A 144,179-nucleotide genomic window follows, 5' to 3' on the forward strand; every position below is an offset into this window, starting at 1 on the left:
AAGTTGAGAGAGATTTTTGAGAGAGATTTGGGAGAGCTTTGATTTTTGTCAATATTAGTGTATAGTCTTGCAATGCAAGGTTCGTGAACCCCTTTATGCTTTGTTTATGATTATTTAAGTCCCCAAAAGGGTTCATAGTCGTGTTTTGGTGCATTTAACTCCCTTCTTAGGGTTTTACATTGCTAAACACATAAAATCTCCGAGACACTTGAATTCTTGACATACAAATGCACATTTTCATAGAATAACTTTTAACATAGAAGTACTAGTTAAGTTTGACCGGTTTGACTTGTTGACTTTGACTTTGACTTGTAATTGAGGGTTGTCACATAAAGTGCTTAATGGAATGTTGGGATCAGCCAATGTACGTTGGGCGTACCTGGGAGTAGGGGTGTTCACGGTCCGGTTTTTTCGGTTTTTATATCAAACCGTAGCCAAACCGTTAGTAACGGTTTCTGTCAATCGTAAAACGAAGCCGAACCATTGAAAATCAAAACCGAACCAAACCGAACCGTTACTAACGGTTTGGTTCCGGTTTGGTTTCACGGTTTGGGCTTTATATATATAAAGCGCTTGGTGAATACGTGGTTGTAAGGTATGTAAACTTATATGTAGAACTATATAAAAATACTTAGTTTTAATCAAATTAATTAAACATTTGATCCAACATATTTACCTATATATAAATATATCGTCTATTGAATAGAAAAAAACTCTTTAACGACTGGAGACAGATTCTAAAACTCATACCATGTATGCACATCTTATATTCAAAGTTTATAAACTGTGATATCATCTTGCCTGAAAAGCAAGTATCATTAGTTGGTAATTATGAAAAAGAAAAATCATAAATCGATGATTGCAAATGAAACAGCTCAATGTCTAAAATAATGTTTAACACTTTACTGTTAGAAACGATGGAGCATAATAATAGTATAATACTATTTTTACTAATATAATGCTTCTTTTTACAAACGATGGATCATAAAATTATATATAATTACATATAAAAAAAATTAGTTCTTATATATAAATCATACGGTCCGGTCCGGTTTTTTACGGATTGAAAATTTTGAAACCATAAGCCAAACCGTTCATTACGGTTTCGAAAGTTTGAAACCGCAAGCCAAACCATAAAGAAAAATACAAACCGCAAAACCAAAACCGATGCCCGGTTTGGCCGGTTTCACGGTTTCAAACCGAACCGTGAACACCCCTACCTGGGAATACGCTTGGCGTACTGGACTTGAATCGCGTACGCTGGGCATACGCAGCCAGTCTTGGACTTTTGACTTTCGTTGACTTTCATTGACTATTGACTTTTGACTTAGTTTGACCTTGGGTCAAACTTGTGGACTTGGGCTATTGATTACGATTTTATCTGGTCATGGTGTTAGTGGATTCGCGGGTGCAAGCAGTGCATAAAAAGGGACCGTCTCGTAGTGTTTCAAAGTTCTTCGATTCACATAGGGTCGAAGGCACCAATGTCGGCCCTCTAGGTTATGTATCCTGGTATAGAGGATGTTGCTATGTTGTAGTGATCTGTTAGATCTGTGTCCTGGTATATATATGATGTTGTTATGCGGTAGTGATCTGTAGATCTACCTGTTTTTCTGATTCGTTATATGATTATTCGTTTGCTGGATATATGTTATATGTTATGTATATGTCGACATAGTATGGTTGGGTTGAGGCAATCTTGCTCTGTATGGAAGCCAACAAACCTAGGAGCAATCCAGACATAAGTTGTGGGACAGTAAGGCAAGCCAGACTTATGTTGTGGGCTCGGGAGCAAGCCAAACATAAGTTGTGGGCCAGTGAGGCAAGCCATACTTATGATATGGGATCGGGAGCAAGCCAAGCTTGATTTGTGGGCCGAAAGTCAAGCCAAAATCATGTTGTGGGCTCAGGGGTAATCCATTCTGTTAGTTGTGGACCTAATATGCATATTGTTATATGTTTGTGTGGTGGTATTTTGGGGGAACTCACTAAGCTTCGTGCTTACAATTTGATTGTTATGGTTTCAGGTACTTCAGATGATCGAAGGAAAGCAAAGACGTGACCGTACACATCCTTCGATGACATATTTCTGGAAGATTTTGTGATACAATGGTCTTTGGATATTGTAGTTGATCCTAGGTTTTGATATGGGCTTTGTTTGAAAACAACGATTTATCTTAATTTAAAAATGAAAAATTTACCATGATTTTGGGATGTTTCAAGAAAGGCATATCAACAAACATGTAAGCTACTAAAACTTAGTGAGTAACCTTATAATAAAAATCCTTTTAACATAATTAAATGATTTTCAACAATGTTTCCTGTCATTTAGATTGACTATAAACATTCACTAATGGTTCTTGTCATTTAGACTCACCATAAACATTCACTCACAGTTATTGTCATTTAGATTCACCATAAACATTCATGAATGATTCTTGTCATTTAGACAAAATTCATTAATGGACTTTGTCATTTAGAGTCACCATAAGCATTCACTAATGGTTCTTGTCATTTAGACTGATCATAAACATTCTTCCCATCCTATTGATATACCCTTCACATGGATTAATCATAACGGCATAACCACATATCAACATCAAGAGGGGGAATATACAACTTTTGAATTATCAAATCACAAGGGTCATAACATGGTCATTTTACAAATAAATAATATTTTAATATTTATATAGTCTTTTACCTCTCATGTCACTACGTTGAATAAAATTTGTTGCATGTAGTCTCGGATTCTGTAGCATCCATTATTCCAGGTATTAGTCTTTCAACAATAATTTCATTTAATTCTAGGATTTAGGGTTTCGACGTACGTGGTGCAGACCATTGTGTGTCGCGACGCGACCACACTATCTAAGTTGCGGCGCGGTCAGGTATTGGACTGTGACGCAATGACGGTTGGGCACTAAACCCTAAATCTCAGACTTTGGGCCCTATATAAGTGCACTGACTCCTAGGGTTTTATAACGTCCAAAAAACCATAGTACAAAAATTTCATTTTCAAAAGACATTCTCCTAGAAACCATTAAGTATCTAAACCATTGTTTCAAAACATAACAATAAAAATCAGAGTATCAATAACATCTCTCAAATAAAAATAATCAGGATGATGTGTACGATCATGCCTTCGCTTTCCCCCGATCCTCTAAGGCACCTGAAATGTTTAAATCCAAAACTGTAAGCCAAAGCTTAGTGAGTTCCCCCAAAAATACCCCACACAACAATACACATACAATGCATGCACACATGAGCCTATTGTCTGCTTGGACCACCTTACAAGGCCTACAGTAAACCTATACCTCTCTACCGAGCCTACAATCTAACTAGACCGCCTCGCAAGGCCTACATTATAACTGGACTGCTCCCTTGGGCCTACAGTCTGACTGGACTGCCTCACAAGCTACATTACACTGGAGCGCCCGGGTATCTTGGCCTACAACACAAAGCAGGACAGCCTCAACCCAACCACAATATGTCGACATATGCAAACAAATAAACAATAACCATCAAACATAGGTGATCATATAGATCTACCAATCTAACAGATCACTACAACCTACCAATATCCTACACACAAGGATACATACTGCAGTACAAAATATAGTGAGAAAACTCACTTCGCAGTCTAGCAGATAAACAGTACAACTCATACAATTCAAGAACTGGTACTACGAGTCACATATACAACAATTAGGGACTAATTCTTAATCTACTATCCAAATCCCTCAATTGACCTAAATTCAAACTTGGTCAAAAAGTAAAAGATCAACGGTCAAAGTCAACGGGTAAAAGTTCAACAGTTGGTCTCCATGTCGTGGCCAAGCATTTGCCACGTCGTGGGAACTCATTCGGCCAACTTAATGAATTAAGCTCTTAATCCTGCAAATTACATTTCCATACTTTCTAAGAGGCTTTTCCTCACCCAATGGATCATAAAAATCGATGCTTTACAGACATGCATGTCTTGAACTCTAACTAGGTTAAAATGATGAAAATTAGGTCAAAACCTCATGAAAGGAAATCAAAACTTAATCAAACTTTAGATCTGGAACATATGACCTCATGGGGACCTCAAGGATCTATAAAGTTGCCAACTTTATGGAATCCAACCACACAAACTAACACAAACATGAAGAAAAAGGCATAAAAACCTAGATCTAGAAATGTAGTACATAAAGATTGGAACTTGAAGACTCATAATGGTCCAGAATATGAGCTGAAATATGGAGGAGTAGCTTGTTTGTTGGATCTACACTCAATGGACCTCTTATTCTCCTTCAAAGCACCAAAATCACCACAAAAGCTTCAAAAACTCAACAATGGGGGCTAGAAAGCTTCAAAAACTCAACAATAGGGGACAGGGTTCGTTTAAGGTGAAAGGGAGGTGATGGAGGTTGACTGTATTGAAACCCTAGCCATCATATCCCTTAAATAGGGCTTAAAGCCCAAAAATGTAGGGTTTTACATGTTGATGGCTGCCATGTCGTGACCAATATCTTGTCACGTCGTGGCACACAAGGAGAATCTGTGTTTCATCTTGTGCCACCATGTCGTGGTGCTATCATCACCACGTCCTGGCTACCACAAAGTCTTGTATTTGAAGTCTCAAATGTCCATAGCAACAAAAACAATTATACTTGGAACTTGGTGTTACAGGTTTGCTGATTATCTCAACCTCCATCCCTACAAACTAAATTCTAACCCTAGTAAGAGAGAACCTTGACTGTTGGTTGCCATTGTTGGTGTTTTGGTGGCATATTGGAGAAGAAGGTGGTCATCCATTGCATGATGACATTATCTTTTTTGAGATCTTACCTTATGAGCATCTTCCAGACATTTTTAAGGTATAAAGTTCATACCTTTACTTCCTTTGATTGTTTATGCATGCTTAAAAGTCCTTGTCTTGACCATTGGAGGTTGGTTCTTAGAGTTTAGCAACTCCAAGTACATGGATCGAACTTTGGAAGGTTTATAGACCTTTTGGTCCCATAAAGTTGAGTGCTTGATGTTTATTTCCAGCCATGCATGGACCTGAAGTCATTTTAGTCCCTTAGTAAAGCTAGGTTCTAGATATAGGTTGTTGGAGTTTAAGAAATGGATAAAGTTGGGAACTTTATTCATGAAGGACACTAATCCATCGACATCTGAGCATTAGAACTCTAGACTTAAGGATCAAGAGCTTATGGGAATAAGATCTTTGTAACGTCCCAAAAATAATGACATAAAAATTTTTGTTTTTAGATTGATAAATCATTACTACAGATTATTTCCATAAAACCAAGGTAATTTAGATTTAGCAAAACATCATCAAATCAGAGTAAATCACGGAATGCGGAAAGTTGTGGTGTGTGCTCTGCAATCATCCCGATCTCTTCCATTTAAAAACCGAAGCACCTGAAACATAAACTGAAAACTGCAAGCACAAAGCTTAGTGAGTCCCTCAAGATACCCCATAACATACAACCACAAAATATCAAGCGACATACATATAGTTGCCATGGGTTGCCCCATGGTCTTTACGTGGAATGACATGGGCTACCCCCATAGTCTGATATCCAAGTGTCATGGGCTCACCCATGGTCTTTACCTGGAATGCCATGGGCTCCCCCCATGGTCTGATATCCAAATGTCATGGGCTACCCCCATCGTCTTTACCTGGAATGCCATGCGCTCCCCCCATAGTCTGATATCCAAGTGCCATGGGCTACCCCCAAGGTCTTTCATGCAAGTATCACAGAGACAACTTGCATTCTACATAACAAGTAATGAGCCGAAATTGGTGCCTTCGACCCATGGACATAGTAAGAAGACTCACCTCGGACAGCTGAAACCCACGGATACTCTATGACTGCAGATTCGCTAAAAACCCCGTGCTATCAAACAAATAACACCCAATTAACAACTGGGTTCCAAACTCCAAAACCAATAATCCATATATGGGGTAAAAAGACCATTTTACCCCTAACCTATTTTGGTCCAAGACTAAGGCCCAAACTTTAATCAAAAGACCCACAAACCAAATAATCACTCAAAGCCCACTTATGGCCTAATTTTCAAAATTGAGCACAAACCCTTACCTGGGTCTTACCCTAAAGCCCGTTAACTTTTCCCTAATCCAAAACACACATTCTCAGATGGCTCAACAAATCCCCAAGCAACCAAGCCCAAAAGATAGCCCAAGCCAAAGCCCAAAACATGCAAGGCCCAACAGACCGAGTACGTGGGGCATACAAGCACGTACGTGCAACGTACTCGCTTGGAGGCTTGTACGCTAAGCGTACCTGCTTTTACGCCCAACGTACTAACCCTATTCAGCCCAAACTTGATTTTTCACTTAATTCATTAAGACAAAGCTCCAAAAAACATGTATGACTTCCTTGAGCTGGATTATCATATAAAGTTGCCAACTTTACATTCATACATTGCTAAAAGAAGCTCTTAAGCTTAAAAGGAACTTAATGGTTGACTTAATGCATGCATGACACCAAAATACACATAAAACTTGCACCTTTATGCTCAAGGCCACCAAAACAAACTCAGATCTGAAAGGACAAACCCATAAACAATCTAACTCATCCATAATCCCCAAAATGAGACCAAAATCATAATAAACTTGCCATGAAGAGATCTAATCATACACAAGCCAAGATACAAACTTGATACCTCAAAAATCTTCCCCACAAGATGATGATTATGGATCCAAAGCCTTCCCACCAAGCAAAACAACTTCAAGCTTCTCTTATTTCCTTCCCAAGGGACAAAATGAGCATCAAGTCCTTCTAATAGGGTACAACACTAAAAGGCTACAAGGGTCGATTTAGGGTTTTTAGGGTATGGAGACTGGCTTAGAAGTGAACAAAAGAGAATAACATAATGCATATATAGGGTACAACACTAAAAATTTGGGTTTCATACTCACCCTCGTACGCCCAGCGTACGAGGCCTCGCACCCCGATCCCTTTCTTGCAATACGCTAAGCGTATAACCCATTACGCATGATGTAACTCCCTTCGCATCAGGACGCCCTCTGTACTCCCTTGGTACGACCCGTGTAATAGGCTTTCCCTTCAAACCCTAACTTAATATGAAGTCTATATCTTCCTTGATACAAATCTGATTCCGACCATCCTTATCCATGATGTCACACCCCCAAACCGAGATGGCGGAAACATTCGGGGGCGAAGGACATCATGTACAGTATCATAACAATGCACAATAGTAAAACAAGCAACAACATCCATTGCATTAATAGAATAGTTATTACATGTGTGTTCTTTGTATAGTTGTAAGACACCAAAAATATATATATCAAAATAAAATAGGAGTCTTGAACATGCTCCGTCTTCTCAAAACCTGATCCAATATACCTGCCTATTGGTTCCCTGAGAATACAAGTTATTTTGAAAGAGAGTATCAACATTTAAGTTGGTGAGTTCATACGTATTTAGTGTCAAATGTTTTTAGTTGTATCATGAAAATGTTTGTATTTGTTTAGTGAAATGTTTGTATATTTCCTAGAAAATCCTATATTTTCTTCTAAAAATGAAAAGTAGTCTTCTACCCAAGACCCGACTGTTTTGTATGTTTGTTCTCTTGTAATAATGTAAAATGTATGTTTGTACTTGAAATAGTATAAAATGTATGTTTTCCATATTTGTAAACCATCTCTACTAGAAAAATAGTATGCATTTCTCATATGAGAACATCACTGTATGAATGTAATGGAAAATGAAGGTTTACAGTAGAATTGTATAAAATACATTGCTGATGCATTAACTGCCTTGTAACCAAACAGGTTAATTAAGGTTAAAATGTGATTAGGTTATAACCATGCTTGATTGACCAGTATAAAACACGACGTTCTTCAGGCGTCGAAAATGGTATGACATTTGTCACCCGCGGACCTGCATGTCCCACTGTAGCTAGCAGCAAGGTGTGGGATGGTCAATCTCGTATAGATCTATACACAAACTCACGCTCTCCCTCCAGGAGACTCTGGTTACAAAACGTGACATAACAAGTATATTGCTATGCCATGAAATAGTATCTCACATTTTAGTTATCTTGTTCACGTATAGTATGTAAGTTCCTTTTTATTCTTGTAAATGAATAGTATACTTTGTAATGAATAGTAATAGTATGTATGTATTGATGCATGTATTGTTTCTCTGTTCTAGAGAATAGTATGTATTGATCCTCTAAACTATACCTATTATAGTTTACTAGAATGTTTGTTTTAACTGTAACTGATTTAGAGAAGACTCAGTTGCCTAACATATACAACTGAGTTAAGTATGATCTTTAAAAATGGGGTTTAATATTCATGTATATATTTAGCATGCATAATTATGATTTAACCGACAGTCGGACTAGTGATCCTACCCTAAGCCCACAACCAAACAAGGAACATGAGTCAAGGTATTTAGCAATAATCCTAAGTCCATTAAAGCATACTTATACATAAATATATAAATGAATACGATTTTGATAATAAAAAACAATCTAAAATAGTTTAAAAGAGTTTTTGAAATGATTTTAACAACTTATAAAAGCATAAGAAACCCTTTGTTGTTTTCACATGTAAATGGTAACACAATTCTATTGTGTTCTACTTGTATTCCCCCATAAAGCATTGAAAAAGGTAAATTGTAGGGGTATGAACTCACCTTGTGTGAGTGATTCGTTTGAATGTTCGATATAGGATGATTGTTTCCACAAGTTAGATCCCACGACAAAACAAGTCCTAAAATGCATTTCAGATAATATATATGTATACAATTAGTAAATAGAATCATAAGAATGATAAGGAATTGGACTAATTTGTAAGTTTAACTTACAAATAAGAGTGTTAGAAGCAAAAAGGAAGGCTACTAGGTGTTTACGGCCAGCCTGGGGGTTTACGGCCCAAGAAGATATTGGTGTTCTTGAGTTTGCGGTTGAGTGTTCTTGAAGGAATGAAGGAGATTCAAGGGTTTACGTCCCAAGGATCTTGATAAAATGAAGAACACTTGAAGATCCAAGCAAGATCCTAAGAAGATTCAAAGGATTGAAGGACGATAGTTGAGAGAGAAAAGGTGTTTTCGGTTGGTGTTCTTGAGAGTGGGAGGGTGTGCTTTCGGCTGGAATTGAAGAAGTGAGGAGGAGTTCACGGCTCAGACTCCATAATGGGTCAAAACTGATGGGACACCTTCATTGGTTTCCACACCGAAAGGATAAGACCGGAGTTTACGGTCCGAGGAGTGGGTTCTCGGCCGTAAACCTCATTTGCGGCTGCAAACCGTTTGCGGCTGCGAACCGAAGTCTCAAGCTATGCGAGGGTTTGCAGCTGCGAAGGTTTGCGGCTCGGATGAAGGTTCTCGGTTCCATACAGTTCACTTCTAATTCAAGCAACACTTCTAATTAAAGGTTATTAACCAATCTAGAATTTAAATTTACTTTATATAAGATAGATCAAAGTAAGAAGTTTTACTTTAGTTCGACTTTTACGATAAAGAAAATAACGCGTTGTCACATCATCCCCCCATTAAAGGGAATTTCGTCCCGAAATTAAGTCTAAGAGATACACTTGGATTAAGGGAAAAGATGCGGATACTTATGTTTCATTTGATCCTCTCGCTCCCAAGTGAATTCAGGTCCCCGTTTTGCATTCCAGCGAACCTTCACTATCGTGATACGGCTTTGTTTTGTTTGCTTGACTTCCCTATCCATGATTTCTACCGGTTCTTCCACAAAGTTGAGGCTCTCATTGATCTCGATTTCATCGAGTGGGATAACAAGATTCTCATCAGATAGACACTTCTTTAGGTTCGATACGTGGACGGTAGGGTGTACGTTACTAAGTTCTTGTGGTAGTCGGAGTTTGTAAGCTACTGGGCCGATTCTAGCGAGAATATCAAAAGGCCCAATGTACCTTGGATTTAGTTTGCCACGCTTTTCGAAGCGTATCATGCCCTTCCAGGGTGAGACCTTCAATAGAAGAAGGTCACCAACATGAAATTCCAAGGGTTTCCGTCTTTTGTCAGTGTAGCTTTTTTGTCTGTCTCTAGAGGCTTTCATTCGTTCACGAATTTGTACAATCTTTTCAGTTGTCTCCCTGATGATTTTCGGACCAGTGAGAGTGTTGTTAGGAACTTGTACTTTAGCTAGTTGCGTGTCACCCACCTCAGCCCAGCACAGAGGGGATCTGCACTTCCGGCCATAGAGGGCTTCAAATGGAGCAACTTTGATACTAGTATGGTAACTGTTGTTGTATGAAAACTCGACCAATGGTAAATGGATATCCCACGCTTTACCAAAGTTGATCACACAATCTTTCAGCATGTCTTCCAACGTTTGTATAGTCCTCTCACTCTGTCTATCATTTTGTGGGTGGTGGGCTATACTCATATCCAACCTAGTTCCCAGGGATTTTTGTAGCGACTGCCAAAATCTCGACGTGAATCTACTGTCTCTATCGGAGATAATAGATATGGGCACACCATGCAGTCGTACGATCTCCCTAATATATGTTCTTGTCAGTTTCTCCATCTTGTCGGTTTCTTTGATTGGTAGGAAGTGTGCGGACTTAGTTAACCAGTCAATGATCACCCGAATGGTATCGAGACCACCCGTTATCTTGGGCAACTTGGTTATGAAGTCCATTGTAATCCGCTCCTACTTCCACTCAGGTATCTCCGGTTGTTGTAGTAAACCTGAGGGCTTTTGATATTCTACCTTAACTTTGGCGCAAGTAAGACACTTGCCTACAAAGGTAGCACTATCTGCTTTCATGTTAGGCCACCAATATAACTTTTTGAGATCCAGATACATCTTATCTGAACCTGGATGAACGGAGTATCGAGTATTGTGTGCGTCGTTCATGACAACGTCTCTGAAACCACCGAGTCTCGGTGTCGCCACATTTTCAGGTTTCAAGGCTTCCTGTTGAGCCTCCTTAATTTGTGTGGACATATGTGAATGGATTTCCATAGTCAATTCCTTGACTCTACGACCTGAGTATTCTTTCCGACTTTGTGCGTCGACTACTACATTGGCTTTACCGGGATGATAACGAATTTCGCATTCGTAGTCATTTAGTAGCTCGACCCACCGTCGTTGTCTCATGTTGAGCTCCTTCTGGTCGAATATATGTTGAAGGCTTTTATGATCCGTAAAGATAGTGCTTTTTGTACCATACATGTAGTGTCTCCAGATCTTCAGAGCAAATACCACTGTTCCTAACTCAAGATCATGAGTAGTGTAGATGACTTCTTGCGTCTTAAGCAGTCTTGAGGCATAGGCAATAACCTTTCCTCGTTGCATAAGAACACAGCCAAGCCCTTGGTTGGATGCATCGTAGTATACCACGAAATCTTCTATCCCTTCTGGGAGGGATAATATCGGTGCGCTGCATAAGGCTTGCTTAAGCGTTTGGAATGCATTTTCTTGTTTCTCTTCCTAGTCAAAGGTCACACCTTTCTGGGTCAATGTGGTAAGTGGTTTAGCAATCTTTGAAAAGTTCTGAATGAATCTGCGATAGTACCAAGCGAGGCCTAGAAATTGACGAATTTCCTGTAGGCGTCTTTGGTGTTGACCAGTTCTCAATGGCCTTGATTTTGGAAGGATCCACTTGAATTCCTTCTTCGCTAACCACGTGACCCAAGAATTCGACTCTTCGAATCCAAAATTCGCATTTAGAGAACTTCACATAAAGCTTCTCTGCTCGTAGTGTTTCCAAGATCTGTCGTAAGTGTTTACTATGTTCCTCCTTACTGCGTGAGTAGATGATTATGTTGTCAATGAATACGATCACGAACTTATCTAAGTAAGGACGACACACCCGGTTCATTAAGTCCATGAACACCGCGGGCGCATTGGTCAATCCGAAAGGCATCACTACAAACTCGTAGTGCCATAACGAGTTCGGAAGGCTGTTTTGGGCACATCTTCCTCTAAAACTCGTAACTGGTGATACCCGAATCTTAAGTCAATATTTTAAAAGTAGCTTGATCCTTGAAGTTGGTCGAAAAAGTCGTCTATCCGTGGTAGAGGGTATCGGTTCTTAACGGTAAGTTTGTTTAGCTCGCGATAGTCGATGCACATACGGAACAATTCATCGTTCTTCTTCACGAACAAGACCGGTGCTCCCCAGGGTGAGAACCTTGGTCTAAAGAATCCCTTGCTTAATAGTTCGTTCAGTTGACTGGATAGTTCCTGCATCTCAGCTGGTGCTAGTCGATAAAGCGATTTGGCTACAGGGGTAGCTCCTGGAATTAAGTCGATTTTGAATTCGACTTGACGTTGTGGTGGTAATCTTGGAAGATCTTCGGGAAAGATGTCGGGAAAGTCGCGTACTTCTGGGATGTTCTTTATGTCATTCATCTTTTGGCTCATATCTACCACGTGAGCAAGGAACGAATGATATTCCTTTCGTAAGTACTTCTGGGTTTGAATACTCGATATGATTTGAAGGTTCGTGCCTGGTTTGTCGCCATAGATAACTAGGGTTTCGCTATTCGGTAGATTAAGACGAACGACTTTTTCAAAACACATGATGTCAGCACGATGAAGACTCAACTAATCTATGCCGATAATGATGTCGAAACTTTTAATTGAGACGGGCATGAGGTTGATTTGAAATGAATAACTATCTAGAGAGAGGGTGCATACTATGTATATTTCGTTAGTGCTCTCAGTCTTCCCGTTAGCCATTTCTACGATGGAAGTTTCTTTTAGTGCTTATGGTGGTTGTTTAAGTAAATGTTTAAATTTTTGATTCACGAAACTCCTCTCCGCTCCACTATCAAATAGTATGCATGCATAAGAGTTATCGAGGAGAAACGTACCCGTGACCACCGTACGGTCTGCCATGGCTTCATCATGACCAATAGCGAGTACTCTCGCTACTCCACCAGTATTCCCTGCTTTCGGGCAGTTCCTATTGTAGTGTCCAACTTCACCACACACGTAGCAGGCCTAGCCTACTCCAATGCTAGGGACCTGGGTGATTGGTCTTGTCGGAGCCTTACACAAATGGGTCGTGTGCCCTTTCCTGTTGCAGTTAGCACACTGCATCTCCCGGCAGGGTCCGTTGTGATGGAAGTTGCACTTGTTGCATTTCGGCAGAATTCTAGCATACTGCTTTGCTGGTGCAGGGACAGCAGGGGTTGTTGCGGCATGAACAACCACAATCTGTTGTTTCTTGGCAGAGTTCTGCGCTGATTTGTTCTTCTTTCTGTCCCAAAACTTCCTCTTGTTGTCGTTTGCTTTGGCCGGTTCTGGGACAGCAGGGGTTGTTGCTGGCGTGCGGACTCCATGGTCAATGAGTCGCTGTGCCAATCGTTTGGCATTGTCGAATGTAGAGGGGTTCGAATACAATACGTTCCTCTGAAATGGAGGTACCATTCCCTAAATGTACCTCTCGATCTTTTTGCTCTCCGTAGGGACCATCCCTGGACATAGAGCCACTAGATCACTGAACCTAGCCGTGTAGGCTACTATGTCAGAGCCTTTCATGGTCAGGCTCCAAAGTTCCTGCTCAAGTTTCTGAACTTCGCCCCTCGGGCAGTATTCTCCCCTCATCAGATCTTTCAGTGTTTCCCAGCCCATGGAGTTAGCCCCTCGGGGAGTACCTGTGTATTATTTCCCTGAGAATGCAAGTAATTTGAAAAGAGAGTATCAACATAAAGTTGAGTGAGTGCATAAGTGTTTATGTTTAAAGGATGTCTCTGTATCTTGTATATGTAAATTGTGATGGGTTTTGAGCATTCTAACACTTCCTAAGTGTACATGCAACCCTAATAACCTTGAATCTATGTTTTCTCTATATACATGCAAATTTCTTTTTCAAGGTTATTTCCTAACTAGCATGGCATGGGGATTACATAAAACATAAAACTAGTAGAAATACATACCTTGTTGTTGCTTGGATTCCTTCAAGACTTTGTGAGCCTAGCACCCCAAATGTTGTGCCTCAAATGCTTCACACAACACCACAAGACTTGGAATAATTTGAGAGAATACTTCTAGCACTCAAAATTGGTTATGCCCTCTCTAGTAACACTATGTCCACTAGGTCCACTTTTTGCTAGCCATAGGGTTCCTTTTATAGTGTTGTCACAATTAGGGTTTACACATGAATGCCCTTAATTGTCATGACTCTTGATTTCCCATGACCCATGGATTTGTAACTCCCATGGACTATCCATGGAGCTCCATATGGTTACATCCATAACCCATAAACCATGGATCATTAATCCACCATAAAAGAATTGATGATTGTCATAATCAACCCTATATATTTAATTAGTCTCACTTTGATCACCAAATTAATACTAGATTAATACTTGATCAATACTAATTAAATAATACTATTATTAATATATTAGAACTTATAATATATTAATAATGATAAGTGCCTTATTCTCTCATTTAGTCTATCCAAGTATTGCAATGCCATGCAACCCAAATGGACCATGCCGGGTCGGGTCAAGTACATACCAAATAAAGTTATGGACTTAGACACTATATCCAACAGTCTCCCACTTGGATAAGTCTAATAACTATATTTGCAAATATGACTTCAAAATCCGACTAGCAATCGTAGCTCTTTCAAAGTCTCTCGGAACTGAGATGATGATGATACGCCATTTAAGATAAGTGATCATATAGTCCTCTATTCTCATGATATCAGCCGGACAAACACATGGAACATGGTCTTACTTATTGTCCAACATTTGTTTCTCGATCTCTGATTTGTTTCGACATAGAACTAAATTGAACACATCAATTAGGTTCTGACCGGGCCCGGTACATAGGTCAAAACCAAATCATCGAGGGGCCCAGATATCGCTTCTATTTCTAGAAGGAACAGATAAACTTCGACTGATATGCTTGTACTAACTACTTGTTGAATTATTCACAAAGACACGTTTTATGACATCGAGTTACCAATGCGTTTTCGTGCAATCAATGAATAACCAACTCATAGTCAACAACTCATATCTCTAGGTTTGAAGATTTATATGATATTACCGTCTCACGATCACTCGAGATAAATTCCATGAAGTGATGCAAGTGAGCGTGGGTTGGATCCAATACTCAACCCTTATGAGTACTCATGAATGTTGTAGCAACCATTGCATTGTCCAAAGCACTTTTAGACAAATCATACAAGCCAAATTCATGACAGTCTTAAATCAATACTTATTTCCAAAGTTTGACTGACTGTGGATGGTTTGAATAATTACATAATTATTTTGGAAGTAAAAACATGCAAAATTGAAACATAGTAAACAATCAACACAAGATAGTAACACCTTACTCATAAATAAATAACAACTTTTATTTATCATCAAATGTCAATTACATTTTACAAGTTTCAGGAATCTAATTATTGAAACTAATATCATCCTTCAGCCCAATACGCCTCGCATGCTGTAAATGCTTAACCCTGCTCAGTCCCTTCGTGAGGGGATCTGCCGGGTTCTCATCTGATGATACCCTCTTAGCCACGAGGAGTCCTTCTTCTATTCGATGTCTGATGAAATGGTATTTTCTGTCAATGTGCCTAGATCTCCCGTGATCTCTCGGTTCCTTAGCCAAAGCAACCGCACTTTCATTGTCACAGAAAATTTCCATTGGCTCCTTTATAGCTGGTACAACTCCAAGGTCTCCGATGAAGTTCTTTAGCCATATCGCCTCCTTAGCTGCTTCACTTGCTGCTATGTACTCTGATTCACAAGTAGAACCAACTACTGTCTCCTGCTTGGAACTTTTCCAAGTAATTGCCCCTCCATTTAGGATAAAGACCCAGCCTGACTGAGAGCGGAAATTATCCCTATCAGTCTGGAAGCTAGCATCGCTATATCCTTCCACTCTCAAGTCATCACTGCCTCCGAGGGTAAGGACCCAATCCTTAGTCCTCCGCAGATACTTGAGAATGTTCTTTACCGCTGTCCAGTGTGCCTTGCCAGGGTTCCCTTGATATCTACTGACCATGCTCAAAGCAAAGGCCACATCAGGGCGAGTACAAGTCATAGCATACATGATCGAGCCCACAGCGGAAGCATATGGTATATGACTCATTTCAGCTATCTCAGCCTCTGTACTCGGACTCTGAGTCTTACTCAGCTTGGCATTACTCTGGATTGGTAATTCTCCTTTCTTGGATTCTTGCATGTTGAACCTCTTCAGCACCTTATCCAAGTAAGTACTTTGACTAAGTCCAATTAGTCTCTTACTCCTATCTCTCAATATCCTTATCCCTAGGATATAGGCAGCTTCTCCAAGGTCCTTCATAGCGAAACACTTCCCAAGCCAGGACTTAACCTCCTGCAAGGTTGGGACGTCGTTTCCTATGAGAAGTATGTCATCCACATACAACACCAAGAAGCTAACTATGCTCCCACTAGCCCTGACATACACACAAGACTCATCCTCACTCCTAGAAAAGCCAAACTCTTTGACTTTCTCATCAAAGCAAAGATTCCATCTGCGAGATGCTTGTTTCAATCCATAAATGGATTTATCAAGCTTACACACTCTATTAGGGTATCTTGTATCGACAAAACCCTCTGGTTGAGCCATGTAAACATCCTCAGCCAACTTTCCATTAAGGAAAGCGGTTTTGACATCCATTTGCCATATTTCATAATCATGAAATGTAGCTATGGCTAACAATACTCTAATAGACTTAATCTTAGCTACTGGTGAGAAGGTCTCATCATAGTCAACTCCCGGAGTTTGAGTAAAGCCCTTCGCAACCAGTCGCGCTTTATAAGTGTGTACCTTCCCATCCATGTCGGTCTTCTTCTTGAAGATCCATTTGCACCTAACTGTCTTACGACCTGGTACATTGTCAACCAAGTTCCAAACTTGATTGTCATACATGGACTGAATCTCGCTGTCCATAGCCTCCTTCCATTTAGCAGACTCAGGGCCTGCCATGACTTCCCTGTAATTATTAGGTTCATCCAAATCTATTAGTGTACTATCACTAATAAATGTATCACCTTCAGTGGTGATGTGATAACCATAATAAAAATCAGGTGTGTTCCTCACCCTAGTGGAATGTCTTGGAGGTACAGACTCATCTATCGAATCAACAGGAGTTTCCTCCTCAGGTTGGTCGATAGCATTTGAGGTTCCTTCACCACTTGACTCTTGAAGCTCTTCAAGGTCAATTTGCCTCCCACTGTCCCCTTGGCTTATGAATTCTCTCTCACGAAAGACTCCTCTTCTTGCTACAAAGACCACATTATCATTGGGTCTGTAGAAGAGGTAACCAAAGGATCTCTGTGGGTAGCCGATGAAAATACACCTCTCACTTCGAGGTTCAAGCTTATCATGAGTCTCACGCCTCACGAAAGCTTCACAACCCCAAATCTTGATGTGGTCCAAATTGGGAACTTTCCCAGTCCACATCTCGTGAGGTGTTTTGGCAACCTTTTTAGTAGGGACTAGATTAAGGATATGGGCGGCAGTCTCTAAGGCATACCCCCAGAAAGAGATTGGTAACGAAGCTCGACTCATCATGGAACGAACCATATCCAACAAGGTTCGATTGCGTCTCTCAGCTACACCATTCAACTGTGGTGTCCTGGGAGGTGTCAATTGTGAGACAATCCCACATTCCTTAAGATAGTCAAGGAACTCAATGCTAAGATACTCTCCTCCTCGATCGGATCGGAGCATCTTGATGTTCCTGCCCAATTGATTCTCAACTTCCTGCTTAAACTCTTTGAACTTTTCAAAGGTTTCTGACTTATGCTTGATTAAGTAAATATATCCATATCTACTGTAATCATCAGTAAAAGTCACATAATAGCGATTAGCATCCCTTGTAGCAACTCTGAAGGGCCCACACACATCCGTGTGTACAAGGTCCAACAAACCTTCACCCCTATCACAAGTACCTGTGAAGGGTGACTTTGTCATTTTTCCAAGTAAACAAGACTCGCAACTATCATCTGACTTGAGGTCAAATGATTCCAAGACTCCAGCCTTTTGGAGTTGGCCTATGCGCTTCTTGTTAACATGTCCAAGACGACAATGCCACAAGGATGCTTTATCTAAGCTATCTGAAGAATCAATATACAACACATTATTTCCTAGATTATCTACAGCATTCACGGCTTCATATACACCATCACAAGGTAATGCTTTAAAGTAAAATACATCATTGTAATAAACATTAATAGCACCATTTTTATTATCAAATGAAAATGTAAAACCTTGTTTGTACAAGCCATGAAAGGAAATAATATTTCTCGCCATTTCGGGCGAGTAACAACACTTATTCAAATCTAACATTAACCCATTATTAAGCAATAAAGAATAAACTCCTATCTTGGTAACATGTGATGCTTTCCTGTTGCCCATGACTAAGTTTATCTTCCCGTGCTCCACTTGCTCACTTCTTCTTAGTGCCTGCAAATCAGTACAGATGTGAATACCACAACCTGTATCAAGCACCCAAGAATTAGCATTAGATGAGTTGTTAGACAATATTGTGTAAATACCTGTATGGGTGGGTTTAACCTTCCCATCCTTTAGATCTTGCAGATATTTAGGGCAGCTTCGCTTGAAGTGTCCCTTATCCTGGCAATAGAAGCATTGTGCTTCCTTTGGGTTTGAAGAAGGAGTAATGGGACCTTTCTTTGTCCCACTTGAAGAGGAACCATCAAGAGTCTTACCCTTGGTACCCTTCGAAGGGCTTTTCCTCTTCTTACCCTTTCCCTGCCCAATAGCCAGAACAGGGGCTGTTGAAGGAGTAGAAGTAGCAACCGCTTTACCCTTAAGGCCATTTTCAGCTGTCCTTAAGAGTCCTTGAAGTTTGCTAAGTGTGACTTCCTCCTTGTTCATATGATAAGTCATACGAAACTGATCATAACTTGGAGGTAAGGAATGGAGAATGATGTCAATCGCCATTTCCTCAGGAAAGTCAACATTTAGCTTCAGCAACCGGTCAACGAACCTTTGCATCTTCTGCAAGTGACCGGTGATGGGTTCACCATCCTTCATCCTTGCGGTTATCATGGAGGAGATGATTTCATACCTCTCCTGACGCGCGCTCTGATGGTACCTTTCCATCAGATCCAGGTGCATCTCATAGGGGTAGAAATCTTCATAGGATTTTTGAAGTTCAGGAGTCATGGTGGCCATCATGATGCATGCTACTTTAGTAGCATCCTTTTCATGTGCAACAAACTCCGCAAACTCTTCAGGAGTAGCAGTGGCTTCATTCACAACCTTAAGCTCCTTATCGAGGACATATTCTTTGTCCTCGTAGCGGGTAATCATTCTGATGTTTCTAATCCACTCATTGAAATTGGATCCATCAAAGATGACCTTACCACACAAGTTCATAAGGGAAAAGGAGCCTGTTGGGTTTGAGCCAGAAGCATTGTTGGAAGACATCTGAAAGGAAAGAAAGACAAGTTTCATTAGATTAGAAATCCTTAATAATTCACCCAAATGAAATATTAAGGCTAGGATCCAACAAACTATTTATAGTTGGAAGAGGGATGCCGTAATCCATACTATAAAATATTTGAAGGTAGGTAAATGACGATTTACCAATTTCCACCATAAGAACGAAATATTTTATTATTAGGTTTTATTGGTTTTGAAACTCCTAGATCTTTTGAGATACATTGAACTTTTCAATGGCATGTTTGAATCTCGATTGTGCCCTCTCAAGTTTGTGACTGGGATGCCGAGGATCACAAACAAGGTGTGAATAACCATACAAATTGACTTGGTACCCTTAACAATATTACCTAATCGATGTGCGGTTAACCACACACGCTCCACCGATCTATAATAAGGTCAAGTTACCCTTTGCCACTCTTACTAGTCCATGTTAGTGTGCCGGTTAACCACACAAGCTCCACTAACGACTTGGTAAGGTACAAAGTGTAATTTTATGGGCTAGCACCAATTTCACATTTTCCTAAAGTAACTAAGATTGGGAATTTATAATGTATAGTTACTTTATAATTCATTATACTTTTAACGAGTATTTAAAGTCGTATCCTACCCATTCGGCTAACGACCCTCCACCGATCAAGGAAGCGGTGGGTGAGAGTGGACACCCATTAAGTCACCATTTTATAGGCAACAACCTTATACCCCCCTTATAGACCGACTTCGTGAATGAGGCCTACTAACGGTAAGAATGACATATTCTTATACATATCTATATAATAAAATTATAATAATAGTATAAGTGTTGATTTTTAAACTTTTTAAAAATATAAGGTTTAATTTGGAATTAAAGTATTAGAGTGTAAGACTTTTCAAATTCCAAAACTTGAGGGCAAGATTTGAAACTATTCCAAGTCTCTTCAATTTGTAACTTATGAGTTTTAATGGTTCATAAAAATGAAGACTCTTCATTTTATGAAACCTCTTTAGTTCTTTAATCATAATTAAAAGAAGTGACTTTTGGTTATCCATAACTTGAGGACAAGTTATGGACACCATCATAGCCATTAAGATCATGAATTAAACACACATGGTGGCTACACATAATTCCTATGATCTTCCTAAAACTCATAAGAACACAAATTCATGTCAAGCAATCTCAAGAAATCATATAAACATATACAATACTTGAAAATTGATAAAAGTCATGTAAAATGGGTTAACATAATCATTATCATTTTGAAAAACAGATTTTACAAGTCCAAAACAGATTGGGATAATGATCTTAATCCATTTCCAGCAACACAACTCGAAAAAACTGCCCAGCACGCTCCTACTCGCCGAGTGCACTATTCTACTCGGCGAGTAGAATGAATTTGTTCATGGACTCGGCGAGTCCTCCCCATGGACTCGGCGAGTACAGTCGTCAGAATGTAGAATTTTCGATTTTTAAGCAGTTTTGCATCAAGTGTACAGAAAACAATCCTAGGCTCTGATACCACTGATGGGTTTTGAGCATTCTAACACTTCCTAAGTGTACATGCAACCCTAATAACCTTGAATCTATGTTTTCTCTATATACATGCAAATTTCTTTTTCAAGGTTATTTCCTAACTAGCATGGCATGGGGATTACATAAAACATAAAACTAGTAGAAATACATACCTTGTTGTTGCTTGGATTCCTTCAAGACTTTGTGAGCCTAGCACCCCAAATGTTGTGCCTCAAATGCTTCACACAACACCACAAGACTTGGAATAACTTGAGAGAATACTTCTAGCACTCAAAATTGGTTATGCCCTCTCTAGTAACACTATGTCCACTAGGTCCACTTTTTGCTAGCCATAGGGTTCCTTTTATAGTGTTGTCACAATTAGGGTTTACACATGAATGCCCTTAATTGTCATGACTCTTGATTTCCCATGACCCATGGATTTGTAACTCCCATGGACTATCCATGGAGCTCCATATGGTTACATCCATAACCCATAAACCATGGATCATTAATCCACCATAAAAGAATTGATGATTGTCATAATCAACCCTATATATTTAATTAGTCTCACTTTGATCACCAAATTAATACTAGATTAATACTTGATCAATACTAATTAAATAATACTATTATTAATATATTAGAACTTATAATATATTAATAATGATAAGTGCCTTATTCTCTCATTTAGTCTATCCAAGTATTGCAATGCCATGCAACCCAAATGGACCATGCCGGGTCGGGTCAAGTACATACCAAATAAAGTTATGGACTTAGACACTATATCCAACAAATTGTTCTAGAAAATCCTATATTTTATGTTGTATATGAAAAGTAGTTTTATTCCCATAAAACCGTTCTCTTTGTATTAATGTTTTGTATTTGTATTCCTTTATGAAAACTTGTATCTGAGAGTGTGCCTGGCTCCACCAGCTGTTATTGAAAACTGTATTGAACCATTGTATTTTGTATTCTGTAAACTGGTACTTTGAAGGTGTACTTTCATTTAGTTGTTTATACACTAACGTATTGTTAATATCTTTTTAATGAGTTATTATAACCATACTATGACGGATGGCCTGAAACAAACGCTTTGTGGGCGTTTAAACTAGTGATAACAATTGCCACTCATCGGCGTGTATGCCTGACTGTAGCTAGCAGCCTGAGTGTGGGGTTGTCAATCCCGATATAGATCTACACACAACTTGTTTCGATCCCCGGCTGGAGATTCTCGTTATAATGTCAGGACTTTTGCTATGTTGTCTAAAATGAATTAAACAACCTGAATAGAGTGTCTCATAAAAAGCATATAAACGTTACATGTATATTAGTTTTGAAAACCCAATCATTCTGAAATAAATGATTGACAGTATGTTCTTGAATTAGAATTTCTAACATGTATTTGATAAGTGTAAACCCTTGATTTGTTCTGTATCAAAACCCTTGTTTCTTGTAAGACTGTGTATTCTAGTATACTTGAATCATGAATTATTGTTCTATGTATAAATTATACCTATTATAATTTATATGTACTTTCTGAATGTGTATTTAACCATGTTTGCATGTAATCCCTTGCTCGGCATGTTACAAAGGTAGTTAAACTGATGAAATACCTATTATATTTATATACATATACAATTTTATATATAAGTAAAATTTAAACGACATTCGGACAAATAACCGGTACTATAAGCTCACATCCAAACAAGGAAAAGGACCCGAAATGAGTTATCAGTCCTAAGCATTTTAAATCTTAGTTATACACACACACACACATACACACACACACACATATATATATATATATATATATATATATATATATATATATATATATATATACAAACATGAATTTTGGGGAAAAATATAAGATGATAAAAGAGTTTAATGTTTTGAGTATTTTTAATGATTTAATGTCGTTTTATCATGATTTGAAATCATGATTTTATAACACAAAGTTCTTGTGCTATGCTTGTATTCCCCCCCTTAAAACAGTAGAAATTATGAAAATACAGAGGTATGTACTCACTTGATAGGTGGTGAATCGGACAGAGTTTCGTTTCACGAAAAGGAGTTTATTTGCCGAGAAACCGGCTCAAATCGGGCAGAGTTTCGACAGGAGAGAGGTGAACTTCTCGGGAATGTCGGGGCTTCGAGGCTTGCTTAGGGTTTGAGGCTTGATACCGGGGCTTTAGGGGTTGTGTATGAGTTTATGGAAGTGGAAAATATGAAAAAGAGTGAAAATTAGGGTGAAAATTGTAAATAAATCGGAAGCCCTCACATGCCTTATATAGGCCGGAGCTTCGGACCCGAGGCCATGCGAGGCTGACGCGTGTTGGACAGGTGGCGAAGGAATGGGCTTACTTCGGACAGCAGGCTCACAGATGGGAGGTTCGGACTGGACCGGACTTCGGTCCAATAGGAGAAGGGCACGTGCGAAGGGGGTGTCCGAGGAGTGTCTCCGGTGTGTCTCATGCGAGGTTGTCCGAAGATGAATGGATCGCGGAGTTGGTCGAATTAGAAGGTGCCACGCAAGGCTTCGGTCCAATCAGCAGCCGACACGTGCGAGGATGACGTGTCATGCGAAATTGCCCGGTTTTTCTATTTTTCTTTATTTTTGTGCCAACAACTTGAGAAAATCATAACTTTCGCATACGAGCTCCGTTTTTGGCGTTCTTTATATGCACGCGTAGGTAAAATCATACTCTACGACTTTCATTTAGACTTCGTCGGCTAATTTTGACTTTATTTTTAATATTATTATTTTAAACAGACCGGGACGGGAATCCGTTAAAAATTCATAACTTCTTCATCCGACGTCCGTTTTTGTCTGTCTTTTTACCGTTGTACTACTACTGACGAGACCTTCAATTCTCGTTTAGATTGTGTCGGCTAAAAATCGCTCGATCTTTATTTCGACTTTTTAGCTGTACACTGCTATACTGAAAGTTTGAAAAATCATAACTTCCTCATACGAAGTCAGATTTTTCCGTTCTTTTTATGAAAGTTCTCGGTTTAAAATAAACTACAACTTTCATTTAGATTATTAAGGCTAAAAAGTCTTTTATTGAAAATTCAGTTTTTACACTGAACAGTGTTTTGCCGGTTTTGACGCAGATTTTCGATTGGTCATAACTTGTTCGTTATAACTCGGATTTTAGTGTTCTTTATTTTTTTGGAAACCTTGTTACAATCTCTATCACTTGGTTCATCCCAATCGAGATTGTTTAATAATTTATTTTTGAGGGTCAATTATGTAAATATACACAATATGCTAAAATTTCTCTTTATTATTTAAAAAGAAATACAAATTGACCTACATTATTACATAGGTTTGAAATAACGATTTGTTACATTATCCCTCCGTTAGAGAGAATTTCGTCCCGAAATTTGCATTTCAGTTAGACTAGGGAAAAAGATGTGGATATTTCTATTTCATTTGATCCTCCCGTTCCCAAGTGAATTCAGGTCCTCGTTTTGCATTCCAGCGAACCTTCGCTATCGGGATACGACTTTGTTTGGTTTTCTTAACTTCCCTGTCTAGAATCTCTACGGGTTCTTCGACAAAGTTGAGTCTCTCGTTTAACTCGATTTCCTCAAGTGGGATCACAAGAGTCTCGTCGGATAGACACTTTTTCAAGTTCGAAACGTGGAAGGTAGGATGAATGTTATTTAGTTCTTGGGGTAGTCGAAGTTTGTAAGCTACATGACCAATTCTAGCAAGAATTTCGAAGGGTCCTATGTACCTTGGATTCAATTTGTCACGCTTTCCAAAGCGTATCATGCCCTTCCAGGCTGAGACCTTTAACAAGACGCGGTCACCAACCTGGAATTCCAAGGGTTTTCTCCGTTTGTCAGTGTAGCTTTTCTGTCTATCTCTGGAAGCTTTAAGTCGCTCCCGAATTTGTACGATTTTGTCGGTGGTTTCTCGAATAATTTTCCGACCAGTGAGAGCACTGTCAGGAGTTTGGCCTCTAGCTAGCTGCGTATCACCCACTTCAGCCCAACACAGAGGGGATCTGCACTTACGGCCATAGAGGTCTTCGAATGGAGCAGCCTTTATGCTAGTGTGATAACTATTGTTATAAGAGAATTTGACAAGGGGTAAATGAATATCCCATGCCTTTCCAAAGTCTATCACGCAAGCTCGCAACATGTCTTCTAGTGTTTGAATCGTCCTCTCACTTTGTCCGTCGGTTTGTGGATGGTAGGTTGTACTCATGTCCAGCCTAGTACCCAAAGAGTTTTGTAAAGACTGCCAGAAACGAGAGGTGAATCTACTATCTCAGTCCGAAATAATAGATATTGGTACACCATGTAGTCTAACAATATCCCTGAGGTAAGTTCTGGTTAGTTTCTCCATCTTGTCGGTTTCTTTTATTGGCAAGAAGTGTGCAGATTTGGTTAATATGTCGACGATTACCCAAATAGTATCATATGCACCCGAAGTCTTGGGTAAATTGGTTATGAAATCCATTGTAATCCGCTCCCACTTCCATTCAGGGATTTCAGGTTGTTGTAATAAACCAGAAGGTTTCTGGTACTCTACCTTGACTTTGGCACAACTAAGGCACTTGCCCACAAAGGTAGCGATTTCGGCCTTCATGTTAGGCCACCAATATAGTTTCTTAAGGTCCAGATACATCTTGTCTGAACCTGGATGAATGGAGTATCGGGTTTTGTGTGCTTCATTCATAACCACGTCTCCGTAACCACCAAACTTTGGTGTCCAGATCCGGTTCATGAAATAATAGACTCCATCATCCCTGACTTCGAAGTTCTTATCCATTCCTCTCAGAGTTTCACCTGCCACATTTTCGGGTTTCAAGGCTTCAAGTTGAGCTTCTTTGATCTGTATGGACATATGTGAATGGATTGTCATGGTCAACGACTTTACTCGGCGACCCGAGTATTCTTTTCTGCTAAGGGCATCAGCTACTACGTTTGCTTTACCAGGGTGATAAAGAATTTCACATTCGTAGTCGTTCAGTAGCTCCACCCATCATCGTTGTCTCATGTTCAGCTCTTTCTGATCGAAGATGTGCTGGAGACTTTTATGGTCCGTGAATATTGTGCATTTCGTGCCATATAATTAATGTCTCCAGATCTTCAGAGCAAACACCACCGCTCCTAGTTCAAGGTCGTGTGTTGTATAGTTGACTTCATGCGTCTTAAGTTGTCGTGAGGCGTAGGAGATAATCTTTCCTCGTTGCATAAGTACACACCCAAGCCCTTGATTTGAAGCATCACAGTACACTACAAAGTCCTCTGTCCCTTCAGGTAGAGACAAGATCGGTGCACTGCACAAGGCTTGTTTGAGCGTTTGGAATGCTACTTCTTGCTTCTCTTCCCAACTAAAAGTTGCACCCTTTTGCGTCAGGGTGGTAAGTGGTTTAGCGATTCGGGAGAAATTTTGGATGAATCTGTGATAGTAGCCAGCAAGACCTAAGAATTGACGAATTTCTGTAGGTGTTTTGGGTGCTGGCCAGTTTTCAATTGCTTTGATTTTGGAAGGGTCCACGTGTATTCCTTCAGAACGGACCACGTGACCTAGGAATTCAACTTTCCTAATCTAAAACTCGCACTTTGAAAACTTCGCATATAGTTTTTCTGTCCTAAGGGTTTGTAATACTAGACGAAGATGTTGGCCATGTTCCTCCTTGCTCCTTGAGTAGATAAGGATGTCGTCGATGAAGACTATCACGAATTTGTCCAGGAATGGACGACACACTCTGTTCATTAGATCCATGAACACAGCAGGTGCATTCGTCGATCCGAATGGCATCACTATAAACTCGTAATGACCATAACGAGTTCTAAACGCGGTCTTGGGAATGTCTTCCTCCAAAATTCGTAACTGGTGATACCCGGATCTTAAGTCTATTTTCGAGAAGTAGTTCGCACCTTGAAGTTGGTCGAATAGATCGTCAATGCAAGGTAAAGGATATCGATTTTTAATGGTAAGTTTATTCAGCTCGCGGTAGTCTATGCACATGCGGAATGATCCATCCTTCTTCTTTACGAACAAAACCGGTGCTCCCCATGGTGAGAAGCTTGGTCTTATGAAACCTTTACTAAGGAGTTCATTAAGTTGGCTGGATAATTCTTGCATTTCAGAAGGTGCAAGACGATAGGGGGATTTGGCTACAGGGGTAGCTCCAGGGATTAAGTCGATTCGGAATTCGACTTGTCGTTCGGGAGGTACTCCTGGAAGATCATCGGGAAAGATATCAGGAAAGTTGCAAACCTCTGGAATGCTCGTGATATCTTCCACTTCTTGCTTTTTGTCTACGGCGTGGGCTAAGAAAGCACAGTACTCTTTGCGAAGGTACTTCTGTGCCTTGATGCAAGAAATGACCCGAAGGTTCGTTCCGGGTTTGTCGCCATAGATAATAAGAGTTTCATTAGTTGGCAAGTTCAAACGGACAACTCTTTCATAACATAGGATGTCGGGATGGTTGGGGCACAACCAATCCATACCTATTATGATGTCAAAACTTTTGATAGAGACCGGCATAAGGTCTATTGGGAAAGACAAGTCATTCAAGGTAAGGATACATCCTATGTATATATCATTGGTGGATTCAGATTTCCCGTTAGCCATTTCTACTATAAACGTTTCATTTAGTGTTTGGGAGTTTTGATTTAGTAGATGTTTAAAATTATGGCTCACGAAGCTCCTCTCAGCACCACAATCAAATAGAATGCATGCATAAGTATTGTTGAGAAGGAACGTACCCGTGACCACAGCAGGGTCTGCCACCACTTCTTCATGACCCAGTGCTAAAATCCACCCAACTCCACCGGCATTTCCAGCTTTTGGACAATCTTTCATGAAATGCCCCACATCACCGCATTGGTAGCATGCTCGGCCTACTCCAGCGGCAGGTGCTTGGTTAAGTGGTTGGGGTGGTATTCTACAGAATTGGGCAGTATGCCCTTTCCTGTTGCAGTTACGGCACTGCAATTCTCGGCAATTTCCGTTGTGGTGAAAATTGCACTTGTTGCATTTAGGGAGGGTACCAACATAGGGCTCAGTTGGTGCAAGGTTATTAGGGACAGCAACAGGTACATCATCGGTTATGGTAGCAGGTGCAGTAGTAGCATGGACTGCCACTACTTGTTGCTTCTTTGCAGATTCCAGAGGAGATTTTCCCTTCCTCTTGTTCCAACCCTTCTTCTTGCTGTTGTTGTTGTTCTCCTTGGGTTGTTCTGAAGCAGAAACCACAGAGTTTTGACGGGTTCCGTGGTCGATAAGAGATTGTGCCAGCTCTTTGGCACTGTCAAAAGTAATAGGCTTTGAAGCTAAAACACTTGACTGAATTTGGGGCGACATACCCCAAATATATCTCTCAATCTTTTTGCTCTCCATAGGGACCATATCTGGACAAAGAATTGCCAGATCACAGAACCTACTGGTATAGGTTGATATGTCAGAACCAACCATTGTAAGAGCCCATAGTTCTTGCTCCAGTTTCTGTATCTCCCCTCGCGGATAGTATTCCCGCATTAACATGGCTTTCAGGCTCTCCCAGCTGATGGAGTTAGCCACTACTAGAGTAAGTGACTTAATGTGGCCATTCCACCACGTTAGCGCCCTATCAGAAAAAGTACAAGCAGCAAATTTAACTTTGCTACCCTCAGGACAGGAGCAAATTTCAAAGATTGCTTCTGTCTTCTCAATCCATTGTCTTAGTGCCATAACTCCCCCAGTCCCATTAAAGGTCCTGGGTTTGGCATTAGAAAAATCCTTATAAGTGCATTCTCGCGAATGCCCATGACTTTCGCCATGGTTAGAAGGATGTGCACCGACTCCCGACCCACTAACATCAGGAGTATGGATATGAGACATGGCAGCCGCTACGGCCGCCGTAACCGCCGCTTGAAACATAGCGGGGTCGAATTAAGGAGGTGGTGGTGGGGGTGGCGTCGGTGCTTTATTGATATTGATACGTCTTGGATTTCTACGAGGAGGCATCTCTTGCTATATAAGTCAATAGATAAAAAGATAGTGAGATATCAAGAATGAATATGAATTTGATATCTCTGAACTAAACACTTAATTCAACGTGAATTTCACAAAGAATTGGAAATAGAAATCCACTGCAAGTACAACTTGCAACAGGATAATATGAAATTGAATGGTTATTTTTCAAAGAGTATGAATGTACATGCCGACTGTATTGGTATATTAAGTATATAAGGTCCAGAAAACTTGACCTTAAAGCAGGATTATAATATACCCCAACACTGAGAAAGTGTCGACATCAAACCGACCTACCGAGAATAACATTTCCGCGGTCGTAGTGAAAGTATGAAAAACATAACACTGGAATATTTCTGTGATCCAAAACTTTGGAATAGGATGTTTATGAGAATTGTACTAACTCTTGTTGAAGTAAAGTGCTTTTTGTTTTATTGATACTCGGTTTTGTACATATCGTGAAAAGTAGTATATACATTTGATATAGAAAGTAGAAAGTAGAAGTAGTGTGAACACTACTTGCGACGGTTTCTACGACAATTGCTAGGTTCCGCTTCGTCTTGTGCTTTCCAGCGCCTTTCTTGGGCAGCTTGACGCTCCCTCAGTTCTCTTATCTCTGATTCAGCAGCATTAAGTTGCCTTTGAAGGGCTTCAGTATGGTGTTGGGTGTCATCTTGCATCTCTTCAAGATGAAGGATATCTACAGTGTTAGCCTGCGCAGCCGCATTCACCTTTAGGATTCGATTGATCGACATCCTTGATTGATCGAACTGCCGGGCTATTCGGTTTACTATAACTGGAAGAGCTCTGTTAGCGGTTCCTCCTCTAGAGACGTTATAGAAACCTCGTGCCATTCCGTAAGGAGGGCGTTGGCCGTCTTGTCGACTCCAATGGTTTATGTATTGGCCCCACTCGGGTATGGGTTCTGCTTCCTCTTGCCTCAGGGGATGCTCCCCAGGGTTGCAGACTTGTGGCTTTGTATCCGTACCACTTGACTCGCTGTCCTCAAAGGGTTCTTCGTCTGAGTCTGTGATCCAGCCTGCATTCTGTGGATTGTAGGGGTCTCCCGGTAAATTGGGTTCAGCCATGGGTTCTGTATTAGAAGTAAGGTTAGTAAAATACTCTCCGTAGTATTTTAATATGTGTGTTATGTTCTATAGTTCTTCTGTAGGTATATGGTAAGTTTTAGACATGTCGCAACACCACTATCACTCCCAAACACATGTTGGTCATATCTAAAATCAATATAGTTGATCAGGCTATATTAATTCCAGATATGATTACATAACTACCCAGGTTTGACTATAGTGTTCAACACCCAAATACTTTTAAGTTCTTATGATTGTGATATTGTACTTGTAAGTATGAGTGTGTTCTTATGACTGTGATACTGTACTTGTAGGTATGAGTGTTAGTATACTTCTTATAAAAATACTTAAATCTTTAAAAAGTATACTTATAGTCAGAGCTCCTTGCCCGATGTATTTATAGTTTGTATATCTTATATGGATTGATATATTGAGTTCACTATAAACAATGCTCTGATACCAATCTGTCACACCCCCAAACCAGACGGCGGAAACGTCCGGGGGTAGAGGACTTCAATTGTAGTATCACAACACATGCATCATAGTAATCAAAGTACAAACAACCATCATAGCAAATTTCAAAGATTGCTTCCGTCTTCTCAATCCATTGTCGTAGTGCCATAACTCCCCCAGTCCCATTAAAGGTCCTGGGTTTGGCATTAGAAAAATCCTTATAAGTGCATTCTCGCGAATGCCCATGACTTTCGCCATGGTTAGAAGGATGTTCACCGACTCCCGACCCACTAACATCAGGAGTATGGATATGAGACATGGCAGCCGCTACAGCCGCCGTGACCGCCGCTTGAAACATAGCGGGGTCGAATTAAGGAGGTGGTGGTGGGGGTGGCGTCGGTGCTTTATTGATATTGATACGTCTTGGATTTCTACGAGGAGGCATCTCTTGCTATATAAGTCAATAGATAAAAAGATAGTGAGATATCAAGAATGAATATGAATTTGATATCTCTAAACTAAACACTTAATTCAACATGAATTTCACAAAGAATTGGAAATAGAAATCCACTGCAAGTACAACTTGCAACAGGATAATATGAAATTGAATGGTTATTTTTCAAAGAGTATGAATGTACATGCCGACTGTATTGGTATATTAAGTATATAAGGTCCAGAAAACTTGACCTTAAAGTAGGATTATAATATACCCCAACACTGAGAAAGTGTCGACATCAAACCGACCTACCGAGAATAACATTTCCGCGGTCGTAGTGAAAGTATGAAAAAAATAACACTGGAATATTTCTGTGATCCAAAACTTTGGAATAGGATGTTTATGAGAATTGTACTAACTCTTGTTGAAGTAAAGTGCTTTTTGTTTTATTGATACTCGGTTTTGTACATATCGTGAAAAGTAGTATATACATTCGATATAGAAAGTAGAAAGTAGAAGTAGTGTGAACACTACTTGCGACGGTTTCTACGACGATTGCTAGGTTCCGCTTCGTCTTGTGCTTTCCAGCGCCTTTCTTGGGCAGCTTGACGCTCCCTCAGTTCTCTTATCTCTGATTCAGCAGCATTAAGTTGCCTTTGAAGGGCTTCAGTATGGTGTTGGGTGTCATCATGCATCTCGTCAAGATGAAGGATATCTACAGTGTTAGCCTGCGCAGCCGCATTCACCTCTAGGATTCGATTGATCGACATCCTTGATTGATCGAACTGCCGGGCTATTCGGTTTACTATAACTGGAAGAGCTCTGTTAGCGGTTCCTCCTCTAGAGACGTTATAGAAACCTCGTGCCATTCCGTAAGGAGGGCGTTGGCCGTCTTGTCGACTCCAATGGTTTATGTATTGGCCCCACTCGGGTATGGGTTCTGCTTCCTCTTGCCTCAGGGGATGCTCCCCAGGGTTGCATACTTACGGCTCTGTATCCGTACCACTTGACTCGCTGTCCTCAAAGGGTTCTTCGTCTGAGTCTGTGATCCAGCCTGCATTCTGTGGATTGTAGGGGTCTCCCGGTAAATTGGGTTCAGCCATGGGTTCTGTATTAGAAGTAAGGTTAGTAAAATACTCTCCGTAGTATTTTAATATGTGTGTTCTGTTCTATAGTTCTTCTGTAGGTATATGGTAGGTTTTAGACATGTCGCAACACCACTATCACTCCCAAACACATGTTGGTCATATCTAAAATCAATATAGTTGATCAGGCTATATTAATTCCAGATATGATTACATAACTACCCAGGTTTGACTATAGTGTTCAACACCCAAATACTTTTAAGTTCTTATGATTGTGATATTGTACTTGTAAGTATGAGTGTGTTCTTATGACTGTGATACTGTACTTGTAAGTATGAGTGTTAGTATACTTCTTATAAAAATACTTAAATCTTTAAAAAGTATACTTATAGTCAGAGCTCCTTGCCTGATGTATTTATAGTTTGTATATCTTTTATGGATTGATATATTGAGTTCACTATAAACAATGCTCTGATACCAATCTGTCACACCCCCAAACCAGACGGCGGAAACGTCCGGGGGTGGAGGACTTCAATTGTAGTATCACAACACATGCATCATAGTAATCAAAGTACAAACAACCATTGTATTTAAAAGGTATAAGTATTTACATGTGTTCAATCATTGTATATTGAACCAAAATATAGTTATACAAAAGAAGATATGACTCAACATAGCTCCATTTTCTCAAAAAGCTCGGGGAGTACCTGTGTATTATTTCCCTGAGAATGCAAGTAATTTGAAAAGAGAGTATCAACATAAAGTTGAGTGAGTGCATAAGTGTTTATGTTTAAAGGATGTCTCTGTATCTTGTATATGTAAATTGTTCCAGAAAATCCTATATTTTCTGTTGTATATGAAAAGTAGTTTTATTCCCATAAAACCGTTCTCTTTGTATTAATGTTTTGTATTTGTATTCCTTTATGAAAACTTGTATCTGAGAGTGTGCCTGGCTCCACCAGCTGTTATTGAAAACTGTACTGAACCATTGTATTTTGTATTCTGTAAACTGTTACTTTGAAGGTGTACTTTCGTTTAGTTGTTTATACACTAACGTATTGTTAATATCTTTTTAATGAGTTATTATAACCATACTATGACGGATGGCCTGAAACAAACGCTTTGTGGGCGTTTAAACTAGTGATAACAATTGCCACTCATCGGCGTGTATGCCTGACTGTAGCTAGCAGCCTGAGTGCGGGGTTGTCAATCCCGATATAGATCTACACACAACTTGTTTCGATCCCCGGCTGGAGATTCTGGTTATAATGTCAGGACTTTTGCTATGTTGTCTAAAATGAATTAAACAACCTGAATAGTGTGTCTCATAAAAAGCATATAAACATTACATGTATATTAGTTTTGAAAACTCAATCATTCTGAAATAAATGATTGACAGTATGTTCTTGAATTAGAATTTCTAACATGTATTTGATAAGTGTAAACCCTTGATTTGTTCTGTATCAAAACCCTTGTTTCTTGTAAGACTGTGTATTCTAGTATACTTGAATCATGAATTATTGTTCTATGTATAAATTATACCTATTATAATTTATATGTACTTTCTGAATGTGTATTTAACCATGTTTGCATGTAATCCCTTGCTCGGCATGTTACAAAGGTAGTTAAACTGATGAAATAACTATTATATTTATATACATATACAATTTTATATATAAGTAAAATTTAAACGACACTCGGACAAATAACCGGTACTATAAGCTCACATCCAAACAAGGAAAAGGACCCGGAATGAGTTATCAGTCCTCAGCCTTTTAAATCTTAGTTATATATATATATATATATATATATATATATATATATATATATATATATATATATATACAAACATGAATTTTGGGGAAAAATATAAGATATTAAAGAGTTTAATGTTTTGAGTATTTTTAATGATTTAATGTCGTTTTATCATGATTTGAAATCATGATTTTATAACACAAAGTTCTTGTGCTATGCTTGTATTCCCCCCCTTAAAACAGTTGAAATTATGAAAATACGGGGGTATGTACTCACTTGATAGGCGGTGAATTGGACAGAGTTTCGTTTCACGAAAAGGAGTTTATTTGCCGAGAAACCGGCTCAAATCGGGCAGAGTTTCGACAGGAGATAGGTGAACTTCTCGGGAATCTCGGGGCTTCGAGGTTTGCTTAGGGTTTGAGGCTTGATACCGGGGCTTTAGGGGTTGTGTATGAGTTTATGGAAGTGGAAAATATGAAAAAGAGTGAAATTTAGGGTGAAAATTGTAAATAAATCGGAAGCCCTCGCATGCCTTATATAGGCCGCAGCTTCGGACCCGAGGCCATGCGAGGCTGACGCATGTCGGACAGGTGGTGAAGGAATGGGATTACTTCGGACAGCAGGCTCGCAGATGGGAGGTTCGGACTGGACCGGACTTCGGTCCAATAGGAGAAGGGCACGTGCGAAGGGGGTGTCCGAGGAGTGTCTCCGGTATGTGTCATGCGAGGTTGTCCGAAGATGACTGGACCATGGAGTTGGTCGAATCAGAAGGTGCCACGCAAGGCTTCGGTCCAATCAGCAGCCGACACGTGCGAGGATGACGTGTCATGCGAAATTGCCCGGTTTTTCTATTTTTCTTTATTTTTGTGCCAAAAACTTGAGAAAATCATAACTTTCGCATACGAGCTCCGTTTTTGGCGTTCTTTATATGCACGCGTAGGTAAAATCATACTCTACGACTTTCGTTTAGACTTCGTCGGCTAATTTTGACTTTATTTTTAATATTATTATTTTAAACAGGCCGGGATGGGAATCCGTTAAAAATTCATAACTTCTTCATCCGACGTCCGTTTTTGTCTTTCTTTTTACCGTTGTACTACTACCGACGAGACCTTCAATTCTCGTTTAGGTTGTGTCGGCTAAAAATCGCACGATCTTTATTTCGAGTTTTTAGCTGTACACTGCTATACTAAAAGTTAGAAAAATATAACTTCCTCATACGAAGTCAGATTTTTCCGTTCTTTTTATGAAAGTTCTCGGTTTAACATAAACTACAACTTTCATTTAGATTGTTAAGGCTAAAAAGCCTTTTATTGAAAATTCATTTTTTACACTGAACAATTCCCTTGATCGGGTTCTGCTTCGAGCCAGCCACCGTTCCCTTGATCGGGAAAGTACGAGTCACCAGGTAGATGGAATCCAACCATGTTATCTAAGCGAGAAAAGGGGTGTAAGAGACATATAATAGATGTATTACTAAAGATATTTATAGGATGATCTTTACCAGTTACTTCAATACTTACGTAGTGCATACCAACTATATATAACCAAGATAGAATAGACCTTCGAATAAGTGATCCAAATCTAAGACCACAACCAAACAAGGAACAAGAAGTAAAGAGAAGATCACAGATGCTAAGTCTATAACATCTTAGTCACATATAACCTTAGCGCATCCACTTAGCAACTGTTGACCTACTAGTAAGGGTCTTTTTAGTTTTCACATAAGTAATTATAGTACAACAAAAATACTCCTATAGTATTTTAAGTTTATGTTATGTTCTAGTGTTTCATTTTAGTAGAGTTGGTAAGTTTTAGACTTATTGCAACACCACAACCATTCCTAGGTACATGCTAATCACTTCTCGGATAGATATAGTTGATCAGGCTATAATAGTCCCATACATGATTATATGTCCCCAAGCCTACTTGTGTTGTTCAACAATCGCAATACTTTTGTTCTGTTCTAGTATGACATTGTTCTTAGTATGAATGCATGTATGTATACTTTAGTAAAATATTTTATTATTTAAAAAGTATAATCTCTTATAGTGTTTTAATCCCGTTGTGTTTATAGTTGTATATCTTTTATGGGTTGATATACTTAGTTCACTATAAACAATGCTCTGATACTAATCTGTCACACCCCCAAACCGAGATGGCGGAAACATTCGGGGGCGGATGACGTCATGTACAGTATCATAACAATGCACAATAGTAAAACAAGCAACAACATCCATTGCATTAATAGAATAGTTATTACATGTGTGCTCTTTGTATAGTTGTAAGACACAAAAAATATATATATCAAAATAAAAGACGAGTCTTGAACATGCTCTGTCTTCTCAAAACCTGAACCAATGTACCTATCTACTGGTTCCCTGAGAATACAAGTTATTTTGAAAGAGAGTATAAACATTTAAGTTGGTGAGTTCATAAGTATTTAGTGTCTAAAGTTTGTAGTTGTATCATGAAAATGTTTGTATCTGTTTAGTGAAATGTTTGTATATTTCCCAGCAAATCCTATATTTTCTTCTAAAAATGAAAAGTAGTCTTCTACCCACGACCCGACTGTTTTGTATGTTTGTTCTCTTGTAATAGTGTAAAACGTATGTTTGTACTTGAAATAGTATAAAATGTATGTTTTCCATATTTGTAAACCATCTTTACCAGAAAAATAGTATGCATTTCTCATATGAGAATATCACTGTATGAATGTAATGGAAAATGAAGTTTTACAGTAGAATTGTATAAAATACACTACTGATGCATTAACTGTCTTGTAACCAAACTGGTTAATTAAGGTTAAAATGTGATTAGGTTATAACCATGCTTGATTGACTAGTATAAAACACGACGTTCTTCAGGCGTCGAAAATGGTATGACATTTGTCACCTGTGGACCTGCAGGTCCCACTGTAGCTAGCAGCAAGGTGTGGGATGGTCAATACCGTATAGATCTATACACAAAATCACGCTCTCCCTCCAGGAGACTCTGGTTACAAAACGTGACATAACAAGTATATTGCTATGCCATGAAATAATATCTCACATTTTAGTTATCTTGTTCACGTATAGTATGTAAGTTCCTTTTTATTCTTGTAAATGAATAGTATACTTTGTAATGAATAGTAATAGTATGTATGTATTGATTCATGTATTGTTTCTCTGTTCTAGAAAATAGTATGTATTGATCCTATAAACTATACCTATTATAGTTTACTAGAATGTGTGTTTTAAATGTAACTGATTTGGAGAAAAGACTCAGTTGCCTAACATATACAACTAAGTTAAGTATGATCTTTAAAAATGGGGTTTAATATTCATGTATATATTTAGCATGCATAATTATGATTTAACCGACAGTCGGACTAGTGATCCTACCCTAATCCCACAACCAAACAAGGAACATGAGTCAAGGTATTTAGCAATAATCCTAAGTCCATTAAAGCATACTTATACATAAATATATAAATGAATACGATTTTGATAATAAACAACAATCTAAAATAGTTTAAAAGAGTTTTTGAAATGATTTTAACAACTTATAAAAGCATAAGAAATCCTTTGTTGTTTTCACATGTAAATGGTAACACAATTATATTGTGTTCTACTTGTATTCCCCCACAAAGCATTGAAAAAGGTAAATTGTAGTGGTATGAACTCACCTTGTGTGAGTGATTCGTTTGAATGTTCGATATAGGATGATTGTTTCCACAAGTTAGATCCCGGGACAAAACAAGTCCTAAAATGCATTTCATGTAATATATATGTATACAATTAGTGAATAGAATCATACGAATGATAAGGAATTGGACTAATTTGTAAGTTTAACTTACAAATAAGAGTGTTAGAAGCAAAATGGAAGGCTGCTAGGTTCTCGACCAAGGAGTGGGTTCCCGACCGTGAACCTCGTTTGCAGCTGCGAACCGTTTGTGGTCCGAAGTCTCAAGCTATGCGAGTGTTTGCGGCTGCGAAGGTTTGCGGCTCGGATGAAGGTTCTCGGTTCCATGCAATTCACTTCTAATTCAAGCAACACTTCTAATTAAAGGTTTTAAGCCAATCTAGAATTCAAATCTACTTTATATAAGATAGATCAAAGTAAGAAGTTTGATTTTAGTTCGACTTTTACGATAAAGAAAATAACGGGTTGTCACACATGAAAAGGTAACAAGAAACTCTATGCTTTAAAAAACTCATACCTGCCTTACAATATCCCGAACAAACATCCAATTTACATAAAAGCCTGAGCTGAAAAATTTCCAAAATACCCTTGGCTCCAAAACTAACTCTGAATGCGATAATCATCCACATCCCATCACCTACACCTAAATGGGTAACGATTCAGAACAGGGTGTTACAACTCTCCCCCACTTAAATTAGATTTTGTCCTCGAAATCAATCCTTACCATTCCCGACACGCCAAACAACCTGAGCCACACGACCACAAACTCGAGTATACCACAACCTTCCCAAGGCAACCAAAACCGATCCTTGCAGAACTCTCCAAACCCGAAGAAGAACAGATCCTTAATCCTTTACAGAAAACCACATCCACCATTCCGAACCTTGAAATCTGAAGTCTCGAGATGGTCTGACTCCCTGACAGACGCCCATACTGAACCATTGCTAAATCCTTTCCATTTATCTCCAAACTGACTACTCAACTCCTGATTATTTGAGGTTCCCACTAGAAAATATAATCGCAAACCAAATATTGTTGCAGAATACTTATACTTAACAGAAGGCTCAGATAATCCTTCGAGTTAAAGACTCGTCCCTGCAACGGTTAGACTCAGACGAGAGTTGCGCAACAGGGTCAAATCGTTTACTCTGAGATTATTTAATCCAAACCGCAAATGACCTAACATATTCTCCAAATATCAAGCGACTCCACACTCGAGTTCCAAATCAACAATACTGACTTGTCTTATCTTGATGCCCTTCACAGATAGTACCAACCGAAAACAAAATCACATGTGCTTGATCTATCATCAGAACTGAATCTATTCCTTACCCCTGAACCCTTCAATTGATTCCATTCGACATATAGATACCCCAATACTTATCCCACTGAAAGAAGAATGCTACACATAAACACTCGCGATGCCCAACTCGAGATCTCAACCAAAAACCAATCTGATACTCAATTTATAACCCAAGATCCATGGATTTGCACCTGCATTTCACCCCAAACCTTATGATTCATAGCAACCCCTCACTAGCCCGAGATATGAAGGTTCCCAACCATCACTGAGACTACCAGTCTCGCACCTGGTCCAACCACCAGGTTCCCAAGAGTCCAAATAACAAATCTACCTAGCCTAAAAACCCCTCTGCATCAAATAATGACCCCCCCAATTAATCCTGCAGCTCAAGATCCAAAACCTTAGCCCAACGGTCTCTACCAGGTCCCACCTATATCGCTATAATCGCACGAGCCTCGCCCGCGGGTCCCACTCATTTAGAGCTGCACAGGCCCGACTCCGCCTCAGACCCCAACGGTCCTTAACTCAAAACAGAGAAATACCTCTCGACAATCCTGACCGGCGTGCCTAAGGCACGAACTGAAATTCCCCTCTACGCTCATGACCATATCTAACGTCAGTCTACCTCGAACTGGTGAATGCTACGATCCTATAGAAGTCTTACAACACTTCTAACCAACCATAGCCTTACCACACCATAACCATCACAATCCCACGCCTCCTGAGCCGAAACTTGCATCCATATGCATCTACTCAGGTGTTCGGGTCTCGCTTCGAATCCCAAAGCCCTCAACCCGGACTCAACCGCAAGCCTGCTATGCACACTAATGAAGACGCCGCCCAATGTTTGGAAGTTTTCTGAACTCCCACTTACCCAATCTCAATCGAAACGGCCGCTTGGGTCGTCTCCCTTCCTAGCCAGGATGTGAAACTTGCCCTAGTTCCACACCCTTCCAAACTTCCGGAAATTCTGATCGATTATCCCCCACTTGGATTCGACGAAGCTCTCTCATCTCCTAAATCCGGATGGATTCCCAACCCATCAACCTCATACAGCATGAACCGCCTATGACCTGCGTTAAACAATACTAGTGTTTGATTGCTAGCCAAACTCAATGATCACACAACTCTTGAAGACCAGATGAACACTCCCTGGAATCTCAGAAAATCTGACAACCCCGAATACTTCCAGTGATACAACCCCCAAATTTTGAAATCCTTTACGCTGGTGATGATGACCCTACCTCAACAATAGATCAAATTCCTTGGCACTCCCAGTGGCCAACTAAGCTCATGCGTCTGCCACCACTTTCTTCTCGCTACCTCTCCTCCCCTGGCAATGTTAATGGTTGATCCCAAAGCTCTTCTACAGACAACAGCCGCTCCTAAAAGAACAAATGCTAAAACCACTGAACCCTGACTTACTCGACCCTAACGATACTGGAGAACTAACCCGCTGAATCCTGACCACAGACCTTCCACACAATACCCCTGAACCGATCTCGACCAAAAACCTGAATAACAACCGAACACATTGGAACCGGCTACACGAGATACAACCCCTCAATAACCCACTAATGATTGATGACATGAAAATGGCATATATTAATTCTTGAAGATATAACCCAACAATAACAGAGAATTAAACCAAAGATAAAGCTTACCAAAACCAGTATAAAATTCCAAGCAACATAAATACTGATAACAACCGAAGAGAAAGTAAAAGATAACATACCCGCAATATTACCTGATGGAGCACTGGCCTCCCCTGTCTAACATTGTAATGACTGACTACTCTCTACTGGGGCTCCTGCCCTACCCTCACGACTATCAGAGATCCTCAAAATAGCTGGAGTAGGTGCACTCACTGCTCCTCCCCTCCTCATCGGACAGACGGCCTTCTTGTGGACCACTTGGTCGCAGTGAAAACATAACGGACTTGCCCCTCGAGGACAATCCCTGCTAACATGATCAACCTTGCTACACTTGTAGCAACCCATACCCCTGGAACAACAAGCTCCATCCCGCACGTGTTGCACTGACCGTGGCCGTGCTGCCCCCCCCAATCGCTGATCTGAAGTCTTGGGTCTCTTCCTGGGACCCTTCTTTGCCTGTACCTGATCTGGCCCCCTCTTCCCCAGGTGCTCCAAATCGATCTCCTGCTCACGGAATGATAGACTGCGAGCTCCAACGATAGCCATAACCTCAGCATGGATCGCACCTAAGCGCTCATCCAAGATCTCCAGAATCCCCTCCTTAACAAAACCAAAGATCACACGAGCTGCTCCAAAATACCGTGAGTAATCTTAGACGAGATGAATTCCCACATCTGTTCGCTAATCGGCCCAGTACTTGCACCTGAGCTGGGACCAGAACCTGAACCTCCTCCCTGAGCGCTCAACACCATACAGAAAAACAATAAGCAAAATATCAGAACATACCCAAGAATCTGATGGGTTTTGAGCATTCTAACACTCATATGGTGTACATGCAACCCTAGAAACCTTGGATATATGTTTGACTAAGATACATGCAAATAATTATTTTTCCAAGGTTCTTATCCTATCTAGCATGGCATGGGGAACTTGAATCAAATAAAGCTAGTAGAATTACTTACCTTGTAGTTGTAGTTGATTGCTTGGAGTTTTAGAGCCTAGCACCAATAGTGTGGATGCCTCATATGGAAATCACAAATCACCACAAACTTGGAATTTTGAGAGAATAGTAATCACCTTTCTTGAAATCGGCCCTCTTACTTTACTCACCACAACTAGTGTGATTTCAAGAACCAAAGCCTCATTTATATAGTGTGGTGGATTAGGGTTACACCTATGTAAACCCTAATACCCATGTCTTTTCATTTCCATGAGATCCATGGGTTAAAGCTCCATGGAGTATCCATGGACTTTCCATGCAAGCCTAGCCCATTCCAAATAAGCATTAGCCCACACTATATAAATACAAGAGCCCATATTTAATTAGTCATACTTTTGATCTCTAAATTAATTCTAGATTAATTATAGATCAATACTAATTAAATAATATGATTTTATATTAATATATTAGGACTTATAATATATTTATAAATCATAACTTATACTATTCTCAAACGATTATCCATAAATTGTTCGGGTGAAGTGCAACCCAAATAGACCATGCCGGGTCGGGTCAAGTACATACCAAATATAGTTATGGACTTAGACACTATATCCAACAGTCTCCCACTTGGATAAGTCTAATAACTATAGTTGCAAGTATGACTTCAGGAACCGATCAGCAATCGTAGCTCTTTAAACTCTGTTGAACTATGAAGCGCCATTTTAGATAAGTGATCATATAATCCTCTGTTCTAGATATCAGCCGGACAAATACATGGAACATGGTCTTGCTTATTGTCCAGCATTTGTTTCCCGATTTCCGATTTGTTTGACATAGAACTTAACTGAACACATCAATTTAGTTCTGACCGGGCCCGATACATAGGTCAAAACAAAATCATCGAGGGGCCCAGATATCGCTTCTAATCCTAGAAGGAACAGATAAACTTCGACTCATATGTTTGCTCTACTACTTGTTGAATTATACACAAAAGCACGGTTTATAACATCGAGTTACCAATGCGTTTTCGTGCAATCAATGCATAACCAACTCATAGGCAACAAATCATATCTCTAGGTTTGAAGACTTATATGATATTACCGTCTCATGATCACTCGAGATAAATTCCATGAAGTGATACAAGTGAGCGTGGGTTGAATCCAATACTCAGAACTTATGAGCACTCATGAGTGTTGTAGCCCCGCTTTGTCTAACATCTTAGACCTCTACAAGCCAACCCATGACAGTCTTGATTCATATCTACTTCCAACATATGACCGAATGTGGAGAGTTTGAATAATATGATATAAACCATAACATAATTATTCTGGAAGTCAAAACATGCAAAAAGAAATAATAGTAAACGATTGACAAGAGATAGCAACACTTTACTCATAAATAACAGCTTTTATTTATCATCAAATGTCAATTACATTTTACAAATTTCAAGATTATCTAACTACTAAAACTAATATCATCCTTCAGCCCTATGCTCCGAGCACGCTGGAGATGCTTAGCCCGAGTCAGTCCCTTCGTGAGGGGATCTGCTGGGTTCTCATCCGATGATACCCTCTTTGCCACGAGGTTCCTTCTTCTATTCGATGTCTGATGAAGTGATATTTTCTGTCAATGTGTCTGGATCTCCCATGATCTCTTGGTTCCTTGACTAAGGCAACCGCACTATTGCTGTCACAGAAAATCTCCATTGGCTCCTTTATAGCTGGTACAACTCCAAGGTCTCCGATGAAGTTCTTTAGCCATATAGCCTCCTTTGCTGCCTCGCTTGCTGCTATATACTCTGATTTACAAGTGGAATCAGCCACTGTCTCCTGCTTGGAACTTTTCCAAGTAAATGCCCCTCCGTTTAGAGTAAAGACCCAGTCCGAATGAGAGCGGAAATTATCCCTGTCAGTCTGGAAGCTAGCATCACTGTACCCTACAACTCTCAAGTCCTCACTGCCACCGAGGGTAAGGACCCAGTCCTTAGTCCTCCGTAGGTACTTGGGATATTCTTTACCGTAGTCCAGTGTGCCTTGCCAGGGTTCCCCTGATACCTGCTAATTATGCTCAAAGCAAAGGCTACATCAGGTCGAGTACACGTCATAGCATACATGATCGATCCTACAGGTGAAGCATAAGGTATTCGACTCATTTCTGCTATCTCAGCCTCAGTACTAGGGCTTTGTGTCTTACTCAATCTGGCGTTACTTTGGATGGGTAACTCTCCTTTCTTGGAGTTATGCATGTTGAACCTTTTCAACACTTTGTCCACATAGGTGCTTTGACTAAGTCCAATTAGTCTTTTAATCCTGTTTCTCAAAATCCTTATCCCTAGGATATAGGCAGCTTCTCCAAGGTCCTTCATAGTGAAACACTTCCCAAGCCAGGACTTTACTTCCTGCAGGGTTGGGATGTCATTTCCTATGAGTAGTATGTCATCCACATACAGTACCAAAAAGCTGACTATACTCCCACTAGCCTTGATATAGACACAAGATTCATCTTCACTCCTTGAAAAGCCAAATTCTTTGACTTTCTCATCAAAGCAAAGATTCCATCTGTGAGGTGCCTGTTTTAATCCATAAATGGATTTCTCGAGCTTACACACTCTACTGGGGTACTCTATACTGACAAAACCCTCTGGCTGAACCATGTAAACATATTCAGCCAACTTTCCATTAAGGAAAGCGGTTTTGACATCCATTTGCCATATTTCATAATCATGAAATGCAGCAATGGCTAACAGAACCCTAATAGACTTAATCTTGGCCACTGGTGAAAAGGTCTCATCATAATCAACTCCCAGAGTTTGAAAATAACCCTTTGCAACCAGTCGTGCCTTATAAGTGTGTACATTACCATCCATGTCGGTCTTCTTCTTGAAGATCCATTTGCACCCAACTATCTTACGATCAGGTACATTGTCAACCAAGTTCCAAACTTGATTGTCATACATTGACTGTATCTCGCTATCCATAGCCTCTTTCCATTTAGCAGCCTCAGGGCCTGCCATGGCTTCCGTGTAGCTGTTAGGCTCATCTAGATTTACCAGTGTGTTATCACTGATAAGTGTCTCACCTTCTGCAGTAATATGAAAACCATAATAATACTCAGGTGCATTCCTAACTCTGGTGGAACGCCTCAGAGGTATAGATTCTTCAGTCGGCTCAACAGAAGTTTCCTCCTCAGGTTGAGGGCTAGGGTTTGAGGTTCCTTCACCACTTGACTCTTGAATTTCCTCAAGGTCAATTTGCCTCCCACTGTCTCCTTGGCTCATGAATTCTCTCTCTCGAAAGAATCCTCTTCTTGCTATAAAGACCACATTATCACTGGGTCTGTAGAAGATGTAACCAAAGGATTTCTGTGGGTAGCCGATGAAATTACACCTTTCGCTTCGGGGTTCGAGCTTATCGTGAGTCTCGCGTCTCACGAAAGCCTCGCAACCCCAAATCTTGATGTGGTCTAGATTGGAAACTTTTCCAGTCCACAACTCGTGAGGTGTTTTTGCAACCTTCTTTGTAGGGACTAGATTAAGGATATGGGTGGCAGTCTCTAAGGCATACCCCCAAAATGAGATTGGTAGCGAAGCTCGACTCATCATGGAACGAACCATGTCCAACAAGGTCCGATTGCGCCTCTCAGCTACACCATTCAACTGTGGTGTCCTAGGAGGTGTCAATTGTGAGACAATCCCACATTCCTTAAGATGGTCAAGGAACTCAGTACTAAGATACTCACCACCATGATCGGATCGAAGCATCTTAATGTTCCTGCCCAACTGATTCTCCACTTCTTGCTTAAACTCTTTGAATTTCTCAAAGGTTTCTGACTTATGCTTGATTAGGTAGACATATCTATATCTACTAAAATCATCAGTAAAAGTCACATAGAACCGATTAGCATCTCTTGTGGCGGTTCTGAAGGGTCCACACACATCCGTGTGTATGAGGTCCAACAAACCTTCACCCCTAGCACAAGTGCCAGTAAAAGGTGACTTTGTCATTTTACCAAGAAAACAAGATTCACAACTATCATCTGACTTTAGGTCAAATGACTCCAAGACTCCATCCTTTTGGAGTTGGCCTATGCGTTTCTTGCTTACATGTCCAAGACGACAATGCCATAAGGATGCTTTATCTAAGCTAGTGGAAGAGTTAATACACAATACATTATTTCCTATATTATCTACAACAGATACAGTTTCATACACGCCATCACAAGGTAATGCTTTAAAATAAAGAACATTATTAAAGAAAGCATCAATACTACCATTATTATTATCAAAATAAAAGGTAAAACCTTGTTTATACAATGCATGAAAGGAAATAACATTTCTTGCCATTTCTGGCTAATAATAACATTTATTCAAATCTAATGTAAACCCACTATTTAGCACTAAGGAATAAACTCCTATCTTGGTGACAGGTGAAGCTTTCCTGTTTCCCATGATCAAGTTTATCTTTCCCTGCTCCACATTCTCACTTCTTTTTAGTCCCTACAAATCACAACATATGTGAATACCACAACTTGTATCAAGGACCCAAGACATAGAATGAGGTAAGTTATTAGAAAATATAGTGTATATACCTACATGGTTGGGGTTTACTTTCCCATCCTTGAAATCTTGCTGGTGCTTTGGGCAGTTTCGCTTCCAGTGCGACTTTTCATGGCAATAGAAGCATTCAGCCTCATTAGGGTTAGCAGAAGGAGTGACAAAACATTTCTTGGTTTTGCTTGAAGAGGAGCCTTCAAGGGTCTTACCCTTGGTACCCTTAGAAGGGTTCTTTCTCTTCTTCCCTTTGCCATGCCCGATTGCCAAGACATTGGCCGCAATTGGAATAGGAGTAGGAGTAGTAACAACCGACTTACCCTTTAGACCACTTTCGGCGGTCTTCAAGAGTCCTAGAAGTTTGCTGAGGGTGACTTCTTCCTTGTTCATGTGATATGTCATGCGGAATTGATCATAACACGATGACAAGGAGTGCAAAATGATGTCTATTGCTAACTCCTCAGGGAAGTTCACATTCAGCTTCAGTAAACGGTCCACATACCTTTGCATTTTCTTCATGTGGCCCGTGATGGGTTCACCATCCTTCATTCGGGTTGTTATCATGGAGGAGATTATTTCATATCGCTCTTGACGAGCACTTTGATGGTAGCGGTCCATCAAGTCCTGGTGCATCTCAAAAGGATAATAGTCCTCATAGGACTTTTGGAGCTCGGCTGTCATGGTGGCCATCATGATGCATGCCACTTTTGTAGCATCTCTTTCATGTACCTCATATTCAGCAAGCTCTTCAGGCGTAGGAGTTGGCTCAGGTACCTTTAGCTCCTTGTCGAGAACATATTTTTTGTTCTCATACCGAGTGACCATCCTGATGTTTCTGATCCAATCTGTAAAGTTGGACCCATCAAAGATGACTCTCCCACAAAGATTTATGAGAGAGAAGGAGCTAGTATGGTTTGAGCCAGAAGCAGCATTGTTTGAAGACATCTTGAAAGAAGAGAACAAGATTAGTTTAGATATTAAGAGAGTCCTTAATAAAACACCCAAATGTAATATTAAGGCTAGGATCCAATCACAATATATTATAACTTAGAAGAGGTATGCCGTAATCCAAGCTATAACATATTTGAAAGGTAGGTGAATGACGATTCACCAATTTCCACCATGAAAAACGAAATATAAATATTAGGTTTTTAATTGGTTCTTAGAAATTCCTAGATTCTTTTGAGATTCAATGAACTTTTCAAAGGCATGTTTCAATCTCGAGTGTGCCCTCCAAGTTTTGTGACTGGGATACCGAGGATCACAAAACGAGGTGTGAAGTAACCATGCAAATCACTTGGTACACTCAATGTTTATTACTCAATCGATGTGCCGGTTAACCACACGAACTCCACCGACCTATAATAAACATTAAGTCACCCTTTACCTACCTTGTTAAGTTCAAGTTAGTGTGCCGGTTAATCACACACGCTCCACTAACGACTTAAACAAAGTGTAAAGTGTAATTTCATGGATTAGCACCTTATTCACATTTTCCTAAAATAACTAAGATTGGGAATTCAATAAAGTTTAGTTACTTTAGTATTATCATTATACTTTTAATGAGAATTTATAAGTCCTTGTCCTACCCGTTCGGCTAACGACCCTCCACCGATCAAGGAAGCGGTGGGTGAGAGTGGACACCCATTAAGTTGCCATTTTATAGGCAACAACCTTATACCCCCCTTATAGACCGGCTTCGTGAATGAGGCGTACTAGCGGTAAGACGACTTGATCTTATACATATATATATTATTAACTTATAATATTATAAAGTATAAGCGTTGAATTTTAACTTTTAAAATTCTAAGGGTTAGAACTAAAGTTTTAATCATGACTTTACTTGTTCCAAAACTTGAGGGCAAGTTTTGTAAACTTTCAAAACTTTTCATTTCTTATAACTTATGAATTTAATTGAGTATTAAAATGAAGACTTTTCATTTTTCTAACTCTTGTGTTCTTTTAATGGTTTTTAAGAAAGTGTGACCTTTGGTTTTCCATAACTTGAGGACAAGTTATGGACTCCATTAAAACACATAATGACCATGAATTAAACTACCAAGTAGGTTACAAACAATTCCTATGATCATCTAATCTTCATAAGTTCAAGAACATGAATATGAACATTTCAAGAATCATAAAATTACTCATAACACTTGTAATTTTTTATTATAGCCATTGTAAATGGATTAGCATAAACATTACACCATCTAAAACAGGTTTTATAACACCAAAACAGTTTAGGGTAATGTTTCTAGTCCATTTCCAGCAGCAAAACTCGAAAAATTGGACACTGCAGCCTCTACTCGTCGAGTGCATGAACAGACTCGACGAGTAGCATGCATTTCTTCATGGACTCGTCGAGTCCCCCCATGGACTCGACGAGTTCATACGGCAGTGAACAAAAAAAATTCGATTTTAAACTATTTGCATCAAGTATCAAGTAAAGAAATCATATGCTCTGATACCACTGATGGGTTTTGAGCATTCTAACACTCCTATGGTGTACATGCAACCCTAGAAACCTTGGATCTATGTTTGACTAAGATACATGCAAATAATTATTTTTCCAAGGTTCTTATCCTATCTAGCATGACATTGGGAACTTGAATCAAATAAAGCTAGTAGAATTACTTACTTTGTAGTTGTAGTTGATTGCTTGGAGTTTTAGAGCCTAGCACCAATAGTGTGGATGCCTCATATGGAAATCACAAATCACCACAAACTTGGAATTTTGAGAGAATAGTAATCACCTTTCTTGAAATCGCCCCTCTTACTTTACTCACCACAACTAGTGTGATTTCAAGAACCAAAGCATCCTTTATATAATGTGTTGGATTAGGGTTACACCTATGTAAACCCTAATACCCATGTCTTTTCATTTCCATGAGATCCATGGGTTAAAGCTCCATGGAGTATCCATGGACTTTCCATGCAAGCCTAGCCCATTCCAAATAAGCATTAGCCCACACTATATAAATACAAGAGCCCATATTTAATTAGTCATACTTTTGATCTCTAAATTAATTCTAGATTAATTATAGATCAATACTAATTAAATAATATGATTTTATATTAATATATTAGGACTTATAATATATTTATAAATCATAACTTATACTATTCTCAAACGATTATCCATAAATTGTTCGGGTGAAGTGCAACCCAAATGGACCATGCCGGGTTGGGTCAAATACATACCAAATATAGTTATGGACTTAGACACTATATCCAACAGAATCCTCATCCCACAGACTTCCTAGATTTTCCAAGACTCTCACCGATTCGAGTATGAATCTTGTGCTTTCAGTAGTACGGGCCCAATACTACCTTCCACACCTATCCATACTTTCCTCAAGAATCCTCCCAAATCCTCTAAGTCACCTTCTCAAATCGATATACCAACACTCGTTACCGTGCGCAACCAAACCCACTGAAGCAATCCCTAGGATTTCCAAGGTTCCTGACCTCACCCTGCCATCAGCTGCTGAAGAACTCCCTATAATGACAGTCACCTACCTCATGAATACAATCATATGCAACAAATCTTAGATAATCCTTCGAGTAACAGACTCGTTGTGACATCCCCATTTTTACGGCCAGAAAAGACCGATTTTGTTTATGTTTTTTAATAAAAATCAGAGTAACTTCTTAAGAAAAGTATTGCGGAATTTGTTCCCAAAACAAAATATGATATAAATTTTGTCAAAGTATTTCTGAAAGAATTGTATTTTCATTACATTACAAAAACTCGGGATGTCAATCATCGATACAGACCATAAGCATAAACCAAAAAGAAATAAACATCTTAGGCCACAAAACACAATCTGGTCTTAAGTCCATAATCTCTCGTCAAATCATCCAACTATGCTTTTTCCACTACCTGTAATACAAGAAAACTGAGTGGGTCAGGCTGGGGAGCCTGGTGAGCATATAGGGTTTTCAACCCACAATAATAAGTCCATTATTTATTTTTATCAAATTACTAACCCGATTACCCGTTCCCGTTATCCTCACTTTACGTCCCTAAAGCATCTATTATAAGGGACATATCCTAAGGAATTTCATCGGGATGGACACTACTGCTAAGGATATTCCTCTGCCACATGTGTCCGTAAGGCAACCATGGGGGGGGGGGGGATGGAGTACATCTTCAAAAACACCTACAGGTTGCGAGCCTGCTAGCGTTCCACTGGACTGCCTAGAAAAGTCTGTGGTCGTCATCTATACTCCGCTAGACGACTGGATCATCTTAAACATCGTAAAATCGAGGCCTCTCATCATTTTAACGCACATCATCTATTTCATCTACCCATTGTTCTACCCAACATATTTGTAGATATAAAATACATACATGGTCCAGATCTGTAAAGCAAAGCTTACATCTTTCATCCAACATACTTTCAAAGCATAAAATATTTATACAGTCTAGAGCTGAAAAATAATGTTTACATCTTTCATCCAGCTTGACTTTTAAAACATAAAATATATATACAGTCTAGATCTGAAGAAAAAGTTCAGATCCGAAGGAAAGAAGTTCAGATCTTTCATCTAACATAGATCTCAAATTACACAGTTTAGATCTGAAGAAAAAAGCTTAGATCTGAGGTGAGAAAGTGTAGATCTGAAAGAAAAAGTCTCAGATCTAAAAGAAAAGTCTTAGATCTGAAAGATAAAGTGTAGATCTGAAGGTAAAAGTTTCAGATCTGAAAGAAAGAAGCATAGATCTTTCATTCAGCAACATCTCAAGTAAATAGCTAACATTTACCTATACACATAGCACATAAAATACTTCATATCTATATGTAAGATGAAAGTGACTATACACTCACCTGATACAGACTGATCCTGACAGCACCTCGCTTCTAAAAATAATCTTCTTTGACGAAACCGAGAAGTTTGCTTGACAACCGGGCTCCGCGCGGGCAGAGTTTCAAACCGAAAAACTCTTTTTCTTGGAGCCTTCGGGCTCTCCGGGACTCGCTTCTAGCACTTAGGAAGTACTAGGGAATGGAAGAGAGGTTTTAGGGGTAATGGGAGAGAAAGGGTATGAAAGGTGTGTGTTTCGGGAGTGATTTACGCCTCTATTTATAGGCTGTCTGGGCCGATTCACGTCATGAGAAAGGGTGCTCACGTCGTGAGCCAGCTGGCTACAACCATGCACAGCCTGGTGCTGACACGTGGGCATCGCACATAGGGTGGAAATCAGCCGATTTTCAAAAATTCGTAACTTTCGCATTCGAGCTCCGTTTTCGACGTTCTTTAGATCCACGTGTAGGTAAAAATAAGATCTACAACTTTCCTTTTGACTCCGTCGGCTAATTCTCGACCGATTTTAAAATTAACGGTATGAGAAGATTATACTGTTAAATGACTACGTAAAATTCATAACTTCTACATACGGACTCCGTTTTCGTCTGTCTTTTTACCGTTGAGTTCCTATTAATGAGATCTTCAACTCTCATTTAGGTCGCGTAGGCCAAAAACCGCTCGAACTAAAAATTCGAGTTTCGGGTCGTGCACTGCTATGCCGAATCTTAGAAAATTCATAACTTCCTCATACGAAGTCAGATTTGGGCGTTCTTTTTATGGATGTTCTTGATTTAACATATTACACGAATTTCGTTTAGATTACTAAGGCCAAAAAGTCTTCTATCGTAAATTCACTATTTACGCTTCCCGGTGCCGTGCCGGTTCCGTCGCGAAACTTCGACGGGTCATAACTTCTTCGTTATAACTAGGATTTCGGCGTTCTTTATATCCCCGGAATCCTTGTTTCGACCACTAAAACTTTATGTAAAGATATAGGGCTTATCTCACACTTCAACTTTGACGTTTATTTTTATCCTTTATTTATTATACATTTATAAATAAGTAATAAGCACATAAATGCACATAATTCACATAATACTCAAATAATTTATCTTTATTACCTTAAAATGAGTTACAATGGTTGACTTAGACTATTACATCATCTACTAATGCTTAGCCCAGAAACACGGGCGTTACAATTCTCTCCCCCTTAGGATGATTCCGTCCCGGAATCATGAATCAGCAAACAGATGCAGATAGCAACTCATCATGTCGCTCTCCGTTTCCCAGGTGAGATTTGGCCCATTCGAATGTTTCCAACGGACTAGCACTAAGTCAACCATCTTTGCGTCGTAACTTCTTCGTCTTACGGTCAACAATTGCCTCGGGCTCTTCGATTAGCCTCTTATTCTCATCCATCCTTAACTTTGAAATTGGAATTATGTCGGGAACTTCTCCCGTGAACTTCCTCAAATAACACACATGGAATGTGTTATGAATACAATCTACTTCTTCTGGCAATTCAAGCTTGTAAGCTTGGTTCCCAATCTTCTGAAGAACTTTGAACGGTCCAATAAACTTTGGACTCAACTTTCCTTGTTTACCGAATCTTATAAGTCCTTTCCACAGTGAGACTTTAAGCAAAACGAACTCTCCAACTTCAAAAGTCATTGGTCATCTTTTCTTGTCAGCATAACTCTTCTGACGATCCTGAGCTGCTAACATCCTTTCCCTGATCACTTTCAGCTTCTCAGCAGTCTCATGGACTATCTCGGGGCCCATAAACTGCTTCTCTCCGGCCTCAAGCCAACAAGACGGCGTACGACACTTCTGTGCGTACAAAGCTTGATAGGGTGCCATCTTGATGCTCGAGTGGAAACTGTTATTGTAGGAAAACTCTACCAGAGGTAAGTGCTCATCCCAGTTACCTTGGAATTCCAGGGTACATGATCTCAGCATATCTTCAAGTTTTTGTATTGTTCTTTCACTCTGACCATCAGTCTGCGGATGGTAAGCTGTACTTAAACACAATTTCGTACCCAATTCCTCTTGTAGACTTCTCCAAAACCTTGACGTGAAACGACTATCACGATCTGATACAATCGTTAGAGGAACACCGTGAAGTCTTACCACTTCCTTTACATAAGCATTTGGAAGCTTATCCATATACCACTTCTCGTTGGCTGCTATGAAGTGTGCACTCTTCGTGAAACGATCCACGACCACCCAAATCATGTCGTGACCGCTCTTCGTTCTGGGCAGTTTAGTCACAAAATCCATGGTGATGTCTTCCTATTTACCCATGGGTACAGGTAAAGGTTCTAAACTCCCATATGGTTTCTGATGTTGTGCCTTAACTCTTGCACATGTCACACACTCGGCCACATACTTCGCAACATCGAGCTTCATCGTCGACCACCAGTAGTAGGGCTTTAGGTCCCTATACATTTTAGTGCTACCGGGATGAATCGAGTACATGGTCTTGTGCGCTTCCTCCATCAGAAGATCTCTTATTCCTCCCGTCTTAGGTACCCAAATCCTATCTTGGAATACCTTTAACCCTTGATTGTTCGTACCGAACACCAGCGTTCTGCCCAAACGCTCTTCTTTTCGGTCATTTTCTCTAAAGCTTCTTCTTGAGCTCTCTTAATACTTTCCACGATCGTTGAGACAACTTCAATTCTTAATGCTCTTGGCCTTCTCCTTTCAAGGCTCACTTTTCGGCTTAAAGCATCGGCTACGACATTTGCTTTACCAGGGTGGTAAAGTATCTCGCAATTGTAATCCTTAAGCAACTCTAGCCAGCGTCGTTGCCTCATATTCAACTCTTTTTGATCAAAGAGATACTGAAGACTCTTATGATCGGTGAAAAGCTTGCACTTCGTGCCGTAAAGATAATGCCTCCATATCTTTAGTGCAAATACTACCGCTGCCAACTCCAGATCATGAGTGGGGTAGTTCTTTTCGTGTTCTTTCAATTGCTTCGATGCATATGCTATCACCTTATCCCTTTGGGTCAGAACACAACCTAACCCAATTCCAGATGCATTGCTATAAACTGCGAAGTCTTCGACTCCATCGGGCAGAGAAAGAATCGGTGCTTCACACAACTTCTTCTTTAACTTCTCGAATGCTTCTTCGTGCTTCTCACTCCAAGTATAAGTAGCTCCTTTATGGGTCAAAGTTGTCAATGGAGCAGCTATCGAAGAAAAGCCTTGGATAAACCTTCGGTAATATCCGGCTAATCCCAAAAAGCTTCGGATCTCTGTAGGACTTTTTGGTCGTTCCCACTTCATCACAGCTTCAATCTTTGTTGGGTCAACCATGATCCCTTCTTGGTTAACCACGTGACCCAAGAATTGAACTTCTCGAATCCAAAAATCACATTTGGAGAACTTTGCGTATAACTTCTCCTTCTTCAGAACTTCTAACACTTCTCGCAGGTGCTTGCCATGCTCCTGCTGGCTCTTTGAGTAAACCAGAATGTCATCTATGAACACTATTACAGATTTATCGAGGAACGGTTTACAAACCATGTTCATCAAATCCATGAATGCTGCTGGAGTATTGGTTAGTCCAAACGACATAACCAAGAACTCATAGTGTCCGTACCTTGTTCTGAATGCGGTTTTCTCAATATCTTGTTCTCGCACCTTCAGCTGATGATATCCTGACCTAAGATCGATCTTGGAGAAATAACTCGAACCTTGCAGCTGATCGAAAAGGTCATCAATCCTCGGCAATGGGTACTTGTTCTTCACCGTTCCCTTGTTCAGCTCTCTGTAATCTATGCACATCCTCATGCTTCCATCTTTCTTCTTCACGAATAACACTGGAGCTCCCCAGGGTGATGAATTAGGTCTAATGAAACCATTGTCCAACAATTCCTAAAGTTGCGTCATAAGCTCCTTCATCTCCGTTGGTGCTAATCGGTATGGTGCTTTTGCTATTGGTGTCGTTCCTGGTAACAAGTCTTCGAAATTTCACTTGTCTATCAGGCGGTAATCCGGGAAGATCTTCGGGAAAGACTTCCGGATAATCACACACCACTGGTATTTGTTGCATCTCCTTCTTCTCTTTCTTAGCATCGATCACAAATACCAAGTATGATGAGCAACCTTTGGACAAACATTTTCTAGCTTTCATCAGGGAGATGATTCCAGAATTTACTCTGCGTTTGTCCCCATACACCACGAATGACTATTTTCCAGGTGGGTTTACTCTTATTATCTTCTTCTTGCATAGTATCTCGACATCATTGGCGCTAAGCCAATCCATTCCCAGTACGATATCGAAACCATTCAGCTCAATAGGTAACAGCTCCTCGTGGAATTCGTTTCCGTTCAAGTCGATGACGATATTCCTAATGCAATTGCTAACAGGTATAAATTTGCCACTAGCAACTTCTACAACTAGGGAATCATCAAGTTTTTCTATAGGCAATGCTAGTCTTCCACCAAATTTATGTGATATAAAGGAGTAATTTGCTCTAGAATCAAACAATTTATTGGCAGGCAATCCATTTACAAGAAAGGTACCTGAAGCGACGTCCGTTTCTTCCTTCGCGGCTTCCAGGGTCATCTAGAAAGCTCTGGCTTTTGGCTTCGGTGGGACATTGGGCTTTGCCGCCTCCTTCTTATTCGGGCAATCCTTAGCGATGTGCCCTTCTTCATTGCATCCATAGCACACCCTCTTGTTGGATGTGCACTCGTTGGCGTAATGCCCTGTCCTTCTACATTTGTAGCAAGTCACCTCCTAGCTACATTTCCCCGAGTGTTTCTTTTTATACTTCTCGCACCACTTTGCTTCGTTTCCTCCTCCTCCAGATTTCTTTGAACTAGACTCGTTCTTCTTGTTAGATTTTGACGACCCATCAAACTTCCTCTTTTCGCCAACCTCAACCTTGCTGGCGACTCTTCCCTTGATCATTTCCTCAACAGACTTGGCAACCCAGATAGCTGCCTCCAGAGTAGGTGCCTGGCGGACTGGCACATCGTACTCCCATGGAAGTCCCTTTGCATACTTATCGACTTTCGTCAGCTCGTCTGGAACGATGCGCGAAGCAAACTCCATTTTGTCAGTGAAGGCATTGGTGTATTCATCAATGGACATGTTTCCCTTCTTCAATGTCAGTAATTGATTCTCTAGCTCGAGCAGGTTTTGGGCTGAGCAGTACTTGCGCTTGAAATATACCAAAAATTCTGCCCAAGTCAACTGCAGTGGCTCATTGGGGGCTTAGAGTCTTCCCCAGAGTGTTCCACCAGTGAACAACGCCTCCTCTGAACTGTCGCACTGCAAAGGTGGTCTGTGGCTTGCCTTTGCAACCACATGTTATGAAGGCCAATTCCATCTCCGATATCCAGTCCATGACTCCAATTGGATCCTCTTTCCCCGTGCAAGTTGATGGCTTACAGGTTGTGAAGTCCTTATACTTGCATTCGTTCCTCTCGACTCTTTCATCATGGTTGTTCCTCCTGATCACCGGGGGTTCCACTTGACTGACAGTGCGACTGTTATTCCCTTCTTCAGACTCTCTGTCATTTCGTTCTGGTTGTTCAACATGCATCGAAGGTTCATTTATGTTATTCAACAACAATTGTCTCATCTCTTCCCTCTGCTCCGCCATCATAGCCTGAATCATGGCTTGAACTCCAGCCATTGTGACTGGCTCAAGTGTAACTTCAACTATCGGCACCTGCTCAATCACTTCGGGACGAGGCTGCTGATTCCTGTTCTCATTCACGTTTCCAGCTCCACTTCGGGTTCTTGCCATTTCGATCTATACACCAAATTAGGTGAATTTAGATCTCTTTTCACGATAGACGTTTAAATTCTCCTTATCACTCCGAAACGTTACATGCTATTTCTAATATCATAATCGAACGCTTAGAATCCTAAACACATAAAGTTTCCAGATCCGGTCGGCAACAGACCATAGATCCGAACAAATAATAGCATACAAGGCAAACATAAAGCATTTAGCACATAATATCATTTTAGGCATCTTTCCTAAAATAAACTAGTGCTCGTGTCTAAAATATGGAAGACACTCATCTCACAATCATCGCTTAGCATTCTAAGTTTAAGTCTAGAAATCCTAAAAATTCCTAGTTCGCTTAAACTAGTGCTCTGATACCAACTGTGACATCCCCATTTTTACGGCCAGAAAAGACTGATTTTGTTTATGCTTTTTAATAAAAATCAGAGTAACTTCTTAAGAAAAGTATTGCGGAATTTGTTCCCAAAACAAAATATGATATAAATTTTGTCAAAGCATTTCTGAAAGAAATGTATTTTCATTACATTACAAAAACTCGGGATGTCAATCATCGATACAGACCATAAGCATAAACCAAAAAGAAATAAACATCTTAGGCCACAAAACACAATATGGTCTTAAATCCATAATCTCTCGTCAAGTCATCCAACTATGCTTTTGCCACTACCTGTAATACAAGAAAACTGAGTGGGTCAGGCTGGGGAGCCTGGTGAGCATATAGGGTTTTCAACCCACAATAATAAGTCCATTATTTATTTTTATCAAATTACTAACCCGATTACCCGTTCCCGTTATCCTCACTTTACGTCCCTAAAGCATCTATTATAAGGGACGTATCCTAAGGAATTTCATCGGGATGGACACTACTGCTAAGGAGATTCCTCTGCCATATGTGTCCGTAAGGCAACCATGGGGGGATGAAGTACATCTTCAAAAACACCTACAGGTTGCGAGCCTGCTAGCGTTCCATTGGACTGCCTAGAAAAGTCTGTGGTCGTCATCTATACTCCGCTAGATGACTGGATCATCTTAAACATCGTAAACATCGAGGCCTCTCATCATTTTAACGCACATCATCTATTTCATCTACCCATTGTTCTACCCAACATATTTGTAGATATAAAATACATACATGGTCCAGATCTATAAAACAAAGCTTACATCTTTCATCCAACATACTTTCAAAGTATAAAATATTTATACAGTCTAGATCTGAAAAATAATGTTTACATCTTTCATCCAGCTTGACTTTCAAAGCATAAAATATATATACGGTCTAGATCTGAAGAAAAAGTTCAGATCCGAAGGAAAGAAGTTCAGATCTTTCATCTAACATAGATCTCAAAGTACACAGTTTAGATCTGAAGAAAAAAGCTTAGATCTGAGGTGAGAAAGTGTAGATCTGAAAGAAAAAGTCTCAGATCTAAAAGAAAAGTCTTAGATCTGAAAGATAAAGTGTAGATCTGAAGGTAAAAGTTTCAGATCTGAAAGAAAGAAGCATAGATCTTTCATTCAGCAACATCTCAAGTAAATAGCTAACATATACCTATACACATAGCACATAAAATATTTCATATCTATGTGTAAGATGAAAATGACTATACACTCACCTGATACGGACTGATCCAGACAACACCTCTCTTCTAAAAATAATCTTCTTTGACGAAACCGGGAAGTTTGCTTGACAACCGGGCTCCGCGCGGGCAGAGTTTCAAACCGAAAAACTCTTTTTCTTGGAGCCTTCGGGCTCTCCGGGACTCGCTTCTAGCACTTAGGAAGTACTAGGGAATGGAAGAGAGGTTTTGGGGGTAACGGGAGAGAAAGGGTATGAAAGGTGTGTGTTTTGGGAGTGATTTACGCCTCTATTTATAGGCTGTCTGGGTCGATTCACGTCGTGAGAAAGGGTGCTCACGTTGTGAGCCAGCTGGCTACAGCCATGCACAGCCTGGTGCTGACACGTGGCATCGCACATAGGGTGGAAATCAGCCAATTTTCAAAAATTCGTAACTTTCGCATACGAGCTCCGTTCTCGACGTTCTTTATATCCACGCGTAGGTAAAAATAAGATCTACAACTTTCCTTTTGACTCCGTCGGCTATTTCTCGACCGATTTTAAATTTAACAGTATGAGAAGATTATACTGTTAAATGACTACGTAAAATTCATAACTTCTACATACGGACTCCGTTTTCGTCTGTCTTTTTACCGTTGAGTTCCTATTAATGAGATCTTCAACTCTCATTTAGGTCGCGTAGGCCAAAAACCGCTCGAACTAAAATTCGAGTTTCGGGTCGTGCACTGCTTTGTCGAATCTTAGAAAATTCATAACTTCCTCATACGAAGTCAGATTTGGGCGTTCTTTTTATGGATGTTGTCGGTTTAACATATTCTACGACTTTCATTTATATTACTAAGGCCAAAAAGTCTTCTGCTATGTGCATATTTAGCTATATATTTAGTATAGGTTTTCATTAATTGTTAGCTAATTATTTACATATTGTGGACAAAAGGTACTTAATAGTGTTCAAATTGTATTTTCAGTTCAAAAGAGAAGCTCGGAGATAAAAGGAAGCAGGAGATATGATCAAAAGCTCAGGAACTGAAGAAAGAAGAAAAATGCTAAATCCTGAAGCTACTCGGCGAGTATGGACATCTACTCGACGAGTACATACGAAGATTCGAGAAGCAATACGTAAAGTCCTTCTCGTATACGAATTCTTCAAGGGGACTCGACGAGTCAGTTGTCTACTCGACGAGTAGACCCTGTTTTGAGAAATCTATAAATAGAAGCAACAAACCCGAAGTGACTCTCTCTCTGGCTTTTGGGAAGCTTACTTGGCGACTAAGGAGACTGCTGGAGATCTGAAGAACGTGAGAAGAACCCTAATCCTCAATTCTAAGAAGACTAAGGCAACTTAGGTTTAATTTTCCACTTCACTTTTGAATAGAACTATGTCTAACTTGTTTGAATTCGTTTTTAGTTTGTTATCTACTGCAATTATGAACTAATTTCGTTAGTTTCTGTTTAGGGTAGACAAGTTTGCTCCTATGGATTAATTTACTATTTTGATTAATTGTTATGTGGTGAATCTTGTTAAATTAAGCTTGTTAAAGACCCTTATGCATTAACCATAACTATTTTCTGTTAATTGCTAAGTAATTCAGCTGCATGAACATCTCTTAATTGCTTATCTCATATGATTTATGTGAACACATTGCTATTCGCCTAGGATTAGTGAATATGAAACTAGGATTAACTAGAGAATGGGTAAATTAATGTGTGAGCTTGTGTGATACACCATCAACAAGAGGTTAATTGAATCACCAATTTAATTAGCTAATTACAAGTCTTATTTAACCCGAATAATTAAACTAGGGAATTTATTAGTTTAACCACTTGATAACTGCTTAAATTAATCTATTTTCTAAGGATTAGTAATAACGAATGTGAATCTAATCACCTTAGTCGGTAACCAATAACAATTAATCCATTACATCACCATAAAAATTAACCATAGGAGTAAATGAGTTGAACCTAAACAAAAATCCTTTTAATCATTGAATTTAGTTGGTTTTTACGTGTTTTCAGCTGTTAGTTGATTAGTTAAGTTTTAGTTAAGTTTCCAGCCTTGCAAAACTAGAGAAAACCCCTCTATTTTACTAATTGTTTTAGATAATTCTAGTAGTTAGATTAATTTCTGTTCCCTGAGTTCGATACCCTACTTGCTAATTCATATTACCAATTGACAGGTCCACTGCCTTTTGTGTGTCGAATTCATAAATTAAAAGTAGGATAAAACTAGTTAGTTTAACACACATCAAGTTTTTGGCGCCGTTGCCGGGGAACGGTTCAAAAATTAATTCTAATTTCTAGTATTATCGACCCTTTGTGTGAGATTAATCTTGCACAAAATTACTGCTTTAGTAGTCTAGGTATTAGGTTTAGTTTTAATTTTCTCTGATTTGTTAGAATTTTAGTATGATTTTTTTCAGTTTTAGCCTTGAACTCGCCGAGTGCAATCGAAGCTACTCGACGAGTCCATCGCTGAAACTCAGTTTCATTTTTATTTTATTTTTTTGTTCTTTTTACGCGTATTTTCTGTTTTGTTTACAGTTCGTTTATGACCAGGGGAGGAGGTACACCTTTGATTCCACCGCTTGAAGACCCGGTAGCAACCTTGAAGAAAAACAAAGGCAAAACCATAGGAGAAACCGCAACATCAAAAAATTCGCCATTGAAGAATCTCAAATCTGTTTTTAGTAAGAAAAAGGACAAGAAAGTGGGAGAATCCAGCAATTTTTCTGAGGCAAACGAAGACCCAAACATGGACGATATCGTGTACGAATCCGGAAAAGAAGAAAGCGAATCCGAGGAAGGAAGCGACATCGAGGGCGAACTAGCTGACCCCATGGCTAACATTGATGAAGTTCCCATGGGTGAATGGAAGAAAAGGATGCGTGACGACACCGGCCTGGGACTCGTGCAACCCGCAATTCCCGCAACTGCCACCTTTGAACTTAAAGGCCACATACTTGCTCAACTTAAGGAGATTCCATTCTACGGGAAGGATCATGAAGACGCATACAAGCATCTTGACGAAGTCAATGACATAGCCGACTACTTCAATGTCCCTAATGTGGCTCGCGACACTGTCTTGCTTCGTATGCTACCTGTCACATTCAAGGGAACTTCAAAGGATTGGCTAAAATCACTTCCCCCAGGATCCATCACTACATGGGCTAAAATGAAAGAAGAATTCATAGACCAGTTTTGCCCTCCTTCAAAAATAGCCAAGTTGAAGAAAGCCATAACTAATTTTGAACAACAAGCTGGAGAGTCACTATATGAGGCGTGGGAAAGGTACAAAGGCTTACTAAGGAATTGCCCACATCACGATCTAAACAGCCAACAAGAAGTCTCCATTTTCTATGATGGAGTAAATATGAAAACTAGACAACTCCTTGATTCGCAAGAACCACTCACAAAGAAAGCACCCCCGGTGGTAAAGGCCCTAATTGAAGAATTCTCTAAACACTCAAGAGAATATCATAACCCAAGAAATGACTTGACTCGAGGGGCGGTGAACTCTATTACTAATGACATGGCAGCAATGATGGCAAAATTGGAAAGCATGGATCGAAGAATGACAAAGATGGACCAATCCATCCACGCCATTAGAGTGGGTTGTGAAAACTGTTGAGGACCTCATCTAACTAAAGATTGTGATCTTGACGAGAACGGGAATCGGAAGGTGCAAGTGTGCTATTCAAGTGGTGATAGGTTAGATGATAATTGGCGAAAACCAAAGAAGGAATGACTACCTTATGATGAGTACAAAAAGACAAGGGAGGAAAAGTATAGGCAAAAGGAGAGAGGCTTTTATCAAAAGGAGGAACCGGTGTATGAAAAGAAATCAGATTTGGAAGACATGCTTACAAGATTCGTGGCCGCATCCGAGAAAAGACACATTGATACCGATGCTACACTCAAAGATCAACAAACTATGTTGAGAGAACACCAACTTATGATGAAAGATCAACAAGCGTTGCTTAGGAATCAACAAGCATCTATTCTCAACATAGAAAAGCAGCTGGGGCAACTTGCTCAACAAGTGAATGAGAGAAGACCGGGTGGACTTCCTAGTAATACCGAAAGTAACCCGAAAGGTGCACATATAAATATCGTGACAACCATGAGTGGGAAGATTATAACCCCTCTGACCCCTATTCAGCAAGAAGACCCTAAGCTGGTTCAAGAGGATAAAAAAGATCTTGAAGAATCACAGAATCCCGACACGAATCGCCGAGTCGACGTTACGGACTCGACGAGTCCCCCACCTGAACAGAAAAGCCAGCCTCCTGTTAAGCCATATCAGCCTCCACTTCCCTTTCCGGCTCGAGCTAGACAAGAAAAAAATGAAGTTGACTACAAGAAGTTTCTGGAACACATAATGGCTCTCCAGATTAATATGCCATTCATAGAAGCGGTTGCACAAATGCCGAAATATGCCAAATTCCTCAAGGAGCTTCTAACTAATAGAAAGAAGATGGAAGAGGTGAAGAAAGTGGTCCTAAACGAGAATTGTTCAGCTGCCATGTTGAATATACTACCTAAGAAGAAGGGTGATCCGAGAAGCTTAACATTGCCTTGCCAATTTGGAAACTTAGCTACCATTTATGCATTTGCCGATTCAGGGGCAAGTGTAAATCTCATGCCATACTCATTTTTCAAGAAATTAGATCTTCCGGAGCCAAGGCTAATTCGAATGGCTATTCACCTAGCAAATAAAACGGTCACATTTTCGAGAGGAATCTGTGAAGATCTATTGGTGAAGGTTGATAAATTTGTGTTTCCCACGGACTTTATAGTTTTAGACATGGAAGCGGATCCTCAAGTCCCGATAATACTTGGAAGACCTTTTCTTAACACCGCAAGTGCTATAGTTGACATGCGAGATTCTAAACTTACCCTTCGGGTAGGAGACGAATCAATCACTTTCGGAGTTGATCAAGCCATGAAACATCCAAGGAATAACGATGACACAGCATTTTCGGTTGACATGTTGGAAGAATTGATGGAGGAATGGAATGAAAATGAGCCGAACAAGTCCACCGTCACACATGAAAAAGAATTTGATGCGGAAAGAGACCTACTGGAATTAGAAAGACTGATCGAGGAAGCTGAGTATAATGATCTAATCAGAAGTGCAGAATACCCAACTCGCCGAGTCGCCTCGACAGACTCGACTAGTCCATCCGAGGAAACCCGATCAGTCGCGGATTTCACTAAGGACTCGACGAGCCCCCTCAATGGACTCGACGTGTTCAACATTCAGAACACGAAAATTGAACTTAAGGCACTACCAGATCACTTGGAGTACGCGTTTCTTGAAGATGGCCAACAAAAACCTGTAATAATAGCCGCTGATTTGGCCGAACATGAGAAAGAAAGCCTTGTGGGTGTACTAAGGAAGAGGCAAGATGCTATAGCATGGCAAATAACCGACATAAAAGGAATTAGTCCAACTTATTGTTCTCACAAGATTAACTTAGAAGATGGAGCTAAAGTTGTAGTACAACGCCAACGAAGACTTAACCCGAACATGCAAGAGGTTGTGAAAAAGGAGGTGGTTAAAATACTAGATGCCATAATCATTTACTCCATCTCCGATAGCCCATGGGTGAGTCCGATGCAAGTGGTACCAAAGAAAGGAGGAATGACGGTGGTGGCAAATGAAAATAACGAATTAATTCCAACGAGAACAGTAACCGGGTGGCGTGTTTGCATTGACTACAGGAAATTGAATGATGCCACATGCAAGGATCACTTTCCATTGCCATTCATCGATCAAATGCTCGAAAGACTCTCCGGCCATTTATATTATTGTTTTCTTGATGGGTTTTCGGGATATTTTCAAATTCCAATAGACCCACAAGACCAAGAGAAGACCACTTTTACATGCCCAAGTGGAACATTTGCATATAGACGCATGCCTTTTGGGTTATGCAATGTACCAGCTACTTTCCAAAGGTGCATGATGGCCATTTTTCATGATATGATCGAGAAGTTTATGGAGGTCTTCATGGATGATTTCTCGGTGTTCGGGTCATCTTTTGAAGATTGCTTATCTAATTTGGACTTGATGCTAGCTAGATGTGAGAAGACAAACCTTGTCCTTAATTGGGAAAAGTGTCACTTCATGGTGAAAGAAGGAATTGTATTGGGTCACAAAGTTTCAAGGAAAGGGATAGAAGTGGATAGAGCAAAATTGGACACAATAGCTAAGCTACCCCCTCCAACTAATGTAAAAGGGGTAAGGAGTTTTCTTGGCCATGCGGGATTTTATCGGCGCTTCATTAAAGATTTTTCGAAGATTACTAGACCTTTAACTCAATTACTCTTGAAGGATGCCCCATTTGATTTTTCCAAGGAATGTCATGAAGCATTTCATTTGTTAAAGGAAATATTAACCACTACTCCTATCATGATAGCACCAAATTGGAATCTTCCTTTCGAGCTAATGTGTGATGCTAGTGACTATGCGGTGGGAGCAGTTTTGGGACAAAGAATTGACAAGCATTTTCAGCCGATCTACAATGCAAGCAAGACATTGAATCCTACCCAAGAGAATTATACTACTACCGAGAAGGAGCTGTTAGCTGTGATATACGCTTTTGATAAGTTCCGCCCTTATTTGGTATTGTCCAAGACCATAGTTTTTACCGATCATTCAGCCCTAAAGTATCTTTTTACTAAACAAGATGCTAAGCCCCGATTGAGACGTTGGGTCTTACTTTTGCAAGAGTTTGACATTGAAATACACGATAAAAAGGGAATGGAAAACGTAGCTGCCGACCATTTGTCAAGATTAGAGAACCCGCATTTGGAGGAGTTGGAAGAAAACAAGATTGGAGACGATTTTCCCGATGAATATCTTTTAGTAGTATCCGGAGAAATGCCATGGTTTGCGGATATAGCTAACTACTTACCAACCAATTACATTCCAAAAGACTTAACCCACCAACAGAAGAAGAAATTCTTTTCAGAAATTAAGTACTACTTTTGGGATGAGCTGTATCTCTTCCGAAGCTGCGCAGACGGAATGATAAGAAGATGTGTATTCGGGAAAGAAAGTCGAGAAATCTTGCCACACTGTCATAGCGGGCCCGTCGGAGGACATCATGGAGCACACTACACAGCTAGGAAGATTTTTGATATTGGGTTTTATTGGCCCACCATTTTTAAAGATGCTGCTCAATTTGTCAAAGAATGTGATTCGTGCCAATGAGCCGGGAACATATCATCCCGAAATGAAATGCTCCAATATAGTATTCAAATATGTGAGGTATTTGATGTGTGGGGGATCGACTTTATGGGACATTTCCCAATGTCCAAAGGAAATAAATACATCTTGGTGGCGGTCGATTACGTGTCTAAATGGGCGGAGGCACAGGCATTGCCAACTAATGATGCTCGGGTGGTGGTACGATTTCTAAAGAAGCTATTCTCAAGATTTGGAGTTCCTAAAGCTCTTATTAGTGACCGGGGCACTCACTTTGCAAATGATCAATTAGCCAAAGTGTTGAAAAAATATGGGGTACATCATAGGTTCTCCACATCTTATCATCCACAAACTAGTAGGCAAACTGAAGTGACGAATAGGGCATTAAAAAGGATTTTAGAAAGATCGGTTGGAGGAAATCGAAAGGAATGGTCGGATAAATTAGATGATGCACTTTGGGCCTTTCAAACAGCTTTCAAGACGCCTATTGGTACTACACCATATAGGTTAGTATATGGAAAAAATTGTCATTTACCGGTAGAAATAGAGCATAAAGCTTTTTGGGCTCTAAAGATGTGCAATTTTGATTTGGCTGAACTCCGAACCAACCGATTGATGCAAATGAATGCCCTTGAAGAGCTGAGAAATGAGGCCTACACTAGTTCCTTGATATAGAAAGAAAAGACAAAGAATTGGCATGATAAAAGATTGAAGGGTAATAAGGATTTTCATGAAGGACAAAAGGTGCTACTCTTCAATTCAAGGTTCAAACTTTTCCCGGGCAAGCTGAAGACACGATGGGATGGTCCATTTATAGTAAAACAAGTTTTTCCACATGGAGCTATTGAGCTTATATCGAGAGACGGAACTCCTTTCAAGGTTAATGGTCATAGAGTGAAGAGATATGAAGAAGGAATTCCAAGAGATGAAGGTCTTGAAGCAGGGCTGCTTCTAGGAGGAACTACAGAAACTTAAAGCGGGAAGGAGTCCAGCTAATGACTCCTTAAAAAGAAGCGCTTCCGGGAGGCAACCCGAGTTTAGAGTTTGCTTTCTTTTTCCTTTCTTTTTCATTTTTATTTTTGGATCTGCTTTTATCAATCTTCTTTTGTGCTTATAATGATTGCTTGAGGGCAAGCAATGCTCAAGTGTGGGTTGGTTGCATACATTTTTAAAGATTCAATTGCTTATCAAACAGTGAAAGGCTCGACGAGTCCCTAAACTTACTCGGCGAGTCCATTTGAGAAATCCCGATTAAACTCGGAATCGCGTATTTGCTCGGCGAGTAGGTGCTCCTACTCGGCGAGTCCACATATTTATCCGAAAAAAATAATAATAATAATTTTCACATTCTGTAAAAGGGGTTTTTACCCTAATTGTAAAACATTTCAACATTTCACCCAGCCGCCACCCATACACGACGAGCAAGTTCTCTCAAGCTCTCATCTTGATTTCTTCCATTTTCTTACAAATCCAACTAAAAGGTAACCATTTTCACTCTTAATCTTTTAAAAGTTTCGATCTTTGGTGCAGATGCATCCTTAATTTCTGAAAAAATCCCGATTTTGACTACACTTGGACTTTAGGGTTTCGATTTCTTGGTAAATTAGGGCATTTTAAACAAAATTTCTTATATATTAATGCTTAGTGAACATTCCGAAACAAACCCCTGGATTAATTTATGGAATCGACCGGTTAATTTTACCCGACTGGATTGGACTCGCACAGTTCGTCCTGCTCGCCGAGTCGGTTCGTGGACTCGGCGAGTCCGGGTCACAGATGCTCAGAAAGTTTGATGTTCTTAACTGCTTTGTGTTTTGGTTGTGGTTTGCTTGATTCTGTCTTGCAGGAATTATGTCTAGGAGAGGACAAAGTTCAAGGGGAGGCGGATATGGGGACCTCCCGTGGTTAACCTTTCCACAAATAACCTCCAAGCCGTCACTTGCTCGCACAAAAAACAAACTGGAAGCGTTAAAGCGCAAGGAAATATATGTCCCTAATAGTATTGACTGGCATTGGATTGGTCAAGTTGGGTTGGAGGAAGATTTGACCCCTTATTTGGTCAAGTCTTTCAACAATGATGGGATGACAGTGGTTTGTGATGGTTGGAGCCGACTCTTTAAGATTCAAGATCCCGCTTATCAAGAATTGTGCTGGGAGTTCTTTGCTACCATCTCCTTCCGAGGTGGTAGTGACTATTACAATCCAAACACTATTACTTTCTGTCTTGGAGGGGAGCTGTGTCAATGTAGCATTGCAGAGCTCGCACGAAGGATGGGGATATATGATCAAAATGTGATTATGTCAGAAAATTTTGAAACATTCCTAGAACATTGTCACAAAGACTTGCCCGAGGGAGTAGTTGCATCGACTTGGTGGAACACAATCGCCAACCGGGTCTACATTCCGTCATCTGCTCAAGAGGGGAGTATCCGTTCCCCAATTCATCGCTTGATACATCGTCTGATCGCAAGTACTATTAACATGCGAAAGGATGACGATAAGGTCCCTACTCTTGACATTTTCTACATGTGGAGCATTATCACTCCCGATGTTTTTTGCAACTTGCCATATTGCTTGGCGAAATATTTAGCAGAGGGGGGGGGGGTAAAAAAGCGGATCACTTCAAAGATTAACGGAGGAATGTTTGTAACGAAGCTTGCAAGAACATATGGTATTTTTGACCAAGGGGAAGCTCGGATGTTGACCATGGTTCCTACTCCTCCTTTCAGCACCACTTTGTTTAGGTGGGCAAGAATCGTGGAAGATTTTGGTGGAGGACATTTTGGCATCCCTCATGCGGATGAGGTGTTAGTACCGGAGGAGCCGGGAAGAAGGGTAAGGCAAAGGAGGGAGCAAGCTCGGGAAGACCCACCGGTCATTCTGGTGGATGAAGAGTTACGCATGGATTGATACAATATTGAGGCACGAAGGTACCAAGACGACATTGGGAGAAGCATGAATTATAACAACGAGTCATTTGTTTATTTATTTGAACAAATGAATATCGCACCAAGGCCCGGACCCGGATTCCCTTATGTGCCAAGTTGGGAGGAAAGAGTGCAAGAAAGGAGGAACCAAGCAAGTGGGAATGGAGCAGGAGAAAATGAGGAGGAAGATGAAGATTGATATTTTTATTTTTTTTATTTGGTTGTTTGAAGATAACTTTTATATGTTTTGTGTGTTTTGAATTTTTATTTGCTTTTAGGACGATCAAGTAGGAATTTGTTTTTATCACTTGTGGTTGCTCTTATCTTTTCAGATTGAGGCTAGGATGCATGCAAGAGTCTCAAATGTCAAGGCTAGAGTAAGGGTCGGGTCTAGAAGAGAATGTGCAAGTTTTTGAGTTTGAGGTCGAGTCCGTGATCAAAGAGTGTTTAAGAGTGTTGCTTATGAAAGAAAAATGAAGGAAGACACTAAATTATCATACCCAGCCACATCAGGAACGGACTCAGAAGCAGCAGATTTATTTATCACTCAGCGATGTACTCACCGAGTGCATATCACAGGCTCGGCGAGTACGCTTACGAAACCACGTTTTTCTGCTAAAAGCACTTCTGCTCGTCGAGCAGTCATAGTAACTCGGCGAGTCGGTCAATATTTCACTATCAAACTTTGGATTCTAACCACATATGATACAGGTTTACTCATATTCTTCAAAGGATAATTCCCGAAGATTTTTCGAGACTATTTTCCTGCATATTTGGAGCTGTACCACACGCGATTTGACACCCAATACATGGATGAGTTGTTCCCATGTTTAAAGTCAATTGAAGATGGAGCTTTCAAAGAAGAAAATCAACCTCGCGACTACTATCCCAGGGGAGTTTGTTCCAATTCTCTCTTTACTTTTATGTTTTTTTTATCATGCATAACATGCAATGGGGACATTGCATAATTTAAGTATGGGGTAGGGGGTTGGTTATTACACTAGTTAAATTTTAAAATTTTTTTTGCATAAATGAAAATTGCTAGGACTTAATTTAGAAAATTTGGTAAAAAAGCAATTAGGAATCATGCTAGTGTTATGTTTGATGATTGCATGAAGACCCAAATGTTTAGTTGAGCCTATACACATTATAGTGCATTTGTGGCCCCTTTATTCTAGTGAAATCATGGGACAAAAACATAACCTCGCTTAGTTTGAGGGATGCAACAAGTTTAGCATTGTGTACCAGAAATGTATCCAGGAAAATTTTTATATTTAATCAATAAAGGTTGAAGTTGAGCGCCCCTGCTTAAGCATGTAGGGTTTTGAGTGAAAGAAAAAAAAAGAGTGAGATACATGTAAAAAAAAGAGAGAATTACAAGAAAAGTTTAAAGAATTTTGGAGTAGTTAAAGTGAAGATGAAAATATCAAAATTCCGAAGATTCAAAAAGTTGAAGATACCAAAAACCAAAAATTAGTGAATTCAAAGAAATAAAGATCAAGTTATCAAAGAGTGAAGAATTTCAAAAAGAGCTCCATATTGGTATCGAAAAATTTGTAATTTTCTAGTTATGTATGCTTGGGTTGCTCAACCAAAAATACCTTGAGGCTAGGAGGTTTTCTACGGATGGATTCGGAGGGATGCATAAAATGAGCATTGTTCAAAAGAAGTAGGCGAGTGTTTATGAGGATTGTGAGTATTTAGAATTAAGGGGGGTCCTTAGGAAAAACTTTAGACACAAATGCATGCGTTGCGGTCTTGACATAATGGCTGGGTTTGATTGGGATTGTCTTATGTAATATTAGTGTGCTAAAATTCAGTTTTGCTTGTGGGCAAGCAAAAGTCAAGTGTGGGGTATTTTGATATGTGCATATTTAGCTATATATTTAGTATAGGTTTTCATTAATTGTTAGCTAATTATTTACATATTGTGGACAAAAGGTACTTAATAGTGTTCAAATTGTATTTTCAGTTCAAAAGAGAAGCTCGGAGATAAAAGGAAGCAAGAGATATGATCGAAAGCTCAGGAACTGAAGAAAGAAGAAAAATGCTAAATCCTGAAGCTACTCGGCGAGTAGGGACGTCTACTCGACGAGTACATACGAAGATTCGAGAAGCAATACGTAAAGTCCTTGCCGTATACGAATTCTTCAAGGGGACTCGGCGAGTCAGTTGTCTACTCGACGAGTAGACCCTGTTTTGAGAAATCTATAAATAGAAGCAACAAACCCGAATTGACTCTCTCTCTCTGGCTTTTGGGAAGCTTACTTGGCGACTAAGGAGACTGCTGGAGATCTGAAGAAAGTGAGAAGAACTCTAATCCTCAATTCTAAGAAGACTAAGGCAACTTAGGATTAATTTTCCACTTCACCTTTGAATAGAACTATGTCTAGCTTGTTTGAATTCATTTTTAGTTTGTTATCTACTGCAATTATGAACTAATTTCGTTAGTTTCTGTTTAGGGTAGACAAGTTTGCTCCTATGGATTATTTTACTATTTTGATTAATTGTTATGTGGTGAATCTTGTTAAATTAAGCTTGTTAAAGACCCTTATGCATTAACCATAACTATTTTCTGTTAATTGCTAAGTAATTAAGCTGCATGAACATCTCTTAATTGCTTATCTCATATGATTTATGTGAACACATTGCTATATGCCTAGGATTAGTGAATATGAAACTATGATTAACTAGAGAATGGGTAAATTAATGTGTGAGCTTGTGTGATACACCATCAACAAGAGGTTAATTGAATCACCAATTTAATTAGCTAATTACAAGTCTTATTTAACCCAAATAATTAAACTAGGGAATTTATTAGTTTAACCACTTGATAACTGCTTAAATTAATCTATTTTCTAAGGATTAGTAATAACGAATGTGAATCTAATCACCTTAGTCGGTAACCAATAACAATTAATCCATTACATCACCATAAAAATTAATCATAGGAGTAAATGAGTTGAACCTAAACAAAAATCCTTTTAATCATTGAATTTAGTTGGTTTTTACGTGTTTTCAGCTGTTAGTTGATTAGTTAAGTTTTAGTTAAGTTTCCAGCCTTGCAAAACTAGAGAAAACCCCTCTATTTTACTAATTGGTTTAGATAATTCTAGTAGTTAGATTAATTTCCGTTCCCTGAGTTCGATACCCTACTTGCTAATATATATTACCAATTGACAGGTCCACTGCCTTTTGTGTGTCGAATTCATAAATTAAAAGTAGGATAAAAGTAGATAGTTTAACACACATCATCTTCTATCGTAAATTCACTATTTACGTTTCCCGGTGTCGTGCCGGTTCCGTCGCGAAACTTCGACGAGTAATAACTTCTTCGTTATAACTCGGATTTCGACGTTCTTTATATCCCTGGAATCCTTATTTCAACCACTACAACTTTATGTAAAGATATCGGGCTTATCTCACACTTTAATTTTGACGCTTATTTTTATCCTTTATTTATTATACATTTATAAATAATTAATAAGCACGTAAATGCACATAATTCACATAATACTCAAATAATTTATCTTTATTACTTTAAAATGAGTTACAATGGTTGACCTAGACTATTACATCATCTACTAATGCTTAGTCCAGAAACACGGGCGTTACACTCGTCCCTACAATGGTTGGACTTAGACAAGAGCTGTGCAATAGGGTCAAATCCATCAATCTTAGATTATTAAACCTTTGTCAGATATGGCTTGACATGTTCACTTAGTAGTTAACTCTCATCACCTAAGAGTTCCACAAAGCACAAAGCAAGCATCATTCGTGCAGTAACACTCCAATCCAAAGGACGATTATAGGACATTCAACCCACACACCATAACTTCTGCTAGAAATTTCCACCCTCACTGCCGGTTGCCTTATGCATGCAAATTATACACAGAACGGGATCAAATAGACTGTCGAATAAAATACTCTACCCTAGGACCACAACCAAACGAGGAATAGGAAATAAGGCCAAATCAATTATTCTAGAGTTATAAGATCCTAACTGTATACAATTTTTAAAAGCATACACTTAGCAATTACTGATACCAGCATAGCATCCAATACTCCTAAGGCTACAAGGCATCACATATCAGGCCAATCTATCACTGACTAATCAACACTAGCATGCAAGCCTACCAGCTCATACAATAAACATGCAAATGCATCTATCCTAGCATTCTATCATGCAAAAACTAAGCAGATCCTTAGCCCTAACTAGCATGCGATTCAGAGATTCACAGATCAATTCATATCAGATAACATGTATGGGTATTTTGGGGAAACTTACTTGAGCTCGGCTGATTGCATGCACCACACCCTTTATTATCTTAGAAAACTCTTTTTTTTTTAAAAATACTTTTCTTTTGAAAACTTTACCAAATCCTCAGTTTGAGTTCAGACACACCCGCGAGTATGTCTGAATCCCTCAAACCAAGACTCTGATACCAACTTGTAACGTCCCAAAAATAATGACATAAAAATTTTCATTTTTAGATTGATAAATCATTAGTAAAAATTATTTCCATAAAACCAAGGTAATTTAGATTTAGCAAAACATCATCAAATCAGAGTAAATCACGGAATGCGGAAACTTGTGGTGTGTGCTCTGCAATCATCCTAAGCTCTTCTATTTAAAAACCTAAGTACCTGAAACATAAACTGAAAATCATAAGCACAAAGCTTAGTGAGTCCCCCAAGATACCCCATAACATACAACCACATAATATCACGCGACATACATATAGTTGTCATGGGCTGCCCCATGGTCTTTACCTGGAATGCCATGGGATCCCCCCATAGTCTGATATCCACGTGTCATGGGCTCCCCCATGGTCTTTACCTGGAATGTGATGGCTTTCCCCAATAGTCTGATATCCAAGTACCATGGGCTAGCCCCATGGTCTTTCATACAAGTATCACATAGACAACTAGCATTCTACATAACAAGTAATGGGCCGACATTGGTGCCTTCGACCCATGGACATAGTGAGAAGACTCACCTCGGACATCTGAAACCCACAGATACTCTCTGACTGCAGATTCGCTAGAAACCCCACACTATCAAACAAATAACACCCAATTAACAATTGGGTTCCAAACTCCAAAACCAATAATCCATACATGTGGTAAAATGTCACACCCCAAAACCGGAACGACGGAAACGTTCAGGGGTGGAGGACGTCATGTACAGTATCACAACAATGCATAGTAGTAAACAAGCAACAACATCATCCATTGCATTAATAATATAATTTAATACAAGTGTGTTCTGTAAAGTTTAATAGACACCAAAAAGTAAATCAAAATATGAGATGAGTCTTGAACGAGCTCCATCTTCTCAAAAACTGGCACCGGTACATGTCTACTGGTGACCTGAGAATACAAGTTATTTTGAAAGAGTTTATCAGCTTTAAAGCTGGTGAGATCATAAGTATTTTAGTGTCATTGTTTGTAAGCCTTCTACCAAGGCATCAAATGTTTGTAAAATGTTTCTTGTAAGAGTGTATTTTCCCAATTCTGACTATCATTAACCAAAAATATAGTTTTTACATTACTGTTCATTGTGTGAAGATCACAAGGTGAATGCAATGGGGAAATAAAATAGTACTGTAGTGTTGTATTAAGTAACTACTGCTGTACTAAATACCTTAAGCCGATTGTTATTTAAAGTACCATGTGATAAGCCTGTACCATACTACCGACTAAAAACACGACGATGAAAGACGTCGGAAGAAATGACATTTGGCACCCGTAGACTTGCAAGTCCCACTGTAGCGAGCAGCAAGGTGTAGGATAGTCAATCCAGTATAGATCTATACACAAATTCAACGCTCTCCTTCTACGAGACTCTGGATACAAAACGAGCCATGACATGTGATGCCATGCCCCGTTACGTGGCTCACATAACTGTTGTAATGTTCTTGTATATGTATTGTATGTACTAGCTGTATTGTATGTTCTCTCTGTCTAGTATGTATGTATGTTCTCTCTGTATGTTATCGTTTGTTTCTCGTTATAGTATTCTCTAACTGTATGTTATTTTTGTTTCTCATCACTATATGTTATGTTTGTTTCTCATCACTATATGTTATGACTCATGTATGAACTGACTCATTGTATGTTTCATTGATCTAGTAATAGTGTTTGTAACTTCCTAAACTATACCTATTATAGTTTACTAGTAATGTTGTTTGTATAAATGAACATGTTTGTATACCTTTGCTACCCAAAGGTATGGAACTGAAAGAAGTAACTTTTATATCTATATACATATACATAATATATAACTAGGATTCAAACGACCTTCGGACAAATAACCTATACCCTAAGTCCACAACCAAACAAGGAACAGGAAGCAAGGCGAGCTATCAGTCCTAAGTCCTTTCAATCCTACTTATATAACTATATCTACATAGATACACATTTGACAAAGTATAAGTTTAAAAGAGTTTAATGAAAGTATTTAACATGTAAAAGGGTTTGCAAAACAGTTTGAAGTAGTTTGTTTGATAACACAGATTGAAAAGCAAGAAATCCACTTGTTTGGTAGTTATTAATCACATGTGATTGATATAATAACTATAATAGTTCAACTTCTATTACCCCCATAAAAGCATTTAAAATCATTTAAAAGGTTGATTAAGGGGGTATGAACTCACCTGTAGTGAGTAACTCGAATGAAAGATCGATATAGGATTGTTGGGTGTCAATTTGAGTCTTGAGCACAAACGAATCCTATTTAACATATAATTACACATATATGAATACATTCCATGTATATAACCACTAAAAGTGATAGGGACACGCCTTAGGGACATAAAAACACTTAGAATTAAGTGTTACCACCATATATGATTGTATATAAGGGGTATATGGCTATACAAGGGAGTGTATGGTCAAAATGCACAATATTTGTGTGTGTGCGGCCAGGGTGTGCGGCCAGGGTGTGTGTGCGGCCGCACACTCCCTATGAAATGTGCCAAAAACGTATTTTAAGGCTTTAGGACTCATCTAGGAAGGTTAGTTACTTCATGCTTTAGCCTTATATGGAGTTCATTGCCATTTTTGGACCTAAAAAGGGTGTGTGCGGCCGCACACCTTTTATGAAGATGATAAAATCGTGTTTTTCTAGTATATCATCAAGTGTTCTTAGCATATAACAAGTTATGATAAGTGTATACACCTTATAGAGGCTTGAAATGGTGATTAAGGTCCAAAACTAGTGTGTGTTCTTGGTGTTCTTGGTGTTCTTGACTAAGGATGGATGTTTTCATGGATCAAAGCAAAGGGTTTTGCTAGTTAGGGTCGTGCATCAACAATTCAAAAGGAAGAATTTCTTACTTTTATGAAGATCAAGATGAAGATTTGGATGATACTTGAGAGGATTTCGAGTTCTAGTCTTGAAGAAGTGGAAAAGTGTTCAAAAAATGACTAAGTGTTGAATATATAGGTGGGAGTGTGCGGCTGGGATGGGTGTGTGGCCGCACACTCGGGTATGCGGCCGTACACACCTTGTGTTGGTGTGTTTGGCTCATTTGCAAGGTGTTACACTCACAAAACTCGTCCCACGACTCATACCTTGATTATACTAGGTTTTAAACACTCTAATTGACTCTAAATAGTGCTAGAAGATAGCAAAAACGAGTCTGACCTTCATTGATTTGAATAAGTGTATAAGATAAAAATTTCAGATTGTCACATAAAAGAACCATTTTACCCCTCACCTATTTTGGTGCAAGACTAAGGCCCAAACTTACAATCAAAAGACCCACAAACCAAATAATCACCCAAATCCCACTTATGGCCCAATTTTCCAAATTGGGCCCAAACCCTTACATGGGTCTTACCCTAAAGCCCATTAACTTTTCCCTAATCTAAAACACACATTCTCATATGGCCCAACAAAGCCCCAAGCAACCAAGCCCAAAAGATAGCCCAAACCGAAGCCCAAAACATGCAAGGCCCAATAGACCGAGTATGTGGGGGCATACAAGCACGTATGCGCATTGTACTCGGTTAGAGGCTTGTACACTAAGAGTACCTGCTTGTACACCCAGCGTACTCACCCTGATCAACCCAAACTTTATTTTTCACTTAACCCATTAAGACAAAGCTCCAAAACACATATATGACTTCCTTGAGCTGGATTATCACGTAAAGTTGCCAACTTTCCTTTCATACATGGCTAAAAGAAGCTCTTAAGCTTAAGAGGAACTTAATGCATGCATGACCCCAAAATACACATAAAGCTTGCACCTTTATGCTCAAGGCCACCAAAACAAACTCAGATCTGAAAGGACAAACCCATAAACAACCTAACTCATCCATAATCCCAAAAAAGAGACCAAAATCATAATAAACTAGCCATGAAGAGATCTAATCATACACAAGCCAAGATGCAAACTTGATACCTCAAAAAGCTTCCCTACAAGATGATGATTATGGATCCAAAGCCTTCCCACCAAGCAAAACAACTTCAAGCTTCTCTTCTTTCCTTCCCAAGGGCCAAAATGAGAACCAAGTCCTTCTAATATCTCAAGAACACCACCAAGAGGCTACAAGGGTCGATTTAGGGTTTTTAGGGTATGGAGGCTGGATTAGAAATGAACAAAAGAGACTAACATAATGCTTATATAGGGTATAATACTAAAAATTAAGGTTTCATACTCACCCTCGTACGCCCATCGTATGAGGCCTCGCACCCCGATCCCTTTCTCGTAGTACGCTAAGCGTACAACCCATTACGCATGGCGTAACTCCCTTCGCATCAGTACGCCCCACGTACTCCCTTGGTACACCCCGCGTACTAGGGTTTCCCTTCAAACCCTAACTTAATCCGAAGGCTATAACTTCATTGATACAACTCCTATTCCGACCATCCTTATATCCATGAAAAGGTAACAAGAAACTCTATGCTTTAAACAACTCATACTTACCTTACAATATCCAAAACAAACATCCAATTTCCATAAAAGCCCAAGCTGACAAGTTACCAAAATACCCTTGGCTCCAAAACTAACTTCGAATGCCCGAATCATCCACATCCCATCACCCACACCCAAATAGGTAGTGATTCGGAACAGGGTGTTACAATGTTTAGGACGTTAACCATGGCGCGGTGATTAGCATTTCACGACGCTGGTCGCGAGGTCTGGTCGCTACTGTTTTGGACATTGGTGACTGAAACGCGACTTGAGAGTTGGCCGCGGTGCGGTGGTCAGTCACAGTGACTGTTGGCTTTTGGTCAAACTTGGAAGTTTTGAGTTATAGAGTAAGGTTCGACATTTGTAAGGTTTAGGTGGTGCGAGTAGCTAATTCCACGTGAATCTGACTGTTGTTTTTTCAACTCTTTGATTTATGTGAGTTTTCTTACTATACTTATAGACTGCAATATGTATATCGGTTTGTTAGGATGAGGTTATGATGTTAGGCAGGTAGACTATTTAGTTAGTTGCCTATGGTGTTGAGCTGTCTGTGCTGAAGGTGAGTTAAGGTGGTTCAGCTTTGTGCTGAAGGCCAAGCTAATCGGGCGAATTAAGGTGGTTCAGCTTTGTGCTGAAGGCCAAGATAATCGGGCGAATTAACTTCATGCTGACGATCAAGTGCGGATCAGCTTTATGTTGAAGGCAAAAAAGGGTGGTCCAGCTTCGTGCTGAAGGCCACTGTTTGTATTCTTACATGTATTGTGATGTTTATGGTATTTGGGTAATTCACTAAGGTTTGACTTACAGTTGTAGATTAAATGTTTCAGGTACCTCAGATGATCGTAGAAAGGTAAAAAAATGATTGTACACACTCATCGGTAGCTTTTGTATTTTGTGATTCCCCGTTAATCTATCATACTCTAATTTTGGGATTTTGTATTTTGGAACAAATCGTTTTTTTGTTTTTGGTTTATGAAAATGGTTTTTCATCTTAATTAAAAATTGAAAAAATTATTGTGAAAATTGGAACGTTACACAGATTCCCTCTATGAGCATTGTTATCGGTAAATTGCGTTTATGAACCGATAACATGTAGATAAATTATGGAATATTAATATCAATTACATTCCAATGGATGTTAGAGAAATAAGGTCCCAAATGAATAATAGTTATCTAAAATACCGTATTCTAGAGAAGATGATATTTTTTAAAATTTTGTAAACATTGGTTATGTTTATTAAAATATTGTTTATAATGATAATGATTAGATTACTCAATATCCCATAATTCATTCTATTAGTTATTTAATCCCATTAACTATTCATTTATCGTCCAATAACAAACCCTAGATGACTACATATAATTGCAACCACCTGACCACGACACTATCATCAATTATTTTTTGTCCATCACCATCACTGTGTCCAATCCATCACCATCATCTGCTGTGTTGCCAATAAACAATTACCATCAACATTCAATATTATTAAGTTTTAGTTTTGCAAATAGAAACTTCACAAACAGTTTATACCACCTAAATTTGTTCCATCCAATTGATGTCTGTCCTTGACGACATTTTAATTAAGGTAAGGTCAGAGCTTTAAAATGTGTTCATGATAGCTTAAAAATGCGATTAGGGATACGTTTGGCCGATGAAATATGAAAAAACAAAAGAGAATTAACCATACTCTTTTCTGTTGGGTATTTAATTAGTTGAAATTTTCTTTTTTCTCTTTCGGAATGGGTACTTCCAGGTTATTTCTTAAAAAAAAACCTGAATCGCATGTTCCAAACATGTGACGCAATCTTATCTCCATTACCAAATTAACCCAAGATCAAAAATCTCAAGCCACCTTTATCACATCCAATCCATCATATTGATCAAGAGACAAGAACCAGACAGGGATGCTAAAGAATGTATATTCTCCAAGGGCAAGATGGGAATAACTATATTAGAGGTCAACAAAGTGCTTCACTTGCATTACATTGCATCTAAACAAAACAGAACCAGATGAGTGGATTATTTATGTGCTAAATGATTTTATTACATGTTTTAAGAAATAACCTGGAAGTACGCATTACTCTGCATAATGATTTACTTTCTTTGTTTGCATATCCTACTTTATTGTGGTCTGGTCATTCATGATGCTGCTAAACATATCATTATGTTTTCATCATAAGCATGGCCCACATCATCTCAAGCAAAACTGATTTCTAAAATTCTCACAGCGGTTCTGATTTAGGACTAATTGCGAAAACATGCAATATACTTTCACCACGCTACCAATCCATGCAACATACTTCTCTTAAACATTTTATGTAACAAACTTACCAAATTATGTAACGCTAAAGGATGTAAACAAATGTAAGTTTCTTACATTAAATGGTAAAAAATGATAGCTTGTGACTAAGGCTATCTTTGGCACGCCACAGCTACCTTATTTTTCAACCTTTTTTAGGTTGTCATGTTTGGCAAACCAAAAAGTAGCTTTAAACTAGCTTTTTCAAAAGTTACTAGACTAGCGTTTCAATGAGATTATTGAGCTTTTTAAACATATTAGTTCCTTACTTTAAACAAATTCACCATTGGCTGATTCTAAAATTAGTATTTGATTTGATTTCTTAGGTTCATGGTTTAGATTGTGGCCAAAGGTAGTTGTTACAAAGCATTGAAACTTGACTTAGACTTAAACAAAAACATTACAAAATCTATCATTAATGCATAAGAGCCATAGCATCCAACGCCTCTTTTAAGAGTTATAACATTCTCAAACTTGATTTATTTTTTAGTAAAATATTTTATTTTTTAGAATTCATCATCATGGTTAATAAAGAAATCAAAAGAGAAAAAACCCTCGTCATGTTCACTGTTTTCTTAATCACACATTTGGTAATCCATATCATTTCTTACCCATCTGAGTGTTATGTATTGTGACATCACAACACATGTAATCACACTCAAACGGGTAACAATTGTTTTTTGAATCACAACTATAACCACTATGGTCACAACACATGTCACTAAGTGACATGATATATATATATATATATATATATATATATATATAATCCCCTGATATTATAGTGATTCAAGCTCCTCAAATTCATTTGATGTGTAATTTTGATTTGTTCAGTCAAAACTGGGTGTATCTTTGTATTATTTGAAGTTGTGGATCCAGTGTAGTATATTATAAATGATATAATATGATTTTGGCACCTTATGCAAGGTGCATGTATGTATTTGCATCTGAAGGATACATTTTGTTATGGTGATTCATTTTTTAGTTTGTTAGGATTGTTTTCTTATCGTACTCAACTATATTTCTTTCTTTGTGTTGGGTAAAGAAAATCAAGGAGCAAGGAACAGAAGACTGGCTTCCATCTAAGAGGTTATGTTTTAGTTTAGCAAAAGTAATGATGAATTTTTGAAGATGTGTATAGTCTCTGATGGCTTTATCCTAAATATGGAATATTGGTAATAGATTTCTTTATTTGATGGTTTATAGTATGTTCAGGTTTGAGCATGACCTCCCTGTCCTTCTTGGGAATGGCATGTTGCAATGTTCCCCAAGTGAACTCATCTCATAGGAATGTGTGAGTGTGAGATGACAAAAAGGGGATATTGATGAACCCGAACAAAGTCAAAATTATATCTAGGCGAATGTAAGTGTCTAATGTTCCTACAGAGATGGAAGAGGGCAATGAACTGACTCCATAGACAGTTTACCAGTAAGACCAAACTCTGATGATCCATTGATGGCAAACTTCTCCAAAAGTGAGACTGAAAGCCAAAAGATTGTCTAAGGAGGAAGGGCTAGACTCACGATTCAAGCCTACCTTTTGTTCTAATCTAAGGGCTTCTTGCCAGGTTTCTGAATATTTTTCAAGTTTATGCTCTCTTTCCTGCCTATTACCTGTTCATAGTTAGAAGATTGTTGATCTTACCCTGACTCAAGAAGTATTTAGCACTTGTAAATTTTGATTGTTTTTGACAAGTTTGGTGTTGGTATTTATCCAAAAACACTAGAAATACACATCGCAAGTAATTTTTTCAAGAACCAATTAACAACAGGACTAGAGATGTACCAGAGGTTGGGAGCTTGGCGTTATCAATTTGTCGAAGATTCTCCTTTTTTAACCCATACGAGGGAGTTTTTCCCTTTCCTCGCCAAAAAGGAGGATTCACTAGGTCTGGGTTTTGGTTTGCCCTGGAATCTTCCAGCACCCCCTCTTCTGTTTGCTTCCTGGCTCACAATGGGGACATTCACATCAGAATCAGCAACAGCTTTAACTACACCATCGCCACGAACATCGTTGTGCGATAAGTCATCCACATTCTGAGTAAATGGTGTCCTTTTGTCATTAGGTTCGCAGACCACATTCTGATCCGACGAAGGCTTGGGTTTTGGTTTTCCCTGGTATCTTCCTGCACCCGATCTTCTATTTGCTCTCTGGCTCACAATAGGGACGTGCACAGTAGCGGCAACAGCCTCAACGACGCCATGACCACGAGCATCACTGTGCGATAAGTCGTCCACACTCTGAGCAAATACTGTCATTCTGTCATTGGGTTCACAGACCAGATGCCGACGCCGGCGTCCACCTACGTGCTGAGTTTGTTTATTCTCCTTCACCTCTTCTGGTACCAACAGTGGGGAGCCACCTCCCTTTGGATTTTGGTCAGTGCCCGACCTAGGTTTTGGAGCTCGGGAATTTTTTTTCTTCTTTGAGAGTTTGGAGTTGGAGTGGTCAGTCTTCTGCTCTTCCTCTCCCTTTGGATGATTATCCGCAGCATCAACTTGAGTTTTAGAACCAGAATCATCTACGGAAACCTCCGGTATGACTTGGTTAATGACCCGAGGGCGATTTGGTCTTTGAAGAGGAACGCGTCTAAGTGCAGCTTCGCCGCTTGGTTGACAACTAGCTTCATCGTCATGAGGCTTGGATTTTGCAGGATTTTGGTGGTGTTGTTGGAACCATCGCTCTTTGAGCTGCAGGATGGTGACGTAGTTGGAAGGAAGCGAAGAACCCTCGACCTCCATGCCAACTTTCTTTTCTCAATTGCAATGAAACCAAACAAGAATACTTAACTAAATGGGTTGAGTAAATTACACGAATCGCACTTATTGCAAAGTTCAGGTGTGAAAAATTACCTTCACTTTTTATTTTTTAAAATTAACTTGATAGATCGTCGATTTGGTCCACTTAAATGACCATAATACTTTTTTGTATTTATTTTTTGGTTAATCTAATATTATTTTTTGTTATTTATGATTTTAAAAAAATGGGCCCTACTCTCACCCATCCACTACCCTAACCCTGTTTTTGGGTGGTTGTAGAAGCCGCCAGAAACCACCTCCATCTCCGCTGAAAACAACCTCATCTCTCCTGTGCCGACATCATCTCCATCAACGGTTTGGATATGAGTCCGCGCTTCTTACCGAGACGACATCTTCATCACCACCGGCGTCATCATCTCTTGTCTCACCCCTTTCATCCATCCTTCTTCATCTTCATCTATCTTTCTCTCTCTTTTGAACCGGATCTCCAACACCATAGCCCTAAGCTTTGTTCTTCATAGTGACAACAGTCGAAGCATTTGTAAATTTCCAAACCACAAATCGAACTAAGAACAGAAGAGATTGCTTGTGATTTGTATCACCAATACTATTTAAGCATAATAGTATGAACTTGTTGACCGATGTTGTGACATCCCCAATTTTGCACTCTGAAAATACATTTTTCTTTATGCTTATTTAAAACAGAGTATATCTTTTATTTGTGCGGAACTTGTCCCAAAACATTATTTTAATGTGTGATAATATCAATATCAAAACATTTCCGAAGAAATGGTTTTCATTAATATATAAAAATCTGGGATGTCATAACTGATACAACAAACATAAGTATAAACATAGTCATTACAGGCCTTACAACAACTTATTGTACTAATGGTCTAAACTCCTCAAATCTCTCACTGGATTCATCATCATTATCATTGTACCTTCATACCGCTACCTTTGATAAAAAAAATGAGTGGGTCAAGCTGGGAAGTTTGATGAGCACATAGAGTTTTTAACCCACAATATTATTACCATATTGTTTCAATTATATATTTCACAACAAACAATTAACCCGATTACCCATTCCCGTTATTCTCACTCTTTGATCCTAAAATGATGATCTCAAGGGACCTATCCTATAGGATCATTGTAACAACGAGTAGACAATACTGCATCGGGGATTCCTTAGCAATATATGCTAATAAGGCAACCAGGGGGTAGAGTACTTGAATGAACACACAATCCATACTCTCGGATATCATGATTCATTAACACCTACAGATTGTGAGTCTGTTAGTGTTTCACTGGACTGTCTATAAGAGTATGTGGTTGTCATCAATACTTTGCTAGATGAATGCTCTCGGTAGTACAATAGTATAATGTTGGGCATGGTCTCTCACCATTATCTCATCTCTCACTGGTCTTAGTAGTACAGTAGTACTATGTTGGGTATGGTCTTTCACCATTATCTCATCTTTCTCTCTCTTAACCCTTTTACCCAATACATTATAAGTATGATAAAAATACATATATGATTATGTCAAGTAAAATCATCATCTCATTTAGCACATATATCGGGAACATAAATAAGAAGCACATAGGGCATTTAAGCAAGTTAAATACTTGATATCTATGTGTAAGCTAAAAGCAACTATAGACTCACATGTTAAAATGTAACATCCGGTTTTCGATGTATATTTTATTTTAATTAAAGTTTGATTTTGGGATCGCCACGGTGTGGGGAAGGATCGACACGGTGTGGCGATGCATTTTTGATCGCGGGTCTCTTTTGACTTGCCACAAATTGTTTTTTATCTTAAACCAAGTTCCTAGAGAAGATAATGTTGAAGCATACGTAGTAGCCAATCTAGGATCTTCCCTCGGGATCCCAATAGTTCACATAATGATCCCAACAACAGAAGATCCAAACAAGATGCTAAGAGATCTCACTACCCAGGATCCAGATCGATCAACTAACATAATAGAAATCGAAGATCCAATTCTCCAAACCCCCCACCAGGATCCTAATGTCCAAGATCTTGATCCAAACATTCAAGATCCACACCAGCACTCAAAATTATGGATCCAACCCATTATAGAATACCTCCATAATGGTACAATCCCAAAAGAAGAAAAAAGTGACAAAGCATTCAAAATGAGGGTCTCATGCTTTGTGATGATCCAAGGAGTGTTGTACAAGAAGTGTATGGAAAGACCATATCTAAGGTGCTTAGAAGACCATGAAGCCCTGGAAGTCTTGAAAGATATACACGAAGGGGATTATGGAAACCATACTGGGGGAAGATCTTTATGTTCCAAAGTATTAAGAACAGGGTACTACTGGACAATCATGAAGAAAGATGCCTTCTTACATGCTCAGAAGTGTGATGCTTGCCAAAGACATAACAATATCCTTCACCAACCATCAGAACCTTTACACCCCATCATTTCCCCTTGGTCGTTCATGAAATGGGGAATGAACATAGTTGGAGAATTACCTAAGGCACCAGGAGGAAAAGTCTTCATGTTAGCAATGACAGACTACGTTTCAAAGTGGATCGAAGCTAAAGCCTTTGTTCAGGTTAGGGATAAAAAAGTAGTCTCATTCATCAAACGCAATATCCTGACTAGATTCAGGATCCCGTCGGAAATCATATGTGACAACAGATCCTAGTTCATTAGCAAGAGAATGCGAAACTTTTGCACTAGTTAGGGAATCAAGATGATAATGTCTACCCCAGTTCATCCTCAAGCTAACGGATAGGAAAAATCCAACAACAAGATCATAGTCAACAACTAAAAGAGAATACTAGATGAAAAGAAAGGCAAATGGGCTGAAGAACTTCCTTTTGTTCTATGGGTAGATAGAGCTACAACAAAGACAGCGATTGGTCAAACCCCATACTCCTTATTATTTAGAGCATAAGCCATGATCCCAACTGAAGTGGTGATTCCAATGGCAAGATACCAACTCCAGACTCATTCAGACAATGACAGGATTCTAGCCCAGAATCTTAACACAATCGGTGAACTAAGGGACCTCGTCAAAATCCGCATAACAGCTCAACATCAAAGGATCACTAAAGACTACAATAAAAATATCAAGATCGGAAGATCCCAAGTAGGTTATTTGGTTCTAAGAAAAGGATTTCAAAATACCAAGGATCCTAAGGATGGTAAGCTGACACCTAAATGGGAAGGACCTTATCTCATTGATTTTGGAGCATGATAGGGGCATATTGTCTGGCTACTTTGGAAGGAAATCTCTTACCGAGATCATGGAACGTTGTACACGTCAAATCATACTTCATGTAAGTCAAGTTCACAATACTTCATTACGACAAGGTCAAGGTAAGCACCTACTCCTTACCCCCACCTTTCCTTTTGATCGTTTTTTCTCAAGATCATTACTAACTTAAGAATCGGAGGGAAATTAGATAAGCTAACGTTTTCAACGTGCAAAAACTTAGAAAGTATTGGTGACCACGAATAGAGATTGATCATCTCTCCTCCGATCAAGGGTATTTAATCCACTCTAAGGTTTGAAGAGTTAATGACCTCTTTCATCAGTGTTTGTGTTTCCACAACCCTCTTGGACGTACAATATCTAACTATGGAATGTGGATAAGGGGATCATTTCACATTTTAGTGGCTTGGCAATCCTCTTATCTCTAAATATGTGTAAAGAACCTAAGTGTTAATCTACAATTTATAACATTATCATGTTATCTTACGATTTGGGATCCACCCCAACATTCTAAGTTGGGATCCTCCCTATCATTTTAGGTTGGTATCTTCCCCAATATTCTAAGTTAGGATCTTCCCCAATATTCTATGTTGGATTCTTCCCAAGATTTTATCTACAATGATCCTCCAAGGATCAAATCCCAAGTCTATGCAATATTCCGACCTTCTCCAAGGTCAGGATCCCAAAGAATGATTCAAGAAGACAATTGAAATCTAGTTGAGAAAAGGAATTCAAAAATTATCACCAGGTTCTATATATATATATATATATATATATATATATATATATATATATATATATATGTATATATATATATATATATATATATATATATATATAAGTCTATTTTTACTAACACACTATGCCTGAAGTTATCCTTAAGATTGTTATTAACAGTTACTTTTCTTCTAAAATATTCTCCTACACCACTCAAAACTTTATTAACCAAATTTATTTCCCATCAGAGCTGAAGGATCCTAACTATTCGAAGATCCTAATGACTATGTCAGACCCTAATGGTTTTTGTAAAACCTAAACCCTTTAGGATCGTAATCATCTTAAGAAAAAATTATTTTAATCCTATTTCTACAAGCAAACCATTCACACAGAAGAGATAATGAGACCAAAGCACAAGGAATGAAAGGGGTTGCCCACCAACCCATAAAAAGAAATTGTTTAAAAATCAAAAATAATTTTTTGTAAATCAATCAAACATAGGCACCTAAGGTCTGATCACCATCACCTACAAGAGTAACCTCCTCTCCTTCCTATTTCTCTTTTTATTCTCCATTCTTCTCCTTATTCTTCTTCTTCTTCTTCTTCTTCTTCTCCGCATGCACCACGGGATCCTGACTGACATTAACGTGCTATCCAGTTAACTTGGCCAGAGCATCAAGCCAACCAACCATGTTCAAGGATCCCACATTCCCTTTCTCCACATCCTCTTCCATCTTGATCTTTTCCTACCAAATGGTCTCGGTAGCACTGCTCTTAAGCTCGGCAATCACATCCTCAATCTCTTGGGCATGCTCCTCCTTCTCTGCTTTCTCCTTGCTCAACTTCTCCATCCTTGCCAGAAGATCCTTGTTGGTCACCTTCTATACGGCCTCCTGCTCCTTCAGGGTGCGCTCTGCCTCCTCATCCCTGAGCTTTAGATCCTTAGTTGATCGGGAAACATGATCCACAACCCGGGAAAGACTGAAGTTAATAAACTAAAAACCAAGCAAGGAAGAAAAAGAGGATTTAAAAGTGCTTACAGCTTGCGAGAAGGAGTCTACCCCCAGACTATCCATGCTAAGATCTTGGATCTCATACGACTTCTTCTTTTGGATCCGAGAGTCTTCACGGACAGATCAATCATAGTCTTCCTCGGAGGACGAGAAGAAAAAGTTTTTCCTTCTTGACCATGAGCTGACCACCTGACATGGCCTCTTCAAGGTCAGAAAGAGTGAAGCAAGCACGATTGCGAATGGCCTTGGATCCTAAAAATAACAAAGGGTCTTCATCAGTTTAGGATCCTAAGAGTAGAGCAAATAAACTAAGGATCCTTACCAGTAGACATCGGGAAGGTGGTGTATGAAATCTCTTGGAAGTTGGGTTGCTCACACTTGAAGGTTCTCTCAATTTCAGGCAAGGCAAAGAAATTATCGGTCTTCTCTTTTGTATCCTCGGTAGCATGAGTAAGTTCCTCGAACTTAGTGGCTGCATAAAATCAAACTAGATGTAACACCCATAAAAATCAAGCCAATTTAAAACTTTTTCAAAGATCCATAAACCATTAATTATTACAAAATGTTTTCAAAATAGTTTAATATCAGAGTATCCTAGAAACATAGTCAAAAAAAGTGAGGAGCTGTACGATCACGTCTTTGCCTTGCCACGATCCCCTGATGTACCTGAAACAATAAACTGAAACTGTAAGCCCGAAAGCTTAGTGAGTTACCCCCAAAATACCGATACACATATAGTCCACATAACCATGCCAGCAACATCATAACATAACAATCTGAACAGCATGTAATGGGTCTACAACTTTAGAGACTGGATTACCCCTGGGCCCATAGTATGAGTCTGGATTGCCTACTGGGCCTACAGATCACATCTGGATTGCCACCGAGCCCACAGTACAAGTCTCCCTCGGCTCGTATCTGGAATGCTCCCGAGCCCACAGTACGAGTCTGACATGCCCCACTTGGCCCTCAACTCGTATCTGGAATGCTCCTCGGTTTGTTGGTTACCGCACAGAGCAGTATCACCTCAACCCACCCCACATAATATGTCGACATATAACAGATAAGTACACATACAGATAAATAGACAATATCACAGGTGGTCCTACAGACCTACCCTCTAGCATATCAAACTAACATGCATAACTAACTCATACTCAACATAATACCAACTACTAGGATATCATATCCAATGGGCCGGCCTTGGTGCCTTAGACCCCTTAGTATAGTGAGGATAACTCACTTGTCACTGCTGAAGTCCCGCAGGTAAAGCTCCCGCTGCTGGTTGACAGATTCCCGCTGCTGGTTGACAGATCGCTAGTGAATGTTGCGGCTACCCCCGCAGTCTTATAACACTTTCCATATCAACTGATCGCTAGTGAATGCTACGGATACCCCCACAGTCTTACAACACTTTCCATACCGGTCGAACATGCGCTCGACCTAACACACCACTGAACTTAATTCATAGCTAGAATCCCAACTTGATTTCCCAAGTTCTGCTATCAAGCACCGAGAAGACGCGATTTACATGCTGAGGAGTTTTACCGAACTCCCAACTCACACAACACTCAAACCAAGCAGCCACTAGGGTTGTCTTCCTTCCCGAAAACGATGTGTAACTTATCCCAGTTTCAAAACCAATCCTGCTTCCGCATTCTGGGATGATTCTCCCCCACTTAGATTCAACTAAGTCTTCATAATACATGAAAATTTGAGAATTCCCAACCCTTCTCACTTTCCAACGATCGATCTGATGACAACCAGACCATTCCAACTAGTACTCCTTTACTAGCCAACCACAAGTGATCACACACTTCTAAGAACTAGCTGAACACTTCCTGAATCCCAGTGAAACCGACAGTCCCTAATTCTTGAATGATCCCACGCTCAAATCTTGAAGTCCAAAAGATAGATGCTCCAACTAACATCTCAGCAACGAGCTACTTCCCTTGGCGTTTTCCTCCGCTACCCAATAACGGTTACTAAACTACTGAATCCTGACAATGGTGAATAACCATCCTGTGGGACCCTGTCCGCAGACATCCCATATAATACCCTTCTTCCCAAAGTGTTCCAACAAATCCCCCACTCTCGGCTCTAGAAATCATTTCATTCAAGGTTCTCACCCTGGCTCACTCCCCAGCTCAATCGTCCATAGCTAAACTGCAGTAGCTGAAACAACCTCTACCCTAAACCGGGCTACAAACTACTCCCAAGACATAGTCTTCAATCCCAAAAGTGCAATAGCTCGCACAATCAATCCTTCCCGTCGGATGCAAGAGATCCAAGGCGAATCGGATCTCACAAGATACTTATGCCACTTCGACTCACCCGCGCTCACCAGCGCTGAACTACTGTCGCCAATCCCGACGACCAACTGACCCCGAGCTGGAATACAACCTGATCCTGGGTCACAAGCATGGTCAATCCTTCGAGCTCGTAAACTAAAAGGGCACAATCCTTGCCCTGGAAAATGACATTCCAATCCTATTAAGTAACCATTCTAATTCCAGCTGCATAACTCTAGCTGAACATAATCCTTACTCCTTTCCGGAGTCCCCTCGACTCACATTCCAGCCTCGAACAAAACCCCCGAAGCCTCAAACCCAGAAACTCATGTGCTAGCCTCTCCCGCTCAACCGTGGAATGTAACGAGTATAGAACATTCCCTGATCCCAAGTAACTGCAGCCCTCTGCTCATCATAATACATCCTAGTAATAAAGCCCGATACTAGAAAGCTCAACCAGCTCCTCCCCTTGCCGTCGTTACAGCTGCTATAGCTGCCGCGACAACCGTCTCGGCAATGACTGCATAGCGCTCGTCAAAATACTCAACCATGGTGGTCTTAATAGACCAAAACATCCCCGGAAACTGTCCCCAGACAAACTCGATCACCTCCTTCCGGATGATCTCACTGACACGGTCCTTTGACAATGCTGACCTATCCTGGCTGCCAGCTCCCGATCCTAACCTGGATCCGATCTCAAGACGTCTTGTAACCACCATTCTGGTAAAACACCAGAGGGATCACTGATAACCCATATTAAGACAGGGAACCAACTCCCAACCCAACCCTAGGGGTTGTGACTTCCTTACTACGCGTATGGGTCATGTGCTTTCAGTAGTATGGGCCCCTACTACCTTCCACACCTACCCATATTTGTCTCAAGTATCACCACAACACCCTAACACTATACATACACCTGGTGGTCGCTTAACCTGACTCCTAGAGGGAGGCTAACTGTCTCACAACTGACCTACCGGTCTCACACAACCCACCCATCCATGAAACTTCCACCAACCCCGCAATACTAGTGTATGCTAGCCATACATAAAGTTGGACCCTATAGACTTTCGAATATCCAATCCTACCCTAAGCTCCCAATCAAACAAGAACAGAACATAAGGCCAAATCAAACATTCTCAGGCTATAAGATCTTAATTATGTATAACCGTGATGCATACACTAAGCAACTACAGTAATTATGTCAATCTCATATAAAGGAAACCCTAGGCTAGCAGACATCATGTAATCAGGAAATTCTATCATGCAATTCCTGAAGATCCCTAGCCTAGCACTAGCATGCTGTTCTAACATATCACATAATCAAATAACTGTATGGTATTTTGGGGTCAACTTACTGGCTTCGGCTGATCGTACACCCTACATCCTCCTTTACTTATTTTGAAAGCCATTTGAAAATCATTTTGAAAATCTTTTCCTTGATTTGAGACTGGAGTCACACGAGTGTTCCTCCAATTCAATCAAACCAAGGCTCTGATACCAACTTGTAACACCTATAAAAATCAAGCCAATTTAAAACTTTTCCAAAGATCCATAAACCATTAATTATTACAAAATGTTTTCAAAATAGTTTAATATCAGAGTATCCCAGAAACATAGTCATAAAAAGTGCGGAGCTGTACGATCACGCCTTTACCTCGCCACGATCCCCTGGTGTACCTGAAACAATAAACTGAAACTGTAAGCCCGAAAGCTTAGTGAGTTACCCCCAAAATACCGATACACATACAGTCCACATAACCATGTCAGCAACATCATAACATAACAAACTAAACAGCATGTAATGGGTCTACATCATTATAGACTGGATTACCCCTGGGCCCACAGTGTGAGTCTGGATTGCCTACTGGGCCCACAACTCACATCTGGATTGCCACCGAGCCCACAGTACGAGTCTCCCTCAGCTCGTATCTGGAATTCTCCCGGGCCCACAGTACGAGTCTGGCATACCCCACCTGGCCCTCAGCTCGTATCTGGAATGCTCCCGGTTTTGTTGGTTACCACACGAAGCAGTATCATTTCAACCCAACCCATATAATATGTCGACATATAACAGATAAGTACACATATAGATAAACAGACAATATCACAGGTGGTCCTACAGACCTACCCTCTAGCATATCAAACTAGCATGCATAACTAACTCATACTCAACATAATACCAATTACTAGGATATCATATCCAATGGGCCGACCTTGGTGCCTTAGACCCCTTAGTATAGTGAGGATAACTCACCTGGCACTGCTGAAGTCCCGTAGGTAAAGCTCCCGCTGCTGGTTGACAGATTCCCGAACTGTCAACATCAAACAATACCCAATTAATAATTGGGTTCCAAGCCCAAGGTCGAACTCACTCTACAAAAGCCAAAAAGTCAAATCATGGGCCAAAGCCCAACATATGGCCCAATTTTCCAAATTGGGCCCAGACCTCTACATGATCTTTCCTTAAGGCCCATCCAATTATTCCAATCCAATTCCCATTGCCCTTTATCACATAATCATAAAGGCCCAATTATGGCCCAATCTTCCAAATTAGGCCCAAGTCCTCACATGTGCCTTATCCTAAAGCCCATCTAATTACTTTGGTCCATTAACTTGTTCTTGGATGGCCCATCAATAGTCCAATCGCCAAAGCCCAATAGGAATGCCCAATTCAAGGCCCGAGTGAGATTAGGGCTTTTACATGAAATGATGATTAGGGTTAAGTGTTTCTTACTTAACCCCTTAAGGACTTAATCCATTAAGGACTTAATCCATTAAGGACTTAATCCATTAAGTCCATTATTGCTAAGTTAGTTTGCCAATGATTATTATTTAATATTTTAAGCTTATTAAATAATTCTCGTGTGTGTGTCTCAATCGATTCCCAAAATTAGGGTTTTATTGGCATTAGGGTTTTCCAAACCCTAATTAGGGTTTTCCAAACCCTAATTAGGGTTTTCCAAACCCTAATTAGGGTTTCCAACCCAAATACTAGCCTATTTATCAATTTGTTGGGCTTTTAGGTAAATTAGGGCTTTATTGGGCCTATTAGGCCCACTAGAATATCATTAAGCCTATTAGTCACATGCTTGGGCTTTTAGGTCCATTAAGCTTCATTGGGTCCATTAGGGCTTACAAGGCCCATTAGGATTTCAAGCACCCCAAACGAATCAAACTCAATGAGGCAAGCACACCGCCACCCGACATGGCGGCCGGTGGCGGCAGCCACCACCATACGATGGTGGTTCGAGATTTATATTATTATTTTGGCACCATTACAATGTACAACTCGATAATACACACATACACACACTAATAATAACACATACGCACACACACAACCACCCTTGTGGTGGCCGGTGGTGGTAAGTGGTGGCAGCCACCACCTCACGATGGTGGTGGTGGCTTTTCCGGCCAAAAAAACCAACCTTACATCATAGAAATAACACACACAACACCTTATGCCCGGAGAAGTAGCACAGCCACCCACCTGGTGGCATTTGGCGACGGCAGCAGCCGCACCGGCGGCGTAACGGCGGCAGATGGCGATAGATTCTGATGCCAGCCACATCGGTCCTTCCCATCGGATAAGGCAACACCGACAAGAGTAGGGTGGTGGTTGCTCGGCTTCGTTGCAGCAGGCCACCACGATTGTAGACGGTGGTGCGGCGAAACTCTCCCCACGACGATGACTACCTCGAACGATAGCAACAGCAGCGGCCAAACGAAAGAAGAGAGGAGAGAGATGGTGGCATCGGCTACGTGTCGGAAAAGAAATGGGAACGTTGGCTTCGCTGTCCGTGGTTTCTCCGATCAACAGAGCAGCAACGAAATCGACGGTCTCGGTCTTCGACTGTGGTGGTCGCACCTCCACCGGAAACGACCACAGCAGCTTCGTTCCCCGGTTCGCCCATCGGCCTTCTGTGTGTCCGGTCATGGCAGACGTCGTTGGGGTCTTAGTTGGTCGGAGCAGCAAGCTAGTCGGGAGGGGGGGGGGAAGGATGGTGGCGGCCGGTTGAATATGAGAGGGAGGTATAAGGGTGGCGCCTGCTATAGAGATTAGGGTTAGGGTTTAGAAGGTGACGGATGAAGAGGTTAAATACCCGATCCCTTGAACAAGTTTCCATAATAACACATTCGGCCCTTCCTTGAAATATTCTTTTCAAAACAAATCCCAAATTTACCAATTAGACCCCGCCTTTCCAAAATCCTTTCATCTTAGGTCCATAATATACTTTTTAACCCCCACTTCCACAAATTCTTACATATTAAGTCCGAATAATACCATACACCCCCTTGACTTATAAAAATCTTTACAAATTAAGTCCCATAACTACACTTTAACCCCTGGAGTTCAAATCTTGTCATTTGACTTCCCGAAACCAACACCCCACTAATTATTATTTAATTTATGAGTTCTAACAATATAAAATAATAATAATTACTTCCCGGGGTTCCTGATTTATTATTTAATTAATCTCTTTAAAATGGGATGTTACACTAGAAACCCTTGAAATTGTATTTATTAATATATATATATATATATATATATATATATATATATATATATATATATATATATATATATATATATATATAACGATCTACTTTTGAGTACAAGTAGGAATAGACAAATAAACATAGAAATTCTTCTAAAAATCTACACCAATATTAAAATGAAAGGTTTAGGTTTCCCATTGTTGTAAAATAAGGATGAAATCAATTAAAAATATCAAAAGACTAATGATAGATTCTAATGATGAAGTTAAAGAATTAGAAGTAGAACTAAAAAGGAAATTTAGTTGTTCCAACAAAAAGGAAAAGGGTCGAGCCATGCGTAAGAAACCGGTCTCCCCTAAAAAGATTACCCTAAGATCTAAATTTCGGTACAAAATTCCTAAAACAGGGGGAAATGTGACAACCGGAAAATTTTCGTCAACAACCGTCACTAGAGATTAGCATCGAAAAATGGTAACAATAGAGCTTTAATATTTTAGGAAAATATGATCGGATATGCTATGAGTTTTAAGTAAGAAAAAAATTAATAGGGTAAAAAATGAGTGACCAAAAAGTTATACCATTAGTAATAATGGTTAGTGTATTTGGAAAGTACTGTTTTGGTCAAAAATCAACTAAGTGAGAATTAACCAAAGTGTATGAGAGGTTGTGGTGTTGTTAATGGATTAATTGATGAAATTAGAACAATATTGCATGAGTGGTTTACAAGGAAATCTCTTGATCTTTGTTAGGATCTCGGACATAAAACCTTGGGAGGTGATAATAATTACCTACCTTGATGATTTTATAGATTGAAATGAAATTTACAGAAAAAATGAAATGAGAGTAGTACAAGTGATAGTATTCTGCCAAAAAATCGTGTGTAGTTTGATGATTACAAGTGTTTTATATAGTCAAACCCTAACAACTAGAACTCCGAGAATTCCGGGATCCTCCGTGATTACTTATAGTCGTTTGCTTGACTTGGTCCTCCGGGTCTTTTGCATAGTTCTGATGACTATCCATTGTGTGTATGACTTTGACTAGTTATTTTCGCATATGTGAGAAAGACAAAAGAATATGTGTCCGTTATTAATAATAAAAATATTATTCATGATTTTGGAGCATATTCGAGATCCTGAGGTTTGAGGATCCTAAGCTTTTGAGGATCCTTATACTTGAGGATCCTAATGCAGTTTCAGGATCCTGGCCCTAACAATTGCCCCCAAATTATTCCTGCGAAATATTTTGGAGTTAGTTCGCCAAAATTCAAAGGGATAATTTAAAAATAGTAATTAAGATAAAAATAAGTTAACGGTCAGGGTAACTTTTGAATTCCAACGGTTAGAATTTTGGCCGTTGGAATGGGTCACATTAACCTTTTATCCCTCCGAAATCTCCATATAAATAGGATTTCCTGCAACTCAGTTTTGCCTTACTTCTTTAGCTCCTACTTTCAATGTTCATTGAGTATTATTCGAAGGTATTTTTCTCGTTTCCCTCTCTCGTTTTATCTAATATCGATCATGGGCAAGAAATCTACTCGTTCTCATGGAACCATCATCGCTATACCTGATGATGATTTCACAGATCAATAGATCTTGGCCTATGAGGAAACTTTCACTTTTACCGACGATGACATTGAGATGTTGAATTCGTCCCAAACTTTTTCTATTGGCACTGTTTTTAGGCCCTTTGATGCTAGGATTCAACCTAATTTCATTTCTTCTACCTGGGTCTGTATTCCTGAGTATCCTTTCACCCTTGGGCTTTCCTATCCTTTCTCCAGAATAGTTTCTGAGTTCTTCGAGATCACACAGATCTCGTACATCCAAGATATGCCAACAATCTGGAGGATCCTCTATTGGATCGATCATTTGAATCGTTCTAGGGATCTTTCCATCGGTCTGAATGAATCAACTCATGTTTACGATCTCACGACTTTCAGAAATTCCCGCTTTTTGTTGAAGGTCAAAGCCAATAGATTTCCCCTCGTATTGAAGTTCAAGCACAATGATGGTGCTTGGAAAGGGAAGTATTTCTTTGTCAGTCGTGACTCCATTCCTAATGGGAACCTTTTACCTCAGTCTTGGTTTAGAAAGGGTAGGATTCTACATTTCTATTAGGAGGATCCCGGTATTCACTTCTCTTATCTTTTTTGGTGTTTTGCAGCCTTTAAGTTCGACAAGCTGGTTCCTCCTGCTGAAGACACAGAGAACATAATAAAAACATTCTTCACCTTGTCGGAATCAGAGAGGTCTTTCAAGCTTAACCAATTCGCTCTTCAAGAGAGTTCATCTAACACCACCTCCATGTCAAAAGGTAAAGAATCCAAGGTTTTCGTCTTTTTTATTGTATGGGGGATCCTGACTTATTGTTCGGCTCAGGATCCAAAAGCACTCGTTTTGGCGGCCATTTTACCCTTGCTGATCTAGATACAGTGATGTCCAGCGGCCAATTAATGGTGAAAAAACAGAAGACCTCGCCTTCCATTCCTGCTACGAGAGCTTCTATAGATTCGATCGTGAAAACACCAGGATCTAGAAAAAGAAAGACTTCTGAGGCTGCAGATCTGTGCCTTGAGAACCTTAGCATCGAGAATTCCCTCAGGAAATTGACTTCCTTTTCTCAAGTTTTGAGTTAACTTGATTAGATAGTTATTTTTCTTTACCTGTCCTTTCTTTTATCTTTATCAAGGTTCTAAATAACGTGAGACGTGGCTTGGCGGCAAGGTAAAAGTTAAGCCATGACAAGCCTTGGCGAGTCATGACGTTTTTCAAGGCGTGACTATTTTCTATATATTACAAGAGATAAATCATATAATTATTGATTTTTATCAAGTATATCAAGTTTTTAAAAGTGTTATATTAGTATTTAATATAAAAAGTTAACAAAAACTCAATTATTTTAGTCCCGATAAAAAAAATCAAAAAAAAAAAAAAAAACTCGCGCCTTGAAAAAAACTCGCGCCATATCACGATAAGGCGCGCCTTGACACGTTATTTGGGCGCTACGCTTAACAAACCCGCCTTGGACGTTTTTGTAACGGCTACACCACGCCTCACGCCATGGAACGCCTTGAGGCGCGCCATGGCACGTTTTTTAGAACCATGATCTTTATTGACATTGTACTTATTTCAGGTTTCTGCTCAAGTTTCTCGATTTACCACCGATCTCACGATCCGTGCTGAAAGAGTTGAACATGCTTTGAAGGAACAAGAGAAGATTTGGAGGGAAACCAACGAGGATCTTCTTCGGAGGGTGGAGAAGTTGATCAAACAAAAGGCTGAGAAGGAGGAAGAGCATACCTTGGACATCGAGGAAGTTATTGTTGACGCAAAGGCAAGTGCTGTAGTGGCTATTTGGGAAGCTAAGATCAGGATGGCGTAGGATCTTGAGAACTCAGGATCCTGGAATGTAGTTGGATGGCGCGAGGCATTAGCCAAAATAACCGTCAAGCCTACCACTGCTATTGAGGATCCTGGGTCTAAGCCCACAAAGGAGGGGAAAGAGAAGAACGCGGCCGATGATGACCAGACTAAGGTCTGGCCTGCAAGAAATTAGTTTAGGTAGTTTTGTTTTAGTCAATGATGTAAAACAAGTAACCTTTGGTGGGTTGGTGGGCAACCCTTTTTTGAATGCAATGGTTGTGTTTTCTTTTTATATCTTTCCTTTGATTATCCTGCATAATTGTTTTGTGATAGTGGGATCCTTAGATCACTAGGATCCTGAAGAATTTAGTTCCTGTAAATCATCCTTAACAAATCTCTTAGTAGATTATAAGTAATCCTTCCGAACTCAAAGAATTAAGTTCTCGTAATCAAATAATCTTCGTTCAGGATCCTAAGAGTTTTGGATCCTCAAACTTTACTTAGAGTTTTTCGAGAACAAGGATAGATGAAACCTGGTGATCTTATGAAGAGTTTGAAGTTCTGAACTCCTTGTCTTCATATGGCCTTGATGCTTGAAGGGATCTTCATTTTAGAAGTTTGTTTCATGAAGGATCCTTAACTTTAGTTTGAGGAAAGTCTTCGCTATGAATCTTGTTTGCTTAATGAATCACTGGGAAAATTTCCAAACCATATGATAACATGAAAATGTTATAAGCTTTATGTATCTTCTGGGGAAAATCTCAACATGTGAATGTTATAAACCATAGGAGTTTTCTGGGGATTATCCCATCTTAAGATAACATGTAAATGTTATAGAGCTTAGGAATATTCTGGGGAAGATCCCAACTTGAGATAACATGTAAATGTTATTAACCTTAGGTATATTGTGGGGAAGATCCTAACTTGAGATAACATGTAAATGTTATTAACCTTAGGTTAAAACTTTAGGATCTTAAGTTATGTTCAGAAACAAGAGGGTTGCCAAGTCACTGAAGCGTGAAATGATCCACTTATTCACATCCCATAGTTAGATATCGTGCGTCCAAGCGAGGTGTATAAACTTTAACTCGTATGAAAGAGGTAATTAACTCTTTAAACCTTAGAGAGGATTAAGTACCCTTATTCATAGGAGAGATGATCAGTATCTATTCTTAGGAGATTCTCCTTATGAATTGCCAGATGTTTTCAGTTGTGGGACTCTTGGTGGTCCCATAAATATCAATATCCGTGAACGTTCACCTGTTCGGGATCCTTGGGGGTCAAGATCCTCAAACGTCGGTATCCTCATGGATCAAGATCCTTGAGTGGTAGGATCCTTAAGTGTAAGGATCTTTGATTCTTTGCATGCAACAAACGTTAGATAGGGGTGGGCATTAGCCTAGCTAACGTCCCTCCGATGTTTAAGTTAGTAATGATATTTGAAGAAAATGAATAATGAAAATCAAAGGATAAAGGATAAATAACATGCATACCTTGAGTGTATCAAGAAATGACTAACCTTACCTACATAAAATAATCTTTAAGATGTATCGCGTTCCAGGATCTTGGTAAGACATCTCCATCTAAGATGGCCAACCAATATGCTCCTTTACTTGCTTCAGCGTCTATGAGGTATGGCCCTTCCCATTTGGGAGCCAGTTTTCCTGCACTAGGATCCTTGGTATTTTGAAAAGTTTTTCTTAGTACCAAGTCTCTTACTCGGAATCTCCTGGTCCTTATGTTTTTATTGTATGCTCTGGTGATCCTTTGTTGATGAGCAGCAATACGGATCTTGGCGAGATCCCTAAGTTTATCTATGGTGTCGAGATCCTGGGCCAAGATCATGTTGTTGTTCTCTTGGTTTTGGAGTAGATATCTTGTTGTGGGGATCACTACTTCAGTGGGGATCATTACTTCCGTTCCAAACACTAACGAGTAAGGATTTTGGCCTGTAGCTATCTTGGAAGTGGTTCTATCCACCCATAATACGAAATAAGGCTCTTCTGCCCATCTTCCTTTCTTCTCATTCAACCTTTTCTCTAAGTTGTGTACTATAATTTTGTTACTGGACTCTACTTGGCCATTGGCTTGAGGGTGGACAGGAGTAGACATCACCATCTTGATTCCCCAGCTTGTGCAAAAATCCCTCATTCTTTTGCTTATGAATTGGGATCCATTGTCGCATATAATTTCAACAGGGATCCCGAATCTGGTCAAGATGTTACATTTGAAGGAGACTACTTCTTTGTCTCTTATTTGTACGTAGGCTTCAGCTTCTATCCACTTTGAGAAATTCTCAGTCATCACTAGCATGAAGACTTTTCCTCACAGGCTACTGGCAGTTTTCCTACTATATCCATTCCTCATTTCTTGAATGGCCAAGGGGAAATGATATGATGTAGAGGTTTCGCAGGTTGGTGTAGGATGTTGCTATTTCTTTGACAAGCATCACATTTTTGTGCATGGAGGGATGAGTCTCTTTCTTCATTGTTGGCCAGTAGTATCTTGTTCTTAATGCTTTGGAACATAAGGATCTGCCCCCAACGTTGTTGCCTCAATCCCCTTCGTGGATGTCCTTCAGGACCTCAACAGCTTCGTGATCTTCTAAACACCTGAGGTATGGTCCTGCCACAAATTTTTATACAACTTACCTTGTATTAGAACGAACCTTAAGATCCTTGTTTTGAATGCTCTTTCGGTTTTCTCTTCCTTAAGGATCGTGCCATTCTAGAGATACCCCATGATGGGTTGGATCCAAGATACTAAAGTCGGGGAAGGATCATGGATGTCAGGATCCTGACGTCGGACCTTTGACTCAGGATCTTTGAACACGGCAACGTCAGTAGATCCTCCATGGTCATGAGAGTCTTTAAGTTTCTTGGTGGGATCCTCAATTGTCGGGACTAATATGTGGATTACTGGGATCCTGGTTTCCGGCGGGATACTCAAGGAAGATCCTAGATTGGCTAGAGCATCTGCCTCATCATTGTCTTCTCTTGGAACCTGGTTTAGGCTGAATGTTTTGATTTTTGATGTCAGGTTTTTAAGGATTTGGAGATATAGAGCTAGCTTTTCTCCTTTCACTGCATAGGATCCATTAAAATGGTTAGTTAGTAGTAAAGAATCGACGAATACATGAAGATCCTTGATTCAAAGATCCTTTGCTAATTGTAATCCCATGATTAGCGCCTCGTATTCTGATTCGTTGTTGGTTACATTGAATTCACAACTAAATGCTTGTGGTAGCATGTCCCCCTGTGGCGATTTTAGTATGATCCCTAAGCCAGTTCCTTTTTGGTTTGATGCTCCATCTGTGAACAATGTCCATCTTCCCATGTTTTCCTCTTCTAGGAGTTGTTTGGCTTCTATTTCGACTTCAACTCTTAGATCATTGTAGAGACCCATTTTTATAACGAACGGTGAGTGCGGAAGAAAGATATCTCGAGATTAATCATGTTTTTGTAAGTATGAACACGAAGAACATATTATGAGTTCATAAGAAAAGAATAAGAACAAGAGAGAATAATCATAATATTGCATGAAGAACATGGTGGGAGAGAAACTCTCCCTGGGTGGGAGAACCCACCACTTTTCTCTCTCTCTCTAGATTACATTGTTAGAAAAGTAATCTCTTAGAAAGTAAAATGAGCTAGCTAGAGTAATAAATGACCAACTCTCCCTTTATATAGGAGGGAGAGTATTTACACCATAAATACAATAAAGGGAAAATACAACCTAATAAACACTCATTATTTATGGAGCATTTCCATGCACCAACATTCTCTCCCTAAATGCTTACAAATGATGAGAGATCCAATAAGTGATACAAGGCTATAATACAGTAATCCGACTAGCAAGTGTGGTAATAAAATGAAATCAAGTGCTGAAATGTCTCTGAAACTCTGAAGTGTCTGTGAAGTTTGAAACTGGCCATGAATCTCTAACAATGAAGGTCTTCGGCTTCAAAGCACAACCAATGAAGCAGAAAAAATAAGATCCAAATCTTCAAACCAGTCATAATCACCCGAAGAAGGAGGTCACCATGAGCAAGTATAAGATCCAATATAAGAAACACTTCGGCTTCAAAAGTCTGAAAAACATCTCGAGTTCTCGAATCATAATACACCGAAATTCTTCAAAGAATAACCTGCTAAAAATGTGAAGCATCCATAAAATGAAGTTCGGATAAAAATAATGTGAGTCCAAAAACATGGTCTAGCAATGCCGAAAATTTGATCCAAGGACCAAAAATAAGTGCCACATCACATTGCCAAAATAATATTCGTCTTTAACATATCACAAATCCAAACTCGTGAAACCATAAAATCTGAACCGGATGCGAACACAAAATCATCCTGTGGTAGAGTCCGAATAATAAATAATCTGAATCGGAAAACATTGAGTAATGCCAAAAATTTGATCCATAAAGACCAAAAAGAAGTGCCACATCGCATCACTAAATAAATAATCGTCTTCAGAAGTCTTCAAAAACCCAAACTCAAACAATCATAATAACCAAATCCGGATGATATTCTCTCCCTATTTTTGATAACCAATGACCGGATATCAAAAATCAACAAATCATCGGATGGAGAGTGTCGGATACCAAGAGCTAATAGAGAAGCTCTCCCTAGATGTATGAAGGGTCTCGATAAGAAACAAGACAGAGTAAAAGAGATACTCTGCGGTCATGAGAAGGTGGGTGATATAGTTGCTGAAGCTGTGCTGAGAATAATCTGTTATGCCAAAAACATATCCAAATATCCAAACTGCGGTGCCGGAACACTTGAAGTGGTCTTCAATAGAGAATAAAGTCCACATGCTCAAGATACATGATTCGTCAACCAAAAATCAAGAGTGACAAGTCATAAAATCCCATAATGTGAAGAATGCGAAACAACTTTGTTGATCAATCGCCGTTGCGGTGAAAGCATCACAAAAAAATAATATGAAGTCCGACTGCGGTAGGAGTATTCTTCCAATAATAACCGGCATGAAATGAACCAATGTGACAATCCAAGGTTCGGTTGTGGCAAAAATTGGTGTTAAAAAAAATTGTTGTAAAAAAAATAATTGGTTTTAAAAAAATGGCTAAAATAAAAAAAGTTGGTGTTATAAAAAAATTGGCTAAATAAAAAAAGTTGGTGTTAAAAAAAAATAATTGGCTAAACTCTTTGAGTACGGTGGATTCTTGCGCTTGCAACTCTCCATAGAGCTTGTAGAGTGACAAAGAGTGAATCTTTCTATCGCCCTAGACTATCATCTTAGCTGTAGTTCAATGTCTTCCCAAACCATTAAGAAACTGAAGATTTGTTTCATGGTTACTGCGGATGGTGCCCGCATTGGATAACTTGGTGACTATCAGGTTGAACCTTTTGAATGAGTCTTCCAAACTTTCGCCAGTATGAGCTTTGAAGTTGTTGAACTCATTGAGTGCGGTAGTAAGCTTCTTGTCTTGTGCTTGTTCTGAGCCTTCGTACAGATTCTTGAGAACTTCCTAGATCTCTTTTGCTGATTTACAATTTATGATAATATCGAAGTTGTCAGGAGCAACTCCACAGGAGATTTCATAAAAAGCAACAGCATCATTTTCCATTTTATCGAGATCATCCTTGGTGGGACGGTTCATGACTGGTTGACCTCCTCCTAGTCCGGTTGTAGCGCCGTCGGTTTGAACTGGTGTAAGGACTGGGACATATGGTTCTTCTTCTACGGATCGCCATACATCTCTACCAAGTCTCCTTAAGTATAGAAGGCCCTTTGAAAATCAGAGTTCCGTTTTCAAAAAGGAAGAAAGATTTGAGCTTGGAGAGGACATATGCTCCACCAGATTTTTAAAGTGAGGGGGAGTCTCTGGTTTCTTGGGAGTGATCTCCTCTTGCGTTGGAGTGTTGAGAGGTGGGGTATGATGAGATGGTTGCGGTGAGGGTTGCGGTGTAGGTTGCGGTGTAGGTTGCGGTGTTGGAATTTTGTCTGTAATGATGGGGGGACTCTGATGTTGTGAGATTGATCGATTGGAGTGATGGACTTCTTCTTCACTTTGATGGACTTCGTCTTCACTTCCCCCTCTTGAGGAATTTAACACAGGGGATTCCTCAAGCCATTTTTTAAGGCCATCAACCTTCGCAAAAACTTCTTGAAATTGAGCTTTGAGGGCTTCTGCCAATTATTGATTGTTGGGGATGGAGGAGTTGAAGAGCAGCCTGTGAATCTCTTTGGTGAGTTGAAGGATTTCAGGAACGTGGAAGTTGGAGGACAGGGATCGTTGCAGTCTGTTTATGGTGGCTTGAAGAACTGAGATAGTGGACTCATACACAGTGTGAGTCTCATCTATCAGTTTTTGAGACTGTGTAGCTTGATCCGCAATGGCTGCTTGAAGATCTGTTTTGATTGCGGTCACCTCAAAGATGAGCTCGGTTGGGTTCTCCCCTGGGTTCTCCTTGGGAATGTATTGAAGAAAGTCGTCACATAGGATCTGCCCGTAGTTTACATCGTGTCCTGTGAATATACTCCATACCAGCTCCAGAAGCTTGAGTCCCATATTGTCCGTGCCTCCGATTCTGCCGGATAGACTGCGGATAATGAAGTGGCAAACAAATTGCCAGACCGCAGGCAATTGGTTTTTCTTGAATTCGCCAATTCCTTTAATCTTCTTTTGATATCCCATTTTGTATAGAGCAGTAGTGACATCCGCCATGGATGGAGAGAAAATCTTGATGGAGGAATGAACAAGGAGGTTAATGGCAGAAAGAAACTTTTCCTTGGACAGAATGACCAAAGAATCATTAACCAGGTTAAGATGAACTTCTTGGGGGTTTTCGATTGGGCGATAAGCGGAGAATGCACATTTGAAAAGGGTTGAGAGTGGGACAACATCTGTGAAAGCATCAAAGGGGCCAAACAGGGGATGATTCTTCAGAAACTTAATCATCAGCTTGGTTGGAGCATTGTAGGATGGATGATCTTCGAACACTGCTCTGAAGTTGCTTGATGCAATCGTGGGAGAGTCTGAACCAGTAGGGTTCACTGATCCTGAAGCCTTGGATTGTTTCTTGGATGCCCCAGATTTCACCATTGTGGGATCTTGAGAGAAAGAGTAGAAAAACAGAGTTCTTGAAGGATTTAAGACGTAAGGTTTAATGTTCAGAAAGCGTAAAGTGATTTTGGGGACGAAGAAGGGTTTATAAAGGGATGAATTTTTTTTACCCTAGGTAAATAGAAAGGATAAGGTAAAACGTCGTTTGGGGGGAATCTTTTGAATCGGAGATTAAATCTCAGCCACATAAAATAAAACGATTTAAAAAGGTTTCGAGGTTTTACCAAAAAGGGATTTGCATTTAATGAAAAGTCAGACGTGCATCAATACGTCAGGTGATCGTGGGGTGAGGGGAAAGGAAGTTGTAACGGATTGGACGTTCTGGGTAAGCGGAAAAGACAAATTAAGGATGTGATTATGGATAAACGTTCTTTTTGTAGATCACTCTTTTTCAAGAAGTTTGATCTACCACCTCTCGATCCTGCACCGATGCCTACCGAAGGTTATGAAGAAAGATCCTTAGGTGCAACCAACTTTCCTGAACTTGGAGTCATTTTCAAAAGGAAGATCGATAATGTCAAATACTTCATTCCAATGACTACCATGCATCGCCTCACCAAGAATCAACTTGACATCTGCCGAACCGCAGTTGAAAGATCGAAGCACACTACCGCAGAAGTCAAGTTCGAGATCTTAAGAAGAATCATCTGGCTGGAAAACATCAGGAAGTTTTGGTGGATCCTGATCAAGTTTCTCAAACTTGATAACTGATCAGAAGTTAAAGAGGTCACTTAGGGGGAAACTGTTGAATCATAAAAAGTGACCCTCTTGAACTTCAACTACCGCAACCTCTTCAGCTACCACAGCCATCCAGCACCCGCAGTCAATTTCTTCATCAGCAACCACAACCGGAGTCTCTTCCTACCGCAGTCACTTAACTAGATTACTTTACTTGTTTTTTTTTGAAGAAATGAGCTTAGTGGTATAGAAGGCCCTTTGAAAATCAGAGTTCCGTTTTCAAAAAGCAACCACTATGGCTCTGATACCAATTGTTGAGAGACCCATTTTTATAACGAACGGTGAGTGCGGAAGAAAGATATCTCGAGATTAATCGTGTTTTTGTAAGTATGAACACGAAGAACATATTATGAGTTCATAAGAAAAGAATAAGAACAAGAGAGAATAATCATAATATTGCATGAAGAACATGGTGGGAGAGAAACTCTCCCTGGGTGGGAGAACACACCACTTTTCTCTCTCTCTCTCTAGATTACATTATTAGAAAAGTAATCTCTTAGAAAGTAAAATGAGCTAGCTAGAGTAATAAATGACCAACTCTCCCTTTATATAGGAGGGAGAGTATTTACACCATAAATACAATAAAGGGAAAATACAACCTAATAAACACTCATTATTTGTGGAGCATTTCCATGCACCAACAATCATCACTAAAGTCAGCCACAAAAATCTGTCATTGCTTGGGACTTTATGGCAGATCTTGGTTCGTACTTTATGTCATACGTGCTTAGCTTCACAAACCATTACGCCATTATTCCTGACATTTCTGGTTTTCTCATGACATTCTTAATTGGATAGTTAGTTCTTACAATTATAGGATGTGTTTCAAAATAATGTCTTAATTTAGTAGAAGCTGTTACCAACGCAAGTATGAGTTTTTTAAGGTGAGAGCACCTGGTCCCAGGATCCAGGAGACTCTTACTTACATAGTATATGGGATGTTGGTTCCCATCGAGATCCTTGACTAGTACAACACTCACCGTGTTTGAGGATATTGAGAGGTAAATAAGGAGTGGCTCCCCATCTAATGGTTTTACCAATAGGGGTGGTGAGCTTAAGTATTTTTTAAGCTCTTGGAAAGCATCTTCATGTTCCTGGGTCCACTCGAATCTCTTGTTCTTTTTCAAGATGTCATAGAAAGGCTTGCATCTTTCTGAGGATCTTAAGATGAACCTGTTTAATGCTGCCACTCTTCCTATTAATCTCTAGATATCCTTCGTCGAGGCTGGTGATTTTAGGTCGAGGATAGCCTTGATTTGTTTCGGGCTTGCTTCGATTACTATTTTGGTCACCATGTATCCTCGGAACTTACCCGATCTCATCCCAAAGTGGCATTTGGAGGGATTCAGCTTCATGTTATATTGGTCTAGGATGTCGAAGGCTTCTTCAAGATCCTTGAGGTGATCTTCAGCTTTTTTGGACTTGACCACCATGTCATTAATGTAGACTTCCATTGTGTCCCCCAAATTTTCCTTGAACATCTTGTTCACCAATCTCTGGTATGTTGCTCCTGCATTTTTGAGACCAAATGGCATAGCAGTGTAACAATAAATAAATGTTGGGGTTATGAACGTTGTGTCCTCTTGGTCAGAGGGTTCCATTTGGATCTGCTGGAATCCTGGTGATGCGTTCATGTAACGCTTGTTTCAGGTATCATTTATTTCTCTAACATTTAGGGTTTTGGACTGGGACTCGACGAGTTGGGGAGCTCCAACTCGTCGACTAGGGATCATTATGGATGCGGGATGAAGGGTCTACTCAACGAGTTGGAAGGCCCTAACTCGACGAGTAGACGCTGGAAAGGAAAACCCTAATTTTTTGGGTTTCTCACCCTATATAAAGAACTTATGGCTCATTTGTGGCCTCCCTCATCATCTTTACAATCCAGAGAAACCCTAGTTTAAGCCTTATACCTTCTTGTGTGTGTGAGAGAGCTTGGAGAGTGACTTTTGGTGCTCATTTGAAAGGAAGTAGAAGCTTGAAGAGGAGAGATTGTGCAACACCCAGTTTGGAAATACTCAGTTATGGTCTCGGAGGCCAAAGGGTAGGGGCGATTTGATCTTTTATGGGTCTCGGGTTCTATTCGAAAGGTTTTAAGGATTGAGGGTGTAGCTAGAAGCGTAGGGCTACTCGTCACCTTTTCATGGATATAAAGTTTGTCGAAAACGGACTTAGAATGAAGAAGTTATAGCACTTCGAAGTTTTTGTCAATTTTAGTCCCTAATGGAGTTTTGTGACAAGGCAGCCCCATGCATGCATGGAATGCATGCATGTGTTTAGCTGGGTACGCCCAGCGTATAAGGTCACATGGACGCGGGTGCGAGAGGCGTACGCCCAGCGTATGTTCAGAGTTCCCAAACCCTAATTTTAGGGTTAAGCCCTATATAAAGAACCTTATGTCTCGAAGGCCAGCCTCCATTTCCACCCTAAAAGAGCTACTACAAAACCCTAATCCATATTTGAGTTTTCTTGGAGCTTAGAAGGCCACTAGAGAAGCATCTTGGTGTTGTGGATCCATTTTCCAAACAAGAAAGGAGCAAAGCAAGGTGGTTGTTCAGAGGAGAGGTTGCAGATCTGGGATTGTTGCTTCATTTCTGACCATTTCAAGGTATAAAGATCTAAACTTGGTGATTACCTCCTTAGATCTCTTAAGTTGAGTTTTTGGACCATTTTGGTCCAAAGGTTGAATCTTTGTGGTTCAATCCGATTTCTAGGACTTGGAGTTGCTACTCTCAGTTCTAAATGAGTCCCTAAGGCAGAAAGTTGCCATCTTGTATGTCCTAATGGGTTCATGCATGAGTTAAGACCATTTCCATGGATGTTAGTTGTCACATTTCAAGTTTGGGTTCTATTGGTGGGTTGGAAGCCACCAAGTGAGGGACTTTATGGTTTAAGACGTTGAAAAGGACTTGGATCTGTGTTTGTAGCTCAACAGAGTATTAAGCACTTACTGGGAAAAGTGGCTTAACAGAGGAGTACGCTGGGCGTACATGCAGGTACGCGCATCGTACACTCCATTCTGCTAGTACGCTTAACGTACAGAGGAGTACGCCCCGCGTACTCATTAGTTATGGTCTTGGCGTGTTTTGGTCCTCGGGTTTGGGCCATGCTTTAGACTTTGGGTATTTGGGCCATAGTGGGCCATCAGAAGTGAGATAAATTGGGGCAAGAATATGTATGGGCTTAGGGTAAGGCCCATTAGAGGGATTGGGCCCAATTTAGCAAATTCGGCCATTAGTGGGTCACTAGTGTGCTTGGGAAGCCTACTTAGTGTTGGGCCTTTTATATTATGGTTTTTGGCCTTAGATAGGGACCAAGTTAGACTAGGGGTAAAATGGTCATTTTACCCTAAGGAGGATTATTGGTTTTTGGGCTAAGTGTTATTCCGGTACCGATAGCTCGAGGAGCCGAAGGAGCAACAGTTCGGGGAATTGCCAGTTAGCAGCCAAATGTTTATCTGCGGGATTTCAGCAGTGCGAGGTGAGTCTCCTTACTGTGTGCATGGGTCTACGGCCACAATGCTGGCCCATTATGTTTGTGTATAGTAGGAAGACCCGGGGGTTAGCCCTAGGCATTTTTATGATATATGTTTCGGATTACGATCTGATGTCGGGCGAGGCCCGAGGTATGTTAGTGTGCTAGAGGTCTTTGTGAGTCTTACATGAGTCGGTAGTATGATTCAGGACTAGGGTCCGATGCCGGGAGGTGCCCGAGGAAGGTTTATATATATGTTATGTTATTCCAGACCAAGGTCCGATGTCGGGGCAAGCCCGAGGAATGATTGCATGCTAGATTGTACTTGTTGTCTGTGTGATACTTATATGTGCCTGGTAGGGAGGTGAGTGTGGGCGAGGTCCCATCTGTATCTCATTATTAGCAGAGCAGGGGCGGGGCCCGAGATAGGAGACAGGTGAGTGTGGACGGGGGCCCTTATCTCACCATTAGCAGGAGTGTGGACGAGGTTCCATGACTTATCAGTAGCAGGACAGGGGCAGGGACCAAGATAGGCGAGGCCTTAGAACAGGATACAGTAGAGAATGTTTGCTTTATGTGCTAGTATGTTTATGTGATTGTATATGTATAGCGGGCCGGGCCCGGAGACAGGCGAGGCCTAAGAGCAACATATATTGTCACACCCCAAAACCGGAACGGCGGAAACGTTCGGGGGTGGAGGACGTCATGTTTAGTATCACAAGTCATGCATCATAGTAATCAAAGTAATAAACAGCAATTTCATTAGAAAGAAAGTGTTTACAAAGTATGTGGTTCACATAACATAGACTACAAAGCAAATAACAAACAAGACATGAAGCTATTATGCTCCATCTTCTGAATCCCAGAGCGCGTACCTGTCTACTGGTCTCCTGAGAATACAAGTTATTTTGAAAGAGTAGATCAGCATTTAAGCTGGTGAGTTCATAAGATTTTAGTGATGTAAGAAGTTGTAAGAAAGTTGTAGTAAGTTGTAAGTAAGTTGTAAGTTCTGTTTAGAAAAGTTCGCCTGTTCCTCCAGAAAATCCTATATTTCCTGCTTTGATGAAAGATAAGTAAAAATGACTCTACAATCCTTTCTATGAGTACTAAATGGATACAAGTTATATAAAACCCGGAGTAAACAAACAATCGGTTGTGTGTATCTGCCCTAAGCCCACAACCAAACAAGGAATAGGAAATGAGGCGGAAGGCACAATCCCATTGTTTGTTAGATCTTCGTTCTATATAACCCTGGTGTATTCACTTGGTACTCACGGAGTTAACTGTAATCGTTCCTTTATATTTGATGAAAAGATTCTTTAAGAAAACCATTACTTCTTTTAGTAAAAATGGTAACCACAATGGTTCCTTCTATAATCACTTAGTTTATACTAGCTATATATAATCTAATATCGAATAGATAGTTAATTTTGTGAATCTGCCCTAAGCCCACAACCAAACAAGGAACATGAAATGAGGCGGAAAGCACACATCCAACTACCTATCGGATATTAATTATATATAACCATGATGTATAAACTAAGGTATTATAGAATTAACCACCTAAGGTCCTTTAAGTTATACTGGTTTAATAAAATGGATTAAACCCTTTACTGGTAAGTTTCTAGTTTTGTTTATCAAACGTTCTATTTGAAAAAAATCTTTTGTACTAGAAAACGGTGCATTGAATTAGTGTCCTATGACCTGACCCATACCTGGTACTCCTTATGATTACTTAGTGTATACAGAATATATATAGCTAAGATCAAATAAATAGTAGGCTGGGTGAATCTGCTCTAAGCCCACAACCAAACAAGGAACATGAAATGAAGCGGAAAACACACATCCTACTACCTGTCGGACCCGATTAATATATATCCCTGATGTATAAACTAAGGAATCATAAAGTTAGCATTATAGGCCCCTTTCTACTGAATGTACTAGACTCGACTATCCTGTTTGTCGCTTGAAAAGATGTAAGTTTTCCCTAGTTTATAACTATCTTAACTCGAAAATAGTTTGCATTAACTTTCAAGTGGAACTATCACAATATGAAAGTAATGGGAAAATGTAAGTACATAGTTGTCTTTTGAATTGACATTCTGAAGTACTGATTACCTTAAAACAAGTTTGTTTTATTAAGGTCATAATGTGATGAGTAGTACCCATACTATACGCTCTCCATGCAAGAGATTCTGGTTACCAAACGCGACTTCAGCAAACAAATTGCTAAGCCGTGAAGTAGTCTCACATTAAAGTTATCTGATCATGTATATCCAATTTATTATCACCTTTTGTTTAGAACAATGAGTTAGTGATCATTGGTATAATTAGATCCTAGTTTGTTCTTCTGCTATAGCATCTTAGTATGTTCTTTCTGTTATTGTATCTTAGTATGTTCTTTCTGTTATAGTATCTTAGTATGTTCTTTCTGTTATCGTGTATTGTATCTACCTCCCTGTTTCTCTTTATAGTATGTTCTAGTATCTAGTATGAACTGAACTCCTAAACTATACCTATTATAGTTTACTAGTATGTTTACTTGAACTGTTACTGAAAAGACTCATTTATCTACTAAGTTATGATTGTACTTTAAAAACGGAGTTTTATAAACTATAAAGTAACATAACTTAAAACGAGTTTTTGAAATGTTTTGATCACTTATAAAAAAATAAGCAATCCTTTAAAAGATGTTTATAACAAACATTTACACATTTATCATTGTGTTCAACTTGTATTCCCCCCCCCCCCTTAAAAGCATATAAAACAATTTGAAAGATTGATTATACGGGTATGAACTCACCTTATGTGGGTGATTCAAACGAATATGCACGTAAGGATGAGAAGTTCCACGAATGAAGTCCCGAGACACAAACGAGTCCTAAATGACATATAATGGCATATATTGGCATGAATATAGTGTTTAAAAGCAACTACATGCAAGGAAACACCCTTAGGGACTAGGAAACACTTGGACCAAGTGTTAGAATCACATGTGATTCATCAAAGGGGAGTGTACGACCACAATAGGGAGTTTACGGCCATGATTTTTACGGTCTAGGGTGTTTACGGCTAAGGGGTTTACGGTCTAGGGTGTTTACGACCAAGGGGTTTACGGCCAAGGGAGTTTACGGCCGTAAACTCCTGGAGATCATCCTCAAATCGTTTGTTCAAGGTATTTAGGCTAATGATTCTACTAGGTAGCAAGTGTATGGAAGGAATACTCACGGTTTAGAAGCCTTAAAAGGGGTTTCGGCCACCAAGAACAAGTGTGTGTTCTTGGTTTTCTTGGTGAAAGTTGATGATCTTGAAGATCTAACCAAAAGAGGTGATTTCATGGATGCATCAAGAGATGCTTACAAGGCCAAGAAGGAATAACAAGAAGGATGGATGAATTACTTACAGTTTTTGAAGATCAAGATGAAGATCCTTATGATACTTGAGAGAGAATTCAAGTGTTCTTGAGGTAAAAGTGTAAGAAATGAAGAAAAGTGAAGGAATATGACACTTAGGGGCATGAGTTCACGGCTGGCAAGAGTTTACGGCCGTAAACTCCTTGTTTGCGGCCATAAACTCCTTGAGATGGAGTTTATGGCTTGAATGATGTACAGTGAACTCAAGCAGCTACTTCCTAACACTCATCCTTTAAGGTTCTAGGCTTAAAACACCCAAACAGACCCTTAACAGGGCTAAAAGATAGCAGAAACGAGTCTGACACACGGTTGAATTGAATGGCTGGACTTACAAGGCAAAAAATTTCGGGTTGTCACATATATGTATACCGAGCGGGGCTCGATGCCACGTTGGGCCTGATGTCGGGCGGGGCCCGATGCCAGATCAAGTCCAATGTCGGGCAAGTCCCAATGCAGCGGGCGGGGGCCCAGTATATTGTTAGGTGTATGGTATGTGGTAGGTTGGGGAACTCACTAAGCTTCGTGCTTACGGTTTTCAGTTTTGGTTTCAGGTACTTCCGGTAGCGGAGAGAAGATCTCGAGATGACTGCATCGCACACACCATGATGTTTAGCCTGGGATATTTTACTCTGATTTTAGATATGGAACTTGATAAAAATGTTCAGATGAAATGTTTTGATAACTTATGGTTTTATTAATGATTTAAAAGGAAATTTTTGGTCTTAATTTTTACGGTGTTACAAGTTGGTATCAGAGCCTTGGTTTGAGGGATTCGGGCACACTTTCGGGTATGTCTGAACTCAAACTAAGGAATTAGTATAGAAATTCTGAAAAGGAAAATCAATTTTTGTAAAAAGGATTTTGAGAAAAGAAAAGAGTTTTAGAAAAAGCGAAAAGAATTTTGAAAAGAGAAAATAACGTTAAAAAGAGAAAAAGGGTGTGGTGCATGCAATCAGCCGAGCTCAAGTAAGTTCTCCCAAATTACCCATACATGCTTGTTTAGATATGATATGCTTATGAGAACTGTATGCTAGATTAAGACTAAGGATCTAGGAGGATGCCTTATGTGCCTTGTTAGAACAAAGTTCTAGTAGGATCGATTGATTCTAAGCAGAAAAGCAATAAATAAAGTAATAAAGAACACATGAATGGTTTAACTGATGTCGAATGATTAAGCTTTAACACCTCAGAAGAGCTCGATTAAGAACTTCGACTGTAGAGGTGTTTAGGGTTACAAAGCAATAATAATAATAATGTCGATCGTATCTAAGGCATACATGCATGCACTATATATAGCTTAACCCTAATCAATAATCACGGATGGACAAGCCCAATCCGGATATACAAAACAAAGCCCATGACGCAACACAAAATACCCAACAATCTCCCCCTTTGCGTCAATGGATCCGAGAGCTCAGTTCGGTTGAGCTATAGAAGACTTCTTGATAGTCTTGAACACCTTCGGTATAATGGCCAATAAAGTATGACGAAAAGTAATATACCACCGAAGCATGTCAGTAAAGTTCTTCTTGTCTGACTCATTGTTGTGCTTGCATCGATGGATAACATATTGATTATGTGCTCCAAGCAGTCCGTTGAGAACAGATGTTTATCAACAAGAGCGAAAAGAAATCTGTTAGCTTCGCCTCTTGTGAACATCACTGTGAGATGTGTAGAATCAATTTGACCTAGCTTCATCTTGTTCACATCTACAGGCTTTACAGTTGGCTTCACAGTTGGTTTCTTCTTCAAAACACTAGCAATCTCCTGATCCATTGTAGCAACTTCATGGACATAGGAAGCCAACATCCTCTTCGGATGATCTAGGATCGGCTCATACTCCTTCGCATTAGTGAGCAAAATGTTGTACAATAAGATCCAATCATGAGGATTTAAGTTAGGAAGATCTGGCAGGGAAATCATAGAAACCGAGTTGTTTGAACCTCGGGTTATCTTGAAATTAACATTAATAAATTTCCCTGCAGGCGAAGGTTTCAGCACCTTGACTGTTGTAATCTTCTGTGCACTCCAAGCCAGATACTGCGGCTGACCGAACTTGAGATAATAATCAATAAGTTCACGATCAACTTGAGGATGAGGAGAGGGAACTTGAACTGTTGAATCAAAACAATGAAAAGTAAATGCCTTTCGTGTTATATGCATATCAAACTGTGAGTCCTTCATATTCTCACAATCAAACGAAGCTACAGGTTCCAGCCAATAGGTGCTTGGAAACTCTATCGCTTCTTTGATCAGCGTTTCCCTAGTCCAAGGAGGAAACAAAGCATTTTTGCAAATTAGGGCATCATGCTCTTCCTTCTTCTTTCGCTCCCTCTCTCCAGCTTCCTTTGCAACCCGAAGGTTTTCATCTAACTCCTGATCCCTTTTCTTCCGTTTCAGGGCATCAACAATAGTTTCTTGATCTTCATCACTATCATCAGCAAGACCTTTCTTCTTTTCTTGATTGCCAGAACCCGAAGCTACATTACCCTTCGGTTCTGTTTTGACAGTGACCTTCGGTTTAATAGGAGTAGTTTTCTGAGCACCTTCTCCCCCTTGTTGCAGAGTAACGAACCGTTCCGCAACACCCTTCATTTCACGTAGAAGTTCGATTGCAGGAAGAAGCTTGGAGGTCAGGTGATTCTAGATCGTCAGTGTAAGAATTGGATCATGAGCATGAAGAACATTGTGCAGCATATTAAGAACGTCACCAGCACAACTTCGAAAAATAGCACGCTCAGTTTTCAAAAAAGAAATTTCTCGATCGGCTTGAGCTAGTTGAACCTTCTGGACTTCAACGTTAGTGGTTTGACGAGCAAGATCTTCCATCAATTTGTTCTCCTTTGCTAAATCAGCATGAAGCTTTTCAAGACGAGAATTCACTGAGCTAAGAAGAGAAGTGTTCTCAGCTTGAATCTCAGAACGAACAGTCTCGAATTTGGCTTGCTCTCCTTGAAGTGACTTTGAGAGAGAGTCAACTGCTGCATTCACCTTAGCTGCATTCGCATCAGCATGACCCTTAAGGGATTCAAGAAAGATCTGGGACTTGTGAATGGGTTCCGCAACATCGGTTGTAGCCTTCTGGAATGAAGATGTGGATGCTTCAACCGCCTTCGTTGATTTATCAATTGCTCCTGTATACTGTTCAAAAGCAGTGTCCAGGAAAGCCTTTAGCACAACATCATTGTACGTCTTAGTAGAGGCGAGCAATTGATCAAGCTTATCATCGAGACTCTGTACTTGTTGTTTGGTTACCGGTGCCTCTTCATCTTCATCAGTGGGAAGTCTATAAGGACTATAATAGGTTGAGTCAAACTCAAAATTGTCACCACCGAGAGTAGGAGCAGAATCAGTTGAGGGTGAGGGTGAAAGAGGTTTGGATGTAACAGGGGTTTCGGTTTCAGTATTAGCCCCCGTATCAGATACGTTGACGTTTACTGGAGGTTCGGTTGTAGTGGTGGAGATAGGGGTAGTTGTGGTAGTTGCTTGTGAAAAAATGGGAGGTGGTAAAGGATTTGTAGAGACTGGTACTGTACTAATTAGTGGTGGTGGTGAAACAGTAGTGGTAGGTTGAGTTGTAGGAGGTGGTGGAATTGGAGCAACCGAAACTGGAACAGTAGTCTTCGGTGGAGATGGAGGAGGAGTTGGAATTTTGTCATTGAGTTGTTCAGTAGGAGTTGGAGAACGAGGAGGTGTATTATCTCTTGGTGAACCGTGATGCTGAACTTCTTCTTCCTCATCAGCCGAACGCTCCTCATCATGTTCTGAGCTTGAAGGGGCAGGGCTCTTTGATTTCCTTGCCATTTTCTTGACTTTCTTTGAAGCCGAAGAATCAGCCTTTTCAACCTTTCGGTTTTTGGACTTGACAGACTTAGAAGAAGGACCTTCGGTTTCCACCTTCTTGGTATCTGCCCTCTTCCCTCGCTTTGCTGGATTTTCCACAGCATCTAAGGCAGCCTTCTGTTCAGGAGTCAGTTCTCTTGGGCCCTTGGGAGTAAGCTTCTGGTAGTCAGCCATCACATTACTTTCGCTCGATACACACCTGTACATTATTTCAGGTATCGAACCATTGTGAGAAAACTTGGTGGCATCTGAGAAGATAATCTTCTTTGTATGAAAAGTAGCCACAGAGGAGAGCATTGCATCTTTCATAACTGGAATCTGTAAGTTCTCAATGGCCCGTCGGGTGATGATGGTCCAGAAACGACCACATGAAATCTCTGAATGTCTCGTTGAGGTGTTGAGACTTTGCACCAGTTGCAACCAAATAATAGAGCCATAATCCAGGTTAATACCATTGTAGAGACCATAGAGAATGTTCAGAAAACCCTTACTCGTACCATATGACCCAACTACCCGTTCCGCGAAACCCTTGTTGATAAGAGTAAGTAACCCATTCCATTACGGCGGCAAACAGGACTTCTGAAACTTTGTCACTGTGGTAAGGACATCAGTATACCCCATCTCATAAAGCATCATAAACAATTGGGTTGTGGTGATGAAATCAGGAGAGATGACAGAAGCATCGACAGCGAGCCTTAACAGGGAACAGAATCGGCCTTTCGAAATTGATGCCTTGTGAGTGAAGATTTGAAAATAGATCCTCTCCTTGTTCTTGTCGTAAGACGCAGTAGAGTACACTTGTGACAGCAGATACATGGGAACAGATTCCACCTGCGTAAGAGCGATAACCAGTGGGGAGTACTTGAGACATTCAACAACGTGGAGCATGTACGAATCATACAAAAAAGGGGTTTAGTTGAATGATCATGTTCTGATTAGGTTTGATCACAAGCAATGACAATGAAGAAGTTTGATCTTGAAAAGATGATGATTCCGCCATTGTTGATGTAAGGAAGAAGATGAACAGTTGAAGATCGCCTGTTGTATTTGAGAGAGTTTGAATAAGGTAAGAAGGTACAATAGGTGCGAGAAACCCTTTATATACCGTTGCCAGGAGAGAGAAAGAATCTCTGTGATGATGATACGATCACTGAAACGTCGCCTGAAAAAGCGTGATTTGACAGCTTGGTTTCCCCAGATAGACGTCATCAAGCGTGGGTTTAGGAACCGTTTCAAATTCACACGCCCAATATGAATGATTATCCGATGACGTGATTCAAAATCTTATCCACATCGCGTCTTTTCAAATTAACTTTCGCTCCATATGTCAAAATAACCACTTTCGCTCCAAAAAATTTTTTTAAATGGGCCATTAGGAACATCAACTAGAATTTTGGAAAATCACAAAGAATTTTCGTGTAAGAGTGTGCCAAAAATAAAGAAATAAAGCAAAATATGTATAGGATGTGAGTGATGTCTTTAATAAGACATGAAGCAGATGATTCCGGGCAAGAATCTCTTCCTTCAAAGTCAAGAGAGACTTGAAGTGCATGTGTGGTTCCCCGAGAAAATACGATCGAGTGTTTGTAAAGAAACACCGAAAGGCTTCTTTTCAAATAATGAGTCTAAAGGGTGGCTTATCTTCAACCGAACATCGATACTTAACATAAGACCGAACGTTGGATGAAGTACTTGTGAGACCGATGTGGTCTGTTGAACAAGTAGGTTGGATATAATTTGTTGTGACTAATGATGTTATAAAAATCTCGAAAACAAAAACGAAACTGGATCTTTTTGGGAAGAAATGTCTTGGTGTTAGACAATTTTATAAAGACCACTCAAAAAATAAAATGAGATTTCGTTAGGTAACAAATAAGATCTTGAATATAAATACTCACCGTCAATTCATTATTGGTGTTGGATTTTGGGTCTCACTTAGCACGTGGTGTACGCATCTAAGATCATAAACACAGATTTTGTGTAACCATAAACCTCAGTGGTAATACCTGAGAGTCTCAAGGGTTACCTTGGTGAAACGAAAGTTGATGGAGAATGTAGAGGAGGTGGTTAAGGAACCGAAAGTACCCTTGCTATATAAAAGTGACAAGGCAGAAAACTCTTAACTCATTTGAGAAGAGTAAGGTAGCTCATGACTTGAGTGAATTTAGCAGCCTGATTGGGAAGAAACGATAGGTATAGATCGAATCATTAAGGCCTTACTCATAGTCTTAGAGGCTTCAGTCTACATGCAGCAGCATGCTTCTAGGGACACTTAACTAGTTCAAATTAAAATGGTCGTACCTGCCCTAGCTCCAATTTATGTAGCAACGATGTACTTGGTACCTAGTAAAGAGAATAAACAAAGACAAACAAACCACACCCACAAACAAAACAAAAAAAACAGAAGATAATAAAGAGATAAATAAAAGATAAAATCTTTTGGAATTTTGAATTTTCTGAAAAATAATAAAAACAAAATATTTTTGGATTTTTGAATTTTCTGAAACATAATAAAAACAGAAAGAATATTTTTGGATTTTAAAGTTTCCTGAAAGAATAATAAAAACAGAAAAAGAAACAAAAATAAACGAAATTAATGTTAAAAAAATCTAGGAATAAAGATAAAAAAACACAGCAAGAAAAAGGTTTAAAAGAGAGTTTACGAAGTATACAACCGAAATTAAACCTTAAAGGAATGAAGCGAAATAAGCCGAGCGATCGGTTCATTTCGGTTCCCTAAAATCCCGGAGCCGAAATAGACCGAGCGTTCGGTTCATTTCGGTTCCCGAAAATTATGGAGCCGAAATAGACCGAGCGTTCGGTTCATTTCGGTTCCCGAAAAATCCGGAACCGAAATAGACCGAGCGTTCGCTCTATTTCGCTTGTCTAATTTTTAGAGAGATGTTTGAGGGTTCGGTACCGACGCTGCTTCCATCATTCCCAAACCTTGTAATATTTTATTGAAGCTTGCTTCTGGTAAGGCTTTAGTGAAGATGTCAGCCAGTTGATCAGAGGATCGAATGAAATGAACTTCCACGTTTCCATCTTCAACATGGTCCTTGATAAAATGGTATCTTAGTGCAATATGCTTTGTCTTTGAGTGTTGCACTGGATTGTGACATATTCTTATCGCGCTTTCAGAGTCACAATAGAGAGGTATTTTCTTCATACTCAGTCTGTAGTCTCTTAGTTGGCTTTGTATCCAGATCACCTGTGAGGTACAGGATGCTGCAGCTATGTACTCAACTTCGGCTGTTGAAAGAGACACACAAGTTTGCTTCTTGGACTGCCAGCTAACAAGTTTGCCATCAAGGAATTGGCATCCTCCAGTTGTGCTCTTTCGGTCCAGACCGCATCCTCTAAGATCGGCGTCAAAAAAGGCTTGAACAAAGAATTCGGATCTAGCAGGGTACCAAAGACCGAGAGAAGAGGTTCGCTTCAGATAACGGAAAATATTTTTCACTGCCACCATGTGAGGTTCTCTTGGATTTGCTTGAAACCTGGGACAATAACAAACCGAGAACATAATGTCTGGTCTACTAGCTGTTAGATACATAAGAGACCTTATCATTTGACGATAGAGTGTTATGTCAACAACAGGTTTTTCCAGAGATGGTGTTAACTTTGTGCCAAACGCCATGGGAACCTTCACCTTCGAATCTCCCGTCATACCGAACTTCGCCAGCAAGTTCTTCGTGTAGGCCTCCTGGTTGATAAAGATGCCTTCTGGTCTCTGTCTTATATTCAATCCAAGGAAAAAGTTAATTGGACCCATTGCACTCATTTCAAATTTAGTCTCCATCAACTTCCTGAATTCAGCCGTTAAGCTAGGATTCGTGGAGCCGAAGATGATGTCATCGACATAAATCTGAACTATCATTAGATGTTCACCTTCTTTCTTTCGAAAGAAGGTTGGGTCAACCGAACCTTGCTTGAATTTCGACATTTTAAGAAAGCGAGTTAATGTTTCATACCAGGCCCTTGGTGCTTGCTTCAGACCATATACAACTTTATCCAACACATAGCAGTGATCAGGGTATTTCTCGTTCACGAACCCAGGTGGTTGCTCAACATACACCGTTTCTTCTAGTTCTCCGTTTAAGAAAGCACATTTCACATCCATTTGGAAAACTTCGAAGTTTTTATGTGCGGCATATGCCAGAAAGATTCTAACTGATTCCAACCTTGCTACAAGAGCGAAGGTCTCCTCATAGTCTATCCCTTCTTCTTGGCAATATCCCTTCACCACCAGCCGAGCCTTATTGCGAATGACGTTGCCCTCTTTATCTAATTTATTCCTGAAGACCCATTTTAAGCCGACCACAGAAGCATCCTTTGGAGTGGGAATCAGCCTCCAAACTCGATTACGTTCAAACTCATGGAGTTAATCTTGCATTGCTTGTACCCAATCAGCGTGATCAAGTGCAACATTAACCGTCTTCGGTTCGATTTTCGAGACAAACAAATTAAACATGCAGAATTCAACATGAGAGAATAAGGCAGTTTGTTTCGCTTTCAATTGAGAGCGTGTGAGAACTCGCTTAGATGATTCACCAATTATTTGTGTTTTGGGATGATCCTTAGTCCATTTCGTTAGTGGAGGGTAATTTGGGTCATAGACATGATCCAACTCTGCATTTACCTCTTCTTCAAATTCTGATTGATCACCTTCGTCATTTGTATTCTTATTCTCCCCCTCAAATGGTGAAGCGTATCCCATGTCAGGTTCAGGATTTTCACCCTCGGTTGGAGTTGGATTCTCTCATTCGATTGGACTATTATGGGTTGGGGTTGGATTGGATTCTCCCCCTCGATTGGACTATTATGGGTTGGGGCTGGAGTTGGATTCTCCCCCTCGATTGGACTATTATGGGTTGGGGCTGGAGTTGGATTCTCCCCCTCGAAAGACAAATCGGTTGTTTTTGGTACAGATGAACCCTCCCTCTTGAACGTTGAGCTGTTGTTTGGAGGGTCAGTTGAGGGTTGACCACCAGTCGGTTTAGGAGGTTCATTTTCCATATCTTTTGCAGCTTCATCGATGATCTTTTCAGATTGTCAATTTTGTTGTCTGCTTCTTTCGCTTCTGAGTGTATGGCCTTTTCTGGTTCATCAAACAGCCTTATGTAATCTTCAAACAAGTTGGAAATGGGAACCGAGACTTGTCCTGATTCTGGAAATATTTCCCCCATGGTACTTTCGCTTGTTTGAACTTTCTTCATGTAATTGTCATCAAAGGTTACATAGTATGATTCTTCAATACGTTTGGAGCATTTATTCAAAACCCTATATGCCTTTGAAGTGAGTGAATAACCAATAAAAATTCCCTCATCGGCTTTGACATCGAACTTGTTTCAGTTCTCTTTAGAGTTGAAAATGAAGCATCTTGAACGGAACACGTGGAAAAACTTAATGTTGGGCTTCCGATTGTTCAGAATCTCATACGGAGTGATGGAGAATCATTTGTTAAGTAAGGATCGGTTCTGAGTGTAGCATGCAGTTGCAACTACATCAGCCCAGAAGTATAACGGAAGATAAGCAAAGCTCAGCATGGTTCGGGCTGCCTCACATAAGGAACAGTTTTGTCTTTCAACAATTCCATTCTGTTGTGGTGTATAGGGAGCCGAGAAGTTGTGAGATATCCCCTTTTCAGCTAGAAAATCTTCAAAATCTTTATTCTTGAATTCAAGCCCATTGTCGCTTCTAATATTCCTCACCATCTTTCGCAACTGCAGTTCCACTTGCTTGATAAACGCCTTCAACTTGGGAGTCGCTTCTGATTTCTATTTAAGAAAGAAAACCCAGGTGAAGCGTGAAAAATCATCTACTATGACAATAATGTACTTACTACCACCGATTCTTTCGATAGCCGAAGGTCCACATAAGTCAATATGCAGAAGTTTAAGAGCTTCAACAATCTTTGTATTGATACGCGTAGGATGACTCTTTCTACTTTGTTTGCCCATCTCACACGCTGCACACAGGTGTTCCTTATCAAACTTGAGAAGAGGAAGGCCTCGAACATGATCACCAAGCACCAACTTATTAATGTCTTTGAAGTTCAGGTGCGATAGGTGTCGATGCCATAACCAGCTTTCATCAGAGTTCGCCTTTGACAGCAGGCATATTGCTGGTTTTCCTCGAATTGGGTTGAGATTTAAAGGATACATCTCTCCCTTGAGTTCAGACTTCAACATAACTCTTTTGGATTGCTTTTCAATAATTTCTGATCCCTCATCATCGAATGAAACTTTCAAACCGGTTCCCACAACTAATTGAGATACACTGATGAGGATGTGCTGCAATCCTTCCACGTAAGCCACTTTTCGAATTGTGAATTCTCTGTTGGTTATCATTCCATATCCTTGGATTGTGCCATAAGAATTGTTTCCATACTTCACACATCCACCATCCTTAAGGGACCGAAACTCCCTCAGCTCTTCCCTCCTTCCTGTCATGTGACGCGAGCATCCACTGTCTATGTACAATTCGTCATCGAACTGCTCGTCACTTATAACCTGCAAATTCAAGCAGATTTAGGAACCCAAAGTTTCTTGGGCTCTAGTGAGTCTTTTACAGAAAAAGGAATAGCAACAGAAAGATCAACCAAATAAATTCTTTTTATTAGAGTGGTTTCGTCTTTTCTTTAGATGGTATACACCTTGATTTTGTTTTTATCTTGTTTAAATTGTGGTGTATCAGATGGTTTGTTGTGAGATGGTTTTGGAATATTCTTTTGAGTCCAAGGGTTAGCTGACTTTTTCTTATTATTGATGTCAGAATTCGAATCAAGCTTTCCATTTCCTTTGATGTCATTTACTGAATACGACTTTTGTTGGCAGCAAGAAGGACCGAAGCTAGACTTTCGGTTTTTAGCCTTGACGTTGTGACCAAAACTGGATGTTCGGTTCTGAGCTTTGGTGTTGGAACCGAAACTGGATGTTCGGTTCTGAGCTTTGGTGTTGGAACCGAAACTGGATGTTAGGTTCTGAGCTTTGGAATAATAGGAGCTTGGACTAAAACTTTCCTTTCGGTTTGGCTTGTCATTTTCTTTGACACTTGACTCTTTCTTGGAAGGAACGTGGTTAGGGTTTTGAGACTGCCAAAACCGTTTTCGCTCATTCAGATTCTTCATGTATCTCTGATTTCTTTGGTGTTTCTATTCAGCCAGCTGCTTTTGAGATTTATGAATATTGAAGCTTGATTTTGGCTTCTCCTTTTGAGTTTCGGTTGTCTTGGAAGATACATTGGATGCTTTCTTTGGTTCTTCTGGTATCTCTTTTGTTCCACTCGAGCTTGTTTTATCAAAACTTGAGGGTTTGTTGATGGGTTCAGCAACGTATCTACCTCTTACCATCCACGAGGTTCGCTCCGATAAGCCGACGGTTTCATCTGCATTATCGATAGGGGTAGACCAGAAGTAATCGTCGCACCCTTCAGCATTGTCTGTGTCGACCAAGATTTTTAATTCTGCTGTTTGTTTTTCAGTGACCCCTTTAACAGCATATACTTGATTTGGCACTATTTGAACTTTCTGATAGACCATTGCTTTCTCTTTGAGTTTGTTCGCCTTGTCCTTTGACAGGCGAGCATATTCAACCGAGTTCTCAGATATGAGTGGTTTTTCATTCTCGGTTTCTCTCTTCAAAAATTCAGAGCAATCAACCACATCTTCCACTGAGATTTCGCTCATCTCACTTTCCTCATCAAATTCAGACGTGTTTCTATATTCATTTTATGTTCTGAATTTAATTTGGCGTTAGACGATTCGAATGTTTGAATGGTCTCGGACTTAATTTTCAACATATCATGTTCATCTAAAAGATTTCTGAGCATACATTTATGTTCCTTAGAGTCAATAAAGGTCTCTATCTTGTCTAGTCCGATTTTATAAGTGATGGAAGTCTCTTCGGAGGACATTATGGATTCACACTCAGCGATGACCTCATCCTCCTTAAATTCAAGGAAGGGTAAGATCATCTTATGAATCTTTTTCCCTATTTCACAATTTAAGTGCAACTGAGTAATATTCGTATATAAGCGTTTGGCAATTAAGCAAAAAACATTCCGTTGTTTCAAAAACTTTAAATTGTCTCGTTGCAAATAAATAATCTCATCCCTAGCCCTAGTTAATTCCGTCTCCTTCAGCTCAATCCACATCCTTCTCTCCTCACTCTTCGAAGACACCCTACTGAGTTGGTCAGTTAGGTTAGAGTTCGCTAAGCGAGTTTGCATGAGACTACCACTTAAGTTAGAAAATTTAAATTTGAGTTCATTTAATTCTTCTTCATAATTTGTTACGGGAACTTTAAGTGATTCAATGATGGATTGTATATTTTTGATCAGCCGATCACAGTCGTTGATCCTCTCACTCACGGGCTTGGCTGCAAAACGCTTGTCCTCAGTCAGGTTCGGCTCCTTATGCTCACCTTCGGTTGGTCTTCCAGCAGTAACCATCAAACATTTCCCAGCCAAACTAGTAGCCTCCTCTCTCGCCATGTAAGCTCTTCCATGTGTAGGTTTTCTCACTTCTTCCTCCTCAGAATCGGTTGACCAGACTTCAATGCCACCGAACTCATCTTCATCCATATTTTCCTGCACAATCAAGGCATTCATTTAACTATTAGTTGCCTTCTTATTCTTTATTTCTTCCAACTTTCGCATGTAATATGCCTCATCACCTTCACCATCCCTTTTCTCAGCCATCTTTCTCAACATGTAATCTTTGGCAAAGTGGTTCTTGCCATGACAATAATTGCAGTCGAATCCAGAGTCTCCTACAAGCTTGCTTTCTATCTTGTCGTCATCCTTTTGAGAGGTGTTCTTCGTTTCTTCTTTCACCTTCTCAGAGCTGTAACTTCATTGCCAGTTTCGGTTCTTACTGACAGGGAACTTCTTTCGTGCAAACTTCTTTGGGTTGGTGACCATCATTACATATTCTTAGCCAGTAAGGTCACACTCAGACATATCTGAATCCTCCTCTTCTTCTGCTACACTTTTGCCTTTTGAGACAAGGGCCAGCGATCCCACACCCGAAACTACCTTTGACTCCTTGGTTACCACGCTTTCATGGGATTTAAGAATACCCATCAGTTTCGCTAGCGAGTATGATTTAAACTGTTCATGAGCTTTCACCGTTGAAACCACTGCCATCCATTCTGGTCTTAAACCATTCATGAAGGTCACCTTTTTCTCAATCACTTTTCTTTCAATGCCATGCTTGATCATCTTGCTGAGGAGATGATTGAAGCGATCGAAGGTCTGTATCAGTTTCTCTTCAGGTTTCTGTTTGAAAGCTCCAAATTCTGAGAGCAACAAGGTTTGGATCAAGTGTTCTAGATCCTCATCGGTTGAGTACAGTTCTTTTAACGTATCCCAGATTTCTTTAGCCGTCGTGCATGAACCGACTAAACGAAAAGTGTCAGATTGCAATGCGAATCTGATCATTCTCATGGCTTTCACATTACATAGCAGCTTGTCCTTTTCATCCTGTGGCATCTTATCTACGTCCGCCAAAAGCTGATTATATTCTTTTTGATTCTTCACTGTCCTGTTCGTTCCAGAGTGAACAAACGGCCCAATCGTGATAGCTTCCCAGATGAGATAACCATTATCTTCATATCCAACTACGTAGTCTTCAAAGTGATGCGCCCATACTTCATAGTCTTGAGTGTAAAGAATGGGAACCCTTGTAGTGGATTCAATGCTATTGGAGATGTTGATGGGATTAGTTTGAGAATCGTCGTGAGACATGATGAGCCTTTCCTTGGAACTCCTAGAATCAGACCTGTAAACTTGAGATTAGGGTTTTATCAAACACAAGAGTTACCGTCGACAGGAAGAAGACGGCTTCTTTATATTCGATAAAAGCGGAAACCCTAAAGAATTCTTCAAACAGAAGGAATGTGTATTGATCACACAGTCTCCTGCTCTGATACCAATTGTTAGAACAAAGTTCTAGTAGGATCGATTGATTCTAAGCAGAAAAGCAATAAATAACGTAATAAAGAACACAGAAATGGTTTAACTGATGTCGAATGATTAAGCTTTAACACCTCAGAAGAGCTCGATTAAGAACTTCGACAGTAGAGGTGTTTAGGGTTACAAAGCAATAATAATAATAATGACGATCGTATCTAAGGCATACATGCATGCACTATATATAGCTTAACCCTAATCAATAATCACGGATGGACAGGCCCAATCCGGATATACAAAGCAAAGCCCATGACGCAACACAAAATACCCAACATGCCTGTTATGTGTATCAGCTTTATGAACTGCATGCTAGTATAGATCCCTGATATATGGATAGAGTTGCTTGAATATGTTCTGGTTAGATTCTCCTTTTTGTCTGAATGCTACTTGCTTTGTGCTTTGTGGGACTCTGAGTGATGGGAGTTAGCCATTAGGTGAATACGTCAAGTCACATGTGACCAGGGTTGAATAATCTCAGAGTGCTGGATTTGACCCTATTGCGCAGCTCTCGTTTGAGTCTAACCGTTGTAGGGATGAGTCCTTTACTCGAAGGATTATCTGAGCCTCGTCACATGTGATGGTATTCAGGTAGTGGCTAATTGGCATTACGAGGATACCTTTAGTAGCTGAGGACTGGGTTTTGTGGCTGGAGATTTCCTTAGGACAAGCCTAGGATGAGAGTAGTGCTGAGAGCAGTAATAGTAGAAGGGACTTGGTGGAGTCAAGTCAGTTCTTGAGGAAAGTACAGATAGATGTGGAAGGTAGTATGGGCCCGTACTACTGAAAGCAGAGGATCCGTACTCGAATCAAGAAGGGCTAAGATAAAACCAGGGAACTTGTAGTGCGTGTGTGACCCCTCAGTAGTGATGAGTATTCTGATAGTTGTGTTTTGTTGCAAAATGGTGACGCTATGTGAGAGACCAGTGGCTGGTTCAGGAGCCGGCGAGGGATCAGGCTCGGGTTCAGGGGCTGAGCAGCTCGGGGAGCACATGAGAGAGTTTATTTTAGCAGAGATTACGTGCATTATTCTAGACCAGACTCCTGTGATCTTTGGTTCGGTAAAGGAGGGTATTTTAGAGTTTATGGATGAGAAGCTAGGAGCTTTCCGTACTGAGATAATAGCCATGATGGGGGCATGTACCCTGACATTCCGAGAGTTCAGAGCTTGTGGAGCTCCATATGACCATGGGGCTCGGGACCCCATCGCTAGCAGGAGGTGGTTGGCTGATGTTGCCAACGCTTTTCGTACGAGCCGATGTCCCGAGGGGAACAAGGTCCGACTTGCCTCCTTTCTTCTGAAGGACAGAGCACGGGATTGGTTGGAGGAAGTTGGACATGCCATTGGGGATGATGCCGCGTTGGACGCGATGACATGGAGTGATTTATCGGCCAGATTCAAGGCCGAGTTTGCACCAGTGATTGAGGTGCAACAGTTAGCACGAGAGTTCCAGGATTTACGACAGACAACTGAGACTGTGACGGAGATTACCGCCAAGTTCAGGGAGTGGGCTCTTCTTGTTCCGCAGGATGTCGCGGACGAGGAGATGAAGAAGGCCCGATATCACGAGATGCTGAGGAGTGACATCAGGTAGTTTGTGAGCAGGTCCAGCTTCAAGACACTGGAGGATATGATCGCTCAAGCTAGAGAAAGAGAGATTGACATGGAGTCAGAGAAGAAGAGGAAACCGGATGAGCTTCAGTTGTCCACGGGTTCAGACAAGAGACCCAAGGGGTCGGATTCGAGATCGAGAGACTTTCAGAGCCGCAACCGATGTGGAAAGTGTGGTAGGACGCACGAGGGTGCGTGAAGGAGTGGTAGTGGTGGTGACTCTGGCTGCTTCAAGTGCGGCCGGACTGGTCATTTTAGCAGAGATTGTACAGCTACCACCACCCAGGGATCAGACCTGATCTGCTTCCATTGCAGTCAGCGGGGCCACAAAAAGGCCCAATGTTTGAGTTTGGTTACCATGGGACATGTGATAGCACTTGCCCCTGCGACGTTGAGGATCACCGACAGCCGTCAGGGCCGGTCAGAGGCGCCTACGGTGAGGAGCAGAGCTTTCCAGCTGACCACAGAGGAGGCACGAGCAGCTTCCGATTTCAAGGAATGTTCAAGTTTCTCTCAAGTTATTCCAAGTGTATTTGGTGTTGTGTGAACCATTTGAGGTGTCACACTTGGGGCACTAGGCACTTAAGCTTCATGAAGACATTCTACATCAAAGAGGTATGTATTCTATCTTGTTATATTTATTATTTTGTATGCTAGATTAGGATAATACCTTGAATACACTTGGAATAACTTGAGAGAAACTTGAACATTCCTTGAAATCGTCTAGCCCTCACACTCACACATTAGTGCATGATTTCTTGAGCCATGGGATTCTTTTATATGGTGGCTATTAGGGTTACACCATGTAACTCATAACTTTACCCATTCCTTATGCTCCATGGATTTTAACCTCCATGGAGTATCCATGGGTCACCCCATGGACTTAGTCCAACATAAGGAATCTTGGATCACAAGCCCACATATATAAGAATGAATGATTTACACAATTAACCCATATATTTAATTAGTCTCCTTTTGATCACTTAATTAATTCCAAATTAGTTCTTGATCAATACTAATTAAATAACCTTATTAATATATTAGAACTTATAATATATTAACCAACCTTAAGTGTTATTTCTCTCATTATAGTCTATCCAAATGCATGATGCCATGCAACCCAAATGGACCATGCCGGGTCGGGTCAAGTCTTACCAATTATAGTTATGGACTTAGACATTAATCCAACACTATCTACTGTCATGAATACACGAACCCTACGTCGGGAAGTTTCCTAAACTTCCATTTCATGCACTCCTTTATCCAAATGGTCAGTCGGGCTGCTTCCCTACCCAACAGGATGTGAACTTATCCCGGCTCACACTTACTTCTGCTCCTGAATACTTGGATGGTTCTCCCCCACTTCGATTCCACTATCTCCTTACAGCTCACAGCCTTGGAAAGGATTCCCCATCCTTCTTACCATCCAACGATCAATCTGCTGACAATCCGCCGCTCATCACTGCTAGTGATCTAACTGACCAATACTAATCAATACCTCTCTTGAAAACTAGCGAAACACGTCCCGAGTTCCAATCATGTACACTTAGGAGTGTTAGAATGCTCATAACCCAACAGTGGTATCAGAGCCTAGGCTTGTTTTCTTGTTTTCTTGTTATACTTGCAAAAGTAGCTGAAAAATCGAGTTGGATGCATATATTCGATTGTTTTGGCTGGAATTGGACTAGGAACATTACCCTAAGATGTTTTTGGACTTATAAACTTGTTTTTGATGTGGTAATGTTCATGCTAATCCAATTTATAAGATAATTGTCATGATTTCAAGATTTGTATTAGTTTGTATGTTCATGCTAATTTCTTGAAGATTGATGATTTGAATTATCTTGTTCTTATGAGGTTCTTAGATTAATAGAAAAGTTGTGTGATATAGTTGTTTTCAATCCATTTTAATCTAAGAGTTGATTCCAAAGTGTGTTTTTGTAACTTGTCCTCAAGTTATATGAAAAGTCACATTTAAGAATCATAAAACTCATAAAAGTTGGCAAAGGTTACAAAATGAAGAGTCTAGTTCTAATTAAATGGTTTTATGACTCCATAACTTGTCCTCAAGTTATGGAGGTTCAAGAGTCTCTTCATTAAATTAAAAAAAAGTGTAACCTTAATTAGTTCCATAAGTTACAATAAAAAAAAAGATATTTTTTTTATTAATTAGTTTAAAGTCTTCCATAACTTGTCCTCAAGTTATGGAACTTGAAGAGTTTTTTTTTTTTTTTTTTTAATTAAAACTACTTTAAACTCATAAGTTATGGAATTAATTAGTTTTGAATAGTTTCAAAACTTGCCCTCAAGTTTTGGAATTTGAAAAGTTTTCACTTATGAATACTTTAATTCCAAGTTAGCCCTTAGAATTTTAAAAGTTAAAATTCAACCCTTATACTTTATAATATTATAAGTTAATAATATTTATATATATGTATAAGAGTAAAGTCAGTCTTACCGTTAGTAGGCCTCATTCACGAAGCCGGTCTATAAGGGGGGTATAAGGTTACTGCCTATAAAATGGCAGTTTAATGGGTGTCCACTCTCACCCACCGCTTCCTTGACTGGTGGAGGGTCGTTAACCGAACGGGTAGGACAAGGACTATAATTCTGCTTTCATTAAAAGTATTAATGATAAATACTAAGTAACTAAACTCTTATTAATACCCAATCTTAGTTACTTAGGAAAATGTGAATTTGGTGCTAACCCATGAAATTACACTTTGCACTTTGCTTAAGTCGTTAGTGGAGCGTGTGTGGTTAACCGGCACACTAACCTGGACTTAACAAGGTAGGCAAAGGGTAACTTAATATTTATCATAGTATCGGTGGAGTGTGTGTGGTTAACCGGCACACTGATTAAGGGGTAAATATTAAGGGTACCAAGTATATTTGCATGGTTATTCACACCTTGTTTTGTGATCCTCGGCATCCCAGTCACAAAACCTGAAGGGCACACTCGAGATTGAAACATGCCTTTGAACAGTTCAATGAATCTCAAAGATCTAGGACTTTCAAATCCAATTAAAACCTAATAAATTATTTCGTTTTTCATGGTGGAAATTGGTGAATCGTCATTCACCTACCTTCAAATATTTTATAGCTTGGATTACGACATCCCTCTTCTAAGTTATAAAATAGTTTGTTGGGTCCTAGCCTTAATATTTCATATTGGGTGTCATATTAAGGACTTTAAATCAACTATCTTGAATATCTCCCAAAAAGATGTCTGGTCTAGACATTTATGATCTTCCCAAATCTCTTGAAACAAGCTTTCCTAAATGAAGATGATGTCCCATGGATATCATACTTCTTTCACCTCCTCCAATTATTCTCCCTAACCCACAAGTTCCAAAAAGATTTAAGGTCACTCAAGCCCTATTGGCAAGGCAAGGTCTAGGTGTGATCACATCTTGGAGATGTAGTCACATATTGACAAGCCGGGAGAGTTGGGTGTCAAAGTCTTGAGAAAGTTGGTGGCTCAACTACTTTCTAAGTTACATAGTGAGTTCTTTTGGGAATCCTATGAAACAGACTAAGACAAGACCCTTAATGATCTTATCTATTTGCTAAGATCAACTTCCTAAAACGCTATGGACATTGACAATGATGACATTGGATATCCAGTAAAGCTCTCTCTTCCCAATGGAAAGGGATCGGCCATAGTCAACTCGGTTGACCCAATGGTAAAGAGAGAGGCGAAGTCTAAGATAGTCCCATTATCAAGGGTCCATAGGTAACTATTGCCAAAGGAAGGGGCATTGGTTACGAAGCTGCCAAATTTACCTAAGGATGTTAAAGTCAATAAGTTTGGCTCTACTTCAGGTAAAGTCCATTGTCTAACTCTATTAAGTAAATGCTGATTCTGATCGCGAAGATGGATTTCAATCGCATGGTTCGGTGATCAGAATTTTGGGCTATTACTTAAGAGTTATGATATTTATATTGCTTAGGAATAGATAACAACAAGGTTTTCATATGAATTGTAAGGATAAGTTTTTCCGTAAAGTTTTAAAATAAAAGAAAAAGGTTTTGATTTTATTTATTTTAAGTATCCTTACAATGGCATTTGTGAAAAGTTGTTGCTTATAAGATTCCATTGATAGCAATATTGGAAAAATGGATTTGATTCTTTTGGTTGTGGTAGTGTCTAATATTACCAAATAAGGAAAGATTCTCATCACCCAAGGTTCAATTGGACCGAAACTTGGAATCATGCAAGTTGTATAGTATGATGAATGAGAACTTTCAGCTTGGAAAATTAAGACTAATTCCTTATGTGAATAAGGAAAGGACTAAGGGATCGAGTACACATTCTTGTGCACTGGTCAAGTCCACCACAAAATATCAAGAAGACTATTCGTCATGATTTACTTAAGTTCAGTAAATATGGTTATACTTATAACTTTAAGTATAAGTCTGTAGCATTGGAGAAGTTTCAATGTGAGACAGAACGAATAAGAAGAATCAAAGAATGGCAGAAAGATAAAAGTTTCTCAAATCTGAAAAGATGGGAGAGTACTTTAATATCATGTTTATGATCATCTTAATGATTAAGATACCATATCACAATTGGTCCTCTAAATTCATCTTAGTGCATTCTTATGACTAAGAAGAGGAGTCATGAATTGTTGAAATGGTTAAATCAAAAAGATGAGTCATACTTCGTTCCAAAACAATTCTTAGAGTCATACTCCAAGATTGTAACTTGAGTGACATATCTTAAAGAGGGTTTGTTAACACTAGTCAAATGTAAGAGTAAAAGGTTATCTACTCTTGTACATTTGAAATTGGTAAGTTGTGATGTTTTGGATAAAACAGAGACCAACTTAGGCCAATTGTGTAAAGTGTTAGTCTTGATAAAGAATCCGCACTATCTCTTGAATATTTGACAAGGGAGTCTTATATGTCAAGAGGACAGTGGGAGTCTTAAAGCTCTTGAAAGTTTCAAGACTTAATCAAGAATAAAACCTAAAGTCCTTCACTAGCACACGACTTGAGGTTTGTAACCTATCGTGTTGAAATTTTTGTGCCTATTCAAGTTGGCTTTGCATAGGAGTTCTGAGAGTTCTCAAGTGGTTGCACAACTACTTGGAAGCAATGGCAGGCACCTGAGCTGCCAAATGGCAAGAATTTAAGATTGCACAAGTTTAATCAATATGAGTTTGGATTTGTCACTAACCTTGTCTTGTGATTATGGTTTTGACAAATTCACATGGATAAGAACACATACACTATTAAATCTAAGTGTCATAAGGTTTCTCTCCGATTCATGAAATTGATGGTGAGGAAACACTTTCACTAAGTAGATTTTAGCTAGAGAGCAATTGTGATATTTGCATTCTCAAAGTCGTTAGTGGAGCGTGTGTGGTTTACCGGCACACTAACATGGACTTGTGAGAAGTGGCAAAGGTCTAAACAATTGAGACTATGATTACGGCATCCCTTTTCATAGTTCTAAAATTGTTTAGACACACATGTGAGCTATGTAAGAGAGGTGTATGATTTTGATAAAGTTTTATCAAAACAATCTAGTATCAGAAATCTGAACTTTGGTAAGAAAGTCAGCTGATTTCTGAGTACATGTCAAAGCTAGTGGGAGCATAAGTGTTATGCTAATAATCATCATGTTAGTGGGAGCATGATAATTATGACAAAGGTTGCAAGTTAGCAATGTTAATTATAGAAAACAAAAGTTTCAATTCGTGAGGTTGCAGGGGTTGAAAAAGTTGTTTTGCTATAATTAAGGGAGAGGAAATTATAATTCATTTCAATTCTAAAAGCTTAGATTGAGATTTTAATCGTATTTAATCAAGGATATATATATGAATTTCATGTTGGAATGGCTCAACATAAGGAAATTCTATATATGGGTCCATTATTTGCGTTCTAAAATTCGATTATGATTACGACATCCCTTTTCATAATCTGAATTTTGAGAACTTGGCAAATTGAAATGGAAATATTATAGCAAAAGACTGGTTTAGTCTTTATGTGAGACATCATGAATCGTGTCCCATATGCTTCGGATATAGGATCGATTACATGTGCTATATTCATCCTTTCTAAAATTTTCCAAATGCCTGGGGCATTATGAAGGGAAAAGGTCTAGAATTGGATATGACTAAAATGATTAAGCAATAGTCGAGGACAATCTAAGGTTTACCAAATATTTGTTGCTCAAGAACAGTTGGAAGTATAATGTTAATTCTGGAAGGACCATATTGACATAATCTGTAAGGAGGCAACTCTTGTTCAGAAGTGATAGTCAAAATGGAATATGGAAATGTTTCAAAGTTAGAAATTATTCAATCTGTGTAAGATTAGGAAACTTAATGAAAGAAGGATGTTTCCAAGGAGCTGATCTCCTTTGGAATGCTCTGTAATGATTGTTGTCAAGTCTTTCTAACTTCGTGCATAATCATTAAGAGGATCAATGCATATAAGTTTAGAATCTAACAGATTTCAGTAAATGGCATGAATTTGGAATTCTTGCATTTGCAGTAAGGATTTGGGACTGTGAAAAGAGGATCATTGGAGTGATGTTCAATTGATCTATTTTATAAAGTAAAGATCATAGACAAACATAGTATGCATACTTGGTGTATGGCATGACTAGTGTTTAGAAAACATAGTGTACATGCTTGGAGCATGGGACAACTATTGTTTTAAATTCAAGTATAAAGTTGATAAAACCGAAACAATGAATAATGAGTAATTAGTATGGTGATAAATAAAAGTGTTTATTTATATTCATAGGGTTTGATACCATATTTGATTCATTTATTATTGTGTTTCACTTTGCATGTTTTGACTTCCAGAATAACTAAGTCGCTCTTCCTGAATGATTAAGTTATTCAAACCATCCACAGTCGGTCATATGTTGGAAGTAGATATGAATCAAGACTGTCATGGGTTGGTTTGTAGAGGTCCAAGTTGGTGGACAAAGTGGTGCTACAACACTCATGAGTGCTCATAAGTTCTGAGTATTGGATTCAACCCACGCTCATTTGAATCACTTCATGGATTTTATCACGAGTGATCATGAGACGATAATATCTTATATTATTAAAACCTAGAGATATGAGTTGTTACTATGAGTTGATTATACATTGATTGCACGAAAACGCATTGGTAACTCGATGATATAAAACGTGCCTTTGTGTATGATTCAACAAGTAGTAGAACAAGCCATATGAGTCGAAGTTTATCCATTCCTTTTACCTTCGGGATAAAAGCGATATCTGTGGGCCCCTCGATGATTTAAAGATGATACATGTGAGTGCTTGGCCAAGCCAGGACTGATTTGATTTGTTCAATCAGTCAGTCATCATGAATCGGAAATCGGGAAACAACAAATGGACAGAGAGAATGATTGATAATCCATGTCTCAGTCCATATGATATCTAGAATGGAGGAATATATGATCCCTTATCTAATGGACAAGTCATTGACAAAGGTCAGAGTTCATCGACAAGGTCAGAGTTCGACAGAAGCTTTTGAGAGCTACGATTGCTGATCGGTTCCTGAAGTCATACGCAATAATAGTTTTAGACTTATCCAAGTGGGAGACTGTTGGATTAATGTCTAAGTCCATAACTATAATTGGTAAGACTTGACCCGACCCGGCATGGTCCATTTGGGTTGCATGGCATCATGCATTTGGATAGACTATAATGAGAGAAATAACACTTAAGGTTGGTTAATATATTATAAGTTCTAATATATTAATAAGGTTATTTAATTAGTATTGATCAAGAATTAATTTGGAATTAATTAAGTGATCAAAAGGAGACTAATTAAATATATGGGTTGATTGTGTAAATCATTCATTCTTATATATGTGGGCTTGTGATCCAAGATTCCTTATGTTGGACTAAGTCCATGGGGTGACCCATGGATACTCCATGGAGGTTAAAATCCATGGAGCATAAGGAATAGGTAAAGTTATGAGTTACATGGTGTAACCCTAATAGCCACCATATAAAAGAATCCCATGGCTCAAGAAATCGTGCACTAATGTGTGAGTGTGAGGGCTAGACGATTTCAAGAAATGTTCAAGTTTCTCTCAAGTTATTCCAAGTGTATTTGGTGTTGTGTGAACCATTTGAGGTGTTACACTTGGTGCACTAGGCACTTAAGCTTCATGAAGACATTCTACATCAAAGAGGTATGTATTCTATCTTGTTATATTTATTATTTTGTATGCTAGATTAGGATAATACCTTGGATGTTCATAATTGTATGTATAATAGAGAAAACATAGATCCAAGGTATTTAGGGTTGCATGTACACTTAGGAGTGTTAGAATGCTCATAACCCAACAGATAGCTGGTTTGGGAAACCAGATCGGAGAATTCTCGGCAGGACGCGGGTTTAGCCATGATGTAAGACTACGGGATAGCCGTAGCATCCACCAGCAGTCAGTAAGTGAGAAAAGGGTTGTAAGTCTACGTGATAGCCGTAGCATTCATTAGCAGCCTAGTTAGCGGAGTGTGGGCGAGGGCACGTATCTCCTAGTCAGCATGATAAGAGTCAGGAAAGGATAGCAAGCTGAGATTCGAGGAGGAGTGGGCCTGCATAGCCCTAGAAAGATGAGACCTGTGGGAGAGGCCGCTTCGAGATATAGTTGGGTGGGTGATGAGACAACGAATCAAGTATTGAACGAATTAGAGTGTAAATTCAAAGTAAAATCAAAAGATTTGAACACCGATGTAAATATGATCTGTTTAGCTCTATTACGCTTTTGCAAATTTTACAGAGTACAATGAATATTCTGTAAAGACTTCGTTTCTAAGACACTAGTAACCACTCCTATTTATAGAAGAGAAAAGCGTACAAAAAATATACTAAGGACTAAACATGAAGCTTCGAATATTATGCCCTAGTAAAATACATTATAAAAATGTTCGAAGACCCTAAATACAAACTTCGACTATTACAACATTTCGACCCTTACAATCTCCCCCTTTGTAATCAAAGTCGAAGTCTTCAGTTTGTAAGTAGAGTAATTGAGTACAGCAAAACTCTTCGAACCTCAGTATACCAAGAAATAATTTTCTTCAATTCCTTCTTGTCTCCTTCATTATTCTTTTTGCAGTGGTTCATACGAACAATCAAGTTCGTATATTGAGATGTAGAATATCTCTCCACTTCGCTAGCTTGGAACAAAAACCGCTTCGCTTTTCCAGCTTTATCCTTTCCAGCAAAAACTATTCCAAATGGCTTTAAACATATTTCTCCATCAGCATATTTCTTTAACTCAGTCTGAGTCAATGAAGGAGCCATTGGAACTTTTACTTCCATTCCTTTTGCAGTAGCCAACTCCACATCAGTCAGTGCTAGGCACTCATAATAATTCTCAATGAAGATTTTGATGTGAGCAACTCCAAGTTTGAATTCCTCTGGATCTTTGTTTTGCAGAAAAGAAAAGGATTTGTCTTTCAGAAGCAATGCCACTTGTATAAGGTCATACAAGTTCATTAGAGGAAAATCCGCAATAGTGAATTCGCATGTTTTTCCATTTACCCTGGCCACAACATATTTAACATTTTGAACAATGTTTTCAAAAACCACATCCTTTTTCATGCTTATCACCTTCTTGATCTTGATCAGTGACCATACATCCTCAGGGGCTTTGCCAAGTACTGCATGAAAACGAATTTTCATATGAGTCCCTTCATCTTTTTCTTTCAAATTCCCTTCAGCTTTGAACTGAGGCATGATGAACATCATTTCATTTATAGGGAAATCCAACTGGCATGCATCAGTGTTTGTAACCACATAACTCTGTTTTGGCTTCTTATCAAATAAGTACATGTATTTAAAGGCAACCAAGGCTTCGATTGTTTCATAGTTGTAATGTTTTGCTGGATCACCTTTATTCATGCCCTTCGGATCACCAGCCCTCTGAGTCATGATGCTTTGAATAAGCCTCATTTTCTCAAGTTCAGCTTCAGCTTCAGCCTTCTTTTCTTCTTTAGATTTTCAACCAGAATTGATTTTCCTTTGTCTTTCGAAGCAGATTTTTCAGTTAAGTCTTTTAGCTTCGAACCACTTCCACCAGATTCCAAAGGTTTACCAATTACAATTCCTTTCGAAATTGTTCTTGTAATTGGTAATGTTGTTACGATTGTTGAGGTCACTGGTTGCGCAGTCACAATTACTGGTTTTGTTGAAGGGATGCTAGATGGAAATACTTTGCCCACCACTTTCGCTTCTTCTTCTGTTGACTTCCTTTCTCCCCCTTGCACCCCTGTGAAAACAGGAGGGGCAGTAGTTGTGGGAAGAAGACTAGATATGCGAAATAGTGGAGCAAGTTGCTTGTTAAGTATGGCTTCGAACTGTACAAACTTCTGGGACAAAAATTCTGGAGTAATCAACGGTGATGAAACCGGTTTCGTTGAGATCTCCTTCAACTCCTTTAACAACTTGATCACACCTTCAAAATGTTCACTTTCAGACTTGGAGATTTGAGTTAGTTGAGGACTCAAACCTTCGTATAGCTTGACAAATCGAGTGACAACATCACAAATGATATCGACCTTCTGATTCAAGGACGCATAATCATGTTGAACAGATAAAATTTCCTTTTTCATGTCTTCACGAAGTTCGTGAATTTGGGAGTTAACATCCTCCCTCACTTTCTTGACTTCCTGAACAAAAAGAACATGTCGTTCTTTTGTTATGCTTCGCAGATCCTTAACTTCTCCCATAAAATCAGATCTGAGAGTTTTAACACGAAGCTCAGAATTCTGATCTGTATAATCAACCTTTTCTAAAATAACAGACTCTGAGGCTTTTATCATTCCAGAAACTTTGTTGATTACTCTTGATTCAAACATCTTGAGCATAGAATCAACCTCCAAACTTGAAATAGATGAACCTCCGCCAAGATCAGCTTGAGATTGAATGATGGAGTTCAACTTTTGATTAAGAATTTTGTATTGCTTCATTGTCATTAACATATGATCAGGAAATTCTTCTTCTTCATCATGAAACTCTAGGTCTTCGAATGTTCCACCAAACCCTTCATTATCAGTTTCAGTGGGTGAAGATGGTTTAGGTGTATCAGTGGATTGAGAGGAAAAAATGGAAGTAATTGGTTGATTGATGATATGTTCAAAGGTTGGTGAAACAGTGGTTGTTGTGAGAGGAATAGTAGATGTTGGTGTAACAAAAACCAATGATTCGAAAGAAGTAGAGATAATTGGACCTTGATCTGCATCTTTCGAACCACCTTCACCCATGTTGACATTTGCATCCGTATCAGATACGTGTGCAGGGATGCCTGAAGTTCGAACCTCCTCAAAAATTGACTTGGCAATCGAAACTTCGGGTGGTATGATAACAGTCTTCTCAGGAATGGAACTTGTAATGATAGAAGTGAACTCTGGAGTTTCTGGTATTCATTCATCCTCTTCTGTAGACTCAGTAGATAAAACAATCTTTCGAGTCTTCTTCGTCTTCTGCTTTTTCCGTTGTGACAAGTGTTTTGCCATATCTTCTGCTGCTCTTTTCTTGGATCCGAGAGAAACAGGAACAGGTACCTCACGAATTAAAACTCCTTGGTGAGTAATTTGAGGCTTGCGAATCAACTTCTGTGATGGTGACTTTCGTTTGTGAGTGAATTTCATCTTGATTCTTCGAAACATCCCTGTTTTCGAAGGAATAATCACGTTCTCTTGAGTCTCTTCCACTATTAGCTCAATCACTTGTGTTGCTTCAACTGTCACTGCAACATTTTCTGTCTTCTTCTTTGAAGATTTAGAGGATGTTGAACCCTTCGTTTTCTTTTCAGGTGAAGCAGGATCAGCTTTCTTCGACTTTTTGATCTTTTTTTCTTCGCGTGGCAACAAAATTCCCATAGGAATAGAAGAATCAAATGTTTTCAGATATGCAATCAAAACAGGATTCGTAGGATCCACCCTTTTAAGCATTGCGTCTGGAATCCGAGCAACGTTTGGAAATTCATCATCATTGTCAACAACTTCCTTCGGAAAGTGATAAGATTGAAAAGTAACCTTCTCTTCTTCATTTGAAACCAAGATGCCTTCCTTGTTGTAAAAATGTTGCAGAATTAGACTCCAGTATCTAGCACACGAAATGCCATGAACAACATTCGTATGTTCTACTCCTTTTTGGAATTCCTTCCATAGCTGTGTAGAATAGTCTGCTGGAAGATCATAGTATAAACCAGCCACCATGGCATAAACCTCCATCCTTCCTTTATCTAATCCAATTGTTCTTCCGGTTAAACAACGCAAAAATATTCCAAACAAAAAATTCCATACTTTTGGAAGACCAGACTTCTTAAAGTCACTTATCTTTGACAATGGGGGCTGATATCCCATTTCATTAAACATATGAATTATTTGGGAGAATTGAAATTCAACAAAAGGAGGTGTATTTGGAATGTCAAGAATCTGACAAAACAGTTTCTTGGAAAGCCTAACCTTTTTGTCATTGATTAGGTGAAAAGTAATCGAATCAGAGACTTTGTTGTATGTGGCAGTAGATCCTGCTTGAGAAAGCCAGGATACCGGAACAGAAAAGGAATTGAACATTGCTTTGGATAAAACAGAGTGTTTTAAAGAAACAATAAGCATCTTGAATTCGTCTGGACATTGAGAAAGTTCACCATCCACATAATAATTGGTAGATTGAATCTTCATAACAGGTGTAGAAGAAGTATCTCCAGTAGAAGGATCGACATGAGCAGTAGTCGCCATTGTTAGGGTTTGAAAAAGATGAAGAACAGAGAATTTGGGAAGTTTTGAGTGTTGATCACATAAACATATAAAGTGCTCTTGAACCCCCTTTTATATGTAACCCTAAATGATTTGAATTTGAAGCGGTATGCATTTAATGAGATCCGACGTGGCACCTTGAAAATCGGACCTGTACAGCGAAAAGGTAGCCATGCGTCAAAAAGTGTCTGTCACATCACCTGGAAAGCCGGGCAAAATACCATACGTTACGTATACACAGCCTGCCATTATCCCCTTAATAGAATTGTAACCGTTAGAACCCTTCGAATGGAGGCAAGGCCCTTTCACTTTTGGGATAAAAAGCAAAGTCATTTGCCAGATGTTCGAAATCATCAGCCTGAGTTGGTATTACTCAGAACCTTAAGGATTTCGTGTGTGTAGTGTGCCAAAGAAAGTTTAGACAAGAAACAAAAAGTTTAGAAAATTTTGTGATGTCAAAAATTTAATTTGACACGAAGACAGTTAAACCCCGGGCAAAGGTTGCTTCATTAATCATCAAGAGAGATGATCAACAACTTGTGTATGTTCCCGTGAATTACAATCGAATACTTGTTGATAAGTATCAAAGGGCTTCTTTTAAGAATGCTTCGTGGGTAGGTGCAAAATTTCGTTACATGTCAACTTAAACATAAGGTGATAAAGTGTAACAGAAATTACTTGTATGACCAGTGTAGTCAGTGACAAGTCGGCTTTGAAAAATTTTAACATGACTAGGACATTTGAATGAAACTCACACGAAAATCATATTCATAAAAAATTTGTATACTGGATCTTGTTGGGTAACAAACATCGTGGGTTTCGAATGCTTGATCAAGACCACTCATTCGAAATGAATATGATTTGGAGTTTCGATCATTGGTACATAAACAAAAGTTTCGTATATATCTGGAACAATGTTCCCCGTCAATTCCTTAATTTGTAAGATTTGTGGGTTTCACTTCCATCACGGACTCATGATGTCAGATCATAAACACAGAGTTTTTATATATCTAAGTCTCGATGGGTTTGATCAGAGACCTCTCGGATATACGTCTTTGTGTGTGATCGTGTAAGAATGTTTTGGATGAAAAAGATTGGTGTAAGAGACGAAAAGTACCTCTGTTATGTTTTGGACCAAACAGGAAACTCTTAACTCATTGTGAGAAGAGTAAGGTAGCTCAGAGACTAATGTGAATATAAGCCTGATTGGGAAGAAATTTTCGTACGAAACATTTCATTAAGACTTTCGTACACACACATTGAGTCATGGAGGCTTTGGACGACATGCAGCAGCATGCTTCTAGGGACAACCTAACTAATTCGAATAATGAAAAACATATTAATCCATACGAAAAATTTTACCTGACCCTAAAACTGCCTACATTGTCCCCTCTGAATCATCATTATAATCTGCAACAAAAGTCTAAAAACAAAAATCATTTTGGATTTTTGATTTTTCGAAAATTTAAGGATAAAACAAAAGAAAATCTTTTTGAATTTTTGATTTTTCGAAAATTAAAAGACAAAACAAAAGAAAATCTTTTTGAATTTTTGATTTTTCGAAAATTTAAAGACAAAACAAAAGAAAATCTTTTTGAATTTTTGATTTAAACAGACGATTATTTGGCATTCGTTGAAGAGTGACAAATGTACGAATTCGAAGCGTTCGAAGCGTTGACTATGAACAGTAACCATTAATTCAACGCTGAGAATAAGTGACAATCATGCGAATTCGAAGCGGTCGAAGCGTTGACCATGAACAGTAACCTCTGAATGTTGAATGACTTTGTGTTATCTTTTATTCAGCGCCTCTGATTCATTCTTTTTCGCCTATCATTCTTCTTTTTCGCATGGAACAGAATTGCCATCGATCATTCCAAGACCTTCTATTATTCGCATTAGAGATTTTTCATCCAAAGCTTTCGTGAATATATCAGCTAACTGATCAGTTGTTTTCACGAAATGTACTTCAATGTTTCCATCCTCCACGTGATCTTTAATGAAATGATAACGAAGAGCTATGTGTTTAGTCTTTGAATGCTGCACAGGATTATGACAAATTCTTATTGCACTTTGAGAATCACAATATAATGGAATCTTTTTCATATTAATTGCATAATCACGCAATTGACTTTGGATCCATATTATTTGCGAAGTGCAAGCAGCAGCAGCCACATATTCTGCTTCAGTTGTGGAAATTGACACACACGTTTGCTTTTTCGACTGCCAGCTGACTAATTTGCCATCAAGAAATTGACATCCTCCACTTGTGCTTTTTCGATCAAGATTACAACCACCCAAGTCTGCATCTGTGTATGCTTGAACGAAGAATCCAGTTCTCGAAGGATACCACAATCCTAACGAAATTGTGGCATTAAGGTAACAAAAAATATTCTTCACTGCAGTAAGATGTGGTTCGCGTGGATTAGACTGATACCTAGCACAATTACACACAGAAAACATGATATCAGGTCTACTTGCTGTTAGATAAAGTAATGAACCAATCATGCTCCTATACAACGTTATATCAACAGCAGGTTTGTCCAACGATGGTGTTAGCTTTATTCTTGTTGCCATTGGTACACGAAGCTTTGTGCTATTCGTCAATCCAAACTTTTCTAACAGATTTTTCGTATATTTTTCCTGATTAATGAAAATCCCTTCTCTGTTTTGACGAATATTCAATCCAAGGAAATTATTGATTTTTCCCATCATGCTCATTTCAAATTTGCTTTTCATCAATTCTTCGAATTCTCTAGACAAAGCAGGGTCAGTCGAACCAAAAATAATATCATCAACATAAATTTGAACAAGCATGAGATGATTCCCCACTTTCTTTCGAAATAATGTGGGATCAACTGATCCTTGTTTAAATTTAGATTGTTTCAAAAATGATGTAAGTGTTGCATACCATGCTCTTGGTGCTTGTTTCAAACCATAAACTGCCTTATCTAAAATATAAACATGATTAGGATATTCTTCGTTAATAAAACCTGGAGGTTGTTCCACATAAACTGTTTCTTCAAGCTCTCCATTGAGAAATGCACATTTCACGTCCATTTGATAAACATCAAAATCTTTGTGAGCTGCATAAGCCAAAAATATTCGAACCGCCTCGAGTCTTGCGACAGGGGCAAAAGTTTCTTCATAGTCGATTCCTTCTTGTTGTGAATATCCTTTTACAACAAGTCTGGCTTTATTTCGAATAATGTTTCCATCTTTGTCGGTTTTATTTTTAAAAATCCATTTTAACCCGACAATTGAAACATTTTCAGGTTTAGGAATTAATCTCCAAACCTTGTTTCGCTCAAATTCAGATAACTCTGATTGCATTGCAACAACCCAATCTGAGTGTTCCATTGCATTCTTAATTGTTTTTGGTTCAATTTTAGAGATGAAAACATTAAACATGCAAAATTCTTGATGAGCATTCAATACCTCATTCTTTGCACGAATTTGAGCTCTTGTCAGAACTCCCTCTTGTGGATTCCCAATAACTTGATCCTTCGGATGGTCTCTTGTCCATTTTTCCATGGGTGGATATGCTGGATCAAATTCCAAAGGGGCATCTTTATATATGTTTCATCATTTTCTGAGCTTGCATTCGAACAAGCATCATCAACATTATTCTCCCCCTCAACAACATGCTCCCCCTCAATTTCAGCATCCAATTGTTCTTTCTCCCCCTCGAAAGAATGCTCTTCATCATCTAAAGTATTCGAATCCAATTGCTCCCCCTCCAGTGGACTATCACTCATAGTTTCACCTTCTTGAGGAGTCGATGGTGAATCATCAGTAAGTTTTGAAAATTCTGATATGTGATTATCAGGAGCATGAACTTCAGCATCAACTGCATGATCTGAAATTCCAAAAATCAAATCATAATCAATATCATCCATTTGTATAGATTCAGTTTCAACTTGTGTTTCTTGTAAAATTGGATGATTCGTAAATCTATGCTCATTAGATTTAACATAATAATCATCGAATGTGAGATTGAACGTTT

At 39.5% G+C, this 144,179-nt stretch overlaps 1 protein-coding gene and 1 non-coding gene across 5 annotated transcripts; both read right to left on the reverse strand.

The window, feature by feature from the left end:
• Nucleotides 1-45,764: 45,764 nt before the first annotated feature.
• On the reverse strand, nt 45,765-82,156 carry LOC145131522 (uncharacterized). Of its 4 annotated transcripts, none has more exons than XM_079066209.1 (2): nt 81,164-82,156; nt 45,765-45,798 (listed from the first exon to the last, which is right to left on the reverse strand). In XM_079066209.1, exon 1 carries the CDS (start codon nt 82,117-82,119, stop codon nt 81,187-81,189), a length of 933 nt encoding a protein of 310 aa, XP_078922335.1. In that variant the 5' UTR covers nt 82,120-82,156; the 3' UTR covers nt 45,765-45,798; nt 81,164-81,186. The 4 variants fall into 4 exon arrangements, with proteins under 4 accessions (XP_078922335.1, XP_078922330.1, XP_078922324.1 ...); XM_079066204.1 differs by lacking the exon at nt 45,765-45,798 and adding an exon at nt 49,677-49,735; XM_079066198.1 differs by lacking the exon at nt 45,765-45,798 and adding an exon at nt 73,388-73,526.
• LOC145151733 (small nucleolar RNA R71) lies at nt 61,237-61,343 on the reverse strand. The gene has a single exon (XR_013732291.1). It is a non-coding gene; the product is annotated as a small nucleolar RNA R71 (small nucleolar RNA).
• Nucleotides 82,157-144,179: the final 62,023 nt, after the last annotated feature.

This window comes from Lactuca virosa, chromosome 1 (genome assembly GCF_052849685.1).
Source record: "Lactuca virosa cultivar CGN04683 chromosome 1, Lactuca_virosa_CGN04683_v6, whole genome shotgun sequence".
NCBI lineage: Eukaryota > Viridiplantae > Streptophyta > Magnoliopsida > Asterales > Asteraceae > Lactuca > Lactuca virosa.

Coding starts and splice junctions, on each gene's coding strand:
- LOC145131522 (XM_079066209.1), bottom strand. CDS start 82,119: ATGGAGGTCGAGGGTTCTTCGCTTCCTTCCAACTACGTCACCATCCTG.